We start from the raw sequence: 125,828 nt of genomic DNA on the forward strand, positions 1-125,828 counted from the left end.
AGAATGATTGAACTGACCTGTGACGTTTCATTCCATTGAGCGTTTTGTTCCGCGCAGCATTTACATTCGTTCTTACGTACAGCGCCCTCTGTGAACTCGGTTTCGGCAAACATCGATCGCCGATCGCGCACGTTGTTTCCGCCTGTATTGCCAACATTACGCGGAGTCGATGCTGTTGCTAGGCCGCCATCCTTACTTCCACTGATGCTGGCCTTGCAATCAACGCCAATATGTCCGTAGGAATTACACCGGAAACACTTAATGCCGCTCGAGCACCCACTAGCCAAATGCCCCAGCTCACCACACTTGAAGCATCTCTGTTGATTATTTTTTGTTGTATTTTCAGTGCGCGTACCTTCACTCCGAGACTCTTGACGAGGTTTCATCTTTAGTTTCATGGCCTCATAAATAGCCAGCTTGTCTTTTAAAGCCGTATACGTAGTCACTCCGTATAGACACATTTTGTTGACTTGACTATCTGGAATTCCGTCAATGATATACTGTATGGACACATAGTCAGGAAACTTAGCCCTTTTCCCAAGTTCTTTCATTGTTAGCATATACTGATAACAGGTTTCGCTGGGTTTCTTTCTCCGCGTACTCATGGTTTCGTGCATTTCTTTTGAATTGATGCTATCAGGAAACTCTTTCACTAGTGCCGCTTTGAGATCATCATACGATTTAAAGGCTTTTTCGGTTTTCAACCACAGCTCCGCCGTACCCGTCAGAGATTTACGTGCAATAATCAACTTCTGTTGTGCAGTCCAGCTAAATATCTCTGCATTGTCCTCGATGTCTTGTGTCCATTTTGTCGAACTGTAGGTCAGATCCTCGCCGCTGAATTTTGGAACGGCTTCGGTCATGAAGAATGCGCTCATGGGTTTTGTTGTCTCGTCTGTCATCTTGATTCCTTCTCGTGATCGACTTCTTAATGGGCTTCGTTACCGGCGCCGCCGCCGCTCGCGCCGGGCCACGCGTCTTTGAGGTTATGTCGTCGTCGTCTTCTTCGTTAATCGTCGTATTTACACCTTATTTCCACTTCATTCGAGCAATCCCGGACGAGATTTGTAGGATGGAGTCCAAAATTAAACAAAACTTTCACTGGAAACACTTTTTCTTTATTTTTTCACCATTTCAGTTACAGTTCACAATCCGCCATAGCTCTCATCTCCCCTCTCCTTCCCACACTCTCGCTCCTTGTCGCACGCTAATAGGCGCGTTCCGGATTAATAGATGTTACAATCAAATTAAGAGAAAAAATACAAATTAGGCTCCTACATATATATATATATATATATATACCTACCTACCTATATATATATATATATATATATATATATATATATGATTTACATTGTAATCAATTGGAACTATTGGTACATAGGTACAGTACATACATCTTTACGACATGTCATGAACAATTGAGCCATTGACGTATAATATCTAAGGACGGGCTAATGAGGCACTAAAAATGGTACTAGTTCAGTGGTGTTACTCACGTCTCACGAATTCCAGCCAATCGTGCAGTCTAACGCAACTAGTTGCGACCAATATCGCGCGTAATGCGAACTCGTCAACCAATCACGCGCGCGATGCGAACTCATCAACCAATCGCGTTGTAGCGATTTCACACCGCTGTACTGGCCCCTGTCATGCCTTATTATTATTGCCCGTAAAGCCAGTCCCTAGATATCTATGTCAATGAATTGAGCAGTGTTAAAAGTACCTACTCAACTGGCTGAAAACTGGGCCAGCCGATGAGGCTCGAATTATACGATCCCCCACTGATTCTTTGATAATACCTAGGATTCAAAATGTGAGTGAATTAACTATGAATGAGCCAACCAATGCAAACCTACCAGCCGGGCGTCCCTCTTTAACGAATACAGTTATGAAAAGGCGAGATACTGTCGCGCGCCTCCTGTGGTTTGCTGAATCAGCTACTTCACTAGTGCCATCTAGTGCAAAAATAAATAGAACAACACACATTCAGCACGTTTCCTTCCCATAAACACCCCAATTCCTAAATAATACCATATGGTGTAACGACATTTCTAATTGGGGTGTTAACACCATCTCATATATCGCTATAAGTAAGCCAATAACAATTTACACTGACCCAAGTGACCAAACAAAACAAAATATCGATCGGAGCGTGATCATTTCTAAAAAGTCGTATATGCGTAAGTGTTCGCAGAAACGCATTACGTTTCGGTATTCGATGGTAGTATAACGCGTGGCAAATTTACTACAACGCCGCACGCGCACATTTATTTGGTGGACGATTTGTAGCTGATGATACACTATATAGCCCTAGGAGCTCAGTGCGATGAGGCGGCGGCAGTTATTACTATTTACTCATACTATAGGTACATTACATTGCGGACGCGTAAGCTTAACAAACTAAAATTATTGATTCGTGACCACATGCCAGAGTTAGATTTTCTTAAAATGTAAGCTCAAAAGTTAAAAGGAATCTAGATTACGATATTCCCATGAAGTATGTTATTTGAAATTCAATAGGTACTTGTCTAAATAAAAAAATATTTATATCCATTATCGGATCGAGTTTCGATTTGATTCTCGTAGGAGTAGGAGATAAGCGATAGCACATTAGGCACAATCACTTAAGTAAAACGTTTACATTTGTTTACGCGGCTCCGAGGGCTCGCTCTCGTTCTTGGGATTAATGAAGAATGGAGATAAACAGTGTTAAGCACGATAGACAACATGTTGTACAAAATATCACAAGACCAATTTGTAAATTGAAATGGGTACAATACTAGTTGAATAGCATGGTTTCGAACACCATCAGATATGTCAGAAATGGAAGTCGGTGGTTGGTGGCTGAACTGAACTGCGCCTAGACATCAGGCGGTCTAGCATGAGTTGCGTTCTCGCGCGCGACTCCATACATCTGGCGCGACTTCAAGTATGGACTCGCACGCGAGAACGCAAGTTGTGCTAGACCGCCAGATAACAATCGTTCATCGATGAACGCTAAACGAAAAGTCACGTGATTATTTCGTTTTTTTTATATTGTGATTCTCGTTTTATACCAACGATTGTCAGCTTGTCTAGGCATACTATAACGCCATCACAGAATAAATAATAGTACTAAGTACAGAAGACTCACTCTCTAACAAAACGCGTCTGTTACGATCAGCACAGATATGGCCGCTAGGTGGCGACAGCGCCACGCGCGGCTTATGGCTTTTCCCAAAATTAGGGCGGAACGGATGTACTTTTAGCTACGTGTAGCAAAGCGACGAAATCGCGGAGTGAGCCACGTCTGACGCCATGGAATGCAAAAGAACTTTGAACTTTTATTATGATATTATGAAGTTTGAGAATCAGCTACTAAAATGACATACTTACCTAAATATTGTTTCTATACTCACCTTGCCTATTCGTAGAAACCTTTTCAGAAGGGTTGTGAAGAACGCACGACAAAATACGTCGAGTTGAGAGCGTTAATTCCACTCAAATGAATCTCATAACAAATAATGTTATGAATGGAATGGAACATACGGGACTACTTGCTCAAAATAAATAAAAGGAAACTGGTCTCTCAGATACTGTTTATTTGAGCAACACTTGTTCGAGCCCTTTCGTGAGTACGAAATTAGAAATATATTACAATGTTTATTCCCAAATGGAATGATACTACAAATAACGAATATAATTTTCTCCGCCGCGAAGCAATTTTATCTATACATAATATATTTATTTAGAAAAACCGATAGAATTAAATTAATGCGCTTTTGCCATATATTTGAATGGATCTGGGACCTTTTCACTGAGAATTACCTATTGCTATTAGAACGTAGCTAATTGACTTCTTATTGCAAAATTGGGACCCGCACAAGTATGTACCTACACCAACACCGACATTGAGGCACTCTTTTATTTCAAGTATCAGAGACTCATAAGTACATAATTTAAATAATATGTAATTAATGTTACCATTTTGTAAAGAAAATCACACTGAACTACGAAGAAAACTCATAATTTCTGTATAGTATGGTCATTAAGTAGTATAGTTGTGTAATCGTTAGTAGTATTCCTTGCAGCTTACAAACATTAACGATTAGCTAAACGCCAGTAAGCCGTTAATGTCCCTTGCTTTACAAGCCCACATCGCAGAAGCAACAAAATTGCTCAGCGAACCGTGAACGCGCACGCAGCCAATAAGATCCGAAGTTAAACTATCCCATTTTGGTAGTGCAGTAAGCGCATAAATTACAATGGGAATAAATACACATATAAATGTCGTCGCCGGTACTATTTTAGCAGTTTTGCAGGGCGATACGATCATGCGATTTATGAATCCATTGTCTGGGCGCGGAGCAACTATTCTCATTAGTGTCCGGCAGCCGCGCGTTATGGTGGTGCTTCGTATGAACGATTTTTAAGGTTCCGCTTTTGTACGGTGTGTCGACCAACAAGAATCTACTCTTCGCGGAGTTTATACAGGGTTTACCCTGTCATAATAATACCACCAATAACCAATATCGACCTAATTCAACAAAGTTGTCCTTATTATCATGCCAATGCCACGTTTCCTGGTTCGTCACATTTTCCAGCTATTTGCGAAATGTTATTTGACAAGCGATTCGGTTTTGGTAAATATTTTTTCTTGCTAATAAACATAAATGTAACATATAGGCAAGTAATGTCTTTATAATGCAATAATGTAGGTATAGCAGCCACGGAATCCTTCTAAAAATAAAGCTATCACACTTGATGAGTTGAAACACAAATTGCAATAAGTGCAAACTTTTTATGCTTCGGCAACTATATCCTTCACTCTAGTATGTTGTTTTTTACTGCTTAACTTAATTACTTATTGTCTTGGCGATACATTTTTCTCGACGCCTCATTTATAGTAAAACAAATAAAGTGATTCGACCCTAATTATGCCATCTAGGGATCCTGGAACTCGCTAATTACGTATTGAAATTGTATGGGAAACGTATCCGAACGCAATGATAAATGAATGAAAATGTAATTGGAATGGAATTCAAATTGCGTTTTTGTCACTGAATGCAGAACCAGTACCTATAGGGATATTGTGTTTAAATAAATACTTAATATGCACACAGATGGTTCTGGGTCTAAATGAAGTATCACACGATGCCGCGACAAGTTGACAAAGCAACTCACAGACTTACATTATACAAAATTTTTCAATATTTGCAGCAGAGATTTCATATATTACATTTCGGTAAACACAAACTTGCATAAAATTAACACTTGCGTAAACTGCATTAGCAAAAATGCAGCAGACTCCCAAATCCCAAACCTAACCGCAAATTTGGACCACGTGAACCATTCATCGCCTTAATAGCGACAGGCGGAAGGTAGCGGAGAATTATGACGTCACATAACGTGCTAATGACGTCATAACTGCATTGCCTCGAGCGCCGTTGACTTGCCTGCAATGGATGCGATGCAATTTGCTAAGCAGATCCCGTTCGCGACTCATTTTAACTGGTTTTACACTCTACGTGAGGGGACTATTAACTTCTAGTTCTGTTTACAAGATTGCTTTGTATCCTGGCGTGGGTTTGCAATGGTCTAGCTTTGAGATTTGTAATGGGTGTGTACAGGTAACCGGATCAACATAATTATGTTTTTATCTCTGCTTATCACTGAATAAGAAAGAAAATGTAACATCATAATGGTATTTTAATTAAAACACAGGTAATATGCTTGTCATTTTGGGTTAAGAGGCCCACTGAATACCAGTCCTGACCAGTCAGTACAACTGACAGGCTGATGTCGTCCGGCGGACTGGTAATCAGTGGGCCCCTTTAGAAAAAGACATTGATTTGTATAAAAGACAAATCAATGGTCTCTAAAACAAAACGGTTCTTTACTGCAATTCTGCATACTCAGTATACCTACTCATATGCGTAGGTACTGCCATCATACAACATTCGCGAAGAAATTCAAAGGTGTATGTGAAGTTCCCAACCCGCTTTGGGTCAACGTGGGGACTACAGCCCAATCCCTCTAGTACATGACAGGTTTGTACCAGCAGTGGGACGTAGATAGGCTAAATTATTATATTATTGTCCTTTTGTGAATATAATACAATCGTATGGGCCCGGCCACATGTCAGCGGTGCGGCGCCGCCGCCGCCGCGCGGCGCGGCACCGCAGAAATCTGCGGCACCGCAAACCGCTCTGCGGCGACGCCCGCCGCAACGCAAAATTTTGCGGTGCCGCGCTGCGGCGCCGCGCGCGGTGCCGCGCTGCGGCGCCGCGCGCGGTGCCGCAAAGCGGCGAGTTTCGCCGCGCGCGGTGCCGCCAAGCGGCGTGCGGCGCCGCGTGCGATGCCACGCTGCATAGTAAAGAATAAAATTCGACTACCAGTTGTTTAATCAGACATGGATCCTTTCACACGTGTTCTACTCTTGCTGTTGTTATAGCGATAGCGGTTCGCCAAAAAACGCTGCAAATGGTGTTAAAGGTATGAAAATCGGTACGATTGATCTTTAGGACATTTGAAACAATTTGACCCGAAGCACCAACAAATAAAAAAAACGAGAGCAGTTATGACGTCATCTTTTTAGGGTTCCGTAGCCAAATGGCAAAAAACGGAACCCTTATAGATTCGTCATGTCTGTCTGTCTGTCCGTCTGTCTGTCCGTCCGTATGTCACAGACACTTTTCTCCGAAACTATAAGAACTATACTGTTGAAACTTGGTAAGTAGATGTATTCTGTGAACCGCATTAAGATTTTCACACAAAAATAGAAAAAAAACAATAAATTTTTGGGGTTCCCCATACTTCGAACTGAAACTCAAAATTTTTTTTTTCATCAAACCCATACGTGTGGGGTATCTATGGATAGGTCTTCAAAAATGATATTGAGGTTTCTAATATCATTTTTTTCTAAACTGAATAGTTTGCGCGAGAGACACTTCCAAAGTGGTAAAATGTGTGTCCCCCCCCCCCCCCCCCTGTAACTACTAAAATAAGAGAATGATAAAACTAAAAAAAATATATGATGACCATGTAAACTTCCACCGAAAATTGGTTTGAACTTGATCTAGTAAGTAGTTTATTTTTATACGTTATAAATCGCCTAAATACGGAACCCTTCATGGGCGAGTCCGACTCGCACTTGGCCGCTTTTTTTTGTATGAAATTAAAAAAAAAATTGTTTAGAAACCTATCGTGTGTAGTATTAAACGAAAGGGCTTTCTGAGCTGATTCCAAAAATATATCACGTCATTACATTTGAGTCATTTTTTTTAATTATATTAAAAATATTTTTCAAAACATACCAAGTTTGGGTTTCTCCAGATACAATACCGTTGAAATTTTTTTGTTAAATATACCTCAAATTATACCTAATATCCTCATATCTATATCTATTTATTATTTATATTCATTGTATTTGTTTAGTTGTGTAAAAGTAGGTACCTACTTTGTTTTGTAATTATAACATGATATTGCACCGCCTACAAGTTATCTGATTTGCCCGAAGGTTGACTGGTAGAGAATGCATTTTAGCATTAAGTCCGCCTTTTGTACGTTTGTATTTTCATTTGTGCAATAAAGATTAAATAAATAAATAAATATCTAATTCTAATAAAGCAATTTTGAAAATATTTACATTTAGTATATTTGTTTAATTTTTTTCTATTCCCGTACCTTTATTTGTCATTTAAAAGGTCGTACACACACATTTAAACCCCTATGTTATAGTTGACAAGACAAGTCTTTAGTCTATTCCCCAAAAAAGTATTTGTGCATACACGCAGTATCTTTTTGGTACTTTTACGATACTTCGTGTAATTACCACTTAAAAAATATTGTATGAAATACATTGTTGTCAACCTAATTTTAATTGTCATCTCTGACAGATGAGTACTAAGTGCATTGCTGCCAATTTACAAAATATTCATTAGGTTCTATAGTAGAAACAATAAAATTCCTTCAGAAGTCAGAAACGCGCATGTGATACCCGTAATATAGCAAGATCCATAGACTACGAACACCCTTAGCGTTGCTTGTTAGTCTCCATAGGCTACTGTGGCCAAAATAGAGAAAAAAAAACTATCCAAAATTGTAATTTAACTAAGAGCAAGTACCAGGGCCTCATGAGTTACTAGAAGGTGTCGCTGACCATACGGCCGTGGGGCGCGGGGCGCGGTGGCCGGGTCGCGTATCTTAGCTGTATACTTTTGGTTTGTTTACCTACATATATGTCCTATATGATTCCACTTGTTTAAAGTATTATTTTTGTTGAATGAAAAACATTTGTTAAATTTACAATTTTTTTTTCAAAGTGCTTGGTCGTAGAAAAAGATTTGTATGCAACGTTGTTTAACGGAGTCAAAAAATACTCGTGGCGTCTTTATTAACAATTTTCGGCTTCGCCTCAAATTGTTACTCACGCCATTCGCCTTTTTTGACCTCTCTTAAACAACGGTTGCATAAAATACTATTTCAATTTTACAAAGTGTAATAATACCCCTGCCGAATTACTCATAATGTCATTCGGGTAAAATAAGAGTATTGAAACTTGGTTTACATGTTCCTTTGGTAATATCTAAGCTTTAAGTAAGAAAAAGTTCTCATGAGTGGGGGGTGGAGAACTCGGGGAAAGGGGGGGGTTAAAGGTGAGTTTTCTCAGTTAATTCTTACATAGATAATTTTTACTACGACTTATAGATTCCGAGATATAAGCGACTTTCTGGAAAAACTATGCTTTCTATTTAAATATTTAATTGAGAGATTCGTAGATCACACTTTGTAAAATTGAAAAATTAAAAAAAAATACTTCATGTAATTATTTTCAAAATTGCTTTCTTAGGGTTAGATATGAGGATATTAGGTATAATTTGAGGTATATTTTACAAAAAAATATTGAACGGTATTGTATCTGGAGAAGACCAAACTTGGTATGTTTTGAAAATTATTTTTATTATAATTAAAAAAAAAATGACTGAAATGTAATGATATGATATTTTGGAATCGGCTCAGAAAGCCCTTTCGTTTAATACCACACACGATAGGTTTCAAAACAGTTTTTTTTTAAATTCCATACAAAAAAAAGATAACTCATCTCGTTTTTTTTATTTAATGGTGCTTCGGGTCAAATTGTTTCAAATGTCCTAAATATCAATCGTACCGATTTTCATACCTTTGACATCATTTGCAACATTTTACTGAATTTCTCGGTGTACTGCCAGCGCTATTAAGAAGGCGCAGAAATAAAAAAACAATTGGAAAGAAAATTTTGGGTGAACCCATATCTTCGTACCTTATAATGAATGAAGATGCAAATCATTTCAAAAGAAAATACCGGCGCGGCACCGCAGAAATCTGCGGCGCCGCACGCCGCTCGGCGGCACCGCGCGCGGCGAAACTCACCGCTTTGCGGCACCGCGCGCGGCGCCGCGCACCGCTTTGCGGCGCCGCAGCGCGGCACCGCAAAATTTTGCGTTGCGGCGGGCGTCGCCGCAGAGCGGTTTGCGGTGCCGCAGATTTCTGCGGTGCCGCGCCGCGCGGCGGCGGCGGCGCCGCACCGCTGACATGTGGCCGGGCCCTATCTTGATTAATCAAACACAGCGCTAGATGTAAACTAATGGGCATAATTCGATCAGTGTGAAGTGTTGTTATAGGCTTATGGCTAATGTCCAACGATACAAACTAACAAGATTACAGTCGGCTAAACGTAATCATAGTGTTGGCAGTAATAATATATTTGTTTGAAGACTAAAAGTGCTAATCGTGATGGAGATTTGTTGATTGTGTAAAATACAATTGTACCAGGTACTTAATTTTACTCGTACTTTATATATTTATTCGTTTTCGCAAATAGTATCTATGTAACCTACTAAAAACCTATATAACGTAATAAAAAGTGTTTATATGAAATATCAATATTTACAAACACACGACATTATTATTTAATGTTTTTAATATGATAATAAAGCTGTTTTATTTTGGTTATGTAGGTACATTAAACCATTGAATCCATTTTTATATTTTCTAAAATAAAAATTCTCATTAAGTACTTTCGCCTACACCTTACAAAAATAATTTGTACTGACTGTCACTGAAATTTAGAATCACATCGCCAAAACTACTATCAGCAAACCTATTAATCTGGCCACTTTTCCACAGAAAAATATAGTACAACAAATCCTACATTCTGTCATCGGCATTAAATATTTAGATATTGCAAATAAGCTACAATTACCTGCACGTAACGCTGGACAATAGTCGCAAACATGTGTTTACTGCGGTAGTAAAACTACGGATTACAAGAACTTATTACGGTAGTTGAGGGAATACATGTTGATGTAAATTTATAGCTATCGAGTTCTCATAAAACTCGGGTAACCCAAACATATTATAATATATATTATATCGACCACAATTAAATATTAACTCTAATATAAGGAATAGGTATGGAGGAAAAAATATTTACAACAACTTTGTTTTTACTGAAATATGAATATTGAATAATTAACGTATGTTTTAAATAGGAAAATAGGTACATAAATACATGATTCCAATTAATACAATTATTGACGGGATGATGTTCACTAGACTTAGGGTTAGTTGTTGATCAATGAAACACTAAAAGTTCAAGCCTGCCTATCTCTGTTGTTTTTAAAGTTATGAGTGTGATATTTCGTACGAAGATAAACAATTTATTTGGCTATCATATGGCGTTCTTGGTTTCTACTTATTTTTAACAGTTTCTGTATTATAAAGCTTATTAAAAAAAAGAGTTTTGTTTCATTGTGTACTTGTGCATGTTTTCAATGAAACACTCTAATTTTTGCAGTGAAACAGATGTAATATATATAGTCTACCATTAAACATCCTTAATAAACATTGAAACGTTGTAATAAATAAGTTACATTAATACATACATCCTTTCAATCAATTAATGAGAAAGGAAAGGAGAAAATAGTGGTAGGCTGAAATTTGTTATTTAAAAGGTTTCCGAAATATGGAATCGTTATAAGATTGCTGAAATATCTAAAAGCGAAAGACTTGTTTCATTGTACGCACACCTAAGTTTCATTGTGAATCGAAAATCTGGTCGGCACTTACGGCATGCTGCGAGAAAGGCGCCTTTTATGTCCACGGAGCATGATTGCCAACTAGGTGGACGCGGGAGGGTTTTAAGCATCTCCATGCTTGATATCATACACTTTCTTGCAACATAGTGTTTATAAACGACTGTTTCAATGTTAGACATGTGACCTTAACCTTGCCATCAATGAAACATTCAACACATAAACTATCCTATCTCAGCCATTTCTAAAGTTAAGTATCTTATATTTTGTCATATGATAGACAAATTATTATAAATTTTCATGGTATTTTAGTTTCACAAAATTCGCACATAGTCTTTAATTAATTAAAAAAATAATGAGTTTGTTTCATTGTGTACTGATACTGGTGTTCAGTGAACATCATATTTCATTGTTTACTACATAAAACTGTTTCATTGTGAGACTCGGGGGTGTTTTTTGAAACAATTACAAAAAAACTGCACCAAAGAGTGAACGAAATTTAAAAATATTTAGCTCCAAAGTAACTTTAATACACATAGAACACAACAAAAAATTTAATAACGCCAAACTAGACTCTATATCTTGGTAAAAAATTGCGAAACATAAATGAAGAATATTACTTTTGTCGCACGAATTCACAATAACGCTCGTAGCAACGTGCTCCTTCTCCGAGGCGTATTGGGGAGGTGCTGGGGGTCTCTGAGCCTGCCCTTGCTTGACAGATGGCACTAGCTGATAACACCTAGTTTCCGAGATATCGCAAAGTTTCACTGTGTACGATTGTTTCAATGTTCGACAAGTGACCCTATATAGACCGAGATATGAACCGTGATTACCTTTAGTATTGGGATTGGGTAACCCGTGAACAAGATGCATGTAACTGCGTCGAAATATCAAAAGCTCAAAAACAATACTAAAGGTAATCACGGTTCATATCGCGGTATAAGTCTAGTGAAACTAACCGTGAATCATTTAAAACTGGGATGATGTTTCTTTCGTAAATGTGAGTAACACAATTTGAACTTCACTTAATATCTTGATATACCTTTATATACACAATTGAAACTAAGAATTACATTCAACTATCGTCGAAAATATATTCATGGTTTATTATTGTTAGTCACTCAGCTTTTTAACGATATATGGAGGTAGGTAATAGTTGTACCTACGCGAATAATGTGTGTTAGTTATTCAGTCTCATAAAAATATCAAACGTTAAGCCCTTTTTCTGTCACATGCGAATTTATAGCAAATGGATTTTTGCGAGCGATCAAAGTAAAATGTGACGCAAGCTCATATAACAATAAAAGCTTTTTCAGTCCTAGTAGCACCTGTTAAGGCGAATTTGTAAGTTTGTCTACGTTTATCGAGACTTGGCGCAATAAACGTCGCACGTGAAAGGTGTGCAATAAATCAGCTTCAAGAGTGTCATTACTATCGCTTACCGAGTATGAGCGCATCCATGGTTCAGGGTGTCCTCTTGTCCAGTATAATACGCCCCATTCAATCACTCAGTTGTTACGGACCTTGAGATCGGGTAGCAGTGGATGTATGAAGAAAATGCCTGCGATCGCACAACGAATGAAAATGCAAGACCAGGAGTCGTTCGTGAATAACTCACGAGACCTTGGAAGTAAGGAAACTCGCATCTAGAGACATTTGACGTAAAAGCTTGGTTACCCACGATAAGTAGAGTGGTAGATAATTGTATTTTTTTAAAGGTTCAAAACATTTATGTATGTAAGTAGTACCTACACTAAAATTGCGATTATGTCGAATTAAATAGGTAATCACCTTAAAATAAATGTCACTAAATGTAGGTACAACATTTTTTATGATAGGTACTGTCAAGTTAGTACATATAACTACGTCATATAATATTATTTTAAGTACTATAAGTACAGTCAGCTACGTACAATAGATATCTCCAACTAATATTGTCGCCAGCATCCTTGGTACAATGCCTCAAGGGCCTATTTTAGATTTAAGCCAGTTTTTAATTTATTTTAATAATTCCACTGTACATATCTTATATTGTTAGGTAGGTACCTAGTCCATAAATTGTCAAATCGTGTGAATTTTCATTTCATGGAAATATAATCGTGACTATCGTGAGTACTTTTTTTTATTGATATAAACATGTTTACATGACTTTACAGCTAAACCAATGCGTCACGAAACTTAGACTAATAGCAATAATACTTATAACGACAACAATTATAGCAACAATAATAGCATAGACAAATTACATTGGAACAGTTAAGTACTTATAATATTTGTATTTTTTAACGTCGGAAAAATGCTCTTTTAAAGAATAATGAAGACCCCGTTTCACAGAACAAAATATAAGCAGTACCCCCGACACGCCACACAATTTCAGTCGTAAGGAAATCTGCGTAGGTAATTATATTAATTTTCAATTTACAAACCTACTTAGGAAAACAGGAAAAAGCGACATTATTTGGAAGAAGATTTTATTAAGTGTTTCATTAAAATCTTAGCAGCTTAATTATGCCCCTCGTACCATTAAAGTAAGTAGATATCAGAGGGAATTATGGCATTTTATACACATATAATATATTGTATATTAGGCAGCAATGTTAAGCAAATTCGATTTAATATTATGTTTGTATTCATACCATCTCTATTAGGTTATGTATAATATATGATTAATACCTACGAAATACCCCAGGATGGTTCCTTTAAACCATCGAGGTAACTATAGCCATCTTATTTACTAACTTAAAAAAGGCTAGGTAATCTGGGTAGGCATACGTACATAGTAACATACTGTTTCTACTAATGTAGATAACCCTTGAATCTCCCCTACTCTGGTTTTCCATACATTATGTTTAAGAAACTCTAATTATCTCCACGCCCGAACAAACCTAATGAAAATCAACTAGATAACTTATACCGTTATAACCCGTGCTCAGGCGTTATTATGTATACCTATATAATGTGACATCACGAGTCGTGGTAGAAAAATATTTGTCAGGTAATTTTTTTTATATCATTTCATATTTATAATTCGCAAATTATCAAATAATAGAGTTCTGGTTCAGATGCTCCTTAACAAAATGTAATTAATGTTAAGTTTGTTAATTTAATTCGTTTACGTCGATTTTAAACTCCAAATAAATTTTAAGCGAAGGACACTTTTCGGACGTACTTGAATGCGCAGAATTCGTGATATTTTGATAATAGTGGAACAAATATGCGCCGTACCTCGAAATCCGACTGCATAATGACTCGGTGTTTGCCATGTTTTATGCTAAATGCGAGGATGAAAAGAGCCTGCAAATGTATGCAGATCGCGGCGTGGGAAGGCAACAAGTGGCCGAGGAGTTTCCGAAAGACAAACAAAATCCTGGAGATCTTTTCGGACAGTTAAATTAACCACGGCTTAATTAAAACGTTAAACGGAGCTGGAATTTACGAATATATGCACGTAATTGCGGGTGTGATTCCGTTGCGTTCACGCATGGGATTCGCGGCCAGTTTAGGCAAATATTAGGGATTTCAAATTGGCGCGGCAGCTAGCAGTTTCGGGAAATACGCATCAACAAAAACTTTCAAACATGAACTTGACCAATATGACCTAAACGACCAAAACTTATCGAATGACAACTGTACGGCTACCATCAGTTTGTCACTGATATAAACGCCGTCGAGAACGTAATTTACTTTCTATACATCTCGCTCGTACTTGCATATTAGTGCAAACGAGATGTATAGAAAGTAAATTACGTTATCGATAGCGTAAATGTCAGTTTTGACACTGTCAGTGACTCATTGTGACATACTTCAGCAAACGCAGCAGCACTCAAAGTTTACTATGTACCCTAATACCCCTAAAAGGGCACTTTTACAAGGCTTTTAATGCCTTGGCATTAAAGAGTTATTGTAGGCCTACATGATACGGTAAACGCAAAACTTTTTACTTAGAAATGGATTAGGATACAAAATCCTTGGATTTCGAAGGTACATCCAAGGCATGTATCATCAAAGAGAACGGAAGTTGCTGTAGGGTCAGCGCCCTTTGATCTCGCAATTAACGTGCCAAATATTTAATACCCTTTGTTCATAATCCGTCCTAAGGGATGGACAGGAATTAGCGGAATGCTTCTCCCTAACTCAGATTATTATCTAACACTAATATATTAATTATGTATTATTATATATCTAAATTGATAATTATGTAGTCTCTGTGTTAGTAATCAGATTGCAATTACGGGTAACTGCTGTTGATTACCTGTAGTAATTGTCTACACGAAAATATGTACATCATTTCGCCTGCTATTGACAAGTGGAAATGTTGAAGCAGCTAAACAGAAAAGTCATTAACACACGACAAGACACCGTATAAAATAACAGCTACTATTTATTTTGACAGCAATATTCAGATCTCAATATTTTTTATATGTAATATTTCACCTATGCCCGTGGGCCGTGGTTCAGTTTTAGGGATCACTCGCTCGCTCAGGTCTTATAAGCACAAGCGGCAAACAATAACTTGGCGCACTTGCATGTAAAATAAGTACCTAAAAGTAACAAGTTTTGCCTTGGCACAGCATCGAATGCCAACGCCATAGTGATAAACACAGGCTAAAAGCAAAGCAATCCATCGAACGCAATTAAAAGCGTTCATACAGTGTGTGGCCTATAACGCGGGCGAAAAATTAAAACGTAGATTCTACTCCTCAAACTAGACAATGTTTGTTCAGCGACTTTTAAAAATAATTTGTGGTTTGTATTTTAAAACACTTTAAAATTTAATCGAACACGCAATGTATTACGAAATTGATTATGCCTGTACGGTGACAAGACTGACGGGCAATGTCAATTAGACGGAATTTAAAGTACATTGAAAATATTATTTAGTTTGTTTGAAAAAGGGACAATTTTAAGACTACATAATTTCAAAAAGTTGTTGAACAAAAGTTTTATTGTTTGAGGAGTAGAATCTACGTTTTAATTTTTCGCCCGCGTTATAGGCCACACACTGTATACAGGCTGTATAAATTTGCGCTGGAAAAAAGATTACGAGCTGCCGGCATTCGGGATACGTGCTATTAACATACACCCGGCGACGATCTGATAACGCGCGTTTGTGAAAATTTAGTGGATGGGGTGTAATTACAGAGCCCGATAGCATCGCGACGACACGCCTCCCGCCGCGCTAATGTATCGGTTTCCAATGCCGATAGTTTTTAAAGTCACCCATCAAATGTGCGTTTGATTTAGGTATCCAAGTTGGTTATGTTTCCTAATGTAAATAAGGTAGACGTCTGGGTGCTTGTCACTGTCCCGGTACCAACATAATTATCATATTTTTAAGGAGGTACTTACGAGTATCTAACTGCCAATGCCAATGAGTTGACAGCATGGTATTGGGCATTAGCATGTCGAGATTGTCGAGCATTAGAACGAAGGACTACCAAAGAAATTTTTGAAAGTTTTAGTGTTTAATTTATTGACATAACATCTTTTGAAAGTTTGGTTACTGAGTAAATTGTACATTCTGTCGATTTGAATTCATATTTCTACCTTATAATTACAACCTACAACCTGACACCACGATTTTATTTGTAGTGATAGCGCAATAAGTAAGAGCGTACTTTTGCGGTCTTCGTTGTACTTAGCACAAAATATAGGTACCTAAACTTTATTATTTTTTAAGTAACTACACCAAAAGACAGAAACAAATGTAAAAATGTGTGTAAATGTTGAATTGTTGGTTGACCTTGATATCGCTCGCGCTGTCAGAGTAAATAAACTTAATAAAATATCGTTTGAGTTTCAGTCACTTTACGAGTTTGAGCGCAGATTTAAGATACAAAAAGTACAGCCTGTGTGATGTTTGTATTTGCTACGAGTAAACATCGAGTAAACAATTTTCACTTTTCTGGGAAAGAAATTAATCAAAAATACGCTAAGCTACTTTTAATTTGCCTACACAGTCAGTGTAATCAAATCACTTACTTAGAGTGCAATTTGTGTGATTGTATAGCGAGTGCGATGAATGAATTCCATCGCTGTACATGTACAAAGCAGTGCCTCATAAATTTAATACTTATTGATTTAGATGTTTTTTATTTAGATTGATAGTACGCGCAAAGCTAAATTAAGTTCTACGGTTTTTTTTGCCACTGGATTTGGTCACCCGTATTTTATTTTAATTGTTAGAGCCGCTCACAAATCAAAATATACCTACTTAAACATATTCAATGGAATGGAGCCTATTTATAATTTCCTCTATTTAATGAAATCTCACTAATCCTTTTAAATAACATTCTAGCATCGTAATTACATTAAGTAATCAAATCAAAACAGTTCATTATCCGCCAGGCAATGCGCAGTACGATGTGATAATAGTTCCATTAGGCAGCCATCAAGGTGTTATAGCCGACATTTAAGCCTCAAACGACCTGAATGGACAACACCTATCCCTATCTTACGTACTGTCGCTGCAAGATGAGTAAGTACGACAAACTAAGTCGAAATTAACTTATAGTAATCAAAACATAGGAAGCAAATGCTGTATCCCTTTCTAGCATGCCTTAAATGCAGATTGTGGGAGTTGAAGGAAAGATACGTTAACCCCTATTAACTCACATTGCAATCTGATCGCCACCTGGGAAATTATCTTAAAGCTATTTAAATGGATTAAGCATTAATAGCCGTACATAAACCGATGAGTAAATAGTTCCCGGCCGACGATAATCGATTAAACGCAAATAATTATCGAGATAATTGTCCGGGCAAATTAATGGAAACTGCAAATATTGCATTACGTTCTCGGTAAAATGCAAGTAGTTATCGTTGACTTTATCGCGTTCGCGAGCCATACAAATGTAACTTCTATTTAGTTGATATAAGGTTCCGATTTAAATAATTTTGTATTAAACAGAGCAACTTTGCTAATTAACAGTTAAGGAACAATTCGCATATACGAGTACATATATTTAAGGTGATCTGAATAAACTTGATGTCAGTCAGCAAAATTGTATATGGGCCCGATTCGGATTTTGTAATAGACATCTATTAGATATCTTTTTGACATCGCCAAGATACGATAACGATATGTTTAAAATCTAACCTGTCAAATTTGACATTTGCGCGATTCTGGAGATACTCTTGAACGATTTCACAAGATATTACATACAAGTACGTGTCGTCTCTTGTGAATATCTTGAAGTTCGAATACGGTAGTATTTTTACATAAAACAAAAAATAATTTCGGCTTGAGACAATTTTGGTCGGCATTGTTGCGACCTTTGTTTATATCGCCATTGCCAGGTGGCGACATTTCGAAACTTTTAAATGGAAGCCTCTAATTAATTCTTGTTCTTAATTCGAGTACTCGATATACATTCACTGCAATAATCACCCGTATTCGTATTGCTATAAGATGTAAATTCCTGTCAGACGAAGTCGTCTCCTAGTCCCGTGGCAACTCATTAAAAATGTATACCAAAGAACCCTAGTATTTGGTGAATGTAATTATAAATTCTACTGAAATGTTGGAGCCGTGATTTCACGTTCGCGATACCGTATAACGTAACTTGTGAAATATTAAAAAGGTTATGATATAAATAGCTGAATAAACAATGTGCCGGGAGTTTGTTCGCAATTTAATACAGAGTAAAATGTGGCTCATACAAAGGTTAGAGTAAATAAATACTTTTTTTACGAGAAACGAGAAAAACAAATGTTTTTGGAGGATAAACCTTTTGATATCATTAAATGAAAGTACTCACAGGCCTATCCGCTCCTTCTGTTGTAAGTACAACGTACAGCTATAAACAGAGCATAATAATGATCAAAATGTAGTAGACCGACGTAGGTATAGGTACTTAACTTAACTTAACAGACAGAATTACATGCAACGAAAAAATCTACAAAAATAAAGCTGGAGGAGGCAAGCCACCAAAGAGTTGGATATATCAATGTCAATAATCTTTCAAAAAACATGGGGTTAGTTTTTATAAAAACCAAATACTATTTCCGGACATTATTTAAGTTTTGATTGGCATTTTCTATCAATGATTGTCATCTTGGCTAGGCCCTCTGGTGTTTTATTAACCTTATATCCTTGAAAAGGTACGTAAAAGAAGATGTGTACCATGCGAACATACTCAGTATACTCACTGCAGCATAAATATAAGACTAGATAAAGAAATCAACCCTTTTCAAGCAGACCTTATCGAGGTCCACGCTCGCATCCACTCGCAAACAAATTGCATTGAGATTGGCTTCCAGAGTGCGCTTCCACTGAGAACCTAGCAAATGTGCTGAGTAGGTACAGTCGACTTGAATAATACATGTTTTATTAACGTCCCACTGCGGCAAAGGCCTCCCTTCGTTTCCTTAAATATAACTGAAAAAAGGCAAAGCATATTACACAGGAAATCTAAGCCGTGAAACCTAGTAAGTACGTAAGTACAATTTTAGCCGCAAATTTGACAGCTAAAGTAAATGGTGTTATAATAATATTATTAACGGAATGTTATTATCACAAAACATAATAATTATGCGCAATCAGCGTAGGTGTTAAAATCGCGGCTTCCATTTTTTGCACCACTTAGTAGGTATTTTAAATAAAAGAAAATAGGTACTTATAATAATCCTAAATACATGATCGGGTTCTGAAACACTCAGGCGAGAATACCTATCCTCCAAATAACATATTTGACCTCAAACTCAAACATGAAATTAAGTACGTACTTATTTAATTTCATAATTTTGAAACTTTTCACAATTACTATATATAATAAGAAAGAAGTATCCTGGGTGTCCGAAAATCTGACAGGGTGAGGAACACAGAGCTTCGCTCCAAAACCCGAGTCGTAGATGTTGGGGTGAAGACCGCCAGGCTAAAGTGGGACTGGGCTGGACATGTCTGCCGGATGCATGATGATTGATGACAGATGGACCAAAATAGCCACTAGCTGGCATCCCCAGTGTAGTCGAGGCAGAGGCAGACCGAGAAAGAGATGGCGGGACGACTTGGATGCATTCCAGCGGGATTGGCTGGATCTTGCTCAGCAGGATTGGAAAAGGAGAGGGGAGGCCTTTGCCTAGCAGTGGGACACACACATAGGCTAATAAAATAAAATAAAGAATTGCTTTGGGGCTCAACTGGCTTTATTAATTTATAAACAAAAATAATTACTTTTAACATTTAAGCACAAATATTTGTGATTACATTGTCGTTTCATTTGTATCCGTAATCAACTGTACTTGCCCTACATCCAAGCCCGAGTAATAAGTATGTATGTTACTATTGACATCAAAAAGTACACTGCCATTCGAAAATCATTACGGTTCTTATCCAGAGGGATCCTCGGGGGAGGGGCTTGGAACAAGTCACGGCAACTGACATTACCAGTAAAAGGTTCTACTTGTATGTGGAATTGCGTGGTTGCAACAATGTAACGAGTATGCCAATTGATTTTGTACATCTTACTTCTAATGGCTGTAAATTATAAGTGCTTTGAGTCTTCGAGGTTGTGTTTAAAAAACATGTTCTTTGTGTTCCAATTTTCATGTAAAATACATGTCATTATTACTACTATTGGGGATTAAATAACCACTATATTAATATGAAATAAAACTACATCCCGACGATTTGAACCCTTTAGAGTTCGTGGTCAACGGGTGACTAAGGAAAAACTGCACTGTGCAAATCTTCTCTTCTTCTTCTTCTCAAGTAATGATAAAGATACGCGATAAAGCTACGCCGGTTCTAACCCTACACCTCTGACCCGAGAAGATTAAATTCGCTCCTAAATTGTAGGAGGGTATCCCAATATGGGACCGGCAAAAAAACTCGGCGGGACACATCTTTTCAAAACACGCACTTGTTTTTCGCAATCGTAAATAACTAATTGCTGTGCTCGACTTGGCGGTTCGCGGCAGATTCGGACTTAAAGCCTGTGATTCCTACAGTTAGTTCTAAGTAGGCCTCGCTTTCCGAATAACCCCTAGTTTTTTGTTTGCGTAGCAGTAGTGCATAATTTGCATAGGTACGCAGACATAGTTTATTGTAATAAGTAAAACAACAATTGGTCCCGCGGGTCGACAATCATACAAGTGGTACCGACACGCGCGCCCGCAGGTCACACAGAACTGCTACGTGCAGAAAGAGAACTGTGGCCACAAACAGACTACACAGACACCGCATTTTTAAAAGTTTACAAAGAGCATGAGGTCACCTAACATAGCTGCATTTTTACTTGTAAAATGCTACGATTCGAGTAGCACAACTGGTTTGTATTTTACATAATTTTATACTACGACAGTCCAGGTACAACCTTAAATTTAATGTATGTAATTTTTTTTTATTTAAATACATGAGTAACAAGTCGTAATTGTGGACACAATTGTAATAAGCGATCGCAAAACTGTACGGTACGCATAAGCATGCGTGGTGAAATTGTATATACGAGTAGATTGTAATTTGTCTTTATGTCAATAAAAAATGTCCACAATTTTGTTACTATAGCTGAAAACTATGTCGGGACTGTTTACGGCCTTTATACATTATACTTAATTAAATATTAGAACTCCACTATCAGAAAAGTTCTCCTTATCTTCTGGTATTCAAGACTATATGCGAAGTTCACATTACAAGATATTATTTCACGTGACTATTACTTTAACAACTTATACCAGGTATGGTTACAATCATTCAAAGCTAACTTTCCTTTCCAACACCTAACAATAGGCTACATGACTAATTTTTTTTTATGGTATCAATCGATCGGGTTTGTTTTTAGGATCAAATGTCTATATGGGACCCATTGCATTAAAGTAACACAAAAGTCAGAAATTGTAGTCAAAGTCCGACAGTCGCACTTCACTCGCGAAACGCCCTATACAAAACGGCCACAGGCCGTGACGTCATCGCCCTTCTTTTAGTATGGACTAAACAAGAAAATTGCGTTTTTGTCGGTGAAATATTGCGTTTATGTATATAGTTGCTATACAATATTTTTTTGTATGAAATGTAAGGAATCGAATGGTACCCTTACTTTTATCGTTTTTGGAAGTTAAAAAAAACTTAAATTTTGAAACTTTCAGGTCCTGTAATTTTGTAATTTTTCAATATTTTATTTTAATATCCACATTATTGTGATAAATTGCTCGTTTGCTATCTATTTTACTAGATTTTGTTATAAAATTCAACATCAGTCATCATCCCTATTGAAAACCACAAAAACCAAAACGCAATTCTACACAGACTCACAATTCACAATCCACAATCGCCACGCTTAGCATCTTTGTGTCATTTTAAGCAGCTACGTAAGAACTCGAGCATCCAAAACGAACTCTCTGTAGAACTATTCTATGGCAGGGTGCGGTAATAACAGCGATTACCGAGGCCACCCACTGTTGAGACCGACTGCTCTGTTAGTACTTCTGTGGTCAAAAGGACGGAGTATAGTACTAAAACAACCGACATAGGCCCTTCTATACGATTATGGCTAAGTAAAGGACTCTTACAACTCGCCAAATTACTCCATTTTCATTTTATGTAGATTGAGTACTTAGTATTTTACTTATTTATTTGATTACTTACTCACATTATACTACTTATCGGACTTTTTCGTGAATCTAAAATCTTATTTGAATATATTTATTTTATGTTGCAAATTCCTAAGATATAGAATGTAATTTTTATATAGCTTTTTTATATGTTTAATTATTTTTCTTAACGACCTGTCTTATTATTAAAATAGATTAAAAAGATACGAGGGGTCACTACCTACGTATAACCAGCAGTCGATATTTATATCTACCTAATAATGTTAAAATCAATCAAGCCATAGGTATGAGCTTCAAGGCGAAATAAACACACTATAACTCATTTTCTTAAAAACATTACCATCAATTTTTTTGTCGGGTAAAAATCACAAATCATGTAAGAATTCGCGGGGCCATGCGGGCGCCGGTTAGACCACCCGACCGTGGGAGCGAAAAACCGTAATTTTCAATCTATATTACCTCCACAGTCTGCTTTGCAATATTTGTACATTTATATTACTAGTTTTTTTCCAAGTTTCTATTTTCCACAACTTTGCGGGAATATATTTTAAACATTTTCTTTGCTGTTCCACTCGTTGAATAAACTGAACGAAAAAGTAACTTGTATTGTGGCAATTTCAAACTAGAACCGAAATTTATTATTTTCATTTAGTATTCAGTTAATTTATAGAGATATTTATTTTTAGACCGAATCAGTTCAAACAATTGTAGCAATGTAATGTACCTAATGCTTGGCTTAATTCCTAACATTGGGTTTACCTACTGACAGAAGTCATTTAATCTGTTTGATTTCGGTCAAAACCGTAGTGCAAATAACCCGACGGCGCATCGCAATTCGGCTATTGATATTATAAATAAAACACCGAATACATAATAATTTTTTGACGTGTAAATACACGATGTGTATTTTTCACGCCCCTAAAATACGATAAAACCCTTTAAAAGAAAGATCAAACAAAATTAATGTGACGGAGGTACAATTGCGTAAATTTTTAAAACATTTCTGTTATCCACGTGCGGTTGTAAAGTTGGCCTGTCTCGCGGGATCTTGTTATGATATGTACAGTGTTTGCTCGGGACCAATTTAAATGTTTGCTAATCCCTTTACAACACCCTGTAGGGTACTTATTTGTGTCTTTAGGCTTGAATGTGACGCACAGGACAATGCCCAAAACGTTCAACATATTTACAGGACACTCGAATATGTGCAAATGAGATATTTCTACAAGTTAACAATTTATGCTAAGGACAGAGCTTTTGCCGTTTCGCATTGTGAAATCGAAACATTTGTGAGTTTTATTTTTTGTTACAGGATTATGAAGGACCATTTTGTTGGGTACCTAATTCTTATTTATTTTACATAATACCTTTAAGTCTGCGTTACTTCAAAGGGAACCTGCAGAATACAACAACTACTTAATTGATAAATTACAGAAAGCTAATATCCCGCAAATTTTAAAACACATCGTTAAGGGCCCGGCCACATGTGCGCGGTGCGGCGCCGCCGCCGCCGCGCGGCGCCGCAAACCGCTCTGCGGCGACGCCCGCCGCAACGCAAAATTTTGCGGTGCCGCGCCGCGGCGGTGCGCGTCGCCGCGCGCGGTGCCGCGCGCGGTGCCGCAGAGCGGTGCGCGGCGCCGCAAAGCGGTGCGCGTCGCCGCGCGCGGTGCCGCCGAGCGGCGTGCGATGCCGCACTGCATAGTAAAGAATAAAATTCGACTACCAGTGTTTGATCAGACATGGATCCCTTCACACATGTTCTGCTCTTGCTGTTGTTAAGAAGGCGCAGAAATAGAAAACAATCGAAAAGAAAATTTTGGGTGAACCCATATCTTCGTATAATGAATGAAGATGGAAATCATTTCAAAAGAAAATACGAGGCGTTGAAGATGACTGAAAATAATTTTTTTAACTATTTTATGCAAAATATCACCTCGAATAAAGAAGAAACACATATTTAGAAGACCCGTTGGGCCTCTGGAGATGTTGGGATTAACAATAAGGTAAGAAATGATAACTATTTTTGTATATAAATTATTTTAATTCTTTAGACCATAATTATTAGGAAATTTTCAATAAGTAAATAAAAAAAACATGTAGGTATATAACTATATAAGTGTTTTACAAAATCAACATTATATACAGGGTGCCCGGTAATTAGTGGATAACCTTCTAACCACCGACAGAGCACCTTAGGCTGGTCCAGAAAATGCACTTATAGGTCTAGTAAAAGTTTCGTGGTTTTCGAGATAATCGAACTTTTCTGTCTTTTTTCCTACAGTCCTCTCCTACAGCACTGCTGCATGCATGGGCTCGAAACAAAATTGTCAGTACATTGGCAGAGCCGTGTTGCTTTCCCTAGTAATAGCCCTTATCACATCTGTTATATTACTAGGTACCCGTCAAACAAATAAAAAATCGTTATTTTTTTCATTAGAGTAGAAACGGTATTTCTTGTATTTGGGTTTAGTTATTGTAGAATATTACCATATAAAATTAAACTACATTAGTATAATAATTAAATATTAGTGATTTTGAAACTAAAACATTATTTTTGTACAAACGCGAGAACCTCAAAAAATGGTCTGACTAAACGAAAACATATGCACCGGGGCTCGTATATGCAAGTTAATATAGATGGTCAACCAAATCTTGTCAGTAAAAAAAGGCGCGAAATTAAAAATTTCTATGGGACGATATCCCTTCGCACCTACATTTTCGCCTTTTTCTACTGACAAGATTTGGTTGACCCAATATAGTTACGCAGCCATACAAAGTGACAACAACCGTCCAGTACAAATTATATACTTACATTTTGTTGTAAATTTGTTATTGATTATGTTTTTGGTTTTATTAGATACCTAATGTGTAAAAAAAGTTTAAATGTCATAACTAGGAAACAAATAAATAAATAAATATGTAAAAAGAAACTAAGATAATGAATATCGTATGCAACAATTTCCAGTTAGACTGTGATATTTACTAATAAAGTTTCCTATTATTATAGTACATGTGTAATTTAATGCAAAGGTCGAAAATTTGCAAACAGTCACTAATAATCTGAATTAGAGATGTTTTGTTTATTGACAATTTAAAATGTTTTAAATGGTTTTTATTTTTCAGGAAACGAGGTGCTAAAAAAATGGAAGAATATGAAAGACAATTTCACAAAATACGCAAAAAGGCTTGAAAGTTTAAATAAATCGGGCGCTGGTGCAACAAAAGTCAAAGAGTACCATTTCTACAAGCAACTCATGTTTTTAAAAAAAAAATGCTGCAAACGTAACGGACTCGAGCATAGTTGAGGACCAAGAAAGTGACGAAGATGGCCAGAAAGATGAAACTGCAAGATCTCGGTACCAGCCTTGTTCTCGGAAAAGAAAAGCAACCGACCAATTTGAGTCAGACATACTTCAGGCCTTAAAAGAGGCAGAAAATAGACATCTGTCGTTTTTCAAAGCTATTTTACCGTCGCTAAACAAATTCGACGATCATCAAACTTTAATATTTCAAAGTCGCGTCTTACAAGTACTCACTGATCTCCACCAACCGTCACCAAATAGTTACCATAGCTCATTTCAAAATAGTTACCAAAGATCTTACCAAGTCCGCTCATCTTACCAAGATGGTAACCCAAGACCCAACTCGTCAGCATACGAATCCGGTTACCAAAGACCCCAACAAACATTTAATAATCATCCACCAACAGTCCCTTCATCAGGTCCTAATTATTTACAAACACCTGTAGAACCAGTCTCCAACGAAAGCGACAGTCAATCAAACAATGAATATGAATTTGATTTTTCTTAAAAAAAAAAATAGGAAGCACATATAGGTAAATTAGAGTAAGTACGTACAAAAGTAGTAAAAACTACAATTTGATTTTATTAAGACTTTGTTGTTTATACAAAAAAGGTAATTTTCTGTAGTATAATACATAGATTAGGTATTATTATTTTTATTGAGACTTTTATTTATATGTACTCGTATGTACAGTTGCGTTCACAAACAGATTTCATAACAGAGCGTTCATAATCGAACTTTTCTGTCTTTTTTAATGGTTAGCTCCAATTAAAAAAGACAGAAAAGTTCGATTATCTCGAAAACCACGGAACTTTTACTAGACCTATAAGTGCATTTTCTGGACCAGCCTAAGGTGCTCTGTCGGTGGTTAGAAGGTTATCCACTAATTTCCGGGCACCCTGTATACTACTACTATGGATAACATTGATGTCAATAACTTATATTATACCTTATTATAAGATTGCCGTTATTAGGAGGTACCTATATAAAATATGTTTATAATTGTGGCTAACTAAATCAAAAATCAACAACTTTTATTTTTAAATCGTCATTTTTTATATACTAACATGACTATTAATTTCTTATTCAAAATACTATTTTTTACATAAATGTTTTATGAAAATCAAAAACTTCCATGAAAATACAGTGGAACCTCGATAAGGCGAATTCCTCGTTAACGCGAAATAAAATGCCATTCCCTTCCCTTCATAGTCCTAAAACTCCATAACTCGAAATATTTAACCTCACCAGACGAAGTAAAACGACGAACGACGATTCCCTTCACGACTATAAATCGAAAAAGATAATAAAACTGTACTTTCTCAGTTTCTACAATTACCTCTCTCTAACACTAATATTTCGTGCGTGTTTTATTACCTCTGTAACTCGAAACCTCTTTAAGACGAACAAAACCCAACAAGAACTTTCCTAAGTCGGTGCCCTCTATAAGACAAATCCTCCTCGTTAACACGAATTTTTTGGCATTTCCCATGAGATTCGTGCTCTCGAGGTTCCACTACATACATAACTGTAATCGTTACTGAAAATCACCACTTATAATTCTAAAATTAATGCCACCACCATTTTACAAAATGATAAAGTTTTCTTAGCGCTTAAGTAGCGCTATATTTTAATAATTTTACAAATGTGTAATCACAATTTCAACAATCGCTTATATAAATATAGCTATACTGATTTCTTGCTAATTCACCAACTTTCATATATGCTTAATAGGTATATAATCTCAGAAAAAAACAAGTTTTCATATCGGTACAGTCGAGTTCACAAACATCTTTACAAGTCAACATTCCAAAAATAATAATATATATATATATATATATATTGTATAGGGATATATCTACAAAAATCAACAATCGCTTATATAAATATGGCTATAATGATTAGGTACTTGCTAATTCACCGACTTTCATACAGGCTTAATATATCTTAGAAAAATCAACAGTTTCCATATAGTTACAGTCGAGTTCAAAAACATATTTACAAATCAACATTCCTAATACAATGACAATCAGGTCACGTTGATTTGTAAAGCTGTTTGTGAACGCAACTGTACATACGAATACATATAAATAAAAGTCTCAATAAAAATAATATACCTAATCTATGTATTATACTACAGAAAATTACCTTTTTTGTATAAACAACAAAGTCTTAATAAAATCAAATTGTAGTTTTTACTACTTTTGTACGTACTTACTCTAATTTACCTATATGTGCTTCCTATTTTTTTTAAGAAAAATCAAATTCATATTCATTGTTTGATTGACTGTCGCTTTCGTTGGAGACTGGTTCTACAGGTGTTTGTAAATAATTAGGACCTGATGAAGGGACTGTTGGTGGATGATTATTAAATGTTTGTTGGGGTCTTTGGTAACCGGATTCGTATGCTGACGAGTTGGGTCTTGGGTTACCATCTTGGTAAGATGAGCGGACTTGGTAAGATCTTTGGTAACTATTTTGAAATGAGCTATGGTAACTATTTGGTGACGGTTGGTGGAGATCAGTGAGTACTTGTAAGACGCGACTTTGAAATATTAAAGTTTGATGATCGTCTAATTTGTTTAGCGACGGTAAAATAGCTTTGAAAAACGACAGATGTCTATTTTCTGCCTCTTTTAAGGCCTGAAGTATGTCTGACTCAAATTGGTCGGTTGCTTTTCTTTTCCGAGAACAAGGCTGGTACCGAGATCTTGCAGTTTCATCTTTCTGGCCATCTTCGTCACTTTCTTGGTCCTCAACTATGCTCGAGTCCGTTACGTTTGCAGCATTTTTTTTAAAAACATGAGTTGCTTGTAGAAATGGTACTCTTTGACTTTTGTTGCACCAGCGCCCGATTTATTTAAACTTTCAAGCCTTATTGCGTATTTTGTGAAATTGTCTTTCATATTCTTCCATTTTTTTAACACCTCGTTTCCTGAAAAATAAAAACCATTTAAAACATGTTAAATTGTCAATAAACAAAACATCTCTAATTCAGATTATTAGTGACTGTTTGCAAATTTTCGACCTTTGCATTAAATTACACATGTACTATAATAATAGGAAACTTTATTAGTAAATATCACAGTCTAACTGGAAATTGTTGCATACGATATTCATTATCTTAGTTTCTTTTTACATATTTATTTATTTATTTGTTTCCTAGTTATGACATTTAAACTTTTTTTACACATTAGGTATCTAATAAAACCAAAAACATAATCAATAACAAATTTACAACAAAATGTAAGTATATAATTTGTACTGGACGGTTGTTGTCACTTTGTATGGCTGCGTAACTATATTGGGTCAACCAAATCTTGTCAGTAAAAAAAGGCGCGAAATTAAAAATTTCTATGGGACGATATCCCTTCGCACCTACATTTTCGCCTTTTTCTACTGACAAGATTTGGTTGACCCAATATAGTTACGCAGCCATACAAAGTGACAACAACCGTCCAGTACAAATTATATACTTACATTTTGTTGTAAATTTGTTATTGATTATGTTTTTGGTTTTATTAGATACCTAATGTGTAAAAAAAGTTTAAATGTCATAACTAGGAAACAAATAAATAAATAAATATGTAAAAAGAAACTAAGATAATGAATATCGTATGCAACAATTTCCAGTTAGACTGTGATATTTACTAATAAAGTTTCCTATTATTATAGTACATGTGTAATTTAATGCAAAGGTCGAAAATTTGCAAACAGTCACTAATAATCTGAATTAGAGATGTTTTGTTTATTGACAATTTAACATGTTTTAAATGGTTTTTATTTTTCAGGAAACGAGGTGTTAAAAAAATGGAAGAATATGAAAGACAATTTCACAAAATACGCAAAAAGGCTTGAAAGTTTAAATAAATCGGGCGCTGGTGCAACAAAAGTCAAAGAGTACCATTTCTACAAGCAACTCATGTTTTTAAAAAAAATGCTGCAAACGTAACGGACTCGAGCATAGTTGAGGACCAAGAAAGTGACGAAGATGGCCAGAAAGATGAAACTGCAAGATCTCGGTACCAGCCTTGTTCTCGGAAAAGAAAAGCAACCGACCAATTTGAGTCAGACATACTTCAGGCCTTAAAAGAGGCAGAAAATAGACATCTGTCGTTTTTCAAAGCTATTTTACCGTCGCTAAACAAATTAGACGATCATCAAACTTTAATATTTCAAACTCGCGTCTTACAAGTACTCACTGATCTCCACCAACCGTCACCAAATAGTTACCATAGCTCATTTCAAAATAGTTACCAAAGATCTTACCAAGTCCGCTCATCTTACCAAGATGGTAACCCAAGACCCAACTCGTCAGCATACGAATCCGGTTACCAAAGACCCCAACAAACATTTAATAATCATCCACCAACAGTCCCTTCATCAGGTCCTAATTATTTACAAACACCTGTAGAACCAGTCTCCAACGAAAGCGACAGTCAATCAAACAATGAATATGAATTTGATTTTTCTTAAAAAAAATAGGAAGCACATATAGGTAAATTAGAGTAAGTACGTACAAAAGTAGTAAAAACTACAATTTGATTTTATTAAGACTTTGTTGTTTATACAAAAAAGGTAATTTTTTGTAGTATAATACATAGATTAGGTATATTATTTTTATTGAGACTTTTATTTATATGTATTCGTATGTACAGTTGCGTTCACAAACAGCTTTACAAATCAACGTGACCTGATTGTCATTGTATTAGGAATGTTGATTTGTAAATATGTTTTTGAACTCGACTGTAACTATATGGAAACTGTTGATTTTTCTAAGATATATTAAGCCTGTATGAAAGTCGGTGAATTAGCAAGTACCTAATCATTATAGCCATATTTATATAAGCGATTGTTGATTTTTGTAGATATATCCCTATACAATATATATATATATATATATATTATTATTTTTGGAATGTTGACTTGTAAAGATGTTTGTGAACTCGACTGTACCGATATGAAAACTTGTTTTTTTCTGAGATTATATACCTATTAAGCATATATGAAAGTTGGTGAATTAGCAAGAAATCAGTATAGCTATATTTATATAAGCGATTGTTGAAATTGTGATTACACATTTGTAAAATTATTAAAATATAGCGCTACTTAAGCGCTAAGAAAACTTTATCATTTTGTAAAATGGTGGTGGCATTAATTTTAGAATTATAAGTGGTGATTTTCAGTAACGATTACAGTTATGTATGTAGTGGAACCTCGAGAGCACGAATCTCATGGGAAATGCCAAAAAATTCGTGTTAACGAGGAGGATTTGTCTTATAGAGGGCACCGACTTAGGAAAGTTCTTGTTGGGTTTTGTTCGTCTTAAAGAGGTTTCGAGTTACAGAGGTAATAAAACACGCACGAAATATTAGTGTTAGAGAGAGGTAATTGTAGAAACTGAGAAAGTACAGTTTTATTATCTTTTTCGATTTATAGTCGTGAACGGAATCGTCGTTCGTCGTTTTACTTCGTCTGGTGAGGTTAAATATTTCGAGTTATGGAGTTTTAGGACTATGAAGGGAAGGGAATGGCATTTTATTTCGCGTTAACGAGGAATTCGCCTTATCGAGGTTCCACTGTATTTTCATGGAAGTTTTTGATTTTCATAAAACATTTATGTAAAAAATAGTATTTTGAATAAGAAATTAATAGTCATGTTAGTATATAAAAAATGACGATTTAAAAATAAAAGTTGTTGATTTTTGATTTAGTTAGCCACAATTATAAACATATTTTATATAGGTACCTCCTAATAACGGCAATCTTATAATAAGGTATAATATAAGTTATTGACATCAATGTTAACCATAGTAGTAGTATACAGGGTGCCCGGAAATTAGTGGATAACCTTCTAACCACCGACAGAGCACCTTAGGCTGGTCCAGAAAATGCACTTATAGGTCTAGTAAAAGTTCCGTGGTTTTCGAGATAATCGAACTTTTCTGTCTTTTTTAATTGGAGCTAACCATTAAAAAAGACAGAAAAGTTCGATTATGAACGCTCTGTTATGAAATCTGTTTGTGAACGCAACTGTACATACGAGTACATATAAATAAAAGTCTCAATAAAAATAATAATACCTAATCTATGTATTATACTACAGAAAATTACCTTTTTTGTATAAACAACAAAGTCTTAATAAAATCAAATTGTAGTTTTTACTACTTTTGTACGTACTTACTCTAATTTACCTATATGTGCTTCCTATTTTTTTTTTAAGAAAAATCAAATTCATATTCATTGTTTGATTGACTGTCGCTTTCGTTGGAGACTGGTTCTACAGGTGTTTGTAAATAATTAGGACCTGATGAAGGGACTGTTGGTGGATGATTATTAAATGTTTGTTGGGGTCTTTGGTAACCGGATTCGTATGCTGACGAGTTGGGTCTTGGGTTACCATCTTGGTAAGATGAGCGGACTTGGTAAGATCTTTGGTAACTATTTTGAAATGAGCTATGGTAACTATTTGGTGACGGTTGGTGGAGATCAGTGAGTACTTGTAAGACGCGACTTTGAAATATTAAAGTTTGATGATCGTCGAATTTGTTTAGCGACGGTAAAATAGCTTTGAAAAACGACAGATGTCTATTTTCTGCCTCTTTTAAGGCCTGAAGTATGTCTGACTCAAATTGGTCGGTTGCTTTTCTTTTCCGAGAACAAGGCTGGTACCGAGATCTTGCAGTTTCATCTTTCTGGCCATCTTCGTCACTTTCTTGGTCCTCAACTACGCTCGAGTCCGTTACGTTTGCAGCATTTTTTTTTTTAAAACATGAGTTGCTTGTAGAAATGGTACTCTTTGACTTTTGTTGCACCAGCGCCCGATTTATTTAAACTTTCAAGCCTTTTTGCGTATTTTGTGAAATTGTCTTTCATATTCTTCCATTTTTTTAGCACCTCGTTTCCTGAAAAATAAAAACCATTTAAAACATTTTAAATTGTCAATAAACAAAACATCTCTAATTCAGATTATTAGTGACTGTTTGCAAATTTTCGACCTTTGCATTAAATTACACATGTACTATAATAATAGGAAACTTTATTAGTAAATATCACAGTCTAACTGGAAATTGTTGCATACGATATTCATTATCTTAGTTTCTTTTTACATATTTATTTATTTATTTGTTTCCTAGTTATGACATTTAAACTTTTTTTACACATTAGGTATCTAATAAAACCAAAAACATAATCAATAACAAATTTACAACAAAATGTAAGTATATAATTTGTACTGGACGGTTGTTGTCACTTTGTATGGCTGCGTAACTATATTGGGTCAACCAAATCTTGTCAGTAGAAAAAGGCGAAAATGTAGGTGCGAAGGGATATCGTCCCATAGAAATTTTTAATTTCGCGCCTTTTTTTACTGACAAGATTTGGTTGACCATCTATATTAACTTGCATATACGAGCCCCGGCGCATATGTTTTCGTCTAGTCAGACCATTTTTTGAGGTTCTCGCGTTTGTACAAAAATAATGTTTTAGTTTCAAAATCACTAATATTTAATTATTATACTAATGTAGTTTAATTTTATATGGTAATATTCTACAATAACTAAATCCAAATACAAGAAATACCGTTTCTACTCTAATGAAAAAAATAACGATTTTTTATTTATTTGACGGGTACCTAGTAATATAACAGATGTGATAAGGGCTATTACTAGGGAAAGCAACACGGCTCTGCCAATGTACTGACAATTTTGTTTCGAGCCCATGCATGCAGCAGTGCTGTAGGAGAGGACTGTAGGAAAAAAGACAGAAAAGTTCGATTATCTCGAAAACCACGAAACTTTTACTAGACCTATAAGTGCATTTTCTGGACCAGCCTAAGGTGCTCTGTCGGTGGTTAGAAGGTTATCCACTAATTACCGGGCACCCTGTATATAATGTTGATTTTGTAAAACACTTATATAGTTATATACCTACATGTTTTTTTTATTTACTTATTGAAAATTTCCTAATAATTATGGTCTAAAGAATTAAAATAATTTATATACAAAAATAGTTATCATTTCTTACCTTATTGTTAATCCCAACATCTCCAGAGGCCCAACGGGTCTTCTAAATATGTGTTTCTTCTTTATTCGAGGTGATATTTTGCATAAAAGTTCTTCAAAACACGGCACAGACATTCGAAAATAGTTAAAAAAATTATTTTCAGTCATCTTCAACGCCTCGTATTTTCTTTTGAAATGATTTCCATCTTCATTCATTATACAAAGATATGGGTTCACCCAAAATTTTCTTTTCGATTGTTTTCTATTTCTGCGCCTTCTTAACAACAGCAAGAGCAGAATATGTGTGAAGGGATCGATGTCTGATCAAACACTGGTAGTCGAATTTTATTCTTTACTATGCAGTGCGGCATCGCACGCCGCTCGGCGGCACCGCGCGCGGCGACGCGCACCGCTTTGCGGCACCGCGCGCGGCGCCGCGGCGCGGCACCGCAAAATTTTGCGTTGCGGCGGGCGTCGCCGCAGAGCGGTTTGCGTCGCCGCAGATTTCTGCGGTGCCGCGCCGCGCGGCGGCGGCGGCGCCGCACCGCGCACATGTGGCCGGGCCCTTAGAATCGAGAGCCGATATGGTTCGATAGTTCGATATTTTAAAAGTATCTTTTAAATCTTAATTTGAATTTCATGTTTATAGTCCTCGTAGATTGTTATAGACACTCGGATTACAATCTTACCAAGTTACTAGCTAAAAATGATGGGACCGTAGGCCTGTATAAAACTCAGAAACCCTTCTTAACATCCTTGAATATTTTACGACGGCCGTTTTTATTAAGCTCTTCTCGGGTTTTGAACTGTGCAATTTTTACAAACATTTCTTCTTGCCAGAATTGGGCACTCATGATTAAAATCGGTGATTTGACTCATGGTATGACTCACTCAAAACTCATGGTAATATTCAATCAAATATTTGATTGTAAGTTTCAATCAAACTCTGTTTTTGCCCAACTCTGCTTCCAACGAGGCAATAATTCGGCCCTTCGATAAATGCTTTCTAAACAGCTCACTACAATTCTTTGGCGCATTTGCCATCCACTCATTCAAGAATAATAGTCACCTATAAGTAAATCCAATAAATAAAGCTATTAGACATCTGAATAACCTATACCTATGCCTCTTCAATCACGCACCCACAACATATTTCACAGCATTTAATCCTCTAACAACTAGACACTCATTAAGGTGCCGGCGTCTTTATCACGCGACGATTAGTCCATCATCAATCTTTGGCATACAATGATCCCCTAACTAATCGTCGAGGACACGGAGTGGGTCCGTGGACGGTCTATCTCTGGTCAGAGCTCAGAGGTCAACGACATTCTGCCGCTGACTCGTGTCCTTTACAACCTAATAATATTAAACTCGAGTAGAAAAACTGTAATTCTCGCGTTTATGAATTTCAAATATGGTTTGCGTCTTGTGTCCCTAATGTCTATGTTCATATACAAATAATACCGAAGGATGGCATCCGCGTTACATCTCCAACAGATAATATTTCATATCATAATTGAAAGATGATATATTTATTATCTTCTTCCAATGATAATACCTATCAACACACACAACAATTTAATAGAGTAATTTGAGGTTTATTTCGGCAGTACAGCGTTTAATCAATTATTCTGTAATAAAAATAGCAAAAGGTTGGGATTGGGATGCAGGTAATATATTAAAACTTTATTTTGTTAAGACATTTATTATAAGTAATATATATAAATGCCACGCAAAAAACAGAATGACCACAAATACGACAAACTACTATTCACTCGATTTATAACATTCGAATGTTAACTGAACGAACTAAACAAACAACATCACTCGTTATGGCTGCCGTATTCCCGTGGTATTTTATCTTCTCTAGAAAGATCAATCTGAGCAATCTAGGCTAGGGCACTACGTCTAGATTTAGCGGATAGTTGCCTGACTGATGTGCCCTTTTACGAACTGCCAACCTTTATCCGGCAAAATTAATTTACTTCGGTCGAACATTGTGTCTATAGGTACAATAAGTATGTGCTTGTGCGCCACTTTTTATTTATTACTTTAACGTGCTAGTGCTAACATTTCGCTTTTTCCAAGAGCCGGAGTAACATCACTTGTTTATTTTATCTGAATATTCCTTTCATTTTGCATCATTTCGTATGTATGAATATATTCATATTATATTTCGTATTCGTATATTTCGTCATAGTTCATTAGCATTCAATAAAGGCTAAAAATACTGAAAATAGCGTTTGAATGTTACCTTCGTGCCCGTCGAAGATTCATGTTATGTTGTAGTAGGTACTTATTTAAATTATTGCTTCAATGAAATAAAAGTGAATTGATATTAGATTTTAAAATAATACCTACAGCTCCATTTGAAAATTCGCGGTAATATCAGTCATATTCGTGATAACTAATTAATAATCACAAGGCATCGCATTTCGGTCACTTTAGTGAGATAAACTGAGAACAAAATTCTAACTATAATCACACCAGAAAATATAACTACAAATGATTGAATACACCTAAACTATGCTAAGATACGCAAAAATCTAATCGTTTCATCGATCAGCTGACGGTTACTTGTTAAAATGATAATGGCAACCCACTAAACTTATACACTAAATATTTGCAACAAATAACCATAAGCGTCAAATTGGTAGTTAATATCGTGCTACAAATTGCTTACGATAAACCATTGTACTGGACACAAAAAAAGAACAGATTAATTACAAGCAAGATGCGCAAAAATCCCGATCGCGCCATAGACGGTGGCATCGATAAAATATCGATTGAGTGCGTAATCGCCGCATGAATATTTATTGTTAATTTGTAAGCTCGCCCGATAGTCCCAAGGCGTACAGAAGGCGATATTTTATAATTTCGACGGTATTGTATCAATGTAAATGGTCCCCCTGTTAGCCATTCGACTTGTACGAGTCTCGATTATGGCATTAATGGTCAGGATTCGTGAACTTCGATATGTAATAATGTATTGAGTTGTGCTCGAAGGATGCTTAATAAAAAATACTCGGAATACTTCGGTGATAAATAAGAATGGATGTGTTAAAAACGTTTCATAATTAAACATTCTGTCCGTAACCTTTAAGTAATTAAATTTGTTACCAGTTACCAGTCGCTTTTACGAAACCGACCGAAACTGAAGTATACCCAAGGCCTAGTTTAACCCTAGCCTATTTAATTAAATAATTATTGTGACAGACGAAGTCTTTTTTGTAAAAATAAAACGGTTTGATAAAGTACCAAGGTCAAGTACATTCTACATCACAGCAATGTTCGTGTTTCTTTCTTGTATTATCCTCATTAAGTACTTATATAACGTGTTTCATATTTTCCTCCAAGATCGTCGCCATTACACCGACAGGCAGCCATGCTGGTCAAAGGTTCCGCAAGGATCTTCATAAAAGCTGATCGTTGCCAGCGGTGCTCTTGAATAGATTGTCGATAGCTTGTTAGACCACATATAAATTTCCGAAATAAGCTCCTACATTGGTTTATAAAACAAACTACTTCCATTTAATTACAGTGTTTGACATAGATACCCCATAAACAAAGCACAATTAGTATTAACAAGAATACAATTTATTATCTTAGGTACGTGGGAGCTTCAAAGCAGCTAAATAACAGCCCTTCATTAATGGACCAAGACAAGCGGCGTAGGTGGGTCTCACAGACCACTTACCTACTAGATGTCAGATTACTGGCGCTGCGCTGGGCTCGCAAGTTATGCGCTCTGAAGATGATATTATTCGGATGACAGGCAGTAAAAAGCTGAGATAGGGCCATTTCGTGACACTTTATGTGTAATTATGTGTATCGTCTGTGTTTTTACGAATAAAAAAACTATTTGCGAAGTATTTACTATTTAAACCCACTACATCGATGCAGCTGCAGCTGCCATCTGAATATCACCTTACTCGTCATTGAGTTAAGTTCCACACGAAAAATAAATAAATGAAATGAAACCATACAATGAAACAAAATTCCACGTGCTTCGGAGCATATTCGGGACGGCTGACTGATCTCCGCCCTATAATTTGGCCAAGGCAATGCTAGGTGGACAGTGTAAGGAAGACCTGTCAGCTGCAAGCCTATAATTGGCAGAAAATTGAGCAGGATCGGAACAAGAATTAAGCTTATCTTCTTCTTCTTCTTTACGTGCCATATCCTCTACGGATGTCGGCTACCACAGTCAGGAACTCTTCTCTATTCGCAGTTTTGATGCCTAGCGTGGCAGCGTCGATTCCCGTCCAACTCATAAGTTTATCCATCCAGGTTGTTTGACTTTTCGCTCTGCCCCTTTTCCCTTCGATTTCGATGATAAAGGTGCACCCAGAAATAAAAGTTTAATGTAGAAAACGGAACACCCTGTTCCGTTTTCTACATTAATATCCGTAATCATAGGTGGTAATCTGTGGTCGGTATCGACTCGACTCGATTGTCGGGAACAAGTTATCGATGCCGATTGATTATAAAGCAAGATCAAAGATGTTCTTCCGCGTGACTGAGCTCGTCTGGATATGTGGTCTCTTTATATTTGGCGTATTTCTTTTCGATCAACACACTTATTAAACCTATTTATCGTTTTACGGAGGGGGTTTATAAGAAGTGCATCGTGGTTAGCTTCGGACTGAAGACTTGACTATATGAAACAGATTTCTACTATGTAAAGTAGATACAAATTTTGGTACTTAATACATTAATTAGGTTTAGTTCGAAATTCTGCTGCCTTCTACTAGAAAATCACAGCATAACTTCTCTATGTACGACCTGAGATAAGTGCTAGACCTACTTATTAGTCTTATAAATTCACTCGTAACTAACATGTAGGTAATAAAATCTTGCAAGTCAATTTTATATTTTATCGTGTTAACTGAACAATTTCCATATTTTTTTTCATATACCTTAGTAATATTTATAGAACTTTTAATTGGGTTGCATGTACCTAGATTGTAGAACCGACAGCAAAATTAACATTCTATATAGTGAAACTTTTATGCAAATGTAATTTTTACACAGTTTTTGCATGCTCGGGTATCGATATTAGCACCAGGGTTAAAAGAACAACTTTGCTCCCTTGTAAAACAAATTTGAGATATTGTAAATATGCGAGCATATAGTTTAATTAAGTATCATCAATGTTGAATACGTATCCATTTATTAATTGTAGTGTTTAAATTAAAGGGTAGTTTTAAAACTAGTTAAGCAAGTCAGTCTGTAACCGACCAGTACACGCTATACTGCTATTCCTGTGTTTTATTCTGAAGTCTATCCTGAAACCTCTCAGTGGCGACGAGGATAGGATAACTGTTTTTCACACGCTCATTATTAAGCTTCCTATCCGCTATCTTTTGATCTTAAATATTCGCTCTAAGTATAAAACGTCATCGAAAATAAAAGTCAAACAATAGCCACTCAACTCTGACTCATGTCATTGATGGACGGCGTAGATTTTATACATGATTTTTCTTGCATTTCAAACAATGACGCCGGTATCATTAATCTCGACTACCGGTAACGGGATCCGATATCAACACAGATCATACACCCACTAGATGAAGCAAAGGAGACATCTCGCGGTAAACATGCACAGAGTCAGTACTCTCGATGCTCGATTCATATTTAAATTGCATCCATACACGTTAACGTATAGGTATAAGTACTACGTACGAGTACGTTAGGGATCAATTCCGGGTCATTTTTAGCGCCCCGCTTAGTCACATAGGAAACTTTTTCATATAGGAAAGTGATAGGTATTTAAAATAGAGTCTGTGCGGAAAGAGAAAAGTCGTGAAATGTATGGGATCGAATACATTCTACGACTCTTCTCTTACCGCAAAGACGTACTGTCACACTTGTCATGATTGAATTTAGGCAGGACTCGTAAGACAAAACTAATTGGTATGGCTCTGCTCGTAGTTTCATAGAGAGCGCTAATGATGACTGGTGACCGTGAGTCTTCGGAAATAAGCCATAATCGTTCACTCTATCGGAGGCAGTCTCTGGATATCAACAATCATAGCTAACTAGGTACATAACATACTGATCCTATCGTATAGATTGAACTAATCGATTTGCCGGTCTCGAGTTGACTTTCATTAAAACTATTGGGTCACGTTGATGTTGAGATATGCCTACAGGTTATGCTAAGTCCTTCATTTGTTACGGCCAGCTTGTTGCTGCTAATATCCATTGTTAAAATATTCCCGGAAAAAAAAATATGCCATCGAAAAATGTGATTCATTTCGTTAAATTCCTAAGTGGCTTTGCATTTTATTTGTAGACTGCTTGTAATTAAAGAAGAATTTTCTATTAGGTACCTATCCCAGGTCATAACAGCGAATATATTGACACCTCTTTCGTCTAAATCGGCTCAGTAGTACACTACGGTAGAACACTCGACACATACTAACATAAATCACTAAAATCTAAAATAGACTCTTCCCTTCTTTGCTGCTCTAGTGGGATAATGAATATTTACATTTTGCAGTAAACAACTAGAAAATGTCCCAATGCTCACTTATATATAAGCGTAAGTACACGCCACTCAAACAGTTAACTTATCTGAATTACATGCAGAATTCCTAAGTGTTATGGCAGAAAGCCAATGCCTATCTTTTAGAATTTTCTGCATCGTTGATAATACAAAACCGATAGCTGTACGTGCTTAATAGACCGAAGATAAGACGAGACAGTATTTATAAAAGTTACTTAACACAGACCAATAAAGCGATATTTAATTGGTGCTACATCGGTTCTGCTCGGGGTTGAATGTATATGGTTGCAGGCAATTGTTGATTTAAGACTATTCTCAAAAATTCCGTGTGTTTGTTTCGCACTACCGAAAAAGGAGTAAGTAAGAAATAATTATTTCATAATAACTTTAATATGCTGCTGTAGTTTACATTATTGATTATTGTGAATAATATAATTAAAATAGATAAGAAGATCGATTTTTTGGCAAGTACAAAATTATGTAAAATAACTTATTTACTATAACCAAATAATTTAATCAAATGCCCAGTTTTAGTGCATATAATGCGTCTGTAGAAAGAAGATACTACTTATATTTAACTCCTACCTAACTGATGAGGCAGAATAACAACAAGAAAAGTTGATGAGTACAGAACTGCGAGCATAGTACTTGAGTGGGTTGGGTTGAGGGGTTGTATTAAATACTTACACTGGATTTAAAGGCAAAGGAAAGCTACCCTATACTAGAAAACCGCTGTTATTTTACAAACCACCTGAGTTAAGTGATAGGCCTATAACTATAGGTACATAACCAGGCAGGCAGGAGGTTCCACTCCCTCTAAAAGTTGTATTTATAGTTACCTATTGCCTCTCGAACAGGTTTTTGCAGAAACCTTCAGAACTAGACGCAAACGTAAACAATGGTAAATCACAAATGAAATGTGACGCGCCTGCTCGCATTGGAGACGTTTATAAAGCTGATGGCTATGTAGCATGGAAATGCATCGAATGCATGTTCGCAGTTCAACTCGAAATTCGGCGAGTGCACTCGTTAGTGAAACACACTGGTGCTAAATGGACGAATTGTGAAGGAATTTTCGATCGTTTATTTAGTGACAGTTTCGAACTGGTACCGAAATAGGAAGCAAAGAGGTTAATTGTGTTTATACGGAATGAGAATTGCGAGATTTATTTAAAGTTATTTTATTTCTGAGCTAAAAAATAAATGTGCGATAAGTAAGTTAGCGAATTAAATAATAAAAAATATTATTATTGTTTAAGCTTTCTACATGAAATGTTATAATCAATAACAGTTAAGTATTTACTATATAGCTATGTAAAGTTAATTCACATGCAGAGCGGGTGTATAAACAGCGGGCGCAGAATGGTTCCATTTTTAACGCCTGTCACTATGCCCGTCACTTTCGCACTTACATACTTGTTAGAACGTGACAGGCATGGTGACAGGCGATAAAAATGCGACCGTGGTACCGCCGTAGGTGTATGTTGTATTAAAACTTTCGATAAACCAACTTCACATTTCACAACCTTTTCTCTGCAGCTGACTGTACATACATAGCTAGCAGGCTGTTATATATACTATTAACAACGAAATTGCAAATTTCCCAATCAATAAATTAGTATAATATTGGAACTCGTGAAAATTCCAATTCGTACGTACGCCAGCGACAAATCGATACGGGTTTACAACCGGTTCGCTATACGGCTAGATGGCGCGATATCACTCGAGTGGGAATGCTTGCTTGAATTCTTTCCGATACAAGCTTTACCTTCCCAACCTCGTATATCACTTTATCCTACTCTTCCAAAAGCTACCTTCGATGATTACAATAGAGTCTAAATTTTAAAACGCAGTGAGTAAAGATACGGTGTGTGGGAGAGTTTCTGTTGATATTTAGAAGTGCAGCGATAGCGAATGACACGCGAGCCAAGTAAACACTAGATAATACACGTGTATTTCTGTTAAGTTTCTGTTTCTCTTGTTTTGATGCTATTGGTTGGAATTTGTATGCAAATGTTTTACTTTAGCTTTTATCAAGCAAAGTGCTTACATACCTGCTAGTATAATGTTTTCAATCCTCTTTGATATTATTTATTTATTCAAGGTATCAGCTTAAAGTTTATTCACATTCGTTTGTGGCGTTCACTGTAATCTGTATCACAAAACCTTGTTATAGAAACTTTTCATACTCAACTTAATTAAAACGTGACAAAGGAATGATGACATCGTGTCAATGGGTATTTACTGAGTAATCACAATATCCATGGCATATATGTGGTTATTAGGTTAACAATTAGTTAAAGAATTGTGAAAGTCGTGTAATGTGTAAATTGGGCATTATAGTATTTTTCAAACAGCTTGGTACGGTGACAGATGTCATCTCAATACAATTTTGCGTTTTAAGGTTATAAATTGTATAGAGATGATATATATCACCGTACCCAAGCTATTTGAAAAATACTATAGAATGCCAAAGGCTTGCCTTTTTCAAGACTTAAGTACTACAAAAAAAGTGAATTTAAAATTCACGTACATTGCACGTTTGTAATTCGAAGTTCAAAGACACACTTTATAATACCAGATTCTTCTTCTTCTTTCCATCCTGTTACCGGGTGCTGGGGTGTAGGGCTCGAATCTTTTCTTTCCACTTACTCCGGTCCTGGGCAGCTTGGGTAGCCTCCCTACCCCATTCCTAATACACCCAGCTCTTGCACCACAGAACGGCGCCAAGTAGATTTAGGCCGACGGTCATCTTCCAGGTCAGGGCCACTTTGGATAGGTGGGTGTCAGTTGAATGCACACCGCGATTCCGCGTCGCTCCGTTATAGGCGGAGTTGGCACTCGTTGGGTTTTTAGACGGTAATAGGTCTCGCCCTTTAGTCCGTCATACCCGTCTTGTTCCCCTCGAGACGGGATGCATAAAAGCATTTTCCCAACGTAAAAAAAAAAAAAAGGTTTCCTGAGGATATGCCCAATGCAATGCCATTTCCGCGTCTGGATCTCCTTGTGTACGGGTGCTCGTCCGGTTATTCTCCATGGATGAGAGTTTGTGATCCGGTAAGGCCAAAAGATACGTAGGATTTGCCTTAAGCATATATAGATTAATTAACTTAAAAAAAATCGCACCGCAAAGACCTGGTAAATTTATAACACCTCGCCATTACAAATATTACAATACATACAGGCTATGTACCTATATTGTATAGGTAGATACACTGAGAACTAAAATGCAACTCGCAACACACTTAGCATTCTAGGTAGATATTTAGGTACTGTACATGCAGTGAAACCAAACGAGTATCTAAAGTATTAGAGCTTCTAATCTGCTGGGATTATTACGCCAAGCCAAATTCTACACATTCAAGATGACGTCGAAGATAAGAACGTTTTATCACAAATTCTAGACAGATATAAGGCTTAATATATCCGTAATGTGACGCAAATATAAATTACTGAGATTAGCACAGCCATTTGAAAGTGAATTCGATTTTTGTACCGTGACAGCTGATATCACGCCGTTGACACTCCTGAGCCTCGTGATCCATGGGAAAGCAATCCTGCAATATTTATTGATAAATATAACATATCCATGTTACATTATACATATCTATATTGAATACTTTGTAGGAGAGAGGTGTTGATCTGCGGTGAGTGTGGCCGTACATTTACTGCAAAAATAGGCTACGTCAGTCACCTGAGAGCTCACGATCGTCGCTCTCAGTAGCCAGTACATAGTCGCCGAGGCGGAAACCGGCCTGGACAAGATGATGATGATGATACTAAATACGTACCTACGATCTTACTACATACATATATACCTATGATAGACGACAAAACGTCGCAAACGGCTCAACTTAGGAATACCCTAGTCAAATTGAAAACATTCAAAGTCATTTTATTTACGACTTTTGTATAATATTTGTATCAATTAAAAACGTCACTACGTTATACCTACCTACGCTGTACTTACAGTGCAGAGGGGAACGTAATGTAACACAATATATTTTATGTTAGTATGTCAACTTAGCCGAAAGTAGATCAAAATATGGTATATTCAAAATAAGTGCTCGGTCTTTGTAACTACATATAAAAATAATATTTTAACGTTTGTATACTAAGTTACAAAGCCATATTTCAACACAACAATTTAACAATTTAGATAATAAATGAATGCACCCTTACCATACCGTAAAATGATGTAGGAACCTGTAACTGACAGTTTGTGTGAATAGTGGTGGCACGTAAAACAGATTCTTAGACATACAGGGTGCCATTTGAGTCGTGATCAGTAATATGTTTTTCTAACTCCATAAACAACTAGCAATTTAATGCCCCTACTCTTACTAAAATCAGACAAGATAAATTGTATAAATTTAGCTTAAGTTCCTATTCTTCACTTATGAGCTTTACTATAAAATTCTTACCCGTCTCAATACAATGCAAGCTCATGGGAATCGAGTTCTCGCCTCTGTTAGAACTTCAGAGTAGTTCGCCTCCGCCTCCGCCATCTAATCGGCGCGTCCTCCCCGGCGATTTACACGCTTCTACTTCCGTGATTCACTTCTAAATGTAAGGCCTGAGTGGACGCTCGAAGCGGAGCGTTCGGCGGGGCGTGCAGCGTGGCGTCGGGCTCACAAGTGATTTGAGCAGCGTGCACGAAGGCCGCTACTATACGTTTGCATTTGTTTAACATGCACGCCGTACGCCCCGCCCCGCTGCACGCCCAACTCGAGCGTCCACTCAGGCCTTTCGCTAAAAAGAAGCATAAACCTATAATGGCCTGTATTCCGAACATTTAATACGAATACAACACCAACTTAGCATGAACCTTCCGTCCCACTCATACACAACTAGTCCTTGCTAAAGGGCAAGCGAATGCACAAGACCAATACATATCCGATATGATTTTGTAATGTTAAATTCAAGAAGAGATCTTTAGGTCAGCACCCGAGTTTTCTGAACGGCAGACTCGAGCGACAAGGGAAAAACATTTTTCGATATAAGTTTGAAATTAATTTTGAAGTTTATGTCTGACCAGAGCTCAGCTGCTGGCGTATGTAGCGCAATTTTATCGTTGCCTGGCTTTGAGACAAATATAGGAACTAAATCCTGTATTGAAAAATTGTTTAGGCCGATTCAGATATAACAATTTGTTAATGAATTTGTTTTTATACGACCTTCACAATCGGCCACACTGATTTGTGTGCACGAAATGCAATCAGTCCAGTCGTATCATTAGTCGTATCTCGCTTGCACTTATTGTTATACTAACGAGTCGGCTTTTATTATTATTTCAGGGTACAATACAAACAATACGTATTAATATTAATATGGATCTCATTTTTAATCCAGCGTATTTCGCTAGCGGTGCAAAGAGGGAACACCAGCAGCGTACTAGGTACATTTAGCCGGGTACCTATGGCCTAAATGCATACAATACCCTTAATTTTTATATTTACCTAAGTATATTAAGTTTGTAAATTTCTGTACCTAATAAATGACATATGGATGTCTAATTTAATTATTATTACCTAACCATGAATACAACTTATCGACTTACTTATATCGTTATCGAACTCATACACAATTAGTGTGTGTGAATTAAGATTGATTTGTAAGGACGTCAGTCGGTTATCATCATTGAATGATATGAGCTCATAATCCTTTACCTAATTCGTCATAAGTCATGATCAACGGTTTTATCAAGGTCAGGGCTCGGTACCGGTATTTTTTAAAAATAAAACCGGCCAAGTGCGAGTCGGACTCGCGCACGGAGGGTCCCGCACCATCAACAAAAAATAGAGCAAAACAAGCAAAAAAACGGTCACCCATCCAATTACTGACCCCGCCCGACGTTGCTTAACTTCGGTAAAAAATCACGTTTGTCATGGGAGCCCCACTTAAATCTTTATTTTATTCTGTTTTTAGTATTTGTTGTTATAGCGGCAACAGAAATACATCATCTGTGAAAATTTCAACTGTCTAGCTATCACGGTTCGTGAGATACAGCCTGGTGACAGACGGACGGACGGACGGACGGACGGACGGACAGCGGAGTCTTAGTAATAGGGTCCCGCTTTTACCTTTTGGGTACGGAACCCTAAAAAACGAACTTATTCGAATCCAGCACGTGTACTATAAACGATGCAAGCGCAATTCGTAACAACGAGTACCTACAACAAAAGGACGTGAAAATAATTAACAAACCCCTGCAATTAAGTCGATGGCGTGTGTAATTGTATTTATTAAAAGTTTATTCTGTATAATCCTGCCAAATGACGTAAGTGACCAGTGTTTTATACTGAAAAACTGCCTTTTGAGAGAAACCGACTGTATTTTTGTCTGCCCGGCAGCCATCCGCATTTTCAGCTACGCTGCACTTTTGTACTTAGCACGAAAGCGTCATTTATTTTGCGTAGCTAAGCTTGAACAAAGTAGTTTACTCTTTCTAGGAGTGATTTTTATTTAGGCGGAAAAAAGTAGATTTAGCTAAAACTTCATATTTTACCAGTGCACTACGTGTCACAGGAACAATATCATATTCAACATCAACCATACTGTGTTCATTTAAAACACTCAGGGAGCACATGCTTATTAGTTAGTTTCCTGTATTTTTTTTTATTTCTTTTATGGTCTTATTCAGCTGAGATGTAAGATAAAAATTGTCATTATTATAAGTTATAACTATTAAATAGTTATAATTATAAGTTATAACTATAAATAAATTGTTTTTGAAACAAACAAACAAACAACTGTCATGAGTTATTCTTTTGCATTTTCTCAGATAAATACAGGTGAAAACAAACTACATATATTAACAGCAATACTTAGTTACCTAAAGTTTATTTTTTTATTCGGTAGACTAAAATGGCATTTCATAGTATGAACATCGTGTGTCATTTCATACTATGAAATGTCATTTTAGTCTACCGAATAAAAAAATAGACTTTATATTATGATTCAACCTACATATTATTATCATTATATCTGAGCAGTACCTACCTACCCATTTTAATGCCATTGACGAAATTATTTTACTAATATCCGCTTTTTCATATTCACTTTTTTTAATCCTTAACAGATAGTACAAAATTAAAAAGAGCTTCTATTATTATTGCCTGCATTATTGAGCTAAGCTCATATATACTCATATTAATACTCCTACGAGTACGTTATATAATACAAGATTCAATCAATAATCCGATTACTCCGCACATCTTATCGAATATTGTGTTACCTTTGCTCGCAATATAAGCCAGCAACGTGTAATATTATTATTAGGATACGTACATCAAAATTTTAATATTCAGATCTAGAACTTGCTAAAAGATGTAATAAGCGTCATCGTCATAATATATGCCTTTGAATATATCCCCTTATTTATGGAAAACATAAGGTTGGTACAGTCTACTACATTATTCTTAGAGAGGAGAGAAAATCACAGATTTAAACGCCGGTTAGAACTGTTGATGCCAAAAATTAACCCTGTGGCCACGTAGTCCGACTGCTTTGTCCTACTAGTCGGACAACGTGGATTTATTTTTCCCGTTGGTTCGTCTATCGGACTACATGGAATCGCAATTCCATGTCACCCGAGGGATCGGTCTACCTGGCCTTTTTAATTCCTGTTAGATCGGCTAATCGGCCTGCATGGATTCGCTATTCCGCTTAGTTCGAGTAATCGTTCTACCTGGCCTTTTTTTCTTGTTAGATCGATTAATCGGACTAGAAAGTCTCACCATAAAGTCATTATAATAAAAACAATTAAGTTCATATTTTTTTATTGTTATATATATCTAACTGAATAATTTAACATAACAAAACAAGGTGGAGTCTTGGAAAAAAGAAAAAGCGAAGTTTTACGACGAGACAACTTTATTTTAGATACAAATGCAATGCTTATAGATTTTGATATAGATGTCGGTTTCTTTTTAGAGCGATTGGCTTGGAATGGCTCGCTCTTTAAATGTTGATTGTATTCATTTTAGTGTGGTTAAGGAAAGTTTTATTTTAAAACAGAAAAGTTGTTTTGTTATGTTAAATTATTCAGTTAGATATATGTAACAATAAAAAATATATAAACTTTTTATTATAATGACTTTATGGTGAGAGTTTCTAGTCCGATTAATCGACCTAATAGGAAAAAAAAGGCAGGAAGACCGATCACTCGAACTAAGCGGAATTGCGAATCCATGCAGGCCGATTAGTCGATCTAACAGGAATTAAAAAGGTCAGGTAGACCGATCACTGGGGCGACATGGAATTGCGATTCCATGCAGTCCGATAGACGAACCAACGGGAAAAATAAATCCACGTCGTCCGATTAGTAGGACAAAGCAGTCGGACTACGTGGCCACAGGGAAAATTAAATGGAATGAAATTAATGATTTTTTTTTTTACAAACAAGATATATATACAGTGTATTACTAAAAGAAATTAAAAACTAGCTTAAATCTAGACCCTTGAGGCATTGTACCAAGGATGCTGGCGACATCGACATTTCCTCGCTGTATCGCAATGCTGATACGTTGTGCGAGGTAGCCGCCAGCTCTTCGGTCACCAGTTACGTCAACCAGACGCTTCGCGATTTCTGCGAACAACTTATGCGCGCTGGGACCCCATGGACCGGAATTAATGAAATGAAATGGCCATATGAAAATTACAACTTACCAACCTTTAAACTGACTTGAATGTTAAGGTAAAATTTAAATATCGCGATCGATTTTTTTATCCTATTCAGGTAACACTAGTGACTAAAAGATAATAAGAGGTTATACTAAAATTTTTCACTAGGTATTTAACTATTTAACAAATGTTGAACGTAAGTTTTTTTAACAAACTCTATGTTCGTTGTTTTTCGAATTTTAAGATATTATTTACCTGTCCTGCCTACTTTTAACAATTCGTACATATAAATGAAGGACATAATTTTATTATTCCTGCCTCAGTTCCAAGTAGATATTTCTTTATTATTCTAGTTTGGCCAGATATCCATTAATAGTCAATTGTAGTTGACTGTACGTGGGTTTTTCTGATGCCTCCGCTCAGAACCCATGGCAGGGATGAAATTGTATTTTATTTTAACGCCACCTATAAATCTTCCCACGCGAACCGTAAAATGGAGGAGCCTTCATTCAAGACACTGTTGAGGGTGCACATAAATTTTACATTTTCAGCAGTATTCAGCGAATGTTGAAATCTAATATTATTTCATCAGACAGCTAAAATTTACAACTAAGTAAGTTGAATCTAAAAGCAAGTGACAGGATTGTTGTAATAGCGAATCATTGAGATATCATTTTGATGTCAAAATGTAAGGTTGAATAGGCTTCCTGTTTATATTTAATAGTTATACGTGTGTTTGACAAATAACTTTATTTTTCCCTTTGAAATGACCCTCGCTACTATGCCGTGCGGCCGGTTAACCTGCTATTACAGTTTTATTATGCTGTTGGCATTAGGAGAAAACATAAATGTACATAATATAACTAATATATTTTTAAAACTATAAAAAAAAACTAAAAAAGTCGAAAAAAACTGGTTAATATGTAGCACATTACGTAAAAATATTTTCTGAAATGTTATTAATCCAGCGAGAAACTTATTAAGTATTTAATTGACCAGCGTTTTTAAAATAGCACAAGGGTTCTATTTGTTTAGGCTGTGTGCATAATATCACTCACTATTACTAATGTTTCATTTCATTTACCTGATAAAATAACTAATTTATATATGGGCATGTAAAACAAAACGGTTTAAAGAGAACTAATTTATGACAATACTATTTTAATAAATTTGAATTAAACTAGAGGTTATCATAATTATCATATATTGCCTATGTATACTTCATGTACATTCTTCAATGGCAGAAATGCCGGAAATATACATTTATTAAACACCTCTAGCAATCAAATTTCGACCTTACTTGCGTATTCCCTCCATAGAAAAGCACACGCTCATTAATATAATACTCCCACGTGCCCGTAACACCTCACCGCCTTAAATTGTGAAGTAGGGGATCCCTTTAAATTGAAGATACATCTAAAGCTCACACACGGCGGTGGATTGAAAATAATCCAAGTAGAAAATTAATCCTTGATTACGTTCCCGTACTACTCAAGATTTGAGGGGAAGTAACGCGGATATATTACTTGCGGATACGGTTTACTTGATTGTTTATGTATGTATATTAAACATGTATTAATACACATATTTATTCGTACGTTATAGGTAGGTACCTTTCTAAATTCTAACTCCTAATCATTCTACTTACAATAAAACTTCAGTTTGAATATTAGTATTCAAACTGAAGTTTTATTGTAAGTAGAATGATTAGGAAAACACTGATTAAAAATATCTAGATAAACACCATAATGTACTTAGGTACATTATGGTGTTTATCTAGATATTTTTGTGAATGTCTGCTGGTGTCTGATTTACAACTAATGCAATGTCATGGTTTTGTTTTGTATCAGAAGTAGGTATTTTTAACTACATTACTTAAACTTTGTACAACCGGTTTATAGTATTTCTAGCGTATCGAGCATTTGTGTGTATTGTACATTATCGTTGTTTTCTTATCTTTGCTATTTTTAATCGTTATATAATGTAATTCAATGGATGACTGTTATTGGCCTTATTTTTATGTAAGCATTAATATGTCTTAGACTCTTAGTTATATTAACGGCTGTTGTTGTCCTGAATACCAATAAAAAATATATATATATATATATATACTTTTTCACCACACCAGCTCGTAAGGATTTACCGGTCTGCAAAAACAACGTACCTACTTAAAATTGCCTTAAATAGTTGAAACTTTTTTACTTCTCTAAAAATATTAGTGAGGAAAGATAGTTTTTGATGTTACAATTCGAGTGATGATTGATGTTAATATAATTGATTACTTTACCTCATTTCCTTGCGTATTTCGAGAAAAGCTCTATACATAATATGCCTCGGCGGGAATAGTAATTCGTAGATTCGTCTCGTTGTCGGACTCAGTTTCACTTCGTTAACTTTTACCGACAAAATCAAATCTCATCCACAAATTTCCTGTTCCCGGCCTCTGCAATAATCTAGTATTTATAATTTTTGGAATTTCATATTTTTTCACTTCCATATTTTTAAATCCGTGTTCTACCTGTTATCCCCTTTTGGGATTTTCAAGTTTGAGACCTTAAGATAACAACATACTTACCTGAAATATATCTCGGGCCTTCAATTGTAGGTAAATGTTTAGCTTTGAAACGATTTTAAGTACTTTGTTATTATTTCAAGGGTGATTCTGTACAACGGATTCTTACATATGTACCTAAATACTAGCCATTTTTAAAATACATTATATACAATTTTACGTTATTTTTTATATAAATAGATAACTATAATAAATGAATGCCAATGGTCACCTGCAGAACATGAACTTGACAACTTTAGAGCTACTAAAATAACTTATGAATTTCTTATCATTCGTGTATTATCCTTACTCCGCTTATAACTTTAAAGTATATCACAATGTTAATTATTATTATTATTTATTTAATTAATAAAGTACAGTGATATTCTTAACTATAATCATAGCCCCGCAAAACTCAACAATGAGTTTGACTGTGGGGTCATCAGTCTCTGGTTAATATGTAACTTAATGTAACTTAAAGTAGGTAAATTAATTACTACAATGTGTCATGGTAATGTTTTTTTAACATAGATTTAAATTTGGACTTCTTGTTTTCGCGTCTTATAGCTTCAGGCAAACTATTGAGTAAGTATGGAATTCTTTTTCTAAGTGTTCTATCCCCGTAGTAGTTATTAATTCTAGGAACGGATAGTTTGCCTGTAGTCACAGCCTTTGTGATGTATGTATGATTAACTGGTGTTAAGGAATCCGCTGAGTTAGACTCTTGGTAGCTATGGTTATTGATCGCGAGTAAGTATTTATGTTTTAAACTAACTGGTAAAATATTGCAAATTTTAAATAGTAGTCTGTAGTTACCTTTACATTTGAGTTTAATTTTATGGTTGACAAGTAATTTTAAAAATCTGATCTGCATAGTCTCTAGTTTATCGATATTGGTCTTAGTTGTGAGCCCATAGCTGTCAAGAGCATAACTCAATATTGAATCTACAAGTGACATGTATAGACATCTAAGTGTGCTAATAGGAACTTTGAATTTTAAGTGATAGAACTTACCTAATAAGACTCTAAGTTTTTCATAAATAAAATTAACATGATACGACCAGGATAGGTGCTCGTCTACTTTGATTCCAAGGTAAGTAATACATTCTACTTGTTGAATAGGTTCACAGTTACAGTTATAGTTGTTAAGGTGAAAGCAATGGAAAGTATGGGCATATAGTTTGGAAGGGATATTCTTAATTGGTAAGTACGGTGAATGAATTAGCAAGAACTTGGTTTTATTGGAGTTGAGAACTATTCCATTGTCGTGAGACCACTTAATGACCGAGTTAATGTCTTGCTGAACTAGACGGAAAGTGTCCTCAAGGTCAGTGCCCGCGCGCAAGGCGCATAGGTCGTCTGCGAACATGTGCGCTGAGCAATGCTGCAGCACACCGCACAAGCTGTTAACGTGCATCAAGTAGCAGACAGGACCACAGCCCGAACCTTGAGGCACCCCACACTCCACGGCGCACTCACGACTATAGGAGTTCCCGACCCTGACCTTGTAGGAGCGCGAGGCGAGATAGTCGCGGAACCATGTGTTCAGCGGCTCGCTCACTCCGCACTCGTGCATGGCCTTCAATAAGGTGTTCGATTCTAAAGTATCGAACGCCTTTTTGAAATCAAAGAATACGGCTAATACAATTTTTTTATCATTTAGGTAGTTATTAATTTCATCTGTGAAATTTGACAATAAAGTTGAGGTACTTTTTCCTCTTTGAAAACCGTGTTGACTGGGAGTTAAAACATCATTTTTACTAAGATAGGTACTAAGCTGGTCGGTTATACATTTTTCCATAATTTTATCAATACTGGATAATATTGCAATGGGTCTATAATTAGAAAAAGATTTACGATCTCCTTTTTTGTAAATTGGACGAATTATAGCTTCTTTTAGCTTACTAGGGAATTTATGATGTTTGACAGATAAATTAATCAATCTGGCAAGAATAGGACTTATTTTGTCTGCGACGAGTTTTATGTCAGACATGCGTAGGTGAGGGTGGGGAGGGTCGATCCCTAGGGGACACTTGGTAAACTTCATTTTTAATCAAACCAAACGAGATACAATTTTTTGCGCTGGTAACACTCATTCATTCGTTCCTAACTTCACGTTCTGTCATGGCACTGTATCGGAAAAGTCAGTGGTTCAAAAATGGCGGACGGTGAAAGATTTTCTGCGTACTATATTCAATTTTCGGTAAACTTTAACTGGATTTATTTTATAATATGAGATGGAAATGATGTTAGTGAGTGTGCTTATTTTATTTGTTGTTTATTGAAGTGATGATTAACTTGGATTACATTGATATACGCGAACACATGTTTCGAGTACGGCACGTTTTATAATCTTACTATGTATGGGGAGACTTTGTCTTTTTCTTCAGGGGAGATATGATTCCGGGATCATGTCACCCCCAAAGCGATCAAGTATACATTGTAATAAATTTACTTACAAAATGATTCATAGAGCTATCATAAATATTTTCTTTTCTTTAGTAAATCATGCCGCGAAAGTACGACCAGAGAAACACTGATTTAAACTTTCAAGGTTTTTGACTCATTTTAGTTTATTAAAACGGAATTTAATGGCGTATAATTCAGTTTTTAATTATACAACCGACTCCGAAAACGGAATTATCCCCGTGGCCTTTGAAAAGACTGACTAAAGTTGACATCAACATTTTACGAACTACCCGTACTTGGTCTTGTTTATCAAGTTAAACGTTTTACACACAGGGGATGTTATTCGGTCGACAAAAAACACTTATAACGATATTTGGTTTTCAACCGGCGATATTTGTTTTTATGGATGAAATGCTATTTCAATGGCTTTCCGACATTATGTACTATAGAACCGACGGTCCATAGAAAGGATTTTAGGATTATACAGCTCAAACACCGTCCTCGAAACGTGAGCAGTAAATTTCTAAACTTATTTATTATAGTAAACAATAACGACCGTGATGGGTAAAAAATTTAAAATTGCTGTAGGTATTCATAAGAACTTTAAAAAAATTAGCTTGTTACAAGAAATGTTATGTTAATAACTTAGATTTTTGATTTTTTTTTTACTTTTTTTTGGTACAAATATTGATTCCCTATTTTATGTTGTTTTATGGATAATACGATTACATTGTTTTTTAAAAGTATAAGATTATGGATCAATATGTGTTTGATATCTTCATATATTAATTTTCTGTAGATAAAGTGAATAAATTAATGTAGATACTACCCTCGAAATATGACATTGCCACTTAAAATCTTTTTACCAAGTGTCCCCAAATCTGGAAGACTTGATCCCTTCGGCTTAGACATCTGATTACCGGAAATACAACTTCAAAGCATGGAAGATGCAATATATATATGTTTGCTGTGTATTTTACAAATTATGGATGCATTGCTAATAGCGATCCGAGTTATATAATCAATGAGAATCTGGTATGGGGAGACATGGTAAAAATATGTTTACCATGTGTCCCAAGAACCAGGGTCACTTGATCCCCCTAGGATCAAGGCTCCCGACCAGGGGTAAACAAGTATCCCTTACATAGGGGACACATGGTAAAAGTCAACAGTATGAGTTTTCATTAAATAATGATCTAATTTATTGCACAAATCTGTTCTAATTCAAACTACTAATGAAGAGATAAATTCTGAGTCGTATGGTCTATAAAGTTTTTCAATACTACAAATAGTTAAGAAAATGTATGCTAAAAACAAAAGGGGTGATCAACCCTCCCCAGTTTCCCCTATCAGATCGCTGCCCGGAGATTTGTTTGCGTTCATGTTTTTGACAGCTTTTCTAACTTGGTGACTTTTCACGGGCTGCCATCTCATGCACACGTCTGACTTTTTAGCATAATTATCCCTATCAATCCAGGTATCATTACACATATGTTTAATCTCTTTGATCTCGTCCGTATAAGTAGAGGCGAACTTATTACATATATATTTGTCATCTCCCATATCTTGCATGTTAGAGTGTATTATATCATCTAAATTTTTACTATTTTTTCCCAACAATATATTTATCCTTTCCCATATTTTCTTAATATTATGATTACACTCTATAATACACTTTTTATCGTAAAAATTTTTACTTTTATTTATGGCTTTAGTACATTTATTCCTATACCTAGTATAACTAAGTCGCTTTAGCATATTCTTTGGCTCATGGCACCATATGTGAAATAATCTATCCCTTTCTATTATCATATTCTTCAAATTATCGTTAATCCAGGGTTTATGATTTCTACTTGTGTTACACTTGACTGTTTTATTTACATAGCAATCGTTGTATATGTCATAAAATATTCGTGTTAATGCATTATACAATTCTACTGGGCAATTTAATGACATTAAGGCATCAAAATTAATGTCTAAAAGCATTTCTCTGACCTTGCGGTTGTCAAGGACACGTCGCGACTCAGCGCGGGCTAAATGTTTCCGTTTTGTGCCACCCGTACCACCGAGGGCGCCACTGCCGCGCGACACCGGCGATGCGCCGTTGCTATGGGCGCCGGCGCGGCCGGAATCGCTCGCCGGGGCGCGGTTCCACTGCACCACAGCTGACACAAAATAATGGTCCGATATTTTATGCTCTATAACAGCTGAGCTTATTAGTGCCGTGCCAACCGAGGTTCTAATGTAAATATGGTCTAAGCAGGATTCTACAATCTTATCAATAACTATTTCCTTACGTGTTACTATATTAATACATTTATTTAAACCAAATTCTGTCATAATAGTTTCATACTCTAGAACATATTTATTCTGTTTATTTAATAAGTTAATATTTATATCACCACAAAAAATGAGATTAGCGTTAGAGGGTACAGATTCTAAAAGTGGCCGAAGGTCTTCAAGGAATTCAATAATTTTATCTTGCTTACTTATTTTAGGTGGTCTGTAAACACATAACAAATACACCGTTTCATTATTAACATTTATGGTAATGGAAACGCACTCTGCTGATCGCAAGCTAGTGGCGGGGGTCTCGTGCGCGCTCGCCTGGATACCCTCCCGCGTGTAAACAAGAACCCCTCCCCCGCTGCGGTCAGTGCGGGTATAACTATGTAGATTGAAACCTTTTATGCTGTAAAAACTTAACAAAGAGAAATTAATATTAGGTTCAGTAATTACAAGAATATCGATGTGGTCAATGTTGTTATTTATAGTTAACAATAATTCTGCGAAGTTTTTCTTTAAAGAACGAATATTGACATGAAGTATGCATAAGCAGTTATTAAAACTATTTATAGAAGAAAACCAATAATTAAAATTATCATATTTAGCAGTATCTATTGAGTCATCACTAATTGACACTAATTAAAAAATAACTTAATCATGTGCATGAATTATCAGAAATTCAAGCACATGATTGAGACTTTAACGCTAATTTGTTAGTAGTAAGTAGTAGAATGTACAAAATAAATACAAAATAGTTTAAAAATGGACTTAGACACGTCAATAGTGATGCAAAGCAATTTAGATTTTCGCTAAAGGCGCCCCTCACTAAAAGATCAATTTCGCGCTTGGACAAATTTAATGTAAACTTAACTGCCTAGGGGAGCTGGCAAATGAAAACCATTCCCGTTGCGTTAACAAATGCCTAACTTATTGAATTTTTCGGCAGTTCTGGAATTCCAAATAGGTACATTGCCAGATGTTGAACTAATATCATCCATGCCATATAGACTAATTGGTGCTAATTGGAGGTCTTGTCAAATCCCAACAAAATTAAAATTATATGCCAGTTCTTCCTACAATCATCTTATTTATATCAAAAAAACTCTGCGCACAATATATACATCAAGGTTGGTCGAAGTAGCTTATTACAATGGCGCGGTCGATCTCATACTTGTACATACGAGAAATGACTAATATAACTGAACTTCAAACAAAAATACTCAGACTAAAAGTTTAACCAAATCATCGCTTCGTTTGAATAACACTGAAGTTTAACACGACTAAAATAGTAAACGAGGAACTCAGCGAAGGAATGGAAAACTTTGATCGAAAACCACACGTACCGAGAAACATGGAAACTTGAGAAAACGCTCGCGAGAACTTTCATGAATTTTATCGAATACCTCGCAAGTAGAAATCTGAAACGGCGCTTGTCAAACTTCCATCTTTATAGTCCTTTCTGCGCCGATTGATAGCATCACAGGACACTATTGAAATGTTTGCAGGGTACCGGCCGACTTTTACGAACGCGTTTCGTTCAGAATTTGTTGGAAATGTTTGAGAGTCAGAAAAATACGCAAATTCCCTTTGATACCGGCAGCAGTTTGAGAAGCGTAGCAGTAAATCAAACATGCTGGAATACTGTTTGAACTGAAATGCTCGTGAGATGGATTTTGATTGATTTTATTCGGTTTGTACCTAGTAAGTTAATGTTTATCTATCCCGAGACTCGGATGACTTGAAGTTTAACAGAGCATACGGGTTGTAACAAAAATCCCGATCCAATTAAAAGTTTCACAATTTTAGTTTAAGGATCTTTCACATCAATCATAAAATATTAGTTGATTATTTGTTATTATTCCAGATATAGCGTAACCAAAAATGATTTAACGTAATTACATCAGTCCCCCACTCGAGTTACCTTCTTCAAAGTTAGCAACTAAATATTATTACTTTACCTTACCTAGTAATTATTATCATGACTTGCGCCACCAGTTTCACTTTGTAATTATATATACTATTGCATGTACTATAAACACAACTTGCTAGCTTACCTCAACGAAAATACTTTTCATTGAAGCAGACAGCGATTAATTTCTGAACAAACAGTCCAAACAGCAGGTGTGAGCCGTAACGAAGAGCCATTTGTTTACCGTCAGCAAACTTCACCTCGTAACCCTAAAATCTAATTGGATTTAATTCCATTAGCGAAGGTCCAAATGGGACCCCTAAATTGTGCTGACCGGCACCGGGTTATTACTGGACCTTGGTTTGGACACGTAGCACGTATGGCAATAGAAAATGTTTGCTTTGTCCGCGTTTTATACGCGCAGGTGGACTAGACAGTGGCGTTATTGCAGATTTCGGTGACAATGCTGAAATGCTCTGGAGTTACCTAAACTAGTATTTCAGGTTGAATATTAAAACTTAGTCCAAGACTTAAAAATTATCAAAGAAACTTGTACAGCGTTTGATTTCCAATTTTGTTTCTGTGTTGTTGATGATGTTAGGTAACAACACTAAAGTCGATCAAATCTAAGTTTTATATAAGTTTATAACAAAAAATACGAAGATAATATTTGTTGTTAACGACTCTTTAGTTTTTTAATTATTTTCTAAATACTGACTGCATCATTTATAACAAGTAGGTAATAAACTCTAACTGAACAATATAGTTCTAGAGTCGCTAGATTCTGAATGACGAATGATATTGATTACTGCATAATACTTATACCCTTGCGGATCCTTACCCTCAACCCTTACCTATTCTAAGATGTTTAACTTCATTAGTATAACTAAAACGGTACTAGTTGCAAAGCACGCACCTACATTTCAATTAGGCCTACTGCTTCCGATTTGGCCCATGATTAAGATACCTAGTACTAGATATCTGTACAAAAATGTTAACCTAAGCAATTTTGAAAAACTAGCTCTGTCCACGACAGAAATGCCTGTTGTTAACATTCTTGTATATAATTAATGCTAAAAAATTATTATACAAAACGATTGAAAAATATAATAAATCATCCTTAAATATAGGATTTCCGTAGATCTAGGTATGCGAAATTATAGAATTTCCATAAACCCATTCTTTTCCTAATCTAACGAAAGCTAGCAGTAAACTAACAGGTAAGTTGCGTAAGAGTACAAAAAAGAAACGTATTATCTATATTAATTCAGATTTTTGCAACATGATTCTAAATATTAAATTGAAGTTTGCCAGTTACAAACACAATTAAACCAGATAAATTAGTGTGGGCTGACACCGGGTCTAAATTCTAAATCAATACACATCAAGCCCAACTCACCTCATACAGGGAGATGTAAGCGTGGCCCTCGATCAATAAGTGTGGGGTATAGTAATGCGTAGATCACGAAGCGACACGTTAATTGATATTCGTGTGCTGCGCGCGAGTGCAAAGCGAATTTGGTTTGTTTCCTTTTGAGCCTCTCACAACTTTTAGTAATAATAATTATACCTACTATAAAGCCGACCACTGACTAACAGGCCGCCGGACGTTATCGGCCTGTCAGTTAGAACAAAAATTTGACAGTTCCGAACAACTGACCGGCCAATATCGTCCGGCGGACTGTTAATCAGTGGTCGGCTTAAAGACTATCGGAAGTAGATACCTACTTATTCATAATATTAAACACTTGTACCAAACTAAAATAAATTTGGATTTGGTAGCCCGCTACCGAGCTCTACAAATCACAAAACGTAGGTATATTTTATTGAAAAAAAAAAAACAGTTTACCACGGGCAAAGATAGTATAATTTTATACAAGTAAGTATTCTATTTGAGTGGCCGAGAAAATTCGGTAAAATAAATCCCATGAAAGAATCCTAGCAACACTGATGTTTTCTTTAAATAATTTTTAATACATAATGTATAATATTGCATGGTTCTCTAGAAAACTTACATATGTAGTTGAGAACTGATTTACATACAATCATTAATACTCACAACTAACGAGTATAACACGTCCAATTTACTGTAAAAGAACAATCGAGTGTTACGTTTAATACATACGTTTTAAATGTTTTTTGACAAAGACTGGGTATTATTTCGATTTGCAACTTTAGAAGTTTAATTCCTAAGCAATGTTTCATTCCGAGTCCCCAGTGGAATCGTCCGCAATTTGTCGAAACGTCCGCTTTGGCGCATCGAATTATTTATAGATCCACGCAAACCTTTAATAAGTGTTTATTCTCATTTGGACTCCAATATAGATAGCTCCGATGCAAGTTATTTCATAGTCGTTTGTTTCTAAGGCTGCTTCGAACCAACATTCGTTTTAAGTACTATAATAAATGTGGAACCATTCAAAACTGTTTACGAAAGGCATTCAATTAAATTAAACATTAATATTGTAGAACCTTTTGTGTTACTTATTACTTCACAATTACCTACAAGACCTGATACCTATATGATACCTGACGTTGTCTATAATATGATGTCCTAGGTACGTTATTAAGGCTTTACTACGGGAGTGCGACACACGCTTGTGCGAAGTATTGTTAGTGCGACGTATGATTAGGCGATGTACGATTGTACGACATGTCATTTGTGGGAACTATTGTTCGTGCGAAACATTATTATGCGATGCACATACGATGTGCCGTTTGAGCGAATCATCGTGTGTGCGAAATATAAATCAATAGGTAGGTTAGGTTCGTTAGGTAGCTTCAGATGCCCGAAGGGCAAAGCGCCCAGAAATAGGAGCGGGGCTCCGTCTAGTTCAGTTGTAAAGGAAATGTTTTTTGAGAAGAAACAGTGTAAGTATTGAGACCATGTTAAAAATAAATTACCCGTAGACCCACAAATACTGTCGTGCACTAGAAGTATTGCCGAGCCGTAATATGTCGCACAATTTAACTTCGATCAAAAATACTGCCGGACTATAGTTTGGTCGAATAGTGATATATGTCGCACAATATCACTTCGCAGAATTGCAATGTCGTTAAAAAAATTATGTCGCACAATCGTGCATCGCACACTTGTGGTCGCACTTATGTAATAATCCCCGTTATTAAATATATTGTAATAATTCGCATTAAAAGCATATTTTTTATGAAAAAGAGACATAATGTACTTGAAATAAATAAAATATGATCTAACTACATAACAGAATCGTAAGCAGGTTCGAATCGAATCCCGCCTCGACCGGTGGACTTGGTCACTTTTTCTTTAGAGTCAGATATTCAGATAGTCAGATTTCCTGTTTATAATTGATATATATTAGTGTGACTACTTTAAAAAAAAAAACAAGATTGTTTTCATAAAATTATTTGATTTGTTTCCTAGTATAGTCAGAACATTGTGTTAAGATTTTTTAAGGATAACTGTACCTCCCTAAATTGGTATTAATATAGGATATACATAACTAATACTATCCGTAAGGTAATATAACATGACACAACATTATTGTTTGAAATACAAGTAGGTATGAAGATAACTGAACAATAATTAGAGGATATGCTTACTCGAACGCGTTTCGCCAACATGCACATCTGTTGTACTAATCGATATTGCGTTTCTTTATCATTAGATAAGACCAATTATCGAATTATGTCTAGCGTGGTAGCCACGCTACAAAATACCTATTAAAGAGAAAGAAGGGTTCCTTGTGAGCGTACTTACAAAGTTAGGGTCGGCAACGCGAATGCATGTAACATCCCTGGAGTTGCAGGCTTCCATAAGCTACGGTGACCGCTTATCGTCATGGGAGTGGGAGTGGTAGGTATTAAAAAATAAGCGAATGTTACATCAGGATGGTTGTAAAACACTCGCATCTCGCTTAGTTTATGAAGATTTTAGTACGTATAATTTTGATAAAACAAGTAACCCAGCTCAAATTCCATAAAGTTTTACAATCTTGGCATCTTACAGCAAATTTCTATTCAATTCAACTGTAGGTATGTAACAATATCTAAAGTTACTGCATCGTACATTTCCAGCATATAGTTTGGTAACACACTTCCATTATTTTACCGCATAAGAGCATTTTTATTTGCCGTACCTGATGGGTATCCTTGGAAATACCTTAACAACACTGGTGCCGAGAAACAGTTTGTTTGACCATTGATACTGACAATGCTAATCACGTTTTCGTCTGACAACGGCATGTATGTGCAATAATGTGAATAATGTAGCACAACACCATGGTATATATACTCATGGGCAAACTTAGAGGCACGCAAAAAAAGGTTTAATTACTGGATTACAGCACCTAAAGTAATTTCAAAATTAGTAATTAAACTTTTTTTTGCATTCCTCTAAATTTGTCCACGAGTATAACATACGTTTTTGGTACAAGCTTTTATCGCTGTCTGTACTTTTCTTTCCACAGGCAACTAATGCTCATCGAGATAACCGTACAGTTTTGATGTACACGCAAGTTTTCTCTCCTGTGGACAATAGTTAACATCTTGTGGGTAATGGGCATGAAGGTAATGATTTTATCATACTTATCCAAATAAAAGGAGTACCTTTTCATGTGGATAAGGGTTAAATAAGAAAATTAACCTTTATAGCCCTTAACTTTTGGGTAGGTATGTCTACAGGAAAGACGTGAACACAGTTTTGTGTTTGACCCATTTTGGTTCTGTGAGTAGACAAAAATTTACCTGTAAGCTGCATTTATATTTGGTGTTTGGTGTACCTTTAGTGATTTATATTCCTAATCGAGACACATCTTATCTTAAGCTTAAGAAGCAATTTTACAAAAACGAAATGTAAGCATTGCAATCTTTTCCCATCGCCCATGTTGATATGATTAAGCAATTCCGATATAAACACTCCTCATTCTTTCTCTGGTTGCAGTTCTTGGTATTTGATCACGTCGGACGGTTTAAAATTTTAAACTCAAAATGCCTCCGCACGTAACTGATGTTCCTTTTCAACAAGATCCTGAGAATGTTTTTAATCAATCCGAGCTTGGCAAGCCAGCTGCTTCTCAGCCAGCAGTAACAGTTTCTCAGGATAACTATAATCTAATAATTATTCAGTCTACTTTGAATCTGCTGTCACACATCTTTGTAGGAGTCACAGTAGGAGTTAACTTGCTGTTCGCGCTTCGGAATGGTCTTCCGATTGGAGCAACGCCGCAACATGTGATTCTGTGTGTTCTGGGGGTAAGTTTTATACAATAAAAAATGTTTTTTTACAGAAAAAAAAATCGTGTGAATTGAAGTGACTTGATTTTATCCTAAACCGATCGTTAGATAACAACCAAAACTCACAAATTACTCGTACTACCAAACATTCAGAGCCGTACGAAATAAGGTTGATTTTTTGTTCAATTATATTAATGCAGTTACTGAGTTTTGGTTGTCACTTGACGAGATGTACTTATAGCTGAACTGGAGTATCATATTATAATTATTTTTTGTTTAAATTTTATTTTGTTTACAGTATCAGCTATTAATGGCCGAAGCGATTCTTAGTCTGAGTTACCATAATGGCTGGTCGTCAAGGCTCAAATTTGTAGACAAGAGACGAGCTCACTGGATCTTGCAGCTCCTCGGGTCTGGACTGGCTTTGGCCGGTTGCTTCATCAAGGTCCTCGACAAGAATATCCATTGGGATACTTTGCATGGACAGTTTGGTATGTTGTCTATTATGTTGAACGATATTATTTGAGTCGTATATCTGAGACAAGAATCAACGTACCTTAGTAATGTTTTTTACCTCTAATGTCAATATTCTCATCATCTGCACTTTGCTCTTCCATGCCTCTCTCTTCGTCCGTCTGTACCTTATGCGTAACTTATGATTTTACCTCTAGTTTATTTACTAATGGAAATTTACAACAACACGTGACTTAACAGTTGTTATTATTGCAGCACTGGTGTCCATGGTGTTTACAACAGTGTCACTGGTAAACGGTCTCACTTCGCTCTACGCTCACGAGCTCAGCAAGTACCGCTTGTCACCCGGCCTCTCCAAGCTCACCCACATCAGCTTCGGCATCGTGGGTTTCGCCGCTGCTTCCATCTCCCTCTGCTACGGCTATGACAAGGACCAGTTCAGGAACTGGGCATCTGACAACTTTACCACGGCGATGATCGCTTTTGTTGCTGCTTTAACATTTTTTATTATCATCAACCCGTTCATTACCTTCTTTAATAAAAGTAGAGGATTATTAAAAAATAATTAATAAGTAAGATTTGAATCTCAATCATATTCATATAATTATTTATTTATTCATTAATGTAACATAATCAATCAATTTTGAATAAACTGTACACTCAAAATCATGTTGATAAACTAAATAAAATATATTATCAATATCTAATAGTAGTTTTCATTTCATTACATGCGAAAAACTGTATTATTATAGTAGTTTGGTATCAATTAATTTGCTGTAAAGTTTTTTTACTATGGATTGGATAAACTGACTTTTTGACTATATAGGTAACCCAAGTATGTTTTCAATCAACATTACTGCCGTGAAACATATATATTGTCTAAATAAAAAGTTGAATTTCTGTTCTAAAATAGTACTAAATGAAATGAGTTGCCAAATCTTTTTTAGGTCCTATCAGACTAATCTATCAATAAATCCAATCGTTGTCGAACTTGTCGATACGATGATAAGGTAATTTTATATAAAGGCAATACCTAAAATGTCATAGTAGTAGATTCAAGTTTGATCACCGTTGACCAAAATGCCGCCGAACATAACCGATCCGCCTATAGAACGTGACCCTGAGATTGTATTTAATGCGACAGAGAAAAGCAATCAACCTCCTCTACCTTCATCGGCAGCTAAGGATGGCTACAAGCTGAACATTTTTCAATTGTCGTTGAATCAGCTTGCTCATATCCTCATAGGGATGACAGTAGGAGTAATGTTGCTCTTCGCGCTGCGTAACGGTCTTCCACTTGGTGCCACGCCGCAGCACGTCATTTTGTGCGTCCTTGGGGTAAGTTGAATATTCAGTATCTTTAAACACAAAAGTATTTTCTCGTAAGTTATCAGAATCATATTATCTTTCTTGTAAAATCTAACTCTTATTAGCATGTCTTTCCCATCACGTAAAAATAGTGTTCCGGACCTTTGGGAGGCGTGCGCGGAGCCGAAGCCAACACGTAGAGCTCTTTTGACACTTTAATGAAATGGAAGGGGTGCATCGAGCGGATGCTACCTTTTCCCGTGTCATGGGATGCACGCAGAGGAAGCACCCGCCAGGGTATAAGGACTATTATTGAGAGTTGATGGGATGTAAAATGAACTACATGGGGTGAAAGCGATGGACTTAGTACTGAGCTACGGATTAAAAAATCGGACGCCTGCCGAATAAATCTTTATTAGTATCATTATTTAGCAAAACGAGATTTAATCGCGTATAATAAAATATTTAACCTCCGACATTTCTGAAATAATTAAACGCGATTAAATCCCGTTTTGTTAAATAATAATGAGTAAAAATCTTGAAAGTTTAAATCCGTTCTTTCAAGGGAAAAATCACTATTTTTAGGCTCGACTAGAGGGTTTGCTATCGCACTACAGTTCGATCACCGTATTAGAAAACGCTCAATCTAACTATCGGTGGTTTTTGGCGAGTTATGGCCAGTCTATTATGACTTAGTATGTTTTACTTCGTGAAACATGCTAAAAATTATTATTTATTATTCTTTGGTACTATTTAAATCACCTTGATATAGCAACCCGCGCCACCAAATTAGAGGTGGCTTTTAGCTAGTAATAACCAGTCTAATTGGTTATGATTATGTTTTACTTCGTGAAACGTGCTAAAATTAGTATTGTTTCTTTAAATCAACTTAATAATCGTTTTGTTTCCAGTACCATCTACTAATGGCCCAAGCCATCCTCAGCCTGAGCCCCCACAACGGCTGGTCATCGCGAATGAAGCTGGTGCACCGGCGGCGTGTTCACTGGATCCTGCAGGTTCTCGGCTCTGGCCTGGCCCTGGCTGGCTGTTTCATCAAGATCCTTGACAAGGATGTCCATTGGGATACTTTACACGGAAGATTTGGTATGTTTTGTGATTTTGTCACAATAAACAAGATTTAAATTTCTATACGTACAGTAAAACGCAGAAATTAAATTTTACACATATTTGGAGAAAATATCTTTCTATCATTCTTCCTTTTTAAATGGAAATCTAGGAACGATTAATCGATAATTTTAAATTTACCAGTGTATCCAAGGAATATGAAATCGTCAAGTTACCTAAAAGAAGAAATGTTAAACTAAACTCATAATGTTACTCCTAATCATTTGTCGTGGCTTCCAACCTACGTGGCGACCTGACATAGACCACTGGCTGACTGACTTACATATTTGGAACTACGGACATTTAAATTCAAAATTAGACATGACAACGACACGACAAAATAAGATCAGTTCACGACGGACAGCCAGACCGACCAGAAAGACTGTTCATAATTGATTTTATTACCAAAATCTGTTATGTAAAAATAACAATTTCTTCTTTTTTTGCAGCACTGGTTTCCATGGTATTCACATCAGTGTCAATGGTTAACGGGCTTGCGTCACTCTATGCCAATGAGCTCAGAGGGCTCCGTCTGCCGCCCAGCCTCTCCAAGCTGACCCACATCTGCTTCGGCATCGTGGGCTTCGCCGCCGCTTCCATCACCCTCTGCTACGGCTTGGACAAGGCCCAGTTTAGAAACTGGGCCACTGACAACTTCACCACGGCAATTATCATCTTTGTTGCCACCTTTACCACTATTATCATTGTTAACCCATTCATCACCTTCTTTAATAAAGGTCGTGGATTATTTAGAAATAACTAATAAGTAAGGATTTGAATCTCAACTATGTTCGCCGCTTTGTGCATAGGTACATTTATTTATTTAATAATTTTAAAACATACATCAATGCAGTCATCATTAGAGGTATATATGCAATTTTGTGGTCTATGAGTACCTACTCGAATTTGCAAACAAAATAAAATATCAAAATATTATTATTTTTCTTTTAATTACACACGGAACCTCAAAAAATCTTATGGGTTAAAACCCTTTATGTTAATGGATACAATTGATAATGTACTTTTCGGTTTTTCCCTAAGGTTCAATATGGTATTCTTTCTAGTGGTCCAGTGGCGTGCGTAAATCAGGGGGCCTAGCCAATATGACAATCGTTTGAGCTACGACATCATCTTGGTTAGGCTCCCAGGCTACTCGCACACCAATTGCATGGACGTGACGATATCACGCGTGCGTAGACTGGGCGATATCATGGATGACTCGACGTCTACAATTCTACACAATATGTGTACAGCACGTACCTGCCGTAGTGTGAGACAGAACGTCCTGCTGAACATACGTCTCGACAAAACTATCAGTTTTGTCGCGACTAAAGGATGACTCACGTTAGACCTGGCCGTGTCCGGGCCGAAGCTTCCGGAGCGTCGTTTTCTATGGAAAGCATCACGTGATCACCTGTCATCTATCATAGAAAAGTAACCGCCGGAAGCTCCGGCCCGGACACATCCCGGTCTAACGTGAGGTATCCTTAAAGCATGCAATACCGGACGATTATGAATTCGGGTGATGAAATCCGATATTGGCCCTCGACAATGGAATGCTGGAATTAATACGGGTACAAGCATTATAGATGATCATTAACAATATTTAATGATGTGACTTGTACCAGTGACATTATTTAATTTTAAATTGTCCAAATAATTAATAACCACCAATAAATTAGTCAGGAATAAAAAACATTTACGGACAATTTTATAGGTAATAACAACAATCAATAAAATAGCGAAGGGATATGACACGTGACGACTTTGTCGCCTATTGATTTGTCAACACAGGGTGGTTGCGTGTGGTCACAACACAAGGGCCACTGCGTATTGGCTTTTAACAATACGGAAAAAAGTAAAAATTATATTATTATTTTATTAGCCTATTAGTGTGTCCCTCTGCTGGGCAAAGGCCTCCCCTCTTTCCCGCCACTTGACTCTGTCCAATGCATACTATTTATTATGAAAGTTATAAATATATTTATGCTGATACATTTCGTCTGTGCAGAGTTAGCTTGGTCCGACTCAATTTGAACGACAAACAATAGGTATCAAAATGATAACAACCAAGTATGTACTAAATGTAAAGAAATAGGAATATGATCATTATAATCCTATAATAAACAAAGTGTATTTGGCCGATAACGAGTTTGACTGCAAGATCAGTATTTTGTATATATCTAATCTAATTTGACTACAGTACCTACTTATTTCATAAAGGGTAAACCATCCAATGATTCGACCTTCACAATACAGTCGGTGGCTTTTACTTTTGTAGGTTAGTACTAATTTATAAATAGCTAATCTAATTATTCGAAATAAATCCACAAGAAATTAAAAAAAAAATGCTAATTTATAAATAAAAAATAACTAATATCACTAAAACGTAAAAAATAAAAATAAAAATAGTAAAAAAATTAAATAAAAAAACGAAACCAGAATAACTCAATTTCGTTAATTTTTTTAAAAAAGGCAACCGCCTTCAAGAAACTAGCCCACTGAAAAGCACAAAATAATTTTTATATACCCCACTCCTTATCCCCTCCCAGTCCCTATCCCGTCGTAAAACAAATTTCAGCCAAAAAGTCATTAATAGTACTTACCTAATACATAATAAGCAAATTAATAACCATCCGAGTAATTACTTAGTTTTTGAAGGCGATGCCAAACCAACAAAAATATTAGGTATTTGCTGCAAAACAGAAAAAATACGAGTAGTAGTATACCTATAGTTCGTTTTTTTTAGCATTAGAAAGAAGGTAAGCGATCTTGACATGTCTTTTAATTGAAAAACGCTTTTTAAAAATCAGTTACTACTTATGAAAGCAGAAGAATATAAATGATCCTATTGGATTCGTAATTGTTACATATTTGACGAGACTTATTTTTAAAACGTGTTTTTCAATTAAAAGACTCATCAAGATTGTTTATCATATTTCTAATGCTAAAAAAACGAAGTATAGTGCAAGAACTAAATTAATGAGTAAAGTAAGTTTCTGCAAGTAACTGCAGCGTTTCGTTCTTCGCTGTCTAAAATGTTGGTTCTCGAACATTTTGATTTGAGCCGTTTTTTCAATCTTACGGATTGCTCGAGACTCTGAATAGGAATACCTAACCTAAAATTTCTGCGAATCCTAAGTAGACACGAATTTCAACAATAATAATAAACGCCCACTTAAAAGCGTATTGAACATTTATAATATAAGTGCATTAAATTGAATATCAGTACCTACAATCTTTGTATTGTGTTTTTTTAGCATCGATCAAATAAACCATATAATCATATTCCATTGTTGTCGATAAGACAAAGTTTATATAAAAGCAAGAAACGTACAGGTTTCTTCGATTGTAGTTAGGGAATCTCTTATTAAAATAACATAAAACGAAAATGCTGCCAAACGAGACCGATTCGCCTATTGACCGTGACCCCGAGATTGTACATAATGCGACAGATAATGGCAAGCAAACTTTACCAGAATCTAAGGATGACTACATTCTGAACATCTTTCAGTCGTCATTCAATCAGCTTAGTCATATTCTTATAGGGATTATTGTGGGAGTGTCATTGTTGTTTGCGCTACGTGACGGTTTCCCGACCGATGCTACATCACAACACGTCATTTTATGCGTTCTTGGGGTGAGTTACAAGTTTAGTTTCTTGTATACACAAAGGGTTTGTTTTTTCTTACATGCGTACGCAACGCATTTTGTATAATCAGGGACTTCATACATACATAATACATTTGCTACAATCTTGTGGGCTGCCTATCGTATCATAACTATTTACTATAGAGGTAATTCCGAGACGCTCATCATATCGTAAAATTTTTCGCTTATAGTACCTATGTATTTACGAGACAGTTTTGTATACTAAATTTTTCTATAGTTGTGAGCCACAGACAAGACATCCTCTAGACTGAGCATAGTAGCGCTACCCCCTCTGCCACAAATATACGGTAGTTTTACTCCATCTTCGAGTCAAAGTGTCGTTGTGTGTCGTCCGTGTCTTTGAACGGACCAATCACGGCACGGGACTCGCTCACCTCGTCCCCCGCACCCCAGTATTTTTGGCAGCATCGGTTTCATAAAATAATTGCTCTAAACTCCGTCTAGAGGATTCCTAGTCTATGTTGTATTTTACAATAACTTGGAGGTTTCCTGTGGCTAATGCAAAAAAAAAATATTCTCGTTTCAAAAATACGAAAGACCTGCGTCAATATCGTTATATTTCCAGTACCAACTACTGATGGGCCAAGCCATCCTCAGCCTGAGCCCCCACAACGGCTGGTCGTCGCGACTGAAGCTGGTGCACAAGCGCCGTGCTCACTGGATCCTGCAGGTGCTCGGCTCCAGCCTGACCCTGGCCGGCTGCCATATTCAGGTCGTCGACAAGGGCGTCTATTGGAACACAATGTCTCATACTTTCCATGGAATGTTTGGTAAATATATTCACTATTACGATATTATTAAGGTTCCGTTCAAAATGGTTTATACTTATGAGTTCACTTCGGTCTTGTAAATCAATTACAAGTTTTTCTCGGATATAGTTTAACGTAGATAGCTAGAATAATTATGGAACAATTTAAAGCACTATACTTACTACCTTTGTGATAGAGTCAAACTGCCTGTTTACTTAACCAGCTGAACATTACTTCAACATAACACTCTATTAATGATTTCACCTCCTACCTATATCTTAGTAACTATTTGAAATCTAGAAACTTTTTACCAGAACACCCAAATAATGCTAAAGCTATAAGTGACCTTCAATAAGTAACATAAACCTACTGTAACTCCTCATTATTAATATATTTTTTTGTTAATTTTGCAGCACAGCTCTCCATGGTATTTTCAGTAGTGTCTTTGGCAAACGGTCTCACGTCACTCTACGCCAACGAGCTCAGCAAGTTCCGCGTTCCACCGAGCCTCTCCAAGCTCACCCACATCTGCTTCGGCATCGTGGGCTTCTCCACCGCTTCCATCGCCCTCTGCTTCGGTTTGGACAGAATCGAGTTCAGAAGCTGGGCATCTGATAGCTTTACCACGGCAATGATCATATTTGTAGCCATCTTTACTACCATTATCATTATCAACCCATTTATCTCTTTTTATAATAAAAGTCGTGTATTATTTAAAAATAATTAATAAGGAATCTTTTGAATCTCAATTATGTTTATCGGTAAGCTAATGTGTATACTCATTAATAAAGCTATATCTGCAGTGATAACTAAAAAGTAGTTTTTTGAAAATCAGTATGTGACAACACCACAGAAAAGTATTAAATAGTCTTGATACTTGTGAAGTATTCTACCATATCAACCGATTTGAAAATCAGGCATCAACATTAAAATCTAAAAAATGAAGAACACAAAGATGAAGTTCATAAGATTAGTATGCCTATACTTTTTACTGATTAGGTGTGGTAAATTTTCTGTGAAATTAAAACCTTGGTTGAAACTAATATTATATTTTCTAAAAATGGTGCAATCTAAGGGTGCATGGATTAAGATGTCACATTTCACTTGCCAGTCATCAACATGTCTTTATTACAGCTAAGAAACATTGCCATATTAATGTTTACCTAAGATAGCTCTAGTCTAGATAATGACTAATCACTTTTTTTATTAGTACCTACTACCTATAGAACCTAAGTGTATTGTATAAATCCGAAACATCTAAAATTGTAGTGACGAAAATGACGTTTTGTTTACGACCCTGAAGTGAAAGAAAGGCGTATTCGATAGCAACTGATTTTATTCGATCTACCCGTTAGTACATATTTGTATGAATACCCACACAACATCTTCCTCGTTACAAAAATAAGCCATAAGTACTTATGCATAAAGTACATTATTATAATTGCACTGGAAATAGAAGCTAACTTTACATAAGTATAAAGTTAATGGAAAATTATATTGTTGTATAATAGTTATACATATTGGATTATAATAATTAATAATAATCTTTATATAACTAAATTAATAACAATCCATTTATAATGCTACTACAAGTATATCACTTATTACTTACTATCTTAACAAAATAGTAAACAAGATACCTTGCGTTATATATTATTATATAATAGCGTAACTGTATTAACAGCTGACTTTTCTACATGCACATTACGTAATCTATTAATCTAGGTATCAATAGACGCTGACGCATACGAGTATTACAAAACAAATATTCATTCTTCATTTTTAAACTCTGTAATATACATATCTGCATGCACGTAACTTAACTTTAAGTATTTAGCCTATTTAGATAAATATGACCTATAGGTATTCTCCTTTTTTTTTTTACATTTTTATTAATTTATTTGTAACATTATATTAAATTTTATTTTGATTTAATAACTGTAAGGGAGCTTCTTTCACTGACCTGGTAAAATTATGAATTAAATATAGTTTTTCATATTAATGCGTGCCTTAACCGCCGCCTGTCTAGGTTCGCGAGATTTTTCCGTATGCGGTTGCGAGTTTGGCGTGGAACCAGGAGCTGCACCGGCTCCGTCGGGCGACGGCGGCCTGTCGCTGTCGGCACTCGACCAAGCTTCCTCGTCACTCGGCAATTTGTCAGCAACGTTGCTGTCATTCACGGGTGAACCTCGCTCAAGTTTTATTAAATGGCGCCTGTTTCGTCTGATCCGCTTGTCGGAGCGATCAGTCACGAAATAGGAACGAGGTTGATCTGCTCGTGACTCGACACGGGCTTGTCTCCTGCGCTGCCCATCCACCACCAGCACCGGGTCGCCCGGCTGTAGTTCCGGCAGTGCCCGTGCTCGTTGATCGTAGTGCTGTTTACTAGTCTGTTGGTTACGTACCATTTGCTCATAGTCACGGCTATTATCTCGGCTCGGTCGAAGTTTGCTCTCGTGAGACGGTAATCTTGTATTGAGCGTGCGTCCCATTAGTAACTGAGATGGCGAGCTTAGGTTATCGCGGGGGGTAGTACGGAAGTTTAAAAGTCCTAAGTGGAAATCTGAACCAGAATTTATAGATTTTATGAGAATATCTTTAATAGTTCGCACGCTTTTTTCACTACGACCGTTCGATTGTGCATAATGGGGAGATGTCGTAATATGGTCAAACTCCCATTCTTTTTTAAAACCCGCGAACTCTTTTGATGCGTAAGCAGGTCCGTTATCCGTAACTAAAACCCAAGGAATGCCGTGTCTTGCAAACTGATCTTTCATGGCTTCTATGACTGCCCTACTTCCTATGTTTTTGATTTGACTTACTTCGATAAAATTAGAAAAATAATCAACCAGTATAAGAAAATATTTCGAGCCGTATTGGAAAATATCTGAACCTACCTTTACCCATGGCAAGTCGGGTATATCATGCGGCAGCATAGGTTCCCGCTGGGCCCTCGGCGCGCGCGCGGCGCATGCCCCGCAGCGGCGCACGCGGCGCTCCACGTCTCGACTCATTCCCGGCCAGAACATGACGTCTCGCGCGTGCCGTTTACAACGATCGATGCCCATGTGTCCGTCGTGCACGCGACTTATCATTTCTGACCTTAACGCTTTAGGAATATATACTAAATTGTCCTTGAAAATTATACCTTCTACATATTCAAAGCTATCTCGCAACGACCAGTGTCCTCGCACTTTTTCGTTGACTTCATATTTACTGTGCGGCCAACCTGAATGTATATATTTAATTATTAACTGACACTCTTCATCCTCTGCGGTCATTTGTCTGATTGTACGTAACTTACCGTCACTGAATCTGACATTTTCCAATAGGAAACATGACTGGTTGTTTATTTCCTCGGATACCTTGTCACTAATGTTATCCGGGAGGGGTGCTCGAGACAACGTATCTGCAACATACATATATTTACCTGGCTTATACACGACCTTGAAATCATAACCCTGTATGCGCAGCATCATCCTCTGCAAACGCGCTGGCACAGAATCTAAAGGTTTTGAAAACAATGCCTCCAGAGGTTTGTGATCCGTCTCGACTGTGACGTCACCATGAGCGTACACATATTGATGGAATCGCTCCAGTCCGAAGACAATGGCAAGAAGCTCCTTTTCAATTTGTGCATACCTGGTCTGTGCGTCTGTCAGCGTGGCAGACGCAAACTCAACGGGCCGGTCTGCTTGAAGGATCACAGCACCCAGCGCGTGCTGGCTAGCATCTACCGAGACCAGCACTGGAGCGCGCGGCGCGTACAGGGCCAGCACGGGCGCGCCGCTCACCAACGCCCGCAGCTGTCCGGCGGCTGCCTCGTGCTGCGGCTCCCAGCACCATTCCGTGTTCTTTTTTAACAGGGCTCGTAAAGGTGACGCCACTTCTGAATAGTTAGGTATAAATTTGGATAAGTAATTCACCATACCTAAAAACCTTTCCAGAGACGCTCGGTCGTGTGGAGAAGGCATCTTCTCGATCGCCTTAACCTTCTCAGAGTCAACACGCATACCCTCATGACTAAACGTGTGACCGAGATAAGTAATCTGTTGGACTCTAAATTCGCACTTCTGTTTATTAAATTTAATACCTACCTCGCGTGATCTGTCTAGCAACGACTTCAATCTTGCATCGTGTTCCTCTAAAGTACGTCCATAGACTATAATATCATCGACGAACGATTCGACTCCCTCCAGATCCTCTAAAATTTGACGAACCTTAGAATGGAACACCTCAGACGCACAGTTTATACCATACGGAAGGCGTAAGAACTGGTACCTACCAAAAGGTGTCCCAAATGTACATAGGTCGGCACTGGCATCGTCTATTTGTACCATCCAAAAACCTGAGCGAGCATCAAGTTTGCTAAAATAGCGCGCTCCCTGCAGCTTTGTGGCAATTTCGCCGAGCGCGGGAAGGGGATAGCGAGCGCGGCGCACAACGCGGTTAAGCGGCCGCGGGTCGAGGCACACGCGTATACTGCCGTCTTTTTTCGCGGCCACTACAATCGCATTGACCCACGGTGTGGGATGGGACACTTTTCTAATGACCCCCATTTTAACCATACGATCTAATTCACCCTGTAGCTTATCACGCACGCCCATAGGTATCTTGCGAACCGGACAGACTGACGGCTGCGCTCCTTCCTCGACGGTAATAGTATACTCACCCGGCAATTTACCCAGGCCATGAAAGAGATCCTCATAATGATCTAAGGAAAGTGAATATATGCGCTTGACCAGACCTAAGTCCTCACAAGCATATTTGCCCAAAACACTTTTTCTATCGTCACGACATATAACAAACCGCAACGGATATAAACGTTCTTTATATAACCAATTAATAATGCACGAACCGATCATAGGTACATAATTTCCGCAAAATGATTCGGCCCTTATATTATCTGGTTCTATACTAGTAATGTCAAGACCCAGTTTTTTGAAATTTTTCATCGATAGAACGTTTAAATCCGAGCCAGTATCAAGCTTAAAAGTCTCGGCCCTACGATTATCACTAACTAGTAAAGTTTCATACCATTTTTTGCGGTCTTTATGATAATCAGAGTCCACATCGACCCCATCGATGAAGTACAGTTCGTCGTCGTCACCGTAACCGTCCTCTTCAATTTGATACACTTTGTTTTGTCTTTTAAATGGGCACTTTACCTTAAAATGACCTGCACCACCACACAATAAACACTTTGCACCTCTCGCTGGACACCGCTGGCCTCCGTCGCAGTAGGTACTCGCGCAGGCAGGGCAGGAGCGGCCCGGCGCGCTCGGGCCGCCGGCCCCGCGCGCCGCCGCGCTGCCGCCGCGCCGGCCGCCGCGCCCCCGCCAGCGCTGCGGGCGCCTGCCGCGGCCACCCCCAGGATACTGTCCCGAGGTTCCATACAGCACATCCACTGCCGACGTTGACGGTTCCCCGGCAACCTTGGACTCTTCGATTTGGCGCTTCTCTTCACTTGACATCTCGTTCGCCTGAGTAATCTTTACCGCCTTATCTAAAGTTAGATCCTCCGCCCTGAGCAAGCGGTCGCGTACTTTACTGCTGGCCACACCGCACACTATGCGATCACGCATTAGACTCTCCTCGAGGTCCTTGAACTCGCACTGCTGGGCGAGTATTTTCAGTGCCGTTACGTACTCGTCTATAGATTCACCACTTTCCTGGTTCCTAGAGAAAAACTTGAATCGTGCCATCGTTTCGTTCTGTTTGGTCCCAAAGTGATCATTAAACTTTTTTACTAAGGTCGGCAAGTCATCGCGGCTCTCATCCTTTGTAAATTTGAAGGTCAAGTATACATTATAACCTTCCGACCCTATTAGGTTTACCAGCAAACTGGCTTGCACGTCACTTGATTCCTTACAAACTCCCGAAGCCTTCAGGAATACTTGGAATTGCGTGTACCACCGGCGCCACGCCTCGGCGCGCGCGCCCGGGCCACCCTCCAGGCACAATTCCGGCGGAGGCCGCGCATGCTCCATATTGTTTACACAAACACAATTTATCACTAGTTACACACTATAAACTGCACGAAACTCGTTTACTTGCCCGAAATGCGTGAAATATACAATAAAATACGGCACCGCTGTCACCATGAAGTGAAAGAAAGGCGTATTCGATAGCAACTGATTTTATTCGATCTACCCGTTAGTATGAATACCCACACAACAGACCCAAAACGCAAACAAACATATTATCGAATAAAACTAAGTTACATCTGGATAAAATACAGAGACACATCGTTTACAAACTCGATTGGGGCACAGGTAACCGATCTCGGATAACGACCGTAGATGCTTCCACCTATCTTTATGGCATCTGTACGTATAAAGGAAACTCTTGGAAAGAGTAATGGGCCTCGATATACACATTCTGGAATAGAGTATTGTTGCCAATGCTAAATGTTAGAGATATACGGCCATATCTATTGATAAATGCGACAATGTTCACAGTAGTGTGTAGACCTTTGACCGAGACTCCTGGACTCTATTTTGTGTTCCACGGCGCGTCTGCCATATAATATTAAATATGACAAATATATTGTGTGGAAATATTTTACACTTTTGAATAGGACAAAATTTAAAAGCATGGGTGTATGAGATCATTTTATTTATTTGTTTCTCATGCACTATTATAACCACTCTAAAACTGATACTAGCATAAATTTTCATGAATAAATTGTATCTTGAAATCTTATCTTAATGTTTCTTTATGAGGTACCTACCTACCTACTAGTTTCTTATCATATGTATTAAAAAGGACAATTTATTTTTATCGTGTGTAACTGAGATCAATAATCTACCTTTTCGCCATTATTATCGTAATATAAATACGTAAAAACATCTTTTATTTTAGAAATAAAAAAGCTTATACGGTGTGCAGTCACGTCCGCATTGTATGACTAACTAATAATTTATAGACAAATACATGATTCACTTACTAAAATATCTTGCTCTTAATCACTTCAAATAAATTTCTAGAGAACTTACATATCGGTGAAAAACATATCAAAAAAGTATACATACAAGTTATGGCAATAAGAACGTAACCAAATTCCCGCGATGCCCACTCCGTGAAGGAGTGTTTCAGATATCCGTAAATAAGACAAACTGAAGATAGTAAGAAAGCTAAAGTGCCAATTAGTGAGTGCGAGAGCATGGAAACTCTTGGAGGCATGTAGCGGCGCAGTTGCCTCGCATAAAGTGAGGAGACTCCGTTGGCGAGGCTCACGATGGTGAAGAGGAGGGCCGCCAAAGCTAGAAAAATACAATTTAACTAGGTATTAATGGGCGACGAGAGAATACAAAGCAATAGTATTTAAAATGAGGTTAGTATTTTATAGGCGTGTTTCTCTTAGGTATAGGTACATAAATATGCAGTAGATATCTTTTGTTTGTAATTCTAATAATCCTCTATATTAACACTTATGTGATCATCTATAGTATACAGGATGTTGCCTGTAACACGAGCAAATAATTAAAACATATGTTGTACTCCTCAAACTGTAAAACTTTTGTTAAACTACTTTTAAAAATTATGAATCCTTCAGACTTCCTCTTTTTTATACAAAATAAATACGTTCTTTTTCATACAATTCAATGTACGCTGAGATCAGTGTGTTTGACGACTTTGACGTTGCTTGTCACGCTTCAAACATATCAAAATTTTCAATACATTGCGTCTTTAAATTGTAATAAAAATCAAAACATAAGTTATTTTTAAAAGTTTCTGAAGAAATGTTGGTCAGTTTGAGGAGTACAGCCTACAGTTTAATTTATTGCTCCTGTTACAGGAAGCACCCTGTATATGAATAATTACTATGAGTCAATATAATTATTTTACCTATGTTATTATATACCTATGCTTATACCTACTATATAATGACCGATGAAACAGGGTAAAACACGACCTACGTGCGAATATCGAGGAAGTGTGATAAATATTATGATTTTATTGACTGATACAGTTAAATCAGACTATTAATATCACATAATCCTTCATGATTAAAAACCGTCACGATAAAACTAGACATAAAATCGATTTGAATGCTTTATTGGAGAAGAAAGTCGATAAAATGTGCAATTAGGAAAAATAAACCATAACAAAAAATAACATGCTATCACACGGATTAAAACAGACAAAGTTAAGATATGTAGATAAGATAATTAAATATGGTATCATCATGTAGTACGTGCGCGGGTGCACGCTGCTACAAAAATAATGCAATTTTGCATTGGAGTAAAATGTATTTAAACAAATCCCTTTCGTTATAATAAATAAAACCCCTGATCTATTCTTTGCCAAATCATACTCATACGTATTTATTAAATAATATTATTAGGTACATATTACACGTCAAAATTGAAATTACATCAGATACAGAAATATTACAAAATATTATTACAGCTTAGGTAGGGTAGCATAGAAATCCTGATTTATTTTAAAGTTTTCATTTTTTTAAATCGGATCCAGGCCCATTAAAACAGATGGATTGATATCTTAAGGACGACTCAAGCTAGAACGGTCCGGGTTCGGGCCGAAGCGTCCGACACTTCCTTCTCTATAGAGAGCGTCAGGTGATTCCCGTCATAAATCATCAAAATGAACTGTCGGACGCTTCGGCCCGAACCCGGTGCGTTCTAGTTTGAGCCATCCTTTCTTCAAAATTTCTTCTGGTGAGCGATGATGATGTTAAAGCTTTAACAGTAAGTACATATACTTACATACAGCGTTAAGGTAATATATGTTATAACATATAGGTCTCTATTGTTTCCCAAATAGTTTTATGCCATAATGTATTGTTTTCCCGCATTTTCGTTTGTCATAATTGATTTATTTCAGAAAGGTGTCACTTTTCAGGATTACCATAAAACAAACCTAACCTAACCTATCTATAGGATAACCTAACGAAAATCCTGAAATGTTAACGGTTTCAGTTTTATGACTAATGATAATATGACAAACAATACATTATGACTTAAAACTTTATGGGAAACAACGGGACCCCATATGTTATTTATTGTAGGTAGCGCTCAAGGCTACCGAACCATACCGAACTTTCCATGTAGCGAGTTGAAGTTAACAGTCTTATGGGCCGACATAATGACTGAGCCAACGAAGGCCAATATTGACCCCAGCAGTTGCATTATCCAATGGGCACGGCGACGGTGCGTGTACGACAGCGCTGACATCCAGCTGTCGCTTTGAAGACAGATCATGGCGTACGGCATAAGAAGTTGGTACTGAAATTAGGCATAATTGCGGTGTGTAAACAGAAAAACGTTTGGGGACTCCTCATTTTAAATTGACAAAGGATTTCGATGAAACTTGCTATATTATGGGGGTTTTCGGGGGCGAAAAACCGATCTAGCTAGGTCTTACGTAATGTATGTACTTAAACACTATTTGTACATAAGAAAGTATACAATGTACAAACCCTTTGTTCCCTTATCTTATCTCTGGGAAAACACGTATTTTTTAATTTTTATATGTTTTCTCCCAGATATTACGTTATTAAAGGTTAGCGTCAGAGCAAAGTTATTAATTTTATTATGGATTCGTGAAAAGTTTTTGAGGTGGGTTAATTTCTTCGGAGGTTTCATAAGACTCCAAAATTCAGCAGAAAAAAAATCAGTTTGAAAGCTTAATCTGTCTAGATTCATGTACGCGTGACACTATTCTTCATGTACGTGTCTCCGTAACGTAGGTACAGTTATGTGGTTGCGGGTAGAAACTAATCAACGCATAGTCAAACACATTCCGCGAACTCGGTGTGGTGGCGAGCATGACAATGATTATGCGACGAAGGCTAGGGTCGAACAAGCTCATTAGATCAATGACTTCAGCATTGGAAATGTGCCATTTAGTAGTTTTGATACATGAAAATGCAACACATTTATACTTACGCTTATCACACATGCCATTAGAATAATTCGAAACATTTAAATAGGTACGAGTAAGTATGTATTATATTAAAAATACATAGGTAATATTGACATGTTGTGTCACGCCCCTTTTCGCGCATCTTCGTGGATTTACTTGAAAACTATCGTGACCGTTGTTCATATCGATCATATCATATCATATCCCTAATCGGTATCTTAACGCTGATATGAGATTGCTATCCTAAGAAGAGAATTTGAAATTAAAATTATCTCTGGCGCTAAGTGAATATAACAGTAGGTACTGCGTGGTACTGTTATATTCAGCTCTGCGATAAGCGATACCGCCGTATAAACGGGAACATTAAAATAAGAGTAATTAGGTAGGTAATGAACTTACTCCAATCACGCAAAGCACAATATGCCACTGAAAAACGGTCATTTCGCTCGGAGATTTCATTCCAAACCACAAAGTCACAAACGAACTGCCACCAATCAGAGTATACACCATTGTGTTAGAGAAAGATCGCACAAAATTCCATGGTATGTGAAAAGATGCGGATATCGATGAAGTTGTTAATAGTTCGTGATTGCTCGAAACTGGAACTGAATTTCTATCAACTGTTGTTGTGCTCTCCGTTTCGCCATGTTCGGTTTCCATTTCCTCTACTATAGGCGTTCTATCGCTTGTGGTCGCCATTTTGAACATTAATCACTTAATTATGTATTATTTATTCAATACATTAAAATATACCTTACTAAACAATACCGAAATTCAACCTGTTTTCACTATAACTAAGTAAACATTGTTACAAGACAGTCAAATCATGCACGCATGTTTTATCGCCAGATACATGTCTCACGTCTCTTCGATAAAAGATAAGACCATGCATTATATGATAAACTAAACAGTAGGTAAATGTTAGCTAAAATAATATAAGCCTTTTTTAAAGGACTGAAAGTCTAGTTTTACTCGACGTTTTTTCTTGTTTATCGGATTAAAAAACCGATCACGATTGCTAGGATTTCCTCTTAATTCCTATTGACTGCTGTAATTCTCGGCCGGGCTTTTCCAGGAAGCCTCAAACCTGAGTTGACCGACTGCAAACCAGTACTGTAGACAATGGGGTCACATTCCGAATTACCTACCCATAATGAAAAACCTACGAAGGCATTCCCTGCGATATGGTTTCCCTATGTTTAAATTCTACTTGCCATGCTGTACTAAGTATGTAGTTCAAAATTCCCATAACCATTACCCACCACTAAATACATGTAGGTAGTATTACGAGACTGCTAATTAGGATAGCAGTATACATTTAATTGCCTTGCCAAATATCAAAGTCCGAGCAAAACGACCGCTGAAACCTTATTTTTAATGGTTCATTTCGGGATAAAGTCATAATTCGGGATAGAATTACTTTTCCTCTGGGTTTAGTATCCTCTGTCAAAGTAACCTTCCCTCACCTACCATCATTACATTTTATTACAATGGAACATGGCTTTGCTTTTTTGGCGCGACTAGAAGTGATAAAGCGGCGTTGCATTGTGTTAAGTATCCGTTCATAGTTCTAGTATGGAGGTCTGTTTATAGAAAATTTACTGGAGCTAGTTTGAATAAGATTCAGTTATGTTGAAGTCTGCGCGACTTACATTACTGTACTGACTTACGTCAAAGTAAGTTTTAACAGTACAGCTATAATATATCTAAATACTTTAATGTGCATGTACTCGTAATTGCTGTTGGCGAGACAATTAAGCAGTAAAGTTTTACAACTCTAAGGCTGTAAGTAAGTAAGTGTAAGTACATACAATAATTAAGTGTTAATTTTATCTCTTTAACAAATACTTTTGTAAATCAGTTTATCAGTAAATTAGTTATGCTAAAACCAAAATTTCTTATAACTAAATATTTAATAATAAAGTATAGTATAAAATACGTGTCAATATTCAATACAGCAAATAAATGGCACCCGTAAAAGTGTTCAAACTTATTGATATCGCCACGGAATCAATTACAAAAACTGTATCATAAAATACTAACTGAAGAAATTAATTCGACCGGCAATGCAATTACGTGCAGTCACGATATCTAGTGATTCATGTTGTTCGTTACAGTATAAATCATGAGGGCAGACGTGTGAATTTACATAGCGCCTACAAGAATGTCCATAAACATGCAAATTATCAATAAGAAAATTGAGAAGTCCCCTTGATTGCGAAGTAATCAATGTTCGACGAGATACGGCTTACACTGGACAGGTCAATGCATCTTATTCTTAAATAATCTAGTTTGGTGTTCAGTCGCGAATCTATAATCGAGCGACTTGAATAGTTTAATATTATTGATTAAATAAATCGCATTATACTATTTAGAAGTTTTCAATAAGTCCCAGTATTAAACACTTTCCAATCTTTCTTTCAATCTTTAATCTTAATTCATTACAGGTGATGGTGACAAACAGGATGTTATTTATTAGATTTGGAACGTAGAATATTGGGAAGTTTAATTAGAACAACACAAGCAATTTGGTAAACTCCTCGGCTTGGTTATTCGATGCAATATTGTGTTTGAAAAACTGAAAATTAAATAAGAAAGTGTGAATATCTATTGTATCAATAAACGATCACATTACATCATTTACGTTCAATAAATACTTAAACAATGGTCCTTATTTATTGAAGCGTAATTGGGTATGTATTTAAATGTTTTATAAAAAACTTAAGCTCAACAAAAACAACGTATTATATTACTTATTTCATATTAAATTCAATTACTTTAACTTCAACATCGCGTGGGTTCATGTTTATGAAAATTCTCTTAAAGTTTGGTAAGGAAAACGTCTTTTAGTATACGAAATGTTAATATACGGGCGGTGGACCCTCTAGCATTAGGCGAATCGCTTAAAAGCATTGTCTTGTTTTTCTCGGGAAATGAGATGGTGCGAGTGCCTCGTCTCGAGCATTTCTTGTTTTGGACGTAGATAACTCTTCTTCATGTGGTATTTTGCTTAGCAACTCGACGAATATTAGTACCTATATATTTTTTAAGGCTGGTGCTTATAGCTTTTGGTTTTATGTAAGTTAATAATAAATTCCGAATGTGACAAGAAATGAAACACTTCAGCGGATTATCCTTAAAAAAACACTGTAGGTATGACATGACCTGACAACCGCACCCGCACACCCCACATAATATTATTTAACATCGTTCTTCAGTAGAGTATTGGTAAGATGGCACCTGTACGATTACGTAAGTACTTAAACTTTAAAATGACACAAAATACTACATAATTATTTTACGAGCAAAGTTGCAACAACAAAAAATCTTTATAAACTTCTGGAAAAATTAGAACAATAAAAAACTGGGATGTATAAAACGCCTAGTTAATGTGGTTTACTCAATTTCCCGGTAGATGTCACTTTTGATTTCTACAACTAGCGAACGGTGGTCTATCGTGGACTTCATAAGATATTTAAATTTATTTTTGTACTTTGAGAGGATTTGTGTGGAGTTTAGTTCAGCCCGATTAAACATACTGCTGTTTTTCATAACGAGGTGTTTGATTTGACGCTTTCCCTTCGAAACCAGAGTCCAAAATTGTACATGGTCCCTCGATTCGGATAAGCCAGTGGCTTTTTGAGAGTTCAGTGCGGATTGCACTTCGTCCCGTGCTTAGCAGTGGATCGCTGCTTCAAAGGCCGGGTAGAGTTTCCAGCTAGCTGGGGTTGCTAGCGCCATCTAGCGACGAGTAGCCGAAGCTAAATACGGAAGCGGATACGAGTGGCAGCAGTTCGAGAGGTCAAGTGGCGCCATCTAGTACCAGCAACTGGAAAAGGAGTTCAGCGAAGTGTGACGTCACAACGTCAGTTCAGTGAGTGTGTCAAGTGTGTTCCGTGAGTACTTTTAAATTCATTTCTCAAGAGATTTTCAACCTTGTGAACAATATTTATTTTGCTATGGAATTTTAAACTTTATTTACAAGAAGATATTTACTTTGAAGACTTCGATTGTTTACATGGACATAGAAAATATTTGGTAGCAGTTTGTATGGAATATTAACTTAGAATAATTTAGTAGAGTAGACACTTAGAATAAGACGCAAAATCCTGTTGGAACGGGGAATCCACGCCCGATTTTGCTCAAATGTATCAAAATTCAAACACTTGTAAAATTTTCAAATATTTTTATGGTTTTTTATAACTTTATTTTATAGTGCTATAAAGTTAAGTAGTTGTATTAAATTCAAACTCTGTTTTGCCTAAAGTTAGTCATTTGTATTGCATCATGGATTCATTATTAAACTTTCAAAATGATTTGTCTAGACGTATTTTCAAAGCAAAAGTTAATTTTGAAAAATCTACTAAACGCATAACGGAGCATTATATAGAGAGTCGACTAGACACCCTAGAGCAGCTATGGTCTGAATTTAGACAAGGACACAAAGAGTTGATGCGTACATATGATTTAGAACTTATTAAAACAAAAAGTTATATTATTGAGGACACTTATGACAAAACAGAGGATGAATACACAGATTATAAATGTGAATTGAAAGATGGTTTGGCTGACTTCATAAGTTTTAATTCACGTCAGTCAAAGGTCAACAATGAGGAAAATACTTTCACTAGGTCAAATTCGGTAAAACTGCCTAAATTAACAATCCCTAACTTTTCTGGCAAATATCAAAGGTGGACGACATTTAGGGATTTATTCTTATCAATGATCCACAACAACAACTCTTTAGATAGCGTGCAAAAATTACAATATCTAAAAAGTTATTTGACAGGAGAAGCAGAGCAGTTGCTGCGCAACATACCCGTATCAGACTCTAACTATAATCGATGCTGGAGTTTGTTAGAACAACGATACAATAACAAAAAATATCTATCGCATTGCATTCTCACCCGGTTACTAAGTCAAAAGAACGCAGCTTCTGAATCTCCTGCTTTTCTTAAAGATCTTCTAGATACATCAACAGATTGTTTGAGTGCACTGTCTAACATAGGCATTGACGTTTCCACATGGGACGTCATAGTTATACATCTGTTGACATTAAAATTAGATCCAGAATCACGTAAGCAATGGGAGCTTCATGTGGCAACCAACTCGGTTTCAGATGCTTTGCCTACCTTTGATCAGTTCAAAGAGTTCTTGACCAGCCGATACAGAGCTCTAGAGTTTATTGAGCCGAACATGAATAAGATCACCACTGCTTACGAGAAACCTTCGAGTAGTTCAACCAAACAAAATGTATTTCATATTGCTAGCGCACCTGTGTTAGCGTGCGAATTTTGTAAAGAGATTCACAAACTGTGTTTTTGTAAGAAGTTTGCAAAACAAGAATTTGTCAAAAGACACGAATTTGTAACAAAAAACAGAATGTGTTACAATTGTTTAGGAAGTAATCACACTGTTCGATTTTGCCAAAAAACAACTAGTTGTCGAATTTGTCACAGAAAGCACCATTCCTTGCTTCATTCAAGGGAGGTCTCAACTTCAGCTGCCAATTTAGAGAATGTAGGTCAGGTAACTGAAGGTGTTTCGGAGGAAGCCACACACGTCTCTCCAGAGAACAAACAAACAGAGATCACACCGATGGTCAACTGCCTTGCGACAGAGATTGATAAAGAAGAAACTTTATTACCCACAGCCCTGATAAAGGCTGAGTCGCAAACAGGTGGTTATCAGGTGACACGCGCGTTAGTAGATCAATGCTCACAGGTTTCATTTGTCACTGAAGCTACTGTGAAGGCATTAGGTATGAAGAAAATTCGTATTAAAAGTTCAATTACAGGATTAGGTGGCGAACAGACCTCTGAGGTCCCTAAATATGCAGTTGAGTTGAAAGTTCAATCGCTCACCGATCCAACCTTCAATATTGTAGTGAAGGCGTATGTTGTAAAGAAAATCACTACTTACCTCCCAAGCGAGAATGTAGTAGCTCCAGAGTGGGCTGTGTTAAAAAAGATCAAGTTGGCCGATCCAACGTATAGTTCACCCAACGAAGTAGATGTTTTGTTGGGAAGCAAGGTTTATTGTCACATAATTATGGATGGATTACTGAAAGGTCCAGATAGATTTCCTCTAGCTCAGCGCACCACGCTCGGGTGGATTTTGTCAGGCCCAATAGTTTCGGCGAACGTAAATGAAACGGAAAATGTTACCGTCTTACACACGCAGGTACTTGAAGAGAAGAAGAAGATAAAAGCAAAGTTCTTGACTACAGAAACACGAGAGTACAAAGAAAAGAACAGAGAAAAGGAGAACAGGAACATGATGAAGTTACCTTTCCTTGACGGTCACACCTGCAAGAAACCAAGATCACACGATTTAGAAAGGAAGTATTTAAAGAACAAAACAAAATCTTATTTACCTTATAGCGCAGTTATCCACAAACGAACAACCTGAAAATAAAAATGGATGATATAATAAATGTAGTACTTACCTGGAATTAATAAAAAGAGAAATCACAGCACTCGGTGACACTACTGATGCTCTCGCTACCTGAAACATAAGAGAAATTAGTATTCAAAATGTATATTGTATATCACGTTTTAAAACAGCAACGAGATATATAAAGAAAAGCATAATTATTTTGGTATATTTGAAGCATGATTTATTTACAATTTAATAATGTCTTACTTACCTTGATTAGTTATTTATTCTTGTAGAATCTTGAAATCCAGATGGTCGTATCTTCACTTTAAATTAGATCACAACGTAGTTGTCAAAAACATACAAATGTAAAGTGAATAAGTACAGTTCATCACTTACAACGGGCAATATTTACAATTTTATTTCCCGTTATTTACTGTACAAATTTCTAGAAAAGTCTGAAGTTGAGGATATCTTTTGAAGAACATGGAACTTAAAGTAATCTACCTCAATCTTCTTTTGTCTTTTATGAAGTGTGATTTTCGGCAGAATTACTCAACAACACTCATTAATAGTTCTGTGTTTTGTTAAAATACAATACGTGTTATGAGTTCTTTTGTGAGTTAAGTAACTTTAGTTCAAAGCTGCGTCTTAACAGTTACATTAACCTATTCTAAGGAGTTATTAGATAATTTACATGTAGGTGCATTATTATTGTTACATACTTACTAAGAGTTTATGTTATGTCTGTGAAGATGAGTATTGTGTTTTATGTTGTGTTTATGCAAACTAGTGTGTTAAAGAAAACTGAACCCACCACTTTAGATTTGTGTTCAGTTCAATTTTGATTCCTTGGTTACTTCATGGTGGGCGGTTATGATGAAGGACATGTTGTCCTTGGTGGGCGGTATGTATAAAACGCCCAGTTAATGTGGTTTACTCAATTTCCCGGTAGATGTCACTTTTGATTTCTACAACTAGCGAACGGTGGTCTATCGTGGACTTCATAAGATATTTAAATTTATTTTTGTACTTTGAGAGGATTTGTGTGGAGTTTAGTTCAGCCCGATTAAACATACTGCTGTTTTTCATAACGAGGTGTTTGATTTGACGCTTTCCCTTCGAAACCAGAGTCCAAAATTGTACAGGGATTTTGGAACACAGCAGAAATATGGTGCCAATAAAGTTCCTTCAAACTACTTGAAGGTTACTTCACTGTGAACTCATATCGCTCGCATACACATACTCAAAACTTTAATAGGTAAAATACGAATTTAAAATATGGCTTGGAGTTGACGGTGTTTGTAAATATACGGCCCATTTATCCAGCTTCACCAATGGACCGCAGCCGTGTAACACTACCCCACAAACGCCATCGAGGTGATCGCATAAATCGCCGCTGTACCAACAATAATTGCGACCATAAAGTTCACGGTTGACATGCACAATGTAATAAAAATTCGTCGCAGCCCAGTTTTAGTGTGGCGGCGTCGAGCTGCATATAAACTACGTGACTGTGCACTTTCTATCTTTACTTTGTCGACCACTGATGTACGGTTCTTGTTGACTTTTACTGGGTAAGTGTATGAAAAAGACTTGTAGTGTCTATAGTTAAGACACTTGTAACATAAATCTTTTAGATACCTACTTAGTATCGTAGTGCCACGTTTGTGATGTATATTGTGTGGTAATGAATGTATATTTTATTTTCAAAGCATGTTATCTTGAATCACTGAATTGGACTGACAATTAATATAGGCAAGTACTTACATTATACCTCGTCTCGTCGAGTATTTCGAGTATTTTTCATTTTTTTAATTCAAAATTAGGTATACATAAGTGTGTATAATATCTGTACCAAACATCAGACTACCAAAAAACTTTTCTGATATCCGCAATCCCCAACTTTGTAGCGTGTAGCGGCAGATAGGACGAGAAGCACATCAATCTCTCGCCTTTTTTAAAACCCATTCACCATTTTCGTTTCATTTTCCAAAGGTGTTTTGTTTTGTTTCATTTATCCAGTAGTCTAGGCCGAATGTAGGTCCTAGGCCATTGTTGTCTGTCGCATTGTGATTCAGGCTGTGGCAGTCAACGAGCTATTTTCTCATTCGCTATTATGCGCTCTGTTATTATTCCCATTGTTTGCGACACATACATATTGTCTTATTAACGCTCTAATGCGTCTGAATACTTGCTGAATAGAACTCGAAAGTGTGGCTATTACGTTTTGGTGCAGCCGCTGCATTTTCCGATGCGAAATTTTGCAACAACCTCCTATTAACTGCAATATAACAGGGGTTACGCGTATTCTATTATACAAGAAGGAGTTAAATTCTTAATAAGTGAACGCTAAGATAACATTCGCCCTCGCTTGGTTACAAAAGTCAACATCCTCATTAAATAGGTCGAGCGGTATAGTAAGAATATCGGGAGAATTTTTCCACTTATTATTTTTAACAGTTATTTCCCCCCTGACCCGGCGCTATCGTTAGCGACGACCCTCAGGTGCCATCCTTCATTAATCTTATTCCCCCGCGCGGAACTCCAAGAATCTTAATTTGAAGTTTCGAAGCTCCTCTTTATCAGAACTATGCGAAAAGAATTCGTCGAAGAGGTATTCATTAAAGGGAGATAACGGAAACGAGCTCTTTTGTTTGCCTAAAAATTCTTTTAATGCCTTTGTTCAGAAATGTTTCATAAATACCTCGGTAGATCATGATCGAATCATCAGGGTGATATTTATTTATAAATATTAATAAAATTCACCTAAGCCGGCAAAATGTATAGGTAATAGAAACTTGAAGGTGACGTTCGGATGGCACTGCATCTGCATTACTGTTGCGATATTACAGCTGCGGCCTTGAAGCGGGGGCTATCACTGTAAATTACCTTGATAAAATGAGTGACAGTCACTCATTTTACTAAGGAAATTGACATTGACAGCGCCCGCATCAAGGTCATATCAGTAACGTCGCAACAGGAACACAGATGCAGTACCATCCGAACGTCACCGTAAGTACTAAAATATTTTCCGCGATGAAACGTCACAATTAAAAACTCTTAAGCCTTAGGAACTAATATTGAAGTCGGATCTGCACGGAATCAAACTCGCTAAGCTAGGGCGAAATAAAATAGCCAGGCGAAGTTGAAGCTAATCCCAAGTGAAGTGACCAGGCGAACGTCGGGTGGTGCTCGACCGTATCTGAGATACCAACTTTCATCACTACAACACCATCTAAGACTATCGAAAGCTGGAGTTTTAAACAGTGACATCCTTTTCATCGCCATTCGACCGAACGAAACGGAGATAGTAGTCACACGTTGGGTAGTTTATGTTTAATGTTTCAGAATTCAAACTCTGGAAACGCTAGCGTCTTAATGAAGTTGTGAAGTTAGATCGTCCGCAGCTGCACTATACTTTGGTGCTTACCGCTTTGATAATAAATTTATAGTTCCTGTATCAAGTGCAAGTCACATAAATGGCAAGTTTGTGTGGTAACTAGTCACGGTCAGTAATGTACGACTATTACTAGTATCATAGGTACAATATCGTCGAAGTTTAAATTGCCTTATATTTTTTTCGAAACTTAATACCAATTATAATAAGCAATAAACATGTTTATATTCTGCTTCAAAGGAACGTGTAGACTGGACACCCCGTATTTTTAGTTCGAAATAAACAGATAGTAAACAATACTTGTAATCTATAACCCTCTTACAAGTGTTTCGTCCTAATTTGAGGAATGGAATATAATATTGTAATTAGCTACAATAGTTTTTACTTAACACCTTTAAGTCTTCTTCTTCCTCGGTCCCTCATTGCTGAGGATCAGACCATGTATGCTGCGTCTCCACAGTGTGCGATCATAGGCCATATGGGTCACGCACTGCATGTTGCCGCCAACCACCCCTTTAAGTAAAATTGTGAAAAAGGTACATTGTACACACGTCAACCTCGCGCCGACCGCAGTGCGTTCAAGTTAGTTTATGGCCCGAATAAATTGGCCAGTTTATTCATGGTTTCAACCATGAAACAATAAACTTGGGGGCCTTTTCATTTACGTCATAAATATCGCATTACTATAAGTGGCACTAATAAAATTTTAACGACATTAGCCCTTACTGAATAGTGTCGGATTAGAAAGCATTGGAGTTATTTCTAAAGTGTACCTACTATATAAAGGTGAAGGTAGCAATTATTTAATATTATTAGGAAAAACAGTTGAAGTCAGGCACAACCATTTTTTTGTATTCATTGATAGGTATTTTTATATTATGTATATGCAATTTTACGGTTATTATTTCATGATTTTCCGTTACATTGAAGTACTAATATACCTATACCTTAAAATATGACTAGGTCCTAACCAACCTCCATTGAATTAGTCGGTTAATACGCTCTAACTACTAGTCTAGTAGCCTATTAGTAGACGGAGTCCAAATTAAGGCGACCCGTCGAAAAAAGGCCGTTAATTTTCCATCTGACTTGCGGAAAAAAGGTTGAAATCTTTCACAAAGTAGGCGTTAGCGATCGATTCAGGTCAGTGTCAGTGTCATCCATCACCGCTGGTGTAAAAACCGGGCGTATGGCCGACACGGACGTGTACCCAAAACGGACAGTACACTGTGACCAAAAGGTCTAACCGAGTGAGAAGTCAAGCTAAAACATTGCATCTCGTTTTAATTACGAGATTAACCATGTCATTTCACGACGTATCCATGTGGAAATAAGTCAATATTAACTTGTAGAAAGTTCTAGAACATAGTAACTGATAGTATGATGCTCTCTTTTAGACTGCTTCCTCTAGAGATCATAAACCCCATGATCACACATCTCCCTCGGTGATATGGTTCAATTTTGATTGGCAAAAAAGTAACTGTACTGTCAGTTTTTGGTGTACATCAGTGATGGCCGAGCCTCGTATATCACGACGGTGTCGGCCAGAGGCAGATGTAAATTAAACCGAACCTATCGCCTATAACCTACTGCTATTTTAAATATATCAGTTAATGGGGTTAACTTGAAACCCGCCTACAGCTGTATTTGAAAACCTTAGCAATAAGAAATTGTTTCGCAGTTTCATTTCCTCCATATCTTAGCATCTTCCCGATGGCATCCGTAACGAACCGTCTAGGTCTAGGCAAACTAACCCCGAGAATTGGCGCAAGCAACAATTTTTTGAAAAACCTGTAGAGAACAAGGCCTTATTGAAATCAATCAATCTCAGTTCAATTTATTACGTAACTGTTGAAGTGTTGAGTTGCAACGGTGGACGAGCCGTAATGCTTCCAAACCGGAGGCTGTGGGCTTGAACCCTAGCTCGTGATTTCATTTGTTCTTCTTCCCGGTAACAATTAATGAGGTCAGGTTACAAGTTAGCTGTGTAGATTTTACTGATAAATTCCCTAAATATACTACTTATATATTTACCACGAGACAGAGGACAAAATTCGATGGAGAGAAGCCATTTCTAATCTTCGTCGAAGAAATCACAATCCTCAGTAATGAGAGAGAGAGAGAGAGAGAGAGAGAGAGAGATAAATTTTATTTAACACAAATGAGGGAACGACATAGGAGGAGGGACTACATATACATTCTATTATTTTGTTACCGACTTCAAAACTTTACAATTACAAACACGAATCAGTGTGACCATAGACAACATTGACCAAAATGAAAGCTACGTTTAAAACCACATACTTCAAACTGGCGTATTAAATGTGGTTAGAGTGCAAGGGCTTGTAACCGACAGTTGTAGAGTTTAACAGTTTGTGGTAATATTGACACTGAAGAAATCTGGCAATTTATTGTACCCATACCAGTGGTAATAGACAATTCACGTTCGATATTCTAACCACAGACGCCTGCTCTGTCGTAGGTACTAATTCAAATGTACAGACTAGATGTGTCCTTACAGTTGTCATCGTATTGCCCTCGTTTTTTGCACTCTGTACCTACACACTTAAAATTTCGTTTGAAGATGGACCTGGAACTCACTGACTCAAACATTCAAAACTTCACGTCATTCTTTTTAACTTTCTCGTTACGTCTACAACAGCAGGCTATAAAAAAAACACTTCTCTTGTGGGTGTTTGAAAATTTAAATTTCAATCTTACTTTGCTTGTGTACTATGTCCGAACGAAATTGGTTCCTTGGATCGTGCTCACAGACGAATTATTTTCTTTTTCACAGAACTCTCTACAGTTTGAATTTAATATACTTATTCAAGGTTTAAAAAGTATAAGGTGTAAATTCAGTGTGTATGTATGTTTGTGTCGTGTTTTGCGCTGCTGTGTTTGCGTCGCTTCAAAACTTATTATTACTACTTAGCTTAGTTATTTAGGTAAAGAAATAAATAATTTAGTGATTCGTTTTTATGAGGTATCTAAGTAGATGTCGGTTAAATAGACTGATTTTCTATTCTTTTCATATATGGAATCCGTCTCAGTTTAAAAAACGTACATATACGATCGCCTTTTTTTATAGGGCTACTTGTAAGACGTGAAAATAATTCTCAGAAATTAAATTATCTGTGAATAATTCAGTCGATCAGTTCACCAGCTAGCTTACTGACCAGGCACGGTCCATTTACTTCTCTGAATGAGCTCGTATTTTCAACACACATTGTTACGTATTTCGTCCATGTATCGTGGTACAATAGGGGGGTTTTGGACAATAATGTAGCCTTAGCATAGCGGACAAATGAGATTAGCCTAATGCCTTGATTGATGTTAAACCGCCCGCGTCACGGCCTGTTTGCATAGCAAGTCATAATTTGAGATTACAGAGCGGCCGCTATGTCTAGAAATGACAAAGGCGCAAAACACAACAACACGACACAATATCCTGGATACGCAACGCCAGCGTATGGTGAGAAGAGACGCCATCTTAATCGTTTAAATTACGTGTACCTTATTTGAATTAACTAGAACAAATTTACTAACGTTCTCGCGGAAAAACTTCGAAATGCCGGGGTTTGTCCCTAGCCAGCTGATGCGCTCCAAAAACTTCGCTCACTTCTATAATAATAATTAACAAGCTAGATAAATTTTCTTAATATTATTTTCTCATAAAACATGAGATCTGTTTTATTAAAAAATGTAGTTACATATTTACTAAAGCTTTCTGCTATTGGAACTTAGGTATGAAACAATGACACCAAAATATAGGGACATAAATTTCGTCGTGACTCCTAAGTGAAGCGTAAGAGTGCTTCTAGTAAGGTTTTATTATTTATCTAAGTGTCGACTGCAGCGTCAAAACCCGCGCGCGGTTAATATTTCACGGCCGACACTAGGCGACTGAGATTTATTGCCTGTGTTCTACAATTAACTGGCCTGGACACGGGTGCTTTTGGGAACTGGTCCCGATTTAATGTCGGAAGATCCACGGGCGGGCGTCTGATTGGGCCCGATTCTGATTTTGAAATAAACATCTATTAGATATCTTTTAGGCATCACCAAGATACGATAACGATATGTTTAAGATCTAACCTGTCAAATTTGACATTTGCGCGATTCTGGAGATATTCTTGAACGATTTCCACAAGATATGACTTAGAGATCCAATTCACATCTAATAGATATCTAAAGGTGACAGTCCATTTCCAACCGCAGCTGCATTACTGTTCATTTTACTATGGAAATTGACAGTAACAGCGACGCGTTCAGTACCAGTAGTGCAGCTGCGGTTAGAAATGGAATGTTACCCTTACTCTATCTAACGTAAAAGTGACATTGGTTGCCCGAATTGCGCTGCAAAAGAGAACTAGTTGAAATCTAAACTATAACGTATCTAGAACGGATCTAGTACGTGTCGTCTCATGTGAATATCTTGAAGTTCGAATACGGCAGATTGGCTACTTTTTACGTCACATTCAGATATATTGTAGCGCTGCGCTGGTGCGATGCAGCAAGTGTGTCAAAGATTCGTAGTACCTACCTAATATTTACTTTTTCGCTTCCAAGTAGGAAAACGAATTTGGCTTATATTTAGAAAGTCGATATTTTTATTAGGAAAAAAGGAAAATGTTTAACTCAATAACGTTATAATACATGGTCCTCTTGGTGCGTAGCACTGCATAATAGTATTCACACATTTCAGAAGTGATTCCAGTACAGATATCTAGAATAGATCCAAAGTCACAGTTGACTAATATGACAGTGGCAAATGGTACGTGTCAGTACCTACTGTCAGGTCTTTCAATCGCGCTGTGTTAAATAGCGTCAATTATAAAGCTTGATGCTTACAGAAATTAAGATGGTCGCAGTAACTTACCCACAATCCACGTTAGTGTGATAATGACAGCGTCTGTAACTTTCTATCAAGGGGTGGTATTGTCTCTCGCAAGGACCACGGTGCTACTCGTAGTACTAATTACTTAAATTTTATTTAAAACCATTTTCAATTGGAAAAGAGTTGCGTTTCTTTTGTTTCAATCGTTTATATTTAACTGCATATTTCAGGGCTTTAGGAGAATACGCCCGCTAGATGAACTTATGTTATAACCTAAGTAAGTAGAGTCTGTGCGGAAAGAGAAGAGTCGTGGAATGTATGGGGCCCAATACAATCCACGACTCTTCTCTTTCCGCACAGACTCTATATCAAATTCTCAATACTTACAGGTGAATTGATTAACGCCTTTCCTTCATTTGTGTAGTGTCCACGATGTACGCTCACTGGACAAGTAGACATTCGCAGAATCGTCATACACGAACGAAACAAACTCCAATAAAACTCATGTCCTTACTGTATTTAGTAGTTGAGAAAGTAACTTTAAGTACTAGTTAATACGTCTCACTTTAGTAAATAACGTTGGAAATAGATGGGAGGTTTAGAAAGTAACCGGTGAATATTAACTGGAATGTAGGCAAGCGTAATAGTCCGTCTGTATGTAGTTTGCAGCTCAAATGACATTGCGTTTGTACCATCAATGTGCGAGCAGTATAGCTGCGCGGTGTACATTTTGAGGAAATTAGAATGGACGAATTTACATACATTCCTACAGGCGGCGGTGGTTCGTTAGTGCAAACATTAACAATGAGGTAAAATTTGATACACTAGCTAAATTACGCTTTAAGATAACATTTCATTACTTTTACCTTTATTTGTTTAAATAAATTAATACTCAATTTGGAAAAGATACATAAAATAAACGTATCTATAATATATAGAACCTTTACGATATAGTAAGTACGTTGCCGAAAGACACGAACACAAGGTTCCTCCATCTACACAGCCACCATGAGCTGCTCGTCTGTGACGAGTCTGACTGTTTCTCCCATCGATCGTTGTTGATGACATCAAGTGTAAATTATACATATATAGATCAATAAACATTATTATAGATACCCTTACTAAACTTCAACTCAATCATGCCTAATTACATAAGTACCTAGAGCTCGCTTATCCCCATTTCAAACCACAGAGTGAAAAAATCATAATTTTGATGACGACCTACGATATTTTTGGGCACTACAAATTTATATGTATTTTGTGATGACTACAGAAAAAAGTTCTTAGAAAAAGTACTTAGTATGCTATGATCCTATTTTTACTTAATAGTATAATTCACTATAATTTAGCGTTCTAAAGTAGTTCACTACAATCACTACACGAAGCCAGTTCATCACTCGCCCCATTTCATGCTCGGCTATAACTCAGGTTAACGGCTAAATTTGATGCACATTCACTACAGTCTATGTACCTACATATGTAAGACATACTAAACTTTATAGTTCATGTGAACTAGAAACATTCAAGGATTACGACCTTAAACCAGTGACTGACGGAATAACTTTTAAACAATGTTTTAATGACAGGGTGGCACAAATATGCGTTGACAATTTTTCGGAAATTTTTACGTCTTTTACAAAATATGACATTAAAAATCATTACTGCAATCGTTTAACTAAACATGTCCTCTTTTAAGGGACTCACTGATTAACAGTTCGCCGGACGGTATCGGCCTGTCAGTTAGAATAAAAAGTTGACAGTTCCGAACAACAACAGGCCGATACCGTCCGGTGGACTGTTAATCAGTGGGCCCCTTTAGCTTTGATATAAAAACGCACAAGTTTGTAAAAATTGTCTTCAATCATTATGCAACAGTAAAAATTCATTGTCAAAATATTTTGGGCAACTCTAGAAATCAGCAGTTTAAGAATAAAGAATAAGAATAAAGATCATTTATTTCAGCAAATAGGTTACAGATATACCAGGGGTCTCCGCACTAGGCAATGCCTGTATCGCGGGGAACCAAATTACAATTAAATATCGGAGCTGTTACATTTAGTCTAACATTTAGTAAGAAACTACTTACGACTAGTAATCTTAACTACAAACTAAAGCTAACCCTAGACACAATATTGAAACTAGATCCTGTCAAATATGGTTTCTGTCTCGGCATAATTTTGTGATCGGCATAAGTTTAAATTACGAAGCACACCCTTTCCTTACAGTTGGTGCCACTTCTTCTGAATTTGATTTGATTTGTGTGACAACTAGTTCATATATTCAACGACCAGAAAAATTCAAGTATTAGGGCTGTAAACCAGTGACTAACAAAGGCAACTTTCAAACAATCTTATGTTTATAAAAATGAGCAGTCAAATTAAGAAGCACACCCTTTGTTTTTGAAAAAAATTATATACTTATAACATAAATAACTTGTATATAGTTAAATAACTTCTAATATTTCAACAAATAATGTCATGTGTCTAACACAAATATCAGCCGCCCGCCTCCTATTGCCATCACTAACTGTCAAACTATTTCATTCAGCTATAAATGAATAGTAAAGAACGCAGTTATTACTTTTCCTATCGAAAGAGGCAATCACCTCTTAACCCCGTGTAGGGGTTGACAATCGCGAGGGGTCCAACTTGCTCCCCTAACGCTTATTGACCTCTTCCACCGATTTATGCGAGGAAATGCATTCGCCAACTCTAACTGTGCCACGGAGATGTTTTAAAGCCGGTTTTATGAAGTATTCCAGCCGAGCTGGCAAACTTTGCTAGAAAAAGCTACGGGGGCCTGTATAAAGGTGAAATTCGGATGGCAATTGCAGTTACATTACTATTGCGGTGACATCTGTCATTTCCTTGATAAAATGAGTGACGGTATGAACATCAGTAATGCAGCATCGAACGTCACTCATCTTATAAAATAAATTGTCAGATACTTACACTCTAGACCGGGCCGACGCGTTCGACATGTCATTTTCTATGACGACTGATCGGAGATCACGTGGTGCTTTCCATAGAAAACGAAGCGCCGGAAGCTCCGGCCCGGCCTGGGCCGGTCTAGCGTGAGTCATCCTTTATTCGTCTTAATTTCATAAAGCTGGCAGTTTACATACATATGTATAACATTTCAAGCCCCAGTTAACAGTTCCTGCATCGGCAAACTCCAGCAAGCGATAACATTGATTTGAAGATGATGAATATCAAATATCATTTGCTCTACATCGTATATGTCCATGCTCGAGTAGTTTATTCCGGTTACTAGCTAGAAACAGTCGCCGCTTATGGCATTCCTTTCCATACATGCAATGTCCCTTATAACTTTATCCACTCACATGATTCCGATTTTAACAAAAGGTGCCCTGAACTGCTCTGCCATTTTGCAGATACGACGGCACAGTGTCATGATATTTTCAAAAATCGATAACTTTACTTCTGCTAAAGCATTTTCAACGATTCTTTTGGTTTTTTAATGGTAAAGAAACAAAGAATTTATTTTACTACTATAGCATTGTGCTGTTATACTAAAAATAATTATTAAAAATTCACAAAGTTTACCCAATGAAATAATGTCCGCGTTATAGTAGAAAACTATTTTTAATTAAAAATCTAAATCGATAACGTATCTTTTTTTTGTATTCAATTTAAAGAAGACTTAATAAGCTTTTAATTGGTACTAAACACCTTGATAGCTCACCTATGAAATTGCAGAGTAAAACTAATTCAAATTCCGATAAGAAACTTTCGAATTGCTCAATCTGCTGTGAAACTAGATATTATGTTCATGATTTTTTTGTGGCTAATTTAGACACTGAAGTACTAAAATATAGTAAAAAACAGTTTAAGACACTAATAATCTTGAAATAAAATGCATAACTTATGCAATTATAACGATGATAGTAGCTATATAACTTAAAATAACAAAAGAGTATCTACGTACCTACTAAATTTTGGTGTTTTTATAATTTCCGATCACCAACAACCGAACTAGATTATAACTACACTAACACGTTTAATACATCCACCATAACACACACTTCACAACATATTAAGCACAATAAACCAATAATAACTATTAACACATAAAATTATACTGATTACAAACGTAAATAAGCCGGTAAACTGACTTCTTCCATCTCAAAAATAAAGATGGCTACCCATTTAGGGTGGAGACACAACAGCGCGTGGTACAGATGTTCAACAGAGATAGGAACTTTAAAATTGTAATACCTAATTAATTATTTATTTAATCGTATAATTATTTAGTTTATTCAATGTAAATAGCAAAGAAATATTAGTAAATACAAATTATAAGTAAGTAGTAAAAAAAATCCCAAAACGCGTATGCAACGCGTCTAGTACACCACATGCCTTACGATATGCAGAAATGCTTTAAGCAACCACAGTTGCCGGGTTTGTACTTACAATTTACCGTCACATGTTTTGATCGCTAATCCTGTGTAATACACAGTGATTTAATACATTATATGGTTTATTAATGTAACTTAATAATCGAACTATTTAATGGCTATTGGTTGCTCAAGATATATTTAGTAATCTTAGAAATGTAGGGCATTCAAATAAGAAACACGTCAAAAATCTACAGAACTATTGTTTTGAAGTGATATTATTTGGTCATCAATATTAAGTAGGTCTAAAATATAGTTTTAAACTAATAGACCAATAAACGCGGAGTAGTTTAATATACATTACTAATAGAAATATCTAAATTTGAATACTTGAGGCATTTTAAAACACGCAGCAACTTTTTACACATCGCACTTCCTGAACAACTTGCAAAATAAAATAGATAAGAAATACTGTGGTTATGTCTATATGGTTGAAACATTTTTTAAATATTGTCACGTTGGTAGTCTGTGTTTTAAAAATTGTTTATGCCGTATCTGTGCAGCCCTTCACAGATAATAAATAAAAAACCGCATACACTCCGTTTTGCAACTCGAGTTGCGACGATCATTTTAGAGGTGCGCAATCTTGAAACTCTAGTTGCTGGAATCATGTGAGTGGTTATAGTAAATTCGAAACGAAGTTACTCTACAACTAACATCAAAGACAAGTATGTAATAAAGACTATAAGTATGTATTACTATCCATACAAAGTCGCGTGAGTCTAGAGCCATCCGTAATCAATTTCAACTGACAGTTTTTATACTGGCTGTTGCAATACTTGTAATAAAAATGCAAGGTCTTATATTTAAACTCAACACTCTATTTCTCTACTAGATACTCGTCTCTGCTAATATTGAACAATTTACGGCTAAACGAAGTACCTATCATTAGATTAGTTGATTTGAATAAAACCGTAAGGGGTTCGCCTACGCCTACGTCACATGGAGATATAATATGGAAATTGAGAAAATAACATTGACGAAATAATGTCCCGTATAGGAGGGGAGGTTACGTGAATAAGAGGGAACATAAATCTTCATACATTTACCACACTTGCACACAGTATGGCAGTGAGTAGTATGCATTAGTCTTATTTCGTATGCGTACTTTATTGTATTTTTGTACGTTAGACAAACTGAAGAGCGTCATAAATATGCATGATGTACATTTTATCATATTTTTACACGAAAAAATGTGAAAACGTTTACATAAATATGTATTCACTGTGCATGTCGTAAACAAAAAGTGGTCATTTACTATGAGAACTGTTAAGAGTGGCTGGGTTATCTTCCTATGTATTTTATGTTTTATTGTGATAGTCTTAGAGCACTTTGTTAATTAGGTTCATCTGCTTCTTCCTTATATCTGTATGCGGACAAGGAACGCGTTGAAATATGTACAAATATTGGTCAATGGTGGCCTGAATAAAAAAATTCAGAACAAGAATGTAATATTTCCACAAAACGGGAGTGTATATTGTAATGCATGTAAGGCCTCACGAGATATTGTAGTATGTAGTATCTATGATTAATATCAAACGTCCCCACAGCCAGATCTCATCTCGGGACGGCTTGAAATGGTTTTGATAATGGCGGCGAATATTCCCGGCAGTCGGCAAGTGTCGCGCGGTAACGAATTACTGCGCTGCAACTGAATGCGACCTCTTGACCCGTTTCGGATGTCGCTTCGTCCGACGACATGCTGGGAAGAGGACCTGGTGAATCCTACACTGCGCCCGAAAATCTATTAGTATTTTTTTTATATTGTGTGTTGGATGGCAACTGAATGACGGTCTTTCTTGTGCCCGTGCTGGTGAGCTCTAGAAACCTTACTCAGGAACAATCAAGAACACTACACTATATACCTAGACAGTACCTAAATAGTAGTATTGTTTTGCCTATTTAATAAGCAATTATATATTTTATAAAAGCTAGCCCACGACCTGTGCGAAAGCTAGTCCTGTCACTGTGACGAGTCAAATAAACTTTTGTTATATTGCAAGTAATTTTGTACGGCATGTACCTTTATAATTTTTCATCATTTAATAACATACGCAAGCATAAACTACAAACATTCCGAGCTTGTTAGAATGGGACTCCTTAAATATTAATTAATTAGTGTTAATATTACTTTTTTTTTAATATCATACATACACATAGATTCGTCCCTTCGTCTCCGGCTTAGCTGGATTAACATCCATGCACTGTGCGCTCACCGTTTGACTCCACTGAGAACGAATGTTCTACTTGTATAAAAATTTCACTGACAACGATAAAATAGTATTTTTCAATTGGTTGTGTTGGAAAACTTTATACCTACCTACTCGTATTATATGTAGAAGAAAAATCCTGTGCCACTTTTCATAGTATTTATAGTATTCCATATATTAGTTATGTCCGAATATTTCCATCGAAAACTAAGCGGGACACTTAATTAGGTAATCTTAATTCAAATTGTTTAGTTCACATGTTTGAGGTCGAATTAAATAATTTTGAAATTGTTTATTTTTTTATTCCGCTTTTATTATATTTGCCTAACATTTGATCAATAAATATTTCGTAACTGTGCATGCTAATGGTACTGAGGTAAACATAGAACTTGATTTCCACTGCCTTATTTTATTTAAGATGGGCAGTTTTATAACAGCTCTCAAAGGAAAGGAAATTATATCCATTATGTCAAAATTTTCTATAAATATGTTTACACTATTCACTACACGCTGCCATTTGAAATATAATCATGTATTCAATATTCATGTGTTTTGATCAAAAACAATCCCGTATGTTACCTTAGAGGACTACAAAATTCATAGTCGTTGCAATTGTTTTACGGCAAAAAGCAGCATTATTCTGGCAGTTTATGGGCCGTGTGGACGATGCGCTGCACTATGTTTACTTTCGTTTAAATTACAGTCCAGTCTATATAGTTACACAGTGGGCCGCAAATTTAAATGTTAGCGGTAGTTTAAAAATAATAAGTAATTTTAGAGGCTTTCCGGGAAATATATTTGGCTGCACAAACATTTCTCTTCTCTATGGTTTATTTGGAATAATATTAAAATTCTTATTGTATCCGTTTAGGTATTAGAAAAACGGTTACGTTTGTTCGTATTAAGTAATTTCATTTTTATGGGGTGAAAAAGTTTTAAATAATGTAAATGTTTATAAAATGAAGAAAGGAAAACCTAATTTACTCGAGGCATTTAATTAATAATACCTTGTCATTAAAAATCAATTACGCAATTTTCAGCCATGGCCAATAGGTACTTTGTCACAGCTAGGTAGATTGATTTTAACAATAAGATTTAGTCCTCTAAACACGATTTATTACTTCCACTCTGGTTTTCAGCTACTACAAATTTTAAAAATAGATTTTTATTCACCCCATAATACATTGTAAACAAAACAGCATCAGTTGCAAGTGATTACTCGAGAGTGTCCCGAGTCCCGAGTCCCGACGGTAGCGAACCGAGAAACGTACCTATTATAAAGCGGTCCGAACTTGCGGCGAGCTTGCATTCCTCGCGCTGCAAGGTTGCAACCCCTTGACAAGTCCACAGAATAGGTAAGCACTAGCGAACAGATAATTCACTCTACCGTGAAAAATTTAAAAATAAAGGATACAAATTATGCCGCTCCGCCCTGAACGCAATGCGCGCTAAGGCTAAGACATGTGTTTCACACGAGCGCACGCCACCCATAATAGGTTCTCTTTTAGCTCGCTGAGTTTTTGCGACACTTAAAGGTTCGGTCACACAGGCGCGTTTTCCGAGCTGGGCGTGAGCGTTTTATATGTAAAAGCGGCGCGCCCCGCTCACGCCCCGCCCGGAAAACACACTTATGTGACGGAACCTTAAACGTTCTAGTGCACTGAACGTGAAAAAGATGAGGTCATTCTTTCTTTGCATTAGGTACAAGTTTCATGTACTAAGGTAGGTACGCAACGCAGCGCTACGTTAGGCGGTTATTATTATTACGAATGCTCCGGCCTAGGTTGTTAACCACAGGAATGTTAAATAGAGCCCAAGAGAAGACATGGACGTGTATTCGAGCTTGCCTATCATAAAGGCATCTCACTGAAATACCTGACAACAGTTAAAGATTTCGTTGCGTGTTCCATTTTCGAAAACTTTTGGCTGTGGCGGCGATTCCAGTTTCGTTGCGGATGGCACGCATATCGTGTCATACGCCACACGTTAAAAATATTGATGACACGCCTGTCGTGCCATCCGCATCGAAACGGTTAAGGTAATGTTTTTAATCCAATTAATTAGTACTCGTATGACCATTTTTCTTACCGTTACTACACGTGATTTAAATACATTAATTAAATTATAATATTATTTGTTATAAGTAAACTATCTGTGATACCTATATCTCTTCTGTGGGCCGAGCGGGCCAACAGTCAGTTTACGTGACAGAGCGCTAACGTGCAGTTCAGTTAATGTCCCAACTATCGGTAACTATGTGCAGGACACTGTCTCATTGCATGTCCAACTTATTGCTTGCGATGTTGGCGCAGTCAATGTGTGGACACTTTAATGGGTTCGTCAAAACTGTTGAGAACGAAATTGACAAATTCTTAAGTTGACGAGCTAGAAATGATCAAGAAATCTCGTACGAATGACAAAGCACTACCATAAAATATCTGTTTGATATTAATGCCGCTAACAAAAAATTTCGTACAACCAGCATACCAGCAAGGCTCACCACCAAAGTTCACATTTTTCCATCATTCATTTATGTTGGTATATCAAGTTGACCTACAGCAAGCATCAAGCATAAGCAGCATTATAATTTTACCGATCAATTAAACACAGATTTGATGATTAATTGATCCTCCTCCTGATACGATATCCCTAGTGTAATTTTCGTATTTTCTCTCGTGTAAAATTACAACTGCTGATTTGAGAAAATCGAAGCGTGCAAATAGTTCATTTAAACACTTTTTTCACCTAAACAGTTACAATAGCGGTGCGTCGCCCAATTTAAAAACATAATTACAATGATCAATTAACCACACCACTTTGCCGTCATCACTTTGCACAACCATCACTAAACGTGTCAACAAACACTGTGTGTGTAAGGATGACTTCGTTAATCATGCAACATTCACTAGGCAAACTACTTGTCGGATTGATTGGGATTGTCAGCTGTTAATCACAACGCTACCCAGTCTATGCATGACCGTAAATCAAGCACATAGGTTATATATTAGATGGACCAGTAAATGGGTATATGCTTGGGAATTCTATGACAATTTTTATTTTAGTAAAAATGTAATTTTTAAAATTGAATCATTGTAAATTGTAATTTTATATCTAGGAAACAATTCGATTTAGTTACGACGCCTTAACGTAAATATTCCAGTGCTGGGCACTGTTCATATAGTTGCCACCTTCATTCTAATTTAATCATGCAAGAGAGTAAGACAAGCTAGGTGCCAAACTTAGGATTATGCTGTCAAACATTAGAACGTCTACCAATTTTACATTATTGATCTTTGTGAGTGCGCAATCTTCGTCAATCTCGTTGTAAAAACCATGAGCTATCAAAGAATACTCTATCCAGTTATTCCGGGAGATACACTCGTCTACGCGAAGCATTAGGAATGAGATCAATGTGTGTCTCGTCTGTTGACAGCGAACACGGGGAGTCGTGTCCACGGCCGTCGGGAACACTCGATGGGTGACAATGTGACAGACTGTATTAGGGGATAATGAGCATGTGTAGCGAGTGTCAACTTTGGTGCAATTATGATAATAACTTTAGGTAGCATAATGTGCCCTAATCGAATCGAGAATGTGACAAAGGTTGTAGACAACATTTTGTAGTTCGATTTATCGTGTTATGGTATGTCACCTATTACAATAACCACGGTAAAATATGGTAGCCACGTCATGTAACTTGTATCATTATATTGAGGTGTTTGAGGTAGGTATATAAAGAACACAGTCACAATAATAAATTCTAGGTAGGTATTTAGTAATTTTTACATTTGTGACTAAGTTTTAAGTACTATCTAGCAACAGATAGTTTAAAACAACTTCAGCACAAAATCCACAAATATTTGCACGAAAATGCTACAGCGTTACGTAGAAGGATAAAAGCGGTAAAACTTAGTTAGTTCGGTTTGCACCCCAATACCGGTTTGTACCGCTTCGCACCGCTTCGTTGCAGCGTAGCGGGATATAATTACAATAGCTTACCGAACACGGATGCGTCGAAAGCTAGAGCTGCCAAGCTAAGCGTGCTCTCTGATTACAAAATAGGTGTTACGGATTTTGAGCTTACGTTGTACGTTGGTTCGTCCGAGTAATCTCCCGCGGTTGCGCAAGCAATGGGAATAGCTACGCACGTGTACGGATAGCAAACCGGCCGAGCTAACGTTTTTTAACTGCGTAGTTTGTAACATAGTTTTCCACGTTTGAATTTTTTTGGAAAACTATTCGTTTCACACATTTTTTGGGACCAAAACATCGAGAAAAAGTGGCGCTATATTCATTTAGTTTAAGCGGGACATGACTGTTTGTAGCATAGTTACAATGTACTTCCGGTTCCTAACAATAGGTAATAACAATACCTATAGTGTATTTGGGATTTACACAAAAGTACCTAACAATTAATTAAACACGCAGGTAAGTAATAGTTATTTGTACAACAAGAGATCAAAGTTTGATATTTCTTCGAGTGCTTATTCTGCTTATGCTTCGAGTTCCTTACTACGCTCAAGATTCTAAATTAGATTCACTCGCTACGCTCATGAATCTAGTATAGAATCTTTCGCTTTCACGGGACTCAAAAGCGCACGAGATGTAAATAACTTTGATCTCGTGTAGTTCACAAAACTTTTCACCTCAGCAGTGAGAACATATTATTAGAGAACCCGAAAAATGTATTCCTTCTTCATCACTTACCTCTATTCACTCATGTTTTCTTAACATATACCAACAATTAAGTTTCAGTCACTCAGTGAGCAAAATGCGATTTTGCTCACTGAGTGAGACAAAATGTTTTTAAGTAGCAAAGTACCCTTGTTCGAGCTGCTGAGGTGAAAAAACAATTAATTTGTATGCTTATAAGATCTTTTGCCATTACCTAAGTTGAGAAATAATGCAATAAAATATTACAATGAAAATCGTATGATGTATGTATGTACTTATGTATCGTATACATAAGTATAACCGTACGGTATTAAGGCTGGCCCACGGCCCACTATTATTAGCTGATTATTTCTACAAAATTTACTGCAAACCCCGCAAATAGGAAAATGCTTAAGTACAAACTCGATTTTCTAACAACACGATGTTTCCACGAGTACGAGCAGTAAATACAGATTTACTAATACAGACTACGTGGAAAATATGTATACGTTTATGCTCTTATTACAACGGAATAAAGTACAAATGTGGATACATGTTTTTGAAGTTGACACAGTTGTACGGGGTATCCGCAAACGGTACACTTTTAATTCTAAAAAGCTCTTCGCCTGATTGACCCCGAGCCGGGGTGATATTCCAATGGCTTATTTACTGAGCGTAATATCCGTCCTTGGACGAACCAGCATTTTAACTAACATTTCAGTTTTAAACTCTCGCGTTTTGTACACATATTTAATTACACAAACGGGTCTACCGCGATATAATTTCATTGTTTTTACCTTTAATTCCGACGTTTCAGCTGAGTTGCACCAGCTGTGGTCACGGAAAGACTGCTTCTGCGGCTGTGTCTTTCCGTGACCACAGCTGGTGCAACTCAGCTGAAACGTCGGAATTAAAGGTAAAAACAATGAAATTATTTTTACCTTTAATTCCGTTTGTTTGTGTAATTAAATAACATTTAAGTTACTTTAACTTTCGCATATGGCATGTTACCTTAACCCCTCGTATGCTTAAGACACGGATCCGTGCGTGGGAATTTAAATTTATTATTTTACATGTCAAGGTCACTTTTTCAATTATCAAATATGACAGGCCGCATACGAGGGGTTAAATAACGAACTGAATAACGCAGGTCATTGGGATAAGGACACAGGCAGTGGATGTCTTGCGCCTGATATGATGATGATGAGTTAGATAAAACAATTTCAGCCTTACGCACGACCAAATCTACAGCAAGTTTTCGTATTTCAACTTACACTGGTTCTTGTGAGCTACTGACTCGTCTGCAATAGGAATACATAGCCTGCAGCGGAGTGAAGTAACATTTTAAGACTAGATAAATCTAGGGAGTCGCCCAGCGTAATGGGGTAATGGCTAGTGTAAAATTCTAAACACCCTTGCTAAAGTGCTACATTAGTTAGGGCAATCCCGAGATGGGGCGGTACAACAATGTGTTGCACTTTGTTTCCTAACTATTTACTCCTTAAGTTATGCGCGGAGCAATGTTCTTATAAGAAATGTTGATAAAGTAATCTGTAGCCGAAATATGTGGTCTTACTTACTGCATAGTAAATATTCATTTGAATTCAAGCACTTTTAGCCAAGATGACAATCATAACTATAGCGACAAACGCCAGTAGAAAAGTAATAATGTATTGGCTTGACAGATGATAATTGAAAGTCATGAAATCGTCCTATTACTGCAAATACCTACTAAGTGCAAAAATCGTGTTTCGAGATAATGACGTTTGAATGTTTGGATGTTATTTTCTATGTAAAAATATGAACAAATTTACACTGTATTTATAAATTCCTAAGCATAATTTTATCTAGTTTACTACTTACCATGCAAATAATCCAGGTTGTGTCTAATTGCCGATAAAAACAGGATTAAAATTAAATAGTCGCGCACTTGGTATGTTTTGCCTGTAGAAATACACTTTGCTATATATCCCCCAGGAAAGCATTTATGCCTGTATACCTATTTAACTCAGCTTTACTTTACAAAAAATATATCTACCAGCCACAAAATAGTAGTAAATACCTATAGGTTTTCGTGTTTTTTCGATTTAACTGATAATCGATCAAAGTATAAGAGGTTTTAGCTGTATAAAATATTGGAATTTCTTATTTAAGTCTCAATAATTTTAATGAATATTACTGATTTCAGTGTTTTCACTAAAGAAAGTAGTTGTTAGCACTTAGTTACAATTTGTTGGTATTTGAAATGAAAAAACTGAAATTTTATCAACGTATTATGGTTATTTATTCATCAAAAATGCTAGAAAGTTAACAATCGTCTTCATCACTGCTGGATTCTGATGCTGCAACATCCGGAACTCGGTCAATAACATCATTGTCACAGTTAAGCGAGCGAAACCAACCATGATACTCTTCAGGAATGACGCCTTTATCGCAAAGACTGAGTAAATCCTTTTTCTTTGCTGCAGAGATCGTCAAGGGTTTATCGTACATTTTTTTTAAACCGTGACTAAGAAATGCTTCAGGAGTCGGAGGTGGTTCCACAGAGCCAGGATTCGACTTGTTTTGGTTCCTTGTCCTGTACCGAGAGCCAGATTGGGGGGTCGCCGTCGCCTTGGTATCAAAGTTCAAATAATCTTCAGATGAGTCGTAGTTGAAGTATATTTTTGAGTCGCCTTTGACGTATTTCATTTTTTTGATCTTTAGCCAGAGGACTTTATTCCCATTGCAGTCCTTGCTTTTATTTTTCAATATAGCTTCAGCTAGACGTTTTAGGTCGTAAAACTCGTTGTATTTAAATTCTTTAACATTATAGGGATCTTTTTTTACCTTTTTTTTGCCAACATTGTACACTCCTTTCGATCTAGCATTCTTAAAAATGTTTTTCCAATCTGTCATAGAGAATACGTCCTTGTTTTTCTTAGAACTTTCAATACTGCTGTGCATTGAATCGGCTTCCATGTAAGAATGCCCCGACTCAAGAAATTTCTGTTCAATGACTTGAAGATGATCGATTTCGTTAACAGCCCAAAGTAATATAGCCGCAACGTTTTGGTTACGATTTTGACCACCGCAGGTGTCGGAGAACAAAGACACACTTGTTACGTTCGTGGAGATACAATTTGACAAGTAATGGTATAAAATTGTACCAATCTCCGCGCTTCCCTTTTTGCCATGTACTTCGGACCAGGAAAAGCAAAAGGCATTGTTGGGTAAGGCACTCTCATACACGGTCAAATTGTATACGGTCAGTTTACGCACGTAATAAAGCAAGCCAACTTTTGAACATGGTATTTGTAATATAGCTTGCAAATCAAAAGACACAGATAAAAAGGTTGGATCGGTCCCTGCTCTTTGTTTGTCTCTTTCTTTTTCAGCCTCGCATGCAACTTTTCTTTGTATGTGCTCGCTATAGGTCGTTTCCAGATCAGCTTTATCTTTATCTTGTGCTGAGGTGTACTTGTTACATGCCTGACACTGGTCTTTTTTTGGGACAAAGAAACTCAAGTTGAACTGAGTCGAGAAAATTCTGCGATAAGTTATTGCAGACACAGGATTGTTGTTTTCATACTCTAGCAAATAAAGTTCATGCATTTTATTCACTGAAAGTGTGCTTTCCAAATATTTACGTTTAGATTTTTTACGAATATAATGTCCCTCCATTGTAGGAAAGGAAGAAATGTGGTCAAGTACTTCTTGCACCTTTTCTGGGGGAGTTTTATTTGGCGGAACATGATGTCCTCGTCCATCAGCACCGGAGTAAAATCCAAGTTCATCTCGGTTTTTAACAGCGTCACTGAGTGTTGCACTTGAGATGCCTAAAGCAGAGCAAAAGAATTTCTGACAAACTTGTCGCTTCTCTGTGCCTAAATCAAAATAACACTTTGTAGTGTAAGGTCTAGCTGGTCGTTTTCTCTCTACCAGGATTTTCTTTGGTGGCTGGACTGTAATACGAGCCAGTATAAAGTTTTTTTTGCTTACAAAGTCCAAATGCCAGTAGGTTCTACAAATTTTCGCTCGGTCTTGTTCGGTGAATGTATCTGTACATTTGAATAAGCATTTTGTACAATCAACTGTCTTAGGGACTTTGGGGGCTCTTATTTGGTTATTAGTTGTATACGACAACCCTTCCGCACGTCTCTTTTTTGCGACATTTTTTTTCCAATTGCTCGGATCGGCAGTTCGCCAACGGCTTAATGTTTTCACTTCTGCCCAAACCAACTCTAACACATCTGATAATATTAGAGTAGCAATGTCAGAGACTGTGTCATTATTTATCTCTTCATATTGGTGAATGGTGTCTGGCTCTGGTGATATAGTAAAAGATTCAATGTTTTCCTTAGCATTGGGGCCTAATAAGTCCTGCAACGTAATTAAACCACCATCATCATCGCTGTGGTTGCCAGGAGACCGCTGCTGGTCCTCTTCGTCTGGATGGTACGTAGGATCGTTATCAGAAAAGTCGCCGCCGAATAATGACGACTCTGACTCTGATGTCGTTTCCGAGATTCGCCTTGCAGGCAATGTTATTTTAGTCCGTGGTAGCTCTTGCTCCGACTCTGGCGTGCTATCATCGAGAAAAATATTATCATTAAATATCTGCTGCATCTGATCAGCTATACGTTCTTGTGACTCGTCGAGATCTGAAGCCTGGCGTTGTTCGTACTCCTGCTCGTGTTTATCTGCAAAAAAATACCCTGACAATTTATTATTATAGATATACCTACTAGTGGCTCTGTGAGCTGTAGACCTCGCGTTATGCTTAGAAAATGTAAAAGTTAAAAATAATTAGGTCGTTGAGTCGTTATATAAAATTTGTAGATTATACAAGTCAGTTACGGCTACTAAACAATAATTAGGTAAGTATGTGAACAGTATTTATACGCAGCAGTAACTTACCGTGCCGCAGTACTTGATGTACAGCGCGTGCACTTGCGGGAAGCGGCTGATCGTCAGCTGAAAAATAAACGTACAGATTAATTTAATACAAGTGGCCAAAAATACGTTGACTAAAATTTTTCACACTTACAGTGTAGTGCATAATTATTCCAAGTATCCACCGGCCGGCATGCCCAAATACTCAAGAAATACCGTAAATTAAATTAGTCAGATACAGGCAAATTATATACATAAATAAATTGATATATAAATATTAGGTAAAGACACTCGGGGTTTGCATATAAACACAGAAGTAGGTACCTACCTACTTACATAGTCAACCGGCCGGCACGGCACGCAGCGAGCGCCTTGGATATTTGAATGACCTTGTACCTGCCTACATCCCAGGTATATCCTCTTTGCAGAACTATGCAAGTCTATTCTTTATTAGAATCTATAGTATATATATACAACAGTTAAAAATATTCATTCACCGGCATAAACGTCTCGAAAATACACACATACTAACCTCAAATTTAAATTTAGGCCATAATTAAATAATATTACTTACGGTTTCCATCCTTGTCTTTCGTGGCCATTCTAACGAGTCTTCTACTCCTGGCACTCATTTTTATTACACAGTGTCATTAACTTAGGATTCTAAACAAATTATTCACAACAATTATCAGAGCATCAAACGTTACATCGGCGCGTGAGTCGCAACTGAGTGAAGTTAGCTACGGTGCGAAGCTAGTATTAAGCGCACTTAGTTCATTCTGCCTGTACAACTACATGTTAACATTGCAATAAAGTTACATGCAAACCCTACTAAGCCGTTGTACATTTTTTTGGCTGAATGATATTGCAGCTTAATGAATACGTAGATCTTCAGACAAAACAATATAAAGATGTTTAGTATATTTAGCTTGGCATAAAATAAATAATTAGCTGGATAATCTTTTACGCAAATACCAAATATGTATACATAGAAGATACTTTTAGAATATACCACGGATATAATTTCATAAAATGAGTATGCAAAAACACATTAAAACCTGGTTACAGTTTTTACTTGGAGGAGAACACATGAATCATTGTGCTATGATACACATTTCAATTTCTTCCAGTACATAATGCTACCAAATCATCAATAAGTTGCCTTACGCTCGAGCTATCTTCGGAACGAAAGGTAGTATCAAAAAATGGGTTTTACCAGTTTGTAGAGCTTGAAAAATTAATTCTAATGGTCTAATAAAACCACTTTCGTCATAAAGTCACTTAACAGGTATTTGCAGTAATAGGACGAAATCATTACTCAATTTTAGAGTCTGTGCGGAAAGAGAAGAGTCGTGGCAGAAACGGGAACTAACATTTTCAATTTTATATGGTAATCAAACCTATGACACCTATCTTGTAAAAAGTAAACAAACTTCTGTCATTGTATATTTTTATTAACAAAAACCGCAAGTTTTATGTATAAAATATTTTCAAAACACGATAAAACCGTATATAAAGCCACAAAGAAAATTATATTTAACATTGTTCGGTTTTGTCAGCGGGAAGAATCGGCTAAAAGCCAACTATCGACTTACAAAAATTCGCGGAACGTGTTTCCGCTATTCACGGGTATTGATGTTGTATTTAATATTCAATAATTACCTATTTAATAAGCCGCCTAAGTAACTTGTCTCCGGTACATAATCAGTAAGTATATTCATTGAAAATATATTTATTTTTATAAATATGCAGGTCATTCATGATTTTTAAAATAACTGGCAAATAGTCTTGATACTTGCCATTTTATGCATATTTATATGTAATTTTTTTTTCAGGATTGAGTAAAAGTACCTACGGTATCTCGAATAAAAGACCGAAGCTAGCTCAAACATAAGTGACATTTTAATTCAGACTTCGATTACAAAGAATAAAACGTTTTGTAATAAAATATGTCTTTATTTGTAAGTTCGTTTACTAGGTTCTGTTAGTTACGAAAGTTTGTGGTTACGAAATTATATTTCATATTTAGCAGTGACTTTTCGGCGAAGTAAAATATCTTGAGATGAGAGAACCGGACATACCCCAATAAGGCCTACCTACCTACTTATGCTCTATTTTTATATCCCAGATAGTAAAATTACAGTTCTATTGCCCAATTTCTACCCGATCTACCCGGTTTTGTATTAAAATAACTGTTGGACTGCACAGATTAGGCAGTACATAAATGAGACTCTATCTTGTTTGGTACTAAAATGACAGTTGCATTGGGCAGATTCTTAACTAGTTTTAGCAGTTTTGTCAATCGCACTGTCACTTTTTAGTATCAGAGACATAAAAACAAGAGTGTGTTTTAAAACGAAAACTAGTGCCTGCGCTAAATTAGAGGATTGAGTTGACGAGCCGACACAACCACAAGGCTCCGTTTAGAAAGCCGTGGCAAAAAACCGGAACAAAAGGGATTCAAGTATCATGACCTCTAGTGTCGTACTATAATCACGTGACCAGTGTTGTCAGCATAGCAAAAACCATAAAATAGCACTGGAGCGCCCTCAAATCCCACGACTCTTCTCTTTCCGCACAGACTCTAATAAGTAACTATTTATAAATTATAAGTGCTTCATAAACCAAGTTGGTACGAAATCCTAAACCGAAGAGAAAATATACCTTTTCGATTGATCTAATGATTTATGACTTTTTTATTAGCATCTAATTTCTCTTGGACCACGTGAGTGATTTTCCAATTTTGCATATTATTTGCATATGTTGTATTTTTATAATTATGATTTGGTATAAAATTCAGAAATGTATTTATTATTGTAAGTACGATATACATATTTGGATCCAAAGGTATTAAATATAACCCCTGTTATTTCAGAGCACAAAAAGGTTGAGTAATATTCATCAGCAGCGAAGTATCTTTATGGTCAATTCTCATACCCGCCGCGCTGCCCCCAGGTTTCACAGGCCATCAAAGTGTTGCTATATATACAGATTTATATGTATTTCTACAGATTTTCGACCACTTTTCGACCACCGTCATAGGTATACTATTATGAGGTGTCATAGGTAGGTTGCATATCAGGTGATATGCATTTGAAATTATCCCTGCGCTGAAAATCGAACTCATCATCATGACGATTAATTGAAATTTAAGCTCTAATTTAACCAGCTCGATGCGTGGATAGTTAATGACACAAACAGAAAGTTTTTACACAGATAGTGCCCTCCACAAAAGGAGACTCACATCCTTTGGTTACCTACGGGCCCGGCCACATGTCAGCGGTGCCGCGCTGCGGCGCCGCAAAGCGGTGCGCGGCGCCGCGCGCGGTGCCGCAAAGCGGTGAGTTTCGCCGCGCGCGGTGCCGCCGAGCGGCGTGCGGCGCCGCAGATTTCTGCGGTGCCGTGCCAGTATTTTCTTTTGAAATGATTTGCATCTTCATTCATTATACGAAGATATGGGTTCACCCAAAATTTTCTTTTCAATTGTTTTTTTATTTCTGCGCCTTCTTCGCGCTGGCAGTACACCGAGAAATTCAGTAAAATGCTGCAAATGATGTTAAAGGTACGATACGATACGATTGATCGGTACGATTGATCTTTAGGATATTTGAAACAATTTGACCCGAAGCACCATTAAAAAAAAACGAGATGAGTTAGCTTTTTTTTGTATGGAATTTAAAAAAAACTGTTTTGAAACCTATCGTGTGTGGTATTAAACGAAAGGGCTTTCTGAGCGGATTCGAAAAATATCATATCATTACATTTTAGTCATTTTTTTAGGGTTCCGTACCTCAAAAGGAAAAAACGGAACCCTTATAGGATCACTCGTGCGTCTGTCTGTCCGTCCGTCCGTCTGTCACAGCCTATTTTCTCCGAAACTACTGAACCAATAAAGTTGAAATTTGGCACACATATGTAGGTTTGTGACCTAAAGACGAACATGTAACGTAAATAAATGAATTTTAAATATGAAGGCCACTTTTGGGGGGTAAAAGAGAAATTTAAAAATAAAGTTTTTCAAACTATATCGTGTTACATATCAAATGAAAGAGCTCATTTTGAGAATCTCAAAAATATTTTTTTTATAATTTTAAGATAAATAGTTTAGCAGTTATTCAAGAAAATAGGCAAAAAATTACCATTCCCCCCCTTTATCTCTGAAACTACTAGGTCTAAAATAATGAAAAAAATACACTAAATAGTTCTTAACCTATAGATGACAGGAAAACCTATTAGAAATGTGCAGTCAAGCGTGAGTCGGACTTAAGTACTAGTTTTTGATCCGACCCCTACGGGTTTTTTAAAGACATTTTACTCACTTTTCAATAAGTTGAAATTTGGCACACATATGTAAGTTTGTGATCCAAAGACGGACATGTAACGTACACAAATGAATTTTAAATATGGAGGCCACTTTTGGGGGGTAAAAGAGCAAATAAAAAAATAAAGTAATTCAAAATATATCGTATGTGTATCAAATGAAAGAGCTCATTTTGAAAATCTCAAATATATTTTTTTTATAATTTTAAGATAAATAGTTTAGCAGTTATTCAAGAAAATAGGCAAAAATATTACCATTCCTCCCCTTTATCTCTGAAACTACTGGACTAAAATTTTGAAAAAATTACACTAAATAGTTCTTTACCTATAGATGACAGGAAAACCTATTAGAAATGTGCAGTCAAGCGTGAGTCGGACTTAAGTACTTAGATTTTGATCCGACCCCTACGGGGTTTTTAAAGACATTTTACTCACTTTTAATGAAGTTAAAATTTGGCACACATACCTATGTAAGTTTGTGACCCAAAGACGGACATATATGTAACGTAAACAAATGAATTTTAAATATGTAGGCCACTTTTGGGGGGTAAAAGAGCAAATTAAAAAATAAAGTTTTTCAAACTAAGATATCGTGTTACATATCAAATGAAAGAGCTCATTTTGAGAAAAGTTTGTAAATTTCTGTACCTAAAAGTGTTTCAAAATAAAGTTTATTAATTTAATTATTAATTAAACTTTGGAATGATCATTTTAAGATACGAGTAAATAGTTTAGCAGTTATTCAAGAAAATAGGCAAAAAATGACCCTTTCCCCCCCTTTATCTCTGAAACTAGGTACTGGGTCTAAAATATTGAAAAAAATACACTAAATAGTTCTTTACCTATAAATGACAGGAAAACCTATTAGAAATATGCAGTCAAGCGTGTCGGACTTAAGTACTTAGTTTTTGATCCGACCCCTACGGGTTTTTTAAAGACATTTTACTGACTTTTCATTAAAAAAAACATATTGTTAAAAATTGTGTAATGTGCGGAACCCTTGGAACGCGAGTCCGATTCGCACTTGGCCGGTTTTTTTTAATTATAATAAAAATAATTTTCAAAACATACCAAGTTTGGGCTTCTCCAGATACAATACCGTTCAATATTTTTTTACCTCAAATTATACCTAATATCCTATGAGGATATTAGGTATCTAACACTAAGAAAGCCATTTTGAAAATAATTACATGAAGTACTTTTTTTTTTAAATTTTCAATTTTACAAAGTGTGATCTATGAATCTCTCAATTAAATATTTAAATAGAAAGCATAAAATTAATATAAGTATAACGGTTTTCCAGAAAGTCGCTTATATCTCGGAATCTATAAGTCGTAGTAAAAATTATTTATGTAAGAATTAACTGAAAAATCTCACCTTTAAATCCCCCCCCCCTTTCCCCGAGTTCTCCACCCCCCACTCATGAGAACTTTTTCTTACTTAAAGCTTAGATATTACCAAAGGAACATGTAAACCAAGTTTCAATACTCTTATTTTACCCGAATGACATTATGAGTATAATTCGGCAGGGGTATTATTACACTTTGTAAAATTGAAATAGTATTTTATGCAACCGTTGTTTAAGAGGAGTCAAAAAAGGCGAGTGGCGTGAGTAACAATTTGAGGCGAAGCCGAAAATTGTTAATAAAGACGCCACGAGTATTTTTTGACTCGGTTAAACAACGTTGCATACAATACTTTTTCTACGACCAAGCACTTACTTACTTTGAAAAAAAAAAATGTAAATTTAACAAATATTTTTCATTCAACAAAAATAATACTTTAAACAAGTGGAATCATATAGGACATATATGTAGGTAAACAAACCAAAAGTATACAGCTAAGATACGCGACCCGGCCACCGCGCCCCGCGCTCACGGCCGGATGGTCAGCGACACCTTCTAGTAACTCATGAGGCCCTGGTACTTGCTCTTAGTTAAATTACAATTTTGGATAGTTTTTTTTTTCTCGATTTTGGCCACAGTAGCCTATGGAGACTAACAAGCAACGCTAAGCGGTGTTCGTAGTCTATGGATCTTGCTATATTACGGGTGTCACATGCGCGTTTCTGACTTCTGAAGGATTTTTATTGTTTCTACTATAGAACCTAATGAATATTTTGTAAATTAGCAGCAATGCACTTAGTACTCATCAATCAATTAAAATTAGGTTGCAACAAATATTTTTTAAGTGGTGATTACACGAAGTATCGTTAAAGTACCAAAAGGATACTGCGTGTATGCACAAATACTTTTTTGGGGAATAGACTAAAGACTTGTCTTGACAACTATAACATAGGGGTTTAAAGGTGTGTGTATGATGACCTTTTAAATGACAAATAAAGGTACGGGAGTAGAAAAAATTAAAACAAATATACTAAATGTAAATATTTTCAAAATTGCTTTATTAGAATTAGATATGAGGATATTAGGTATAATTTGAGGTATATTTAACAAAAAAAATTTAACGGTATTGTATCTGGAGAAACCCAAACTTGGTATGTTTTATTATAATTTATATTATAATTTTAAAATATTTTTATTATAATTTAAAAAAATGACTTAAATGTAATGATGTGATCGGCTCAGAAAGCCCTTTCGTTTAATACTACACACGATAGGTTTCTAAACAATTTTTTTTTAATTTCATACAAAAAAAAGATGACGTCATAACTCCTCTCGTTTTTTTATTTGTTGGTGCTTCGGGTCAAATTGTTTCAAATGTCCTAAAGATCAATCGTACCGATTTTGATACCTTTAACACCATTTGCAGCGTTTTTTGGCGAACCGCTATCGCTATAACAACAGCAAGAGCAGAACACGTGTGAAGGGATCCATGTCTGATTAAACAACTGGTAGTCGAATTTTATTCTTTACTATGCAGCGTGGCATCGCACGCGGCGCCGCACGCCGTTTGGCGGCACCGCGCTCGGCTAAACTCACCGCTTTGCGGCACCGCGCGCGGCGAAACTCACCGCTTTGCGGCACCGCGCGCGGCGCCGAGCACCGCTTTGCAGCGCCGCAGCGCGGCACCGCAAAATTTTGCGTTGCGGCGGGCGTCGCCGCAGATTCCTGCGGTGCCGCGCCGCGCGGCGGCGGCGGCGCCGCACCGCTGACATGTGGCCGGGCCCTACTTTGGGCAATAATACACGGGGACAAGGGGTGCATTAATGAACATACCTGTATTGATTTATTACAAGTTTTAGTTTAGATTCTAGTGGGTTCATAGTTTATTTGGTTGAGCGTCTGGCAACACTGCTGCCTACTTGCAAATGCCGCTCGTTCCGCCGACGAGACTGAAAGCCCGTATCCGTAAACATTATATTTCGGTCATAAAACATAACAAGCTTATAAAACCGCAACATAATCGCGAAGGGTCCCCGACTGAGGGTCCCCTAGGAACCATTCAACGTAGCTCGCCCCGAAAATTACTCGGCCTGCGTAATTTGAGCTTTTTTCTTTTGTTATTCTTTAAGGCCTCCCGAGATTCGCGACGTTATGATCTCATTTTGAGTTATGAGAAAAAACTCTTAGGAGGTCCCGGCCCGAGAATCATTGTCCATAGGATTAGGTGCTTACTGGGAATTCTCGCTAGTTTTAAACGGAAAATTGCCCGGAGCTGTAATTATTGTTTGTTTCGCTGTCGGCCATGCTTTTGATAATTGCCTGTGATGAAGTAATGCTGGTTAATGCTTAAGTGGAATACATTTGGTGTCTTTAGCAAAATAGAATAAGCCAATGGTGTTATTTAAAACGAAAAACTTTGAACGTGAAACATAGTCTGATCTGATGGATGGATACGTCCATATGGGCAGAAGATGACGGATGTTTATTGTTTATGATGATGATGATGATGATGATTCTTCCGGCCGATTTCGGCCATGGCGACCACTACGACTCCTAGTTTGCTCTGCGCTCGTGCGCCCGAAGATGGCTGACGTAAGTAGTTATTGTTTATACTAAAGATACAACGACGAGTTGCACTATAACCACTCATTTGCACTGGTTTTGCAATGACAATGACAATGGATTGACCACATCATATTTGATGCACTTCGCTGCACAGATTTAGCGCAGAAGGATGCTAATTTGAAAATTAAGAAAAATATTCTTTCTTTGAGAAAAACATCACTATACTTCTCGGAATCGACGTTTCTCTTACTGGAAAAATAAGGTGAAGTCCAACTACTAAAGTTTCGCTAAAGTCGTTCTTGCACCGCATCTGAACGACACCGTGGGGCGACATTTTGACCAGTTTTTATGTCTCTTATATTTACTTTTGTTCCGACTGTGCTACCTTGTGTCGTTTTCTTTTCTAGAGGTTCATTACGATGGTATAGATCGCCCCTACTAGAGCCCGTCTTGTGTTTGCGCTCATCCCTTGTATCTTATTGCATAAACACTAGCGAGCATAACTTAGTCGGGTTAGAAAAACTACTATACCGCGAGGCTAGTAGTTGCATCTATCTTTACGAGCTGTTCACCCGTAATAAAATGTCAAAAATAATTAATGGGTCGTACCTGGTTCAACAGATCTCCATTGCAGTGCAGCCAGGAAACGCTGCAGGCATCATCATCATCTGTACGATGCAGGGTGAAGGCGCATATTAGACGTTTTTTAGTTTATTATTACTTTTAATTATTATGTTATTTATTATTAATGTTTGTTTATTAATTAATTTAAGTATTTAGATATATTATAACAAATAAATTTAAGCACATTGTTGGATAGAACCTTCCTCCAAGAATCTCCATATGTTGATTTACCAAACGCCAGGGGAGTCAAGCCTTATGAATAGCAAATCCAGTGCATCGTCCAATATGCTCCATCTAGCGATACTTTAGTGTTCACGTTCAGTGTGATGTTCATTTCGGTCGCAATTAAGGATCTTGCTGTGCATTACCCGCAGATGTCGGACAACGAGAGCGCTCCACGGAACAATTGTTCTCGAACAGTTTAAATAAGTTAATCAACGGTTTGTTTACTTTCAGGACATCATTGTCTGTTGTATTGTATTCTGACTGTATTGAAACATATGTATGAAACACTATTTAAATAAGTTTATTACTTGTATTTACACTAGAAGCTTAACATAATTATATTAATACCCATTAATTAATAGGTATTAATTTCCAGTATTTAATAATTTATAAATTTCAAAGGAAAACTCATATTTATTTTTGCGTCATTAATACTCATTATCAATTTAGCATTAATATTAAATTAAATTTTTATTTCGATATAAATATCATAGACCAAACTAGTTCTTCCTAGGACAATACAGTTAAATTAAGTTGATGATATTATTTTAAATGGCCGTAACATATTGTCTATCAAGACAAGTATATAACCTAGAATAGTCATTGAGTATGTAACATCACCGTAGGAACTAGGAATCCATATCATGAACGATCCCATTACACTAACACAGACCTCTTCTCATCAAAAAGAAGAGGGCCGCTAGTCGGCGCTCTAGGTTAGCATGAGGCCTATAGCCCATTCGCTTTCATCCACGGGCCTCTCGTGATCTCTATCACTTATAAACTACATATAATATCTTCACGACTACTTAGCCTTTGTTCGGACATAGGCCGAGTATTCAGGTCAACTGGTTCGCAAATATTTATTCCCATTGTTGGGCGCTCGCTGTCCCCGCCGCGCGGCTGAAAGCTGCAAATCTGTTGTAACAGCGACTTAACGGCCTGCACTTTCGGGCGCTGGCGCAAGGTACAAGATCTAGCGGGCTAAGTCTGGCCTGATTTTTGAATGCAGGCACATGCCCTTTCGCTTCTTGGACGTGAAAATTATGATGCAGTATGCCTATATCGTGTCCCACTGCTGGGCAAAGGCCTCCCCTTTCTTCCGCCACTCATCACGGTTTGTTGCATGTTAACAAATTTGTACAGATTGTGAACTTAATACCTTAAGAGCCCATCAACGTGCACACTAGCGCTACTGCTAAATAATCGTGATTATTTAAATTTAACGAAATATATTTAAAAAAGGGGGCCGCCTCGTACTGTATCTTGTATTAAAGTACCTTTTGAATACATCAATCTATTCGTCAATCTATGCGTCCTAAGTTAAAACGGCCGTTTTTGTTTTGAGTTCAAGTACGCATTTTAACTGGTAAGTTTTGAATTGGCCAATGAAATAAAGGAAAATCCGCAATAAGAGTGTTTTTGTGCATGTAAATACGTGAGTACTTAGGTAAAGGTCGCGACTAATCGCTTGATCGGTTAACCCAAAAACGGATCACGCGTGCGCTCCCGCCAGTAACTCGCGCCAGCCACCAGCCCTCTCTCGGTAAAAGCACCTCCACGCGTCCAACGGGCCGTCCACTAAAATTACAGCCCACTTAAACAACAAAACTTCTGCCGTCTACAACAACTGTAAACCACTCCTTGAACTGGACTTGGCTGTTAAACAAAAAGCTCGTACGAATTTATGAAAAGAGCCATCAAATCGGCGAAAGGTGCAATGTGGAAAAGTATCCGTTATGTTTTTTTTTTTAATTTGATTTGAAAAAAAATTATATTAATTTCACGGCGATTTATATTCTGCAACTAAATATAGGTAAGTAATTTAATTAACCTGTCCTTGGTATTGTAATTAATAGGCACCTAATCATGTTAACTTAATCATGTAAGGAATATTTAATCAAATTAATTACAATATTTCGTGGAATATGCTTATAGGTACATATAATAACGAACCATGCGTTTTAGAACTAAATGAAATGGTGTATGTTATGTATATGGAAAAAAGCTCCGTTAAATATCGTAATGGAATGAAACCTTTTAAGTAGCAATTTTATTAGCCACTTATATTCGAAACCAGCCCAAGCACTTATCCTAAATAAATGCATACGAAATCAGTGGCAGCAACTCTCCCCGTCCACACATAAACCACCGAGGCAAATGGCTCGTCAATTCTGTAAAGAATTGCCCGCAAACCTTTGCTCGGTCCAGACTCTTATGGCCGTCTAGCGCCTTAAGAGCGCGACACCGGCCTGTTATCTAAGGATTTGTAAAGAAACGAGACGCAAAGCCCAGTTGAACGGAACGTACAATCCTGAAATAAGGAATTTGGTGACAGATTCCTTGCACAGATTGTGAGCTCAAGCAGGAAATGTGGTTAAAGTATTTTGTTGAAGACGTTGCCATCTATTTGATAGTTCTCTGAATGTGCTCGGCATCATTACCGTGATGATATGGGGCGGACTAAAGATTTCATCGCCCTGCTTGAGAGGGTAAAATGGCGAAAAGAAACGCCCCTAAGTATAAACTGCACCGCATGTTGATATGGAAATATGCACAAGATCGACATTGTTCGTTTCGTATTATTTCACACGCTTAACGCTTTCCAAGTTCTTCTGCTAAATGATACTACTGGGTAGGTACTTATCTAAGTTTTACCATAAAACTACCACTGATACTATAACGATTGAAGTTTGGCCATTTCAAAATTAACATACGCTCGCTCGTTTTACGATTTCGAAGACACCCGTCACGAATTGATATCTATTTTAAGCTGTAGATATATCCTGGTACCATTGATGAAACAGAAACTTCTCGTTCTCTTAACTTGAGCATGAAATGCTCTATGAAAGTTTGTATTGTCCAAAACTTTAGTAATAACATAAATTCTCAGGCAAGTATTTCTCGAGTTCCTAAAACTTTAACAAAACAGTCTATATAACAAGTTATGGGATAGTTCAGAGTTTTTACATGAAAATATTCGATATGAATTTCAGATGAAGGTACATACCGTTGTCGAACAAAGGAATTAAATATTAATACAGCCGACCGCCCTCTTACGATCGGACCCGATAAAAACTGAATCAAGGTGTCAGAAGATTTCACTTAACATCCCCGATTGTTGGAGAACATTGACATGATTTGGGAATTATTTGTGATGCGTGTCACATGAAGGTGAGTAAAAGTTTCATAAAACCATTCGCGTATAATATTTAACGTGTCTGTGAGAGTGGGATTCGGAAGCGCTTCCTTGCACATGAATATGGAGTAACAGCGGCTGCGAGTTAATATGTATGAATGTAACTTGTTAACTCGAACGTACCCGCCAGATGGCTTCGAGTCCGCCCAAATGTCTCGCTTTCGCTTCACTTTATAATTCAAAGATTTGCTCACGTCGAATAAAGCGACGTCTTCACTAAATTATTCAAGAAAACATATGCCATTTGTATTCCTTTTGAAGAATTTTGACGCTTTTCGCTGGCAATGTTTTTGCGTTGACTTCAAGTGTTTGTTGCGCTTATCCGACGATGAAATTGTAAATCGTGAAAAGGTAAGGCGATTGCGACTGTTTACTAATAAGTACATATTTGTTATTAACGCAATGCATTGATCTTGCATTGTTAAGAACGCATAAATGCACATCATAAATCTGTTGAGTCCCGTAATTCCCGCCGTATTAAAGACCGTGCCAGCCTGTAGGTAGTGTTGCTATAATAAGTAACACCGCGCATTACGCTCCCATTCCAGAAAACCAACCTATGACCACAGTATATTAACACAGTAGTCTTACTTAAAATTAATAAAATCACAGATGCAAGGAGCATTAAACATTGTGACGTGACAGCCTACAAGGCACAGTTGCCTGGATTAGAAAAAACAAGTCATTGCGATCCAGAATTCGACATCGCATGGGGATATCTAAATATCCCAAGATAGGAAAGTTACTGACATTCTCCCTATACTGTGATATCAACCTTTCGCTGTAAGCGTCGCATTTGGTGAAAAAGGAACGATGTAAACATCGACGGACGATAAATCAGAGTCCATTGTAGGGAAAAGTCGCAAATCGTAAGCAAAGCCGAGCCTGAATGCTGTGAGACCGCTCTCTTGAATTTGGCCCTCAATAAAGTCTCGCAAATAAAACCGTACTTAGGGATAAGGCTGGAATACGAAATGACACATTCTTTTTAAATATTATAGAATTAGTTTTTTTGGGATAAAAATCACATTTCCCCAAATTATGATAAAATATTCTAGATTTTATTATAAATCTTAGCTCATTTAGCTTTTTAATATAGTACCTTTTTTCATCTGAATTATTATTATTGAAATACTATATACGTATATTCGCTTAGTGTCAAACCTTAAATAAAATTAAGCTGGAAAGTATCGTGGACGTTTTCTCTTCACTATTTATCTTGTACTTAAAATGTAAAATTTAAACAAAATATGGAGCATATTTTTGAAAACACAAAAATCTACGTTCAAAAGTTCCACAAGAGAAAAGTAATCCCTAAGCGCAGAAACTTCTATTCTACCTTTAAGTAGGTTCTTCAATATGTACTTATGTGTTCATGTATATTTTTGGGCGTTTTTTTTTTGTTGTCCCCTACACTTTTTTTTTTAAATTTGGGATTTTTTATGTTATTTCTACTCAGAATCACGAGCTCTTTCTATCCTAATAGGAGAAAAAAACTCCCTTTTGCTGCTTGTTAATTTGTTGCTGTCTACACCTGAACTTGTTATCTTAATCTAATGTCGTCTACTCTGAACATGATCTACAAGTAATACGGAGTGCTCGATTATAGGTATAAGATATTGGACTTGTTGATAGGGACGTCCGATTAGATCTCAGACGCAATGGCGCGAACGCGACTCAATGCGACCTGAATACCCAACTACTTAGGTACTTAGAGACCAGCCTCAATCCAGGCTATATTTACATAATGTACCTATAAATAGTTACCTGACTAAAGACAAGTTAAGTCTTGTCTTTAGTCAGGTAGCATTTCAGGTAAAATTTGTAAGTAATTTGGTAACGAAAAAAGTTATCAATATGTTACACACCTGACCTGCAGGCGTCCAACTGGCGGCAATCAACAAAAAAACAAGTAGGTACCTACCAATGTAACAATTCAGATTTTTGATCTAAAACGTCACTATGTTGCTTGAGGATGTAATCCATAACAGTTTCAACAAAAATAACCAAGTTTATTCTTTGCGGAGGAGTGTTTTATCTTAGAAGAAAAATCTCGCCGGCATTTCTTTTTTCGCACGGGATCTAAAACAGTCGATCACTAAAGTCGTTATTGCATCTGCTGTAACTTTCCAGTTC

The 125,828-nt window shown here is 36.7% G+C and overlaps 5 protein-coding genes across 5 annotated transcripts; 3 read left to right on the forward strand and 2 right to left on the reverse strand.

The window, feature by feature from the left end:
- Positions 1–63,028: 63,028 nt before the first annotated feature.
- LOC134653712 (uncharacterized) lies at positions 63,029–64,464 on the forward strand. The gene is made up of 3 exons (XM_063509105.1): positions 63,029–63,439; positions 63,720–63,912; positions 64,151–64,464. The coding sequence occupies exons 1-3, from the start codon at positions 63,176–63,178 to the stop codon at positions 64,462–64,464; spliced, it is 771 nt and encodes a 256-aa protein (XP_063365175.1). The 5' UTR covers positions 63,029–63,175.
- A 511-nt stretch (positions 64,465–64,975) lies between these two features.
- On the forward strand, positions 64,976–67,130 carry LOC134653279 (uncharacterized). The gene is made up of 3 exons (XM_063508603.1): positions 64,976–65,233; positions 66,115–66,307; positions 66,778–67,130. Exons 1-3 carry the CDS (start codon positions 64,976–64,978, stop codon positions 67,089–67,091), a joined length of 765 nt encoding a protein of 254 aa, XP_063364673.1. The 3' UTR covers positions 67,092–67,130.
- A 2,584-nt stretch (positions 67,131–69,714) lies between these two features.
- Positions 69,715–71,502, forward strand: LOC134653280 (uncharacterized). The gene is made up of 3 exons (XM_063508604.1): positions 69,715–69,968; positions 70,566–70,770; positions 71,163–71,502. The coding sequence occupies exons 1-3, from the start codon at positions 69,720–69,722 to the stop codon at positions 71,474–71,476; spliced, it is 768 nt and encodes a 255-aa protein (XP_063364674.1). The 5' UTR covers positions 69,715–69,719; the 3' UTR covers positions 71,477–71,502.
- Positions 71,503–77,687: 6,185 nt separating this feature from the next.
- LOC134653281 (uncharacterized) lies at positions 77,688–81,344 on the reverse strand. Its single transcript, XM_063508605.1, has 3 exons — positions 81,040–81,344; positions 79,811–80,000; positions 77,688–78,014 (listed from the first exon to the last, which is right to left on the reverse strand). The coding sequence occupies exons 1-3, from the start codon at positions 81,337–81,339 to the stop codon at positions 77,698–77,700; spliced, it is 807 nt and encodes a 268-aa protein (XP_063364675.1). The 5' UTR covers positions 81,340–81,344; the 3' UTR covers positions 77,688–77,697.
- Positions 81,345–108,845: 27,501 nt separating this feature from the next.
- On the reverse strand, positions 108,846–112,714 carry LOC134653713 (uncharacterized). Its single transcript, XM_063509106.1, has 2 exons — positions 111,988–112,714; positions 108,846–111,220 (listed from the first exon to the last, which is right to left on the reverse strand). The coding sequence occupies exons 1-2, from the start codon at positions 112,043–112,045 to the stop codon at positions 108,846–108,848; spliced, it is 2,433 nt and encodes an 810-aa protein (XP_063365176.1). The 5' UTR covers positions 112,046–112,714.
- Between the last annotated feature and the right edge of the window lie 13,114 nt (positions 112,715–125,828).

This window comes from Cydia amplana, chromosome 13 (genome assembly GCF_948474715.1).
Source record: "Cydia amplana chromosome 13, ilCydAmpl1.1, whole genome shotgun sequence".
NCBI lineage: Eukaryota > Metazoa > Arthropoda > Insecta > Lepidoptera > Tortricidae > Cydia > Cydia amplana.

Coding starts and splice junctions, on each gene's coding strand:
- LOC134653712 (XM_063509105.1), top strand. CDS start 63,176: ATGCCTCCGCACGTAACTGATGTTCCTTTTCAACAAGATCCTGAGAAT. Junction 63,440..63,719: donor TGATTCTGTGTGTTCTGGGG/GTAAGTTTTATA, acceptor TTTTGTTTACAG/TATCAGCTATTAATGGCCGA. Junction 63,913..64,150: donor TACTTTGCATGGACAGTTTG/GTATGTTGTCTA, acceptor TTATTATTGCAG/CACTGGTGTCCATGGTGTTT.
- LOC134653279 (XM_063508603.1), top strand. CDS start 64,976: ATGCCGCCGAACATAACCGATCCGCCTATAGAACGTGACCCTGAGATT. Junction 65,234..66,114: donor TCATTTTGTGCGTCCTTGGG/GTAAGTTGAATA, acceptor TTTTGTTTCCAG/TACCATCTACTAATGGCCCA. Junction 66,308..66,777: donor TACTTTACACGGAAGATTTG/GTATGTTTTGTG, acceptor CTTTTTTTGCAG/CACTGGTTTCCATGGTATTC.
- LOC134653280 (XM_063508604.1), top strand. CDS start 69,720: ATGCTGCCAAACGAGACCGATTCGCCTATTGACCGTGACCCCGAGATT. Junction 69,969..70,565: donor TCATTTTATGCGTTCTTGGG/GTGAGTTACAAG, acceptor TTATATTTCCAG/TACCAACTACTGATGGGCCA. Junction 70,771..71,162: donor TACTTTCCATGGAATGTTTG/GTAAATATATTC, acceptor TTAATTTTGCAG/CACAGCTCTCCATGGTATTT.
- LOC134653281 (XM_063508605.1), bottom strand. CDS start 81,339: ATGGCGACCACAAGCGATAGAACGCCTATAGTAGAGGAAATGGAAACC. Junction 80,001..81,039: donor TTGTGCTTTGCGTGATTGGA/GTAAGTTCATTA, acceptor GCCTAATTTCAG/TACCAACTTCTTATGCCGTA. Junction 78,015..79,810: donor CTCGCTACATGGAAAGTTCG/GTATGGTTCGGT, acceptor GTATTTTTCTAG/CTTTGGCGGCCCTCCTCTTC.
- LOC134653713 (XM_063509106.1), bottom strand. CDS start 112,045: ATGAGTGCCAGGAGTAGAAGACTCGTTAGAATGGCCACGAAAGACAAG. Junction 111,221..111,987: donor GAAAGACAAGGATGGAAACC/GTAAGTAATATT, acceptor ATTTTTTTGCAG/ATAAACACGAGCAGGAGTAC.